This window comes from Triturus cristatus, chromosome 4_2 (genome assembly GCF_964204655.1).
Source record: "Triturus cristatus chromosome 4_2, aTriCri1.1, whole genome shotgun sequence".
NCBI lineage: Eukaryota > Metazoa > Chordata > Amphibia > Caudata > Salamandridae > Triturus > Triturus cristatus.
The window spans coordinates 634,211,569-634,355,747 of record NC_140586.1 but is presented as its reverse complement, the minus strand read 5'-3'; the positions used below and the strand labels follow the sequence as shown (position 1 = coordinate 634,355,747).

The 144,179-nt window shown below is 46.5% G+C and overlaps 1 protein-coding gene across 2 annotated transcripts; it reads left to right on the top strand.

The window, feature by feature from the left end:
* The first annotated feature begins 70,753 nt into the window (after positions 1-70,753).
* On the top strand, positions 70,754-135,538 carry GADD45A (growth arrest and DNA damage inducible alpha). 2 transcript variants are annotated; one of them, XM_085602316.1, is made up of 4 exons: positions 70,754-70,971; positions 73,913-74,014; positions 75,800-76,013; positions 134,818-135,538. In XM_085602316.1, exons 1-4 carry the CDS (start codon positions 70,922-70,924, stop codon positions 134,929-134,931), a joined length of 480 nt encoding a protein of 159 aa, XP_085458442.1. In that variant the 5' UTR covers positions 70,754-70,921; the 3' UTR covers positions 134,932-135,538. The 2 variants fall into 2 exon arrangements, with proteins under 2 accessions (XP_085458442.1, XP_085458443.1); XM_085602317.1 differs by lacking the exon at positions 70,754-70,971 and adding an exon at positions 72,663-72,762.
* The last annotated feature ends 8,641 nt before the right edge of the window (positions 135,539-144,179 follow it).

Below are 144,179 nucleotides of genomic sequence, written 5' to 3'. Positions count from 1 at the left end.
TCAATTTTCACACTCTCTCCGTGTTGCTGGATAAGTAATTGTCTCACACAATGGTTCACACAGCAATCACCATGTGTCGTTTTATAGGAAAGGGCACTGGTATTCCGTCGACTCGCATGAGCTGACAAACGTGTGGCTCTCAAACGAGGAGGAACACCTAGTGCACTGCCCCCTTACCGTAAGGATTACAAAAGGCCACCGGAATCCGAAGTTCCCGACCCCACCTCACCAGAAGTCTGCAAGGGCCAATGTCCCCAAATATCCATGGTGCGTTTCAAGGATATACAAAGCCGGAATGCACACGACTCTACCTTCTCGTGTACCGATGCGTACACAGAATAATCGGCTCTGCAGTGCGGGCGGAAGCGCTCTTTGAAGCCTTCCGCTTCTGCGCACTGCCATTGTCTTGCCGCTCCTGCCTCTGGGAAATGTAGTTGTACTCGACGTATACGCCGGATAGCGGGGTATTCACTCGCGAACTCAAAAACGGCTGCCATGATATCATGGAGCCTGACACCCTTCCATCAGTCAGCCTTCTTGGGGTAGGGGTAAGAAGAGGAGTAGGAAGCAAAAAGCACACTAAACACCTGGGATAGTTTTTTGTTTTGTTAAACAAAAAGAATTAGAGGGGACACCGAGGGAAGCTGATTGGGGGATTTACCTCAAATCTGCATCTGCAGGGGGCAGAATGCACATTAGGCTAGAGGGATCGTATTACAGAAAGTACCGTGGAGGGGGTGGTAATGGGCTTTTGCATCTGTTCCATGCAACCTGGACACCTTGGTATTACAGAAGGGGATACAGATGCATCCCCTTTCACAATACGGATCACATTGGTGCACTTCTTGTGCCTACACATGAAAAGGGGGCGTTTTCCTCACCTGCATTGTGGTGCAGCTCCATTTAAGTAAGAGTATATTGTGTTTTTGCTCCCACTCCGTATTACAGATGCGGGGGCAGAGGTAGGGTTCCAGCGCAAACAAAAACATTGTGTCAACTGTATAATTTAGGCCACAATCTGGAGCCCAAACAGGAATGGGGTTGGGTCCAGATTGTATGTGCATAGCACCACACATGGACAACAGGCAGTATGGGGGTTTAAATTCTGTCAGCCATCTCATATATCAAAACTACATCCACTCTCAATTGCCATAAGAAATGTCTGTGAGTCAGCTGGCACACAGGAACCATGCCAACCCTGAGCATTTCTGAAACCCAGAGACTCAGAAAAATCCATGGTGGTGTGGCTTTCATTGATACTTGCACAATTTAAAAGACGGGTCTGGTGGCTCAGTGGATTAATGCGTCCACTGCAGGGGTTTGTGTTCGACCTAATGGTCACATGTCCAAAGCCCGGCGGGTCCACACATCCTTTCATCCATCTGAGGTCGATAAAATGAGTACCGTTGGGTAACAATAAACATCTGTTATTCAGCACCAAGATACCCAAGGGTGAATGTGTACTTTACAAATACACATGTTATGTTACAATTTACTACCCAGAATGCTGTGCAAATGTCAAAAATATACCTACAACATCCAGTCTCCTCTCTCTTTCCACTGGGGATGGCTTCTGCATTTCACAATGGGATTGCCCAACACCCAGGGAACCCTACCAGCCCTCAACATTTCAGATTCCTAAAGACCTAGGGAAATCCAGGGTGGTGTGGCTTATTAGGATTCCACCATATTAGCTTTACCAAAAAGTGAACATCAAAGCATGGATCAAAAACAGTGTTTCTCCCATATGTATGACAGACATCTCAGTCACTTCGAGCCAATGGCCAAAGTCTTACCACCCTGTGTTCCCACACTTCTCCAGATAAAAATGCTAGCCCCATAAATGTAGTACCTAAAGCATGTCATAGTAATATATCAAAAGTGAAACTGGTACCACACTGGCACTACATTAACCTCACACTATCTAGGTTTTGCTCAGTTCGTGTCGCAGATAGGCCCACCATACAAGTGGGGGGACTGTTTTTCTTGGGAGAAATGTTGTAAAGCGAGGTGGTGGGAGTTTTGTCTATCCCCACAGTTTACTGAACCTTCCATCACCAAAACATGAGAAAATTCTGTGACTTTAGTTTGACTTTTTCAGAGCATTATGGGCATAAATATCTAATGGGACCTTTGCAGGCCAAGCCACCATTGACTCCCCCACATACCTAGTTTACTGAAATGTCTGGTGTTACTAAGTTTCCCTGGATTCCGGCTGACTCTGGACTAAAACACCACAGCTACCCACATCACCTGCAAGATTGAAAATCAGTACAAAACTATTGATGTTTCCATATTGGTTTGGGGGCTTTCTTGTTACGGGTGAAATACCCACTGGTTCAAATGATTACCATTTTTATCAGGAGAAATCTAGGAACACTGGGTGGTGGGCCTTTTATCCATCCCTAGAGATTCCCGAACTTTACCTCACAGATATCTGAGAAACTTCTGTGATTTTAACTAAAGTTTGACGTTTGCAGAGCATTCTTAGTAAGAAAAAGTAGGTGGATACACACAAGTCACACCACCTTCAGAACACGGTAGAGGAGTGTATTTTAGGTCTACATACGCAAGTGCAAAAATACAAAGTACAATACAGACTGATGGATCTCGCACTTATATTAGCCATACGTGCCATTACAATGCGCTGGAAATCACGGAAACCTCCAGACGTATTGGCATGGCACTCGGAATTACTGCGCTGGGGCACTGCAGAGAGTACAGCACTGCACAGGGAAGAGCTCAAAGGACTACGGAAAGTACCAATAGTGTTAGAGTGGGATGCGCTATTAGAAGCGTTAAAGGCCACAGCGGCAGCTGAAAATAACCCATAGAAGGCATAGCATAACATGCAACAAGAACTGTGCCCTGAGGCCAATGTATATAAAGGAGGTATCAGGATATACGAACACGACCGGGCAGCAAGCACAGATCGAAGTCCACACCCACATGATTGTAAGGAAAGGTATATAAGAGAGACCGGGGAGGGTGGGAGCAGGGGAGTTGTGTGTAATTCGTATTAATAGTATAGTACAATGTTAGTCATCAATGTTCACCTGTTTATTTATTGCTTAACTCATTGTTAGACAACTGCCCCAGCTGTATTGTGATGTTGTATATCCCTGGATTGTGGAAGAGAGCTGCAACGGATAAATATATACGGGACTGGGTATATTATACGTAACAGGTTATGCATATTGTAATGATGCACATGAAACTAAGAAATGCAATAAAATATGTTTTTTTTTAAAAAGTCACACCACCTTGGATTTCTCTGTTTGTCTAGTTTTCAGAAATGTATGGAGCCAGTAGGTTTCCCTGGGTCATACCTGACCCTGGCCCCAAACACTGCAGCTACCCACATCCACAGAAATATTGAAATTCAAAGGAGAAATGTGGATGTCATTTTGGGGCTTTTTCTGTTGTGAGTGATAGGTTCATTTAAGTGGAGTGCATAAGAGTGGGAACAATGGGTGGTAGGACTTTTGTCACTCCACACAGATTTCAGAACTTTCTTTTTCAGAAACCTGAAGAAATTAGGTTATTTAAGCCAAAGTTTTATGTTTGCCAGGCAGGATCCACAAAAATCACACAACACTGGACTCCCCACAAGGGTCTAGTTTTCAGAAATGTTTGTGGGTTGGCAGTCTGAAATACCATTGCTACCTACAGCCCCAGAAGGATTAAAATTCCTAGAAAAAATCTTGATGCTGACTTTTGAGCCCTATACTGTCATGCGTGATAGGCCCATGCATACAAGTAGGGTACTGTTTTTAGCGGAAACAGAATGCAAACATAGAAATATATTGCATTTGTAATTATCTCTTTCATTTCTTTCCATGTTTGGCATCCAAATGTAAGTCGGTGTGCAAGAAAGTGTGTATATTTTGCAAAACACCCTCTGAATCACATGATATTATGGGTAACTCCTAATTCAGAATCGTACAATTAGTCACTATTCCTGAACTCAGATTCTTGGTTAGGCCACAAAAATGAATAGCTTTACTTCATACCCATGTTTCATTCAGTGGAATTTACCTTATGAATTGATGCATGGTCAGTACACAATGAAAACTCATAAGCTGCAGCCTGGTTGATGGCTCTGAGTATCACATGTTTTTAGATAAAAGACAAACCCTAAACATCCCTGCAACCAGAGGAGTCTGATCTATGTAATGGTATATTACTTTAATAAATTGTCCGTAAGACCACAAAAGATTACAGATGAAAAAATGATCACCTATTTTTATTTTTTCTTACTTATTTTTATTAGTTTTTCATTTCAATGATTAGTTTTCTGGAGAAAACCATGTGCAATCTACACCAAAGAATTCTTGCTGAATTCAGAATTCTTTTTAGAAATGTACAGCTCTCCAGGTTTATCCATTGGTTTCATACCACTTTCAAGTAGTTAGAGAAAGCAAAAACAGGAAATATTGTGGGTACAAACATTATTTTTTTACAACTCTGGCTGTTCTTGAAAGCAGAAAGGAGGGTGACTATAGCACAGCAAACCTTTAGTTGACACCATTTTCAGAAGAAAAAAACCCCACACTTTTTCCCATTTTACCAAAAACAAACTATATTTTGGCTATTCTTTTGATTCCACCTTGGGAATCCTCAAAACCTGGGTAGGAAAAAAAGAACTGGAGGGAAGGAAGAGGAAGACTCAACACTTAAAGGGTTAATAAATAATGTTTTATCAATTCTTGTTGATTTAGGCATCTTAAGGGAAGGGATCCAGGCAAAGTTATTGACATATTTATAGAATTGTTAGATATTATAGGAAAGGAGCCTTCAAGACCAGTCAAGAAAAGGTGTAGTCAACCCTGTGTTTCAACTATGAATCTACAAAGGTAAAGATAATTATTTTATATTAATAAATTAAGACAACGAGGATTTCGATGGTGGTCAAATGCTGATGCTGAAAAATTGATAATATAAGGATGCAATCAACAGGAAAAAGGATGGGAAGCTATTCGTCAAGCACCGAACGATAAACATATAGGAATGTTGCAGCTTGATAGTAGCTGAAATCCGGGTAGGTAGTAATAGCATAAAGTGTAATATTCCCATAGGAATATTAAACAAACATTCTTCTATATTATAATATGATGAGTTTTTGGCTGTCGAGGACAACCTTACCCAGGTTAAAGTGGTTACACAAGGTAACAGCACAGAGGGAATGATTGTTATACCATGTGAGGTCCAGGAGACTTTAAAGCACCATAAAAGAGGCAAGACTCCTCTGGCCCTGATTGGGGACCTTTGATTCCCTTTGCCCTCAGTCCAGAAATGTGGTAAGGCCCATTCACCTATCTGGTTAACAACATTATAGGGGTTAGCAGAATCCCCTAGGCAATACGTATAAAAAGGGGCAGGATAAATGCATAGCTTTACTTCATACCCATTTTTCATTCATTGGAAATTACGTTATGAATTCATGCAAGGTCAGCACACAATTTCACTTTTGCATAACATAAGGAGGTTATTTGGTAAAGTTGTGTGTAATCACCTTAAGACATTCATTTTGAATTAAGGTGCCCTGGTGGACTGCCAAGTGGAATTTAAGTCACAAAAAAGGATGCTCAAGCAGTGTATTATTTTTAGTTGGATAACAATCAAGTGTATCTATATGCAAAGAAAGACTGCTCTTAGCATTTGTAGATTTGAAAGTAACATTTGACATAATTGATAGAGCAATCTTGGAGGCTAACTTACAAAACATGAGAATTCCCACATACCTGTTGGAGCCAATCCTACCCTTACATTCTAGGATCTTAACATAGATGAGGTTGGCCCTAAATGTGATCTCATAAGAATCTTCCATATTAGCAAGGGTATGAGCCAAAGATGCCCAGGTAGGGTCTCCCTTAGGTCTACCATATCATCAAATATAAAATGCCACAGCAACAGAACAGAATTTGGACAGACCTGCTGCTCATTTTCTACATAGACCTTACACAAATCTTCAGTTGGGCACACTTCCCTTTAACACTTTCACTTCAAAATAGAATTCAATGTGTAACAAACATGCACTGGAGATGAAATTTACTTCATGCACATCTGTCCATATTATTTAGATCCACCACTTAATATTCTTCAACTCCTTGTAAAAAGTACAGCATTAGAACCTTAAAGAAATCTACATTTCTTTACAATTCGGAAAGACCAAGTATTTATTATTAAGTATTTTGAAATCTTTCTAGAAACAGATCATTATACATCCAAAATGAACTTTAGGCCACTGTTTTCTTGCTACTTTATTGCTAAATGTTATTTGTGATGATTCAAAAGGCTCTGGGTATGCAGATGTATTCCTTTGTCAAATGTATTTTTGGCTGTTTTCCTGTCAATTACTAAGGAGGGATCAGTGATTATCGCAATAAGTATGTAGAAGTGCAGTACTACAGGACTTTAGGGACCTGTTCATTCCATAATGTCAGATTCCAAGTATTCAGATCCCTAGCGAACCCCTGATGTTCATAAAATCCCTGCAAAGAGGTATTTGGTCGATGATATACCTGTCCGAGGAACTGGAGTAAGAGAACACCTGGACTGGATTCCCCTTATAAGTGGACTCGTCTTAATTGGTGCAGTCATCTGATTTAACCAGGTAAACTTTGGGACTTCAAAACATTATGGCTCGACATAAAGGGAAGTTGAATACAAGAATTAGGAATATGGTTGTGGGGTGGGTTTAATGAGCCGGCAGGCTTTGTGAGAACAGAAACTGTTTATTTAATGTATTTAAAAAAACAGTTGTCTTATGGAGTTTGTCTCAGTTCTTCTTTACCTCTTGGTTTCCTGTAACAGTGCTTATTTAATTCTTGGTTTCCTTTCTCCTTTAGAATTTGATCCATTCCACTTCTTGGATGGAGTCCTCCTGATAAGAAATAAGTTGATGTAAGTATGGGACCAGTCATAACAAAAATCGCTGTTTCTTTATTTTAATTTTTGTCCTCATTCGTGACTGGAAACCAAGGGCCAGATGTATCAACATTGCATTTTGTGAGTCCATAATAGCAAATTTTACCGATTCGCTGTTATGGACTCGCAAAATGCAATGTAAGTGGGTTTCACAGAATAAATTGCGATTCCTACCCATTCCTTATTTGCGACTCGCAAATTGCGAATCGCAAATAAGGAATGGCTTTCCATTCATTCCTATGGGCCTAGAGGCCCAAAAGGAATGAATGGGAATTGCAAGCGCAATTTTAAGGGTGCCAAATGGACACCCTGTTGCACCCCTGAAATATGCATGTGTGCACATGTGGCACACATACATGCCCTAAGGGAATGTATGTACGACACATGGCACCTAGAAAAATGCTAAAAAGTGCATTTTTCTTTGAATTCGCATATTACCACCAACTTGAAGTTGGTGGTAATTTGCGATTCCTTAAAGCCAGGTCGCAAATTTCTTTTGCTTCCTGCATTTCATTTAAGGAATCGCAAATTGTGATTCCTTAAAGACAGTCGCAAAATAGGGAATCACAATTTTTGTGATTCCCTATTTTGCGAATGCCTTTTGAGATGATACATCCCAAAATACTTTTTCCCGTTCGCAAACGGGCCGATTCTGCAAATCGGCCCGTTTGCAAACTGGAAGAACGCTTGATACATCTGGCCCCAAAAACTCAAGAGAGATGTTATTTACTAACCGATTGCGTAATGCCCTAATCATCTCCTCAGCATCGTCTCCAACATTTGGTAGGATCTTAAATAAAATGTTGGTTTGTCAGTCGTAATCACTGGACAACTTTTTTCTTATTTTTTTTACCCTTTCTTTTTCCTTCCATTTTAGTTGATCTCAACTTCTGAGTCCTACCTATCCACCATTCCTCCAGTGGTCCCACATTTCTGTTCTTTTGGCAGACATGCATTTACCATCAATTGTGCTAAATCCTTGTGCCGAGAACGCGCACTCCCAAAACCCTGGAGGTGTGTGAGATACACATTTCATGCAAATCTCCCGCCTTGCAAGTAAAACCAGAGTGAATAAAAGTGCTTTTTTTCTGTGAAACCTTATAGTTGACTCGTCACCTTCTAAAACCCCAAAGATCACCAATTGTAGGCTTACCTTAATCTCTTTCCCCATAATTTTTAATATGGCTTTACCCACTACCTGCCAGAAGAGTTAGATAACAGGACATTGCCAAAACATATGGACATCATCAGCCATCTCCAAATCACACTTATAACATGTTTTTTTTTCTCCGTTGCTCAGTTTGGCCAGCCTTTTCGGAGCCCAGTATGCTCTGTGTAAAGTAAATTAGTGTATTTTCTTAAAGAGAGTGAAATTCAGTGTACTCTAAAGTGTAGACACTGATACTTGCCATAAAGATGTCACTTCCAGCGTCAGTAGGTCCCTTTTCCAGATCTCATCTGAAAGGCTGAAGGTTCCGTCAACTCCCTGCACTAGCATCCAATACCATTTTGCAATCTCGTTTTTTTGGAGTGAATTTGCTTGTATTTTCTCTTCTCCTTCTGGGTTACCACCTCTTTCCTTGCTCAACCCCCGTATCCAGCTGGACATTTGATAATATTTAAATCTGGACAACCTATTGTCTACCATTTGAGAAATCTTTTCCCAAGGTGTCAAACTACCATCCTTGAATATCTGACCCCATTTGTCGATACCAGCTTCCATCATGGGCTTAGCCAGGCTGCCTCGTAAGCATTCAGGGGTTCCTAGTTAATTCCATATCGGAGCATTTTTACTATAGTATGGTATGGTATTCCTAGTAATTGTCTAATCTAAACCCATAATTTGTCTTCAACCTTTCTTTAAAAAACATTTAGGGTGACCATATTTATATAGAAAATTGGTGTTTCCAATTGGAAAGCCCAGCAATAGTATTGAAAGTCTAGAGCTACTATACCACCTTCAGATTTATTTCTACAGAGTTTCTTTCAAGAGATTCTTTAACTTCTGGATGATCAAATAAAGCTACTAACTTCACCCTGTAATTTTGTAAACCATTCAGCCTTGAACATCAATGGATTCGCATTAAAGATAAAAATACATTTTGGAAGTGCTATATTTTTTATGATGTTTGCTCGACCCAAAATAGTTACAAGGAGGTTGCTTCATGCTTTCAGCAGCTTTTGGATTTCCTTAATAATTTTATCAAAGTTAATATATGCAATCTTACCCAAATCCTGTACCACTCGGATTCCTCTGCATCTGATTTTCTTCTTGGTCAGGGGATTGCTATTTTGAGTATTCCATTCCATAATCTCAGTCTTCTGTTGGTTCACCAAATAACCAGAGATCTTTCAAAATTCTTCCAATACCCAGAGAATAACCGAATATGATTTTGCCAGATCTCTCGTGTATATCATTAAGTCATCTGCATACAGTGCAACATTCTTTAGCACTCCATTATTCTCAAAGGATTTGCACAGAGTACGCTTGCTAGTGGCTTAATATATATATTGAATAATAGTGATGACAGGGGACACCCTTGCCGAGTTCACCTGCTCTATATCTATATCCGCTGTACAACAGTCTCCAGTCTTTTGTCTGTGATCCATCTGATGGTGTTGCCTACTCTGTCCACCTTTGTCTTCCAGGTCAACAACTTTCCACAGTTCTCATCGTACTTGTAGTGAGCAAGTTTGCTGGCTTCCAGGAAGTCTGCCAGCTCACCTTTTGCTATCTTAATCTTATTGATCACTATCACCAACTCCTGTGCCTCCCCGTAAATGCCTCTGATCTTTTCCAATTACAGAATGTTTCCTTCTAATTAAATTAGCCTACTCTCAGCTTTTTTATGCTTAAAAGCTGCCAGTTGAATCAGCCTCCCTCTAATATAAGCTTTATAAGCATCCCAGATTATATGAGTGGAGGCAGAGCCCTAATTCACATTGAAGAACTCCATTGTATCCTTCTTCAGCTGATCAACTAACTCCTGATCCTTGAGCAATGATCTATCTAAGGTCCATCTCATGGAGATTGGGGCCAAATCCAATCTCCCTGTGGAATGGCCCGTCAGGAACATGAGTTACCTCTTTAACTTTGCTCGTTAATTTACCATCCACCAGCAAAAAATCTATTCTGGAGGCATGACTATCTTCTGTTATGAAATGTAAACCTATATTCACCGCCTCCCCCTTTTATCTCCAAATGCCCCTCAAACTCAAATCCCTCAGCAATATCCGCATCGGCACCAATATTTTGGGGAAGTTGGCTGTGCATCTTTTCGTAGATTTATCTGGGGCAGGATCTAACAAAACACTAAAGTCCCCCTATCACTATTGGATCTGTTATTTCCAATAACTGGCTGTATAAATCCTGAAGTTGGGATGCCCCCCAGGATTTATTATGCATTCTCTTATGGTTGCCTGAGATGAGGATTTGATTAAAATGACCACCTCCTTAGCACAGCAATCTAGATTAGCACATACAAAATCTTTGATCCAGTTCAGCTTTGTCATAATTTCTTTACACTCTTTCTTCAGTAAATGTGTTTCTTGTAGTTTTATTACCTCACTCCTACTTTGTCTCAGATATTCAAATATTTTCCTGTTCCTACTTCTCACCCTAAGACCATTTACATTTCACATTAATATACAAAAGAGCTGGTCTCTTATAAATCCTGCAATCTGAGTGTTTACTACTGTATATATATTTTGCTTTTTTTCTTGCTTTTTTCCCTAACATTCGTTTCTGATTTCCTATCACAAATGAGGACCAATTTCTTTTTGTTTTTCACCCACATGGTTCCCATCCAGTGCTTTCACCTCACCTCCTTCTCACGTGTCTCCCCCTCCTCCCTCCCACCTTGGGGAATCCTCCCTTTCTCTTTTGGGTATTATAAAAATACCCAATTTAAGCTTCTCCTCCTCTGGTGTCTAGTCTTACACATAATGGGTTTTAATTTGGTTAGGTAGTCTCTTTGCTTCGTTTGGTTCTTTTATGTTGGACATTTTGTTATCCCACATTACTCTAAGAGTAGCAGGGAACTTCAATTGGGAGGTAGCCCCTACCTTTTTTCAGTTCTTGAATGTATTTCCATAATTCCCACTGCCTAACCTGAGTGGCCCTAAATATATCCAAGCTGATGCAAAATGACCAATCATCCTTCTTAAAGCTGTTTGTATTGTATATGATTTGAAATTGATATAAACTTTCCTTGGTTTCTTCTTATTCTGATTTTTTTTCACTGTATATTTTTTGAATATCAATCCCGAGCTCCCTAGAGTTCACAGTTGAGACAAATTCCTTAAGTAGAAAAATCATTAAGCTTTTAATGTCATCTCCTTCAACTCCTTCAGGGATATTATGTTTTCTTATGAAATTCCATCTTGCGTTGTTTTCCAATATTTCCATCTTTTCTCAAAGTTCTTTATCTCCTTTCCTCAGCATTTGAATTTCCTTACTGTTTGCTCCCACCTCTTCCTTAAGATCTTCAAGTAATACCTCTAGAACATTTACCCTCTCCATTAGCAAATCCATTTTACCCTCTAGGATTTTGTAGGTATTTTGAATGTTTGCGTGATTTTTTTCAGATATTGCGAATTTTGCCTTCATCTCAGTCATCATGGACATTAGGAGTTTCTCTACACTTGTCTGTGCCTCAGCTGCTTGCTTCTCCTGCATTCCTCCAATTTCTTCTAATGGGCCCCTCTCCTGTTCTGTTGCTGAGAGCATGTCAGCAAGTACCTGAAGCCTATTTTCGGTATGAATATCCACAATATCGCCCTCTACACCATCCTTACTTCCCTCCATACCAGATTTGCTCTTATGTTGATCCCCTATCGCATCCACTGAGGGACACAGGAGCAGAGTTTTGAACACAAATGCAGCCCAATCCGCTGGAAGGAATTACACAAAATTTGGCAGAAAGGTAGGTTTTGTTCTACAGATCATTCTTTTTGTGATTTGGTATGAATCAGTTTAGTAGTTTTAGAGATATTAACCAAAATCCAAATTTGTATATATAGGGACGCAGATCTTCGCAGATCCAACAGTCCCCGTGCTGGAATCTAATTAGCTGCCAACACTTCAACCAGCTTCGACCTAGCTTAGGACACCCCCCGCGCCGCACGGCCACCAGCTGCTGCGTGTGCCTCCCCGCCTGTCTGCCTCGCTGCCCCGGCCGCCGCCGTGTGACCACGCCCCCTGCCACCTAGCGGCGTGGGCTCCGTGTAGCGCTGAGCTCGCCTGTCCTGCAGGCTCCTATTCCCCGCTTTCTCGACGTGTGCCCCTTTGTATTTTGTAATTATTGTGTTTGTGATATTGTAATTTCTGCCTGATTGCGCGTTTGCCTGTTTTCCTCCGTCTCTTCCCTACCCGCTCCCCGCTTCCCGCCACCGCCGCTAACCCCGCCCCTTTTTTCTTTCTGTACCCTCCCCGCTCCCGCCTCCCAGCTGCTCCGCCCTCCTCGCACTTGGCCATATATGGCGACCGTGCGACGCAGGTGAGTGTGACCTAGCTTAGGACACCCCCCGCGCCGCACGGCCACCAGCTGCTGCGTGTGCCTCCCCGCCTGTCTGCCTCGCTGCCCCGGCCGCCGCCGTGTGACCACGCCCCCTGCCACCGAGCGGCGTGGGCTCCATGTAGCACTGAGCTCGCCTGTCCTGCAGGCTCCTATTCCCCGCTTTCTCGACGTGTGCCCCTTTGTATTTTATAATTATTGTGTTTGTGATATTGTAATTTCTGCCTGATTGCGCGTTTGCCTGTTTTCCTCCGTCTCTTCCCTACCCGCTCCCCGCTTCCCGCCACCGCCGCTAACCCCGCCTCTTTTTTCTTTCTGTACCCTCCCCGCTCCCGCCTCCCAGCTGCTCCGCCCCCCTCGCACTTGGCCATATATGGCGACCGTGCGACGTAGGTGAGTGTGACTTAGCTTAGGACACCCCCCGCGCCGCACGGCCACCAGCTGCTGCGTGTGCCTCCCCGCCTGTCTGCCTCGCTGCCCCGGCCGCCGCCGTGTGACCACGCCCCCTGCCACGAGCGGCGTGGGCTCCGTGTAGCGCTGAGCTCGCCTGTCCTGCAGGCTCCTATTCCCCGCTTTCTCGACGTGTGCCCCTTTGTATTTTGTAATTATTGTGTTTGTGATATTGTAATTTCTGCCTGATTGCGCGTTTGCCTGTTTCCCTCCGTCTCTTCCCTACCCGCTCCCCGCTTCCCGCCACCGCCGCTAACCCCGCCCCTTTTTTCTTTCTGTACCCTCCCCGCTCCCGCCTCCCAGCTGCTCCGCCCCCCTCGCACTTGGCCATATATGGCGACCGTGCGACGCAGGTGAGTGTGACCTAGCTTAGGACACCCCCCGCGCCGCACAGCCACCAGCTGCTGCTTGTGCCTCCCCGCCTGTCTGCCTCGCTGCCCCGGCCGCCGCCGTGTGACCACGCCCCCTGCCACCGAGCGGCGTGGGCTCCGTGTAGCGCTGAGCTCGCCTGTCCTGCAGGCTCCTATTCCCCGCTTTCTCGACGTGTGCCCCTTTGTATTTTGTAATTATTGTGTTTGTGATATTGTAATTTCTGCCTGATTGCGCGTTTGCCTGTTTTCCTCCGTCTCTTCCCTACCCGCTCCCCGCTTCCCGCCACCGCTGCTAACCCCGCCCCTTTTTTCTTTCTGTACCCTCCCCGCTCCCGCCTCCCAGCTGCTCCGCCCCCCTCGCACTTCGCCATATATGGCGACCAGGCGAACGCGCAGCGGTCACGTGCAGCGGGCGCGCCGATTGAGCGCCGAAGGCGCGCCAAAGGTAAGCCCGTCTGCGCCCGTCCGCGCCTGGACCGCGCCCAGTGCCAGGACCCCTGGCCCTCGAGGACCCCTGCCCATCCGCCGGACGTACACCGCCGCCACCCTCAACGCGCTCAACACCGGCCGAATCCCAGGATGCTACCGAGCCACCCCGAGACGCACCCACGGACCCTTCAGCTGCCACGCCTGCAAGTTCACCTGCATCCGGACCTGCCTCGCACCAGCACCCGCCAAGCCGAACACCAGCAGCAACCACCTCAAGTGCATCCTGCTCAACACCCGCTCCGTCCACAGACACGCCATCGAACTCTGGAACCTCCTCGACACCACAGCCCCCGACGTTGCCTTCCTCACGGAAACCTGGATGAACGACTCCTCAGCGCCCGACATCGCCATCGCCATCCTAGAGGGCTACAAGATCACCCGGAGGGACCGCACCGCCAACCAGATGGGAGGAGGCATCGCCATCATCCACAGGGACACCATCCGCATCACGACCAACACCAACGACACCCTGACCACCGCCGAACACCTGCACTTCCAGATCCACACCGACCCAAAGACCACCCTCAGAGGCACCCTGATCTACCGACCCCCGGGACCACGCACACAATTCAGCGAGGACATCGCCGACTTCGTCTGCCCGCATGCCCTCCCCTCCGCTGACTACATCCTCCTGGGGGACCTCAACTTCCACCTGGAGAACAACAGCGACCGCAACACCATCACCCTGCTCGACAACCTCGCCAACCTCGGACTCAAGCAGCTGGTGTCCACCCCCACCCACCTCGCCGGACACACACTCGACGGCGTCTTCTCATCCAGCAAAGACATCGCCTTCAGCCACGCCACAGGACTCCACTGGACAGACCACAGCTGCGTCCACTTCACCTTCAGAAGAACGACGATCCACCACCACCAGCAACAGGTTGCCCGAAGAAGCTGGAACAAGATCACAGCCGACCAGCTCGCCGCTTCCCTGAGCCAGCACCCTCCTGCCAGCTCAGCGAACCCCAGCCAGGCCGCCGACAACCTCACGAAGTGGATCAGCAACTGCGTGGACGAACTCGCTCCTCTGAGGACCCCGCCCAGCAGACCCGGCAGCAAGAAAGCCCCATGGTTCACCGACGAACTCAAGAGCTCCAAGAAGAACTGCCGAGCCCTCAAGAAAGTCTGGAGAAGGGAACCAACACCGGACAACATGAACGCCCTCAAGCTTGCCACCCGAAAGCACCACCAACTGATCCGCGCCACCAAGATAACTGCTTTCAAGGACCGGCTGGACAACAACGCACACAACTGCAAGGAACTCTTCAACATCGTGAAAGAGGGAGCCTAGCGCGCAACCAAGATGGCCGCGTAGGTGCGAGGCTCCCGAGGACCTCCGCAACCTCCTACGTTTATCTTGTCTTCATCCTGCATCGGTTGAGGGAACTGTGTCGGTGAGCCTGAGCCGAGGTGGTACCCGTTTCCCGTTTTCGAATCGGACCTCGGGTGCCGGAGTGAGCACCGATTGAAGTTTGCGGCCTACTTCTCTCCTGACCCCGGATTCGCGCTTGGGGGCGACCCGGTGGCAAAGTGAACAACAACGGCGGGCTGGGTCTGGCGAGTCGCGTACCCCGCACTTTCACTTTCGCGCCCCCTTGCTGTCTTTGCAAGTGGGATCGCGGCGCTCTTTGTGTTGGGGTGGCCTCGCTGGGAGACCCTGCCTGCCTGCCTGCTGTGGCCCGCTCCGCCGTCCTGGGGTGGCCCCCCGGAGCTCGTGGCCTTGATTGCTCGCTTTTTACTGCGTGGCTGGTGAGGGTGTGAGACCCGCGACGATGGCCACTAAACAAGATGGAGATCGGTTGAAGGCCAAGTCGACCCGGCGTGGCGCCGCACATCAGGCCAACATCATGGACCGCTACACCCTCCCGAAGGGATCTCCCGGTGGAACGCACAAGTCCTCTGAGTGCCCCCCGGATGCCCCGGATTTGCCCACAGATCTGACTCTGCAAGACGTCATGGGCGCCATTGCTGAGATGAAGGCCTCGGTGGGCCAGCGGTTTGACACGTTAGCGCATAAAATCGACGCGGTCCTCGTTGATGTCAACCTGGTGAGAGCTGATCTCTCGAAGACCAACGACCGGGTCGATTCTTTGGCCCACACCGCGTCGGGCCTCACGACTGAGGTGGCGGCCCTTCAGACGGAGGTACACCGGCTTCGTCAGGCGAGTGCGCTCATGGATCGGCGCCTGGAGGATTCCGAGAGCCGGGCCCGGAGGAATAATATCCGCATCATCGGAGTACCTGAGGGACGGGAGGAGTCGGCGGCGGATCTTTTTGTGGAGGACCTGATCACTACCCATCTCCAGCCTCGGGGACTGAGTAAATTTTTTGCGGTGGAGAGGGCTCATAGAGTTCCCGGGGGAAGGCCGAAGGTCGAGACCCTCCGCGGCCTCTTATTGCCCGTATCTTTAATTTTCGGGACAGGGATGCGATTCTGCAAGCCTCCAGACTGCAAGGGCCGATTAAGTTGGAGAACATGGAGGTGAACTTTTATCCTGACTTCACCCAAGCGGTCCAGAAGCAGAGACTGAGCTTCTTGGGCGTCAAGCGGCGGCTTCGGGACATGAACTTAAAATACGCCATGCTCTTTCCGGCCAGGCTGCGGGTGGAGGTGGATGGTCGCACTCACTTTTTTGACCGTCCTGAAACGGCCGGGGACTGGCTGGACACTTTGTCTGGGGGTCGGGATCGGGATGGCGGGGGGGGGGCTGCGGGAGGAGAAGGCCCACTGGACCGGGACTGAGGTGCTGATACTGAGACTCACTCTGGACGAAGATGCTGCCGCTTTCGGCCAAGCTTAGGGTCTCTCGTTTTTTGTACTCGTTCTCCCTCCTTTGTAGGTGGTGCGGGGTCTCGAAGGGGTACTCTTTCCTCCTCTAGGGGGTTTACCTAGTTTCAACTATATAGGGGCGACAGGCACACTGCAAGTTGGGGGGGGCTGTTTGGGCTCATGCAGGGGTGCAGGGAGGGGGGAGTTTTGTTGGGGCGGTTGGGTTGGGGTGGGGTGTTGTTCATTTGTACCACAAGGCAAAAGTATCGTCGTGCTATTCCCAAAGTGCTCTCGGGGGGACGAGTGATTGCTTTCGTTTATGATGGGGGGTAGGGGACTGAGTCTTTTGTCCTGGAACGTTAATGGACTGGGGGACAGGATAAAACGAGGTGTGGTCCTGCAGTTCCTGAAACGAATTTCACCTGACATAGTTTTTCTGCAGGAGACGCACCTCATTGGCAACTCCTTTCGTGCTATGAACCGACGGGGCTACCGCCTTCTGGCCCATTCGGGCTTCACGTCGGGTTCAAGGGGTGTGGGCATCATGGCCAAGACCTCGCTCCCGTTGGAAGTTGATGAGGTGCTCCATGATGACAGGGGACGTTACACGGTTCTGGTGGGTAGAATGGAGGGCAGAGTGATTATTTTTGTTTCTGTCTATGTCCCGCCAGGGTTGCAGACGACCACCTTTGCGGATCTGGGGCGCCTCCTCCTTGGCCTTCCAGAGGGGATTCTGGTGGTTGGGGGGGATTTTAACGCTGTGGTTTCCGGAACTGAGGACCGTCACCCCCCTAGGGATCTCCCCCGTGCCCAAGCGCGGTTGTCTGGCCTATTGGATGCCTTGGGGCTGGTGGATTGTTGGCGTTTGAAACATCCTACGCAGAAACAGTACACTTTTCATTCCAGGGCCCATGGCAGTCTATCAAGGCTAGACTATGTCCTGGTGCCGGCGGCGCATGCGGGGAGGATCGGGGAGGTGCGCCATTTGGCGCGGGGTATTTCAGACCACTCCCCGCTTTTATTGCACTTCGATATTCTCCCGAGGGGAGAGGGTAGGGTGGCCCCGATTAATCCCTGGTACCTGCGTGACCCCACCATTCGCGCAGAGTTGGTTAAGTCCCTTAAGCGATATTTTGATGATAATGTGGGGTCGGTGTCATCTGCGGTCTCGCTATGGGAGGCATTTAAGACGGTGATTCGGGGGGATGCCCTGTCCCTTATTTCCCATTCCCGGAGGCGCGAGCGGGAGGAGGTGACCCGTGTTGAAACTGAAATAACTGAGTTGGAGGGCGACCTCGAATGTGGGGTGACGGATGACAAATTACATGTTCTCCGACTCAAGCAGGCGGCCTATAAGGCCCTCATCACGGAGGCGGCCAGGGGCCTCAGTAGAGAGCAACAGGGGAGACTGTATGATGTGGGTGATAAGGCTGGGGAAAATTGATTGCGTGGCTGGATAAAAAGGAGAGAGCGAGTTGAGTTGTCCCGTCGATTGAGAAACTGGATGGTGTGTGTGTCACGGAACCGGAAGAAATAGTCGATTGCTTTGCAGAATATTTCCGTGGGGTGTATTCCCCGGTGTCCTCCCGCTCGGAAGAGGATTCCCATGCCCTGCTTAGGGATATCGCGCTGCCTTCCCTTTCGGAGGAGGACAGAGTGTTGTTGGACGCCGCCCCAACCTCTGAAGAAATTGCCCTCGCCATACGCTCGGTCGCTTCCGGCAAGGCCATGGGTCCTAATGGTCTTCCCATCAAATTGTACAAGCTGCGACCGGATACGGTGGCGCCGCATCTCCGTGCGATGTTCCTCGCGGCCCGTTCGGCGGGTTCCCTCCCGCTAGACCAGCGTCTGGCTACTATCGTGGTCATTCACAAGGAGGGGAGGCCGCGGGACCGGGTCACGTCCTACCGGCCTATTTCGCTGCTGAATGCGGAGCCCAAAATTCTCGCCAAGGTGTTGGCCAATCGGCTGGTTGGCGTGGTGTGCGATTTGATTCACCAGGATCAGTCCGGCTTTATCCCTCATCACAACACTGCGCTTAACCTGCGGCGCTTGCATGGTGTGCTCGCGCGTGTCCCGTTTATACGGGAACCGGCCATTTTGGCATCCCTGGATGCCACTATGGCGTTTGACACACTTGAGTGGCCATATATTTGGGCGACACTGGCGAAGTTTGGGTTTGGCCCGGGATTCATCGGTTGGGTGAAATTGTTGTACTCGGGACCGCTGGCGCAGGTGGTTGTGAACGGTAGAGTGTCGGCTCCGTTTGAGCTGGGCAGGGGCACGCGGCAGGGCTGCCCATTATCACCGCTCCTCTTCGCGCTTGCCCTGGAGCCCCTGGCGGAGTGGCTGCGGTGGGATCCTTCTATTCGTGGTCTCCGATGGACCCCCGAGTATGAGGACCGCGTATCTCTTTACGCTGATGATATTCTTCTGTACCTGGCTTCCCCACGTAAATCACTGATAGTACTGGTTGATGTATTGCACTCATTTGGCCTCAACTCCGGCCTGGTCATCAACTGGGCCAAATCGTGTGTGTATGTCCTCTCTGGGGAGGATCCTATCCTTCCGCGGGGTTGTCCTATCCAGATCGCCCCGTGGGGATTTAGGTACCTGGGTGTCTTCATTACCCTGGACGCAGAGGCCCGATATAACCAGAACTTGCTTCCCCCCCTCCAGCGCCTGAAGGAGGACGTCGCGCGTTGGAGGCGCTTGCCGCTCTCGCCACTCGGCCGGGCGGCATTGTTTAAGATGATGTCGCTGCCACGTTTCCTGTATGCTTTGCAGAATACAATGGACGTTGTCCCGGCGCGCTACTTTCGCGAGGTGGAGAGTTTGCAGCGCCGACTGTTCTGGGAGGGTAGGCCGCGTATCGCCCTGGCGAAGCTGACGCTCCCGTGGTACGACGGGGGGGTTGCCCTCCCAGATATCAAGCGATATTACTGGGCCTCCCAGCTGGCTGCGATCAATCACGGCCTTTACGGGCCCGCCCTAAACCCGGCCTTTGAGATGGATAAAATGTTACTGCCGGGTGGTGACTATAATCGGGCGCTTTATTCTAGCTCGCATGACGCGCGGCTGACGGGTCCCACGGGGGTCATGGTACGGGTGTGGCACACGGCTAACGTGGCGATGGGGTGGAAGGATCGCTTGACCCGGGCGACGCCACTATACGCATCTGAGCGGCTGGGCTCCCTGTGGACCTCGAAGGGCTTTGAGAAGTGGGACATGATAGGCATCAGCAGGGTGGGCGATCTCTGGACGAGGGGGGGATTCAAAACGTTCGATGTGCTGCAGACAGAATTCCAGCTGCAGGACAGGGAGTACTTTCGTTATATGCAGATCCGTCATGCGTTGTGCTCCGTATTTCCGGACGTTGCCTCCATCCCGGAGTACTCCCCTCTGGAGGATAGAGTGCTAGATGGGCATGTACCGGACGGCACGATTTCATTAATTTACAAAAACCTCATCAATGACCGTTCGGGACTGCTGACCGGCCTTCGTGAGGCGTGGGGGGCTGATGGACTGGAGCTGGATGACGAGGACTGGGTGTCTGCGGTGGCCTCCCCGAAAGAGGTGGCCATACCGGCCCGCCTTCGCTTCCTCCAGCTCAAGATACTCCATAGGGTCTATGTTACGGGGCCGAGGCTGATGCGTATGGGCTATGCTGTGGATGGGTTGTGTAAGCGTGGGTGTGGTTCTTTGAGGACCTTTCTCCATATTCTGATGGAATGCCCGGAGGTGGTGCGATTCTGGCGTGGTGTGCATGAGGTTTTGCAGGTAGTTACGCATGTGCCGCTGTTGCCTGAGGCGAGGAGATGTCTTTTGAATGTATGGGAGCCAACCGACTACTCAGTGCCGCAGACGTGGTGGGCGACTCTGGGATATATGGTGGCCAAACGTGACATTGCGCAACTGTGGGGTTCCCAGAGGTCGCCGACTGTCTCGGCGTGGAAGGACAACATGGATTGGTGTATGTTTCGGGAAAAGGTGGTGTATGTTGCGAGAGGTAAGCCTGGGACATGGGTGAAAGTATGGGGCCCCTGGAACGCTTACCGTGGGGGAATATGTACCCCGCCGCTACTGCCTGATCCGTCACCGGCCCCGTCTCCTTAGCCTGTTTGTCTTCCCGGTTCTGGGCAATGAGTTTACTTAGTCCCCGTCCTGACCTATTCCCCCCCTCGATATTCCTATGAATCGGTGGGGTCCCCCCCCCTAGGGGAGCACATGCTGTTGTTTCCGACTGTGGGTTGCCTTGTGGACTTGTTTTTTGTTGTTATTTATATAAAAATGAAACCGTCGTGTGAGGTCCGGATGGTGTGGCTGCCAACGCCTCTTTCAACTCCTGTGAATTCCCTTTTGCCGCAGCGTGCGTTCTATTGTCTGTATTACATGCTCCTTCTGTTTGCTAGCGGCCGGCCTGAAGGTTGTAGGCCCATCTTTGTATATTTTTTGGATTCTGTAATAAACGGTTTCAAAAAAAAAAAAAAAAAAAAAAACATCGTGAAAGAGCTCTCCAACCCCAACGCTGGAAACAACGACATCACCCCATCGCAAGACCTCTGCAACTCCCTCGCCTCCTACTTCCACAACAAGATCGCGGACATACACAACAGCTTCAGCATTCAACCGACGCACGCCACGACCGCAGCAACACCGCCCACCACCACCCTCCGCGCCTGGACTCCGATCAGCACCGAAGATACCATCCGCATGATGAACTCCATCCACTCCGGATCTCCGACTGACCCCTGCCCTCACCACGTCTTCAACATGGCCGACGCTGTCATCGCACCCCACCTGCGGGACATCATCAACACCTCCTTCGACACCGCCACCTTCCCGGAGAGCTGGAAACACGCCGAACTCAGCGCTCTACTCAAGAAACCAACAGCCGACCCCACCGACCTCAAGAATTACCGCCCCATCTCGCTCCTCCCGTTTCCAGCTAAAGTCATCGAGAAGACCGTCAACAAACAGCTGGCCGCCTTCCTCGAGACGAATGGATCCCTCGACCCCTCACAGTCTGGCTTCCGAGCCAACCACAGCACCGAGACCGCCCTCATTGCTGCCACCGATGACATCCGAGCCCTGATGGACAACGGAGAAACAGCGGCCCTCATCCTCCTAGACCTCTCCGTGGCATTCGACACTGTCTGCCACCGCACCCTAGTGCAGCGCCTCAGCAACGTCGGAATCCAGGAGAAGGCACTGGAATGGATCATCTCCTTCCTCGACGGAAGAACACAGAGAGTCCACCTACCACCGTACAAGTCAGAGGCCACCGAAGTCATCTGCGGCGTCCCTCAAGGATCCTCGCTGAGCCCCACCCTCTTCAACGTCTACATGAGCCCCCTCGCGGCCATCGCACGCCAACACAACCTCAACATCATCTCCTACGCCGACGACACCCAGCTGATCCTCTCCCTGACCAACGACCCCGCCGCCGCCAGAGCCAACCTTCACGAAGGGATGAAAGATGTAGCCGAGTGGATGACGACCAGCCGCCTGAAACTGAACTCAGACAAGACGGAGGTCCTCATCCTGGGCTCCTCGCCCTCCGCTTGGGACGACTCCTGGTGGCCCCCCGCCCTGGGCACCGCACCCAAACCGACGGACCACGCACGCAACCTGGGCTTCATCCTGGACTCTTCCCTCTCCATGACCAGACAAGTCAACGCCGTCTCCTCGTCGTGCTTCAACATCCTGCGCATGCTACGGAAGATCTTCCGGTGGATCCCCACCGAGACCAGGAAGACTGTCACCCAGGCCCTCGTCACCAGCCGACTGGACTACGGCAACGCCCTCTACGCCGGAACCACCGCCAAGCTCCAGAAGAGACTCCAACGGATCCAGAACGCCTCAGCCAGACTCATCCTCGACATCCCACGTAACAGCCACATCTCCGGACATCTGAGAGACCTGCATTGGCTCCCCATCAACAAAAGAATCACCTTCCGTCTCCTCACCCACGCACACAAAGCCCTACACGATCAAGGCCCGAGCTACCTCAACGACCGCATCAACTTCTACGCTCCCAAACGCCACCTCCGATCAGCCAGCCACGTCCTCGCCGCCGTCCCCCGCATCCAAAGAGCGACAACAGGAGGAAGGTCCTTCTCCTACCTGGCCGCCAAGACCTGGAACTCCCTCCCGACCGACCTGCGCCTGACCCAAGACCACCTCTCCTTCAGGAAGAAGCTCAAGACCTGGCTGTTCGAGCAGTAACGGCACCCCCCCCCCAAGCGCCTTGAGACCCTACGGGTAAGTAGTGCACTCTATAAATGTCTTTGATTGATTGATTGATTGATTGATAGGAAGTGTTGGCAGCCATCTTGGGACTTGGCTTGAGTCGAGTCCCACAAAAAATGTTTTTAAAAAAGAAAAGGGGGCAGGGTATGAATATGTGAGGTCATTTGCAGTGCATTGCGGGCCGTAAGTTATAGTTAGCGCAGGTAATTATAACTGCTGAATTTCAGTGGCTTTGTACGAGTGAAATCTGAGCCTAACTAAAACGTCCCTGTTACCTTTGGTATTTTCAGTGAATTTCTATGTTTTTTTTAATTCTATGTCCTAACTATAACGACCCTGTAACCTTTGTTTCAGCGAACATATACATATATATGTATATATATATATATGTCTATATATATATATATGTCTATATATATATACATATATATATTCACTTAAAAAACCATAGGTTTCACACATGTTATAGTTAGCTGTACATTTCACTCGTAAAAAACCAATGAAATTCCACGTTATAGTTAGATCAGGTAACTATAACTTGCGCGCCCACAATAAACTGCTGATGACGTCACATATTACATCACTCATGACATGGTCAGTGACATCACTCATGACATCAATGATGACATCTGAAATTACACATTGTGGATTGCGGTCGCGCAAGTTATAGTTACCTGATCTAACTATAACGTGGAATTACATTGTTTTTTTACGAGTGAAATGTACAGCTAACTATAACATGTGTGAAACCTATGGTTTTTTAAGTGAATTTGCAAGGTTTTGTAAATGATAATTCCTAACTATAACGTGTGTGAAACCTATGGTTTTTTCAGTGAATTTGTACGGTTTTTTAAATGCTAAGTTATGTATTTATTTTTTATTTTTTTTTCTGGTTTTTCACTATGCGCACACCCTGCGCGCCATGCACGCGCTGTGGGCGCTCGGTGCACTTCGCACACCGAGCGCCCACATTGCGCAGTCCATGCCGTGCACACCTCGCCTTTTTTTACGCAGTAACATTTTCTCCCTTGTGGGTCCTTTAAGTTATTTAATAAATGTGATTGTTACTTCTTTATTTTTTTTTTATTTTTTTTTGCCGTGCGCGTACGGTAAGCTTACCGTACGCGTACCCCGCGATTTTTTTTTAAAATTATTAAATGTATTTTTCGTACTTTTGGGTCCTTCTTGGACCCCCTGACAAACACTAGGGGGTCTGCAACTCTCTTCGTTGCCCCCGTTTCACGTTCCCCACCTTTGTTTCTCAGTGCGAGAGACAGAAAATGGCGGCCGACACTTCCTGATTTCGACCGATTCGAATGTTTACAGTCATGTAACCACCAATCAGAATTGAGCTCGCGCACGCCACCGTACGCGTACGGTAAGCTTACGGTAAGCGCACGGAGCGCGCTTACAGATATATATATTGATTTAAATGCTATTTTCTCAGGACCTACTGAACATATTTACACCAGACCTACAAAAGGCACATCCTTGACCTGAGGACTACCTCTCTGCCAAATTTCAAGTAATTCTGTTCAGCCGTTCGGGCTGTAGCTGTGTCTAAATGTCCTATGGGAAAATGCATGGGGAAAACGCGTTTTGGGACCCCCCTTTTTTCTCAGCCCCCGCTTGACGAATCCCCCCGAGACTTTCAGGGTAGGAGCGGAGCGTAGCGCCCCATTAGTTTTGAAAATTTCGCGAGGATTCGTCGACCGGCGCCAAAGTTATTCCAAATAAAATGTTGCGGATTTCCTATGGAAACACGGTCCTAACTATAACTATCTACTGGCGACCGCCAGTAGATAATAGACACATATATATATATATATATATATATATATATATATATATATATATATATATATATATATAACGCTTTATCTCCATAAGCAGCCATTGTCGCTTCTGCCAAAAAACGGAGCGCGGACCACAGGGTTGATGCAGCTATTATGTTTTATTCAGCCACAGTTACACCACCAGCATGACGCGTTTCGATCCTCCAAGGATCTTGATCACATGACAGCGCCCTCAATAAACAGGAGATGATTAAGGTAATAGCAAAGAAAGACTTTACATAATAGTGTGTCATTAAGGAAACAATAGTGCTTCCCCTTTTCCTAAGAACAAATGTATAGGATAATGCTTCTTGCTTCATATCAGCTCCGGGTCCTAAAAGTCTGATCTCTAGCTATGTGGTTTATGTATCTATACCACCCTCGGGTGTTCAGGAACTTCTGGGCATCGCTACTGTCTCTGTACCTTCCTGGTTTGCCCGTACCTCCTCTACCCCCTCCAGAGGGAGGTTGTCCTTCTGTGTTACATCTGCTATCACGGTATACCACACCCTCGCATCTTCCTCTAGTTTGTCATCCCTTCTAACTCTTTTCATCCGAATTAGCTCTGCAGTGGCACACTCACACTTATCTTTAGCCCAGCTCTCTACGGTGGGAGGGTCCGAACTCTTCCATCTAATGGCAATACGGCATTTCGCTAGCACTAGCCCCAACTGGAGGAACCTCCTACTGAGTTTTTTATCTTTGGGTTTGGGGAGAAGTCCGAGTATCACCTCTTTGACTGTGTGTGGTACCTTCCAGCCCATGGCGCTTCTATAAGCAGTCTATCACCTTCCCCAATAAGGTGCCAACTCCGGGCAGTCCCATATCATGTGCACGAAATGAGCGTCCATATACCTACATCTTAGACAGTGATTGGATCGGTCCGGATATATTTTATGGAGCGGCCGCCGGGTTAGATAAGTTTGGTGTACAATGTTATATTGTGTGAGTTTGAACCTGGTGTTGGAGCTAATCTGTTTGATCCCCTCGTGCACTTTCTTCCATTTTGTCTCTGTTAGGGGTTAATCTAGGACAGCGTCCCATTTTTTGTGCATTGGGAGGGGACCGGTGGGGAGATCCTCCCTAAGCGCTTTGTAACTATGGGAGACCATTCTACGCCCCCCGCTAGGGTGGTTTTGTCTATTGTACTGCCATGGTGTGTGGCTCCTGTGGAAATGACGGCCACAGCTCGTGGGCCACCGCCGAAATTTTTGCATATTGCAAGTATTGCCCCCTGCCCAGCCTAAACCTGCTTTCCGCTTCTTCCCTCGTTAGGAATCGCTGGGCGGCATATAGGTCCCACATGGTGTGGCAGCCTCCCTCTATCCATTTATTGAGGGACAAATTTTGTCCTAGCTTTTAGAAGGGCTGAACCACCCATAAGGGGGCATCAGAGGCATAGGGTGCTCTTTTTACTACCTTTTTAATTGCAGTTTCCCAGGTTGTGTCTAATTCTGTATGGGAGCTTCTTAGGCACTCCCGACCCCAGCATGAGAAGCTCCGGGAGTGAGACCCCGTGGTGCGTGCCCGCTAATAGCTGTTTCTCCCAGTTGTCCTATCCCTCAAGCCAGTGCACTGCGTGCTGGAGCTGCAGCGCCATCTAGTATAACTCCAACCAAGGGACCTCAAACCCTCCCCGCTCCCATGTCCTCTGCAAGGTGTCCAGTTTTACCCGTTTCCTTTTTGACCCCCCCACAGCAGGTCCACTAATAGGCGCTCCAAATGTTAGAAGTATGTGTGTGGGATTCGGTAGAGTGAATCTTGTGGAACATACAGGCATCGTGGCAAAATCACCATTTTCGTCAGTGCCACTTTACCCATCAATGACAACGGAAGTTCCCTCCAGAAGGCAATCGATCTTTGAATGCCCTCCACACATCTCCCCATATTACTCTTCAGTTTGCCATTTATGTATATATCAGACTGCGCAGGATCCGTGGAGCGAACAGATCTATAGATAAGATCTGACTGGCTGCCACCACATCAAGAAAGATGTGGCAGCAGCCATCTTAGGACTCGGGGACCTAGTCCCCTCTCCTACAAAAAAGTAAAACCATGCCATCCTGGGCCTGGTGGGGGGCATGTTCCGGGGGGACCACCCCTGGAGCCAAATACAGCTATTTTGTATTATTTTGACAAAGCCGCTGCTCCGATAAAAACATATGTCAGTCTCTATCCTTTCAGAAAAAACCTCCCGGATTGCCCAGGGCCTGGGGGTGAGGGGGACAGCGCACTATTAATGGTTGTGGGACGGAAGTACGGCCGCCTCTCTCCGAGGCTTTGTGAACTCCTGGGACATGATTATGCCAGCTGTTAAATTCATTTTGGGGGAAGTGGTGGGTGGCCCCCCTCGTCGAGCCTGCGTACTGCATGAGGTAATGGTTCAGTCTACATCAGCCACTGGCTCTCATGCCCAGTGAATGACAGCGTTTTCTGCACAGGTGTGCTTCAGTGTCAGGCCTGATTGGCAAGTCTTTTTATATATATATTTTTTTACAGTTCCCCTTTTATTTCTTTTCTTCTCTATTGTTTTATTTTCTTTTTTTCTAAGAGGATAATACAGGTTCCAAGGCAGTGCAAACTGGCCACTTAGTTGTCACTCTTTTCATCTGCAGTGTGCCGCATCACGTGTGGCCACTCCATCTAAATCAGGCAACCATTTTGGATTTATGTTTTCCATATTGTTTTACCAGCAGTGAAAATAGCCAACCTATTGGTTCTAAATGTGGCGGTCATGCTGGAACTTTAAAACAGCTATAGACTATGTACAACACCACTGCAAGAAGGACATTTGCTACTATGTTTAGTTTTGATATTGCAAGCATATACTTGACCTGTTTACACAATAATATGTTGTGCTTTATTTCTACTTATTTTACATGTGTTGTTGAGTTTGTGTGTATTTTATTGTGGCTGTCTGAAAAGGTCAAGGCAAGAATGAACCTGTGGATGAATGAATTGATGAATGAGTGCAATGAACACTGACTCATTAGTGACACAAACGGCACTTTCATTCATAAGCCAGCCTCCGGACTAAAATACATGACTGCCAGGGTCACTTACTATACAACTACAAAAACTCTTAGATCCACACACGCAAATCTTCTTAAGTGTCCTCCTTTTAGACGGAAAACCTAAGGCGGTAAATCTTTCTCTGTTCTAGGATCCAAAGCATGGAACCGACCCACCAGCACATTGTGTTTCATTGAATAAGAACCTCTATTTAGAAAACACTTGAAGGCCTGGATCTTTTTGGCTCCAGATGCACTCTGCCACTCCCTTCTCTAGCCAATTGTCCTTATTCTGTTCTCCTTCAGCTGAGTACTTGTTAGGTTCTAATTGTGATGTTTTGCGTGGAACTTCCACGTGGAAGGGTTCTGGAAGCAAGGGAGACGACAGTTGGGGGAAGAATACAAAGAGAGAGCTTGTACATCGTCTCCCCTTGAGTCCTGCTGGTAATAAAGAAGAAGTTAATCTACTTACCAGACTCCTGCAACTTCTTTTCACTGGCGACGAGTGGCCAGCAGGACATCCACGCATGCAGTCTTCGGTCGGCAGACGACGGAGCAGCGGAAACTCTTCCACGAACAAGCTCTTTGATGCCATACAGTTCACGTGTGGTTTGTGGCGCACTGGAGCATCGGGGGCAGTGTCACGATTCCGTGGTTCCCGCAACGACTTGGGCAAGGTACGTGTCATCGGAAAAAGGAGAAAAGGGGGGGAGAAAAATCTCACGCACGCTAATCGCGCCCTCTTCTCGAGACTCATCGCGCGCAGCGTATGACGCATATAGCCCATACGCAATTCATCACGTGCCCCCAAGTTCATCCGGAGTTTGTAGTGCGTCAACTGGTTGCCTAGCGACGCGCACACTGATTCAAGCGTCTCTTCGTTACTTCAAGCTACAGCGCATCCCTCTTTACAGCGATGTGCACGCTGATTCAATAAAAAGGATCGCGTACGCAGATTCAAACATCTCTTCAATAATTCAAGCTACAGCGCATTTCTTTTCATAGTGATACGCACACTATTTCAATAAAAAGGATCCACCAATGACCTATCATTGTTTGTCAGCCTAGCACCCTTCTAATTGAAATAACTAGCACGTTAATTTCAATCTACTTCAACTGATTTTATTATTTTTTATTTTTTTAACATGCCATCATTATTACGCCACGTTACGCACACTAATAGTAAGTTACATTTATTATTTAAGATAAGCAGTCAATACTTTTACTTACTATCAATTGAAGTCTACAAGTTAAACTTGTCACTGACAACATGCAACAATCCTTATCAGCTCCTCCAGCATTTTCTCCAAGCCCATCTTCTCCTGAGTTAGACTGGGAGAAGTGGAAAGAAAGTTTTGAAGCATATCTCGATGCTCTTGATGGCGATTCCTTCACGCATAAAAGGAAATTTTCGATTTTGAGACACTGTCTTGGATCTGAAGGTCGCACCATCCTTAAACATACCACAAAAGTTGTAGTTTTTTTAAGCGGAGATGAAGGTGATGGTGCAGAAGATCAGTATGCTACAGCAATTAAATCTCTTGACAATAGATTCAAAGCGTGTAAGAACATTACATTAGAAAGATATAAATTTAGAAAAAGAGCACAGCTTTCTGGTGAATCAGCCACTACCTATGTTGGCACATTGCGTATTTTAGCAGAATCATGTGATTATAAAAATTTGGGGAAGAAATGATAAAGGATCAGTTAGTAGAAAAAACTGATTGCAAAAAAGTCCAAGAAGCTCTTGTAAACTACTCCAAATTTGTCCCTACAAAAAGCGCTGGAAATAGCTACAAGGATTGAAAGTACTTCTTCTCATTTGGAACAAATATCTATTTCCAGTTCTGATAGTCAATCACAAGCTGTTTCTTCTCTTAAAAGCAAATCCAATTATTTTTCAAAAGACAAACATAAAGAGAAAAAAGATGGACAGCTTAATACTGATAAAAATTCAAGATCCAATAAACGTTGGGAATGTTACCGTTGGGGAAGTAGTTCCCACCTAGGAAATGCTAAATTTTGTCCTGCCCTCAATAAAACGTGCAGTAAATGTCAAAAGAAGGGCCATTTTGCAAGTGCCTTCAGATCTAATACTAAGTCGTCATCATTTAGCAAACCAAGCACGTCGTCCACTAAGAAAGTTATGAACATTGAACAATCTTCGGACATATCATCTTCAAGTGAGGAAGAACAAATTTGCATATTGTCTGACGCTCAGAATGCCGACGTCATTGCTATAATTGAATCTGAAGTTAAACAAACTCTGTGTACGTTAACTGTAAATGGTGTAGACATCAAAATCCTAGCTGATTCAGGATCTCCGTTTACTTTAATATCTGACAAAATATGGGAAGATTTGTTTAAATTAAAAGGTCATGTTTTAAGACACTCTCTTGTTAAACCTATTGCCTATGGAGGAAAAAACATAAATGTTATAGGTGAATTTGATGCTAATTTATGTTTCAAAGGTAACCATGCTAATGCAATTGTTTATGTTGCCAAGGATGACACATGCCTTTTAAGTTGGAAAGACCAGGGCAATCTGGGAATTATTTTAGATCCCAATGACCCTGAACAGGTGATATTAAAGAAGGATATGGTCTTAGTACATGCGCTTAAAGATGAAACATGGGTAACTACTTATCCTGAGATTTTTAATGATAAGCTAGGATTAATTAAAGGCTTCAAACACAAAATTAAGTTAATTGAGGGGAGCAAATCTGTGGTGCATAAAGTTCGGAGGGTACCGTTGGCATTGCATGAAGGACTTAAAAAAGAACTAGATAAACTCTGTGCGAGTGACGTTATCGAACCCATAGAATCTTCGGATTGGGTTTCCCCCATCGTTCTGGCGCGCAAGGCCAATGGTTCTCTTCGCATGTGTGTTGACCTTCGAGAGTTAAATCGGAACATCTGGATAGATCAGCACCCATTACCAAATATTACTGAGATGACCAGCACCCTTAAGAATGGAAAAAGGTTCAGTCTGCTGGACATGACTTCAGCCTATCACCAGGTTGAGTTGCATCCTGATTCGCGGCATTACACTGCCTTCATCACCCCAGAAGGATTATTCCAATTTAAACGCATGCCATTTGGCCTTGCATCTGCTTCGGCAGTTTTTCAGAGAATTGTGGAAAGCATGTTTAAGAACATTCCTGGGGTGATGGCGTTTCAGGATGACGTTTTGGTCTATGGTTCGGATCAAACTCAACATGATGAGACATTAAGTAAGGTCCTTAATGTTTTAAAAGAAAAAGGCGTTACCTTAAGTGTGGAAAAATGTAAAATGAATGTAGCCTCTGTGGATTATTTGGGGTACAAACTATCTGAAAAAGGGGTTGAACCGAAAGATAGCCTAATTAGAGCTATAGAAGATTTCTGGAATATTCCAATGGACAAAGATCAATTGAGATCTTTCATGGGACTTATTGAGTTCTATGCTAGGTTCGTTCCCAATTGCTCATCGAAAACTTTTCATATGAGGAATCTCCTGAAGAAAAATGTAATTTTCAAATGGTGTGATGAATGCAACAAAGAATTTCAAAAGATTAAGTATGAGATTGCTCATGCCATTCCTCTGAAACATTTTGATATTAACGACAATACCATAATTATGACGGATGCAAGCCAGAAGGGGCTTGGCGCAGTACTAATGCAGCGCAGGAATGGAAGGGAGGATGTAGTAGCCTTTGCATCAAGAGGTCTTAAAGGTGCAGAGGCAACGTATTCTGTAATGGAGCGCGAAGCCTTAGCTTATTGATGGGGCATTGTTCATTTTAAGCACTACTTATGGGGCTCCAAATTCACCGTGAGAGTTGATCACAAACCTTTAGTACAACTCTTCACAACAAAAGGTGGGGAGAAGGCAACACCCTGCATCGCAAAATGGCAGTATAGACTATTAGAACATAATTTTGAAGTAGCGTATGTTCCAGGAAAGAGGAACATTGTGGCAGATTGTCTATCTAGATTGCCAAGTCTTGATGAGACAAAGGAAATTGAAGAAGTGGATGAAGGAGATGTATTTTGTTTCGCCATCTTTGATTCATGTGGTGCCATTTTGGAAAATGAATGGAGAGATGCATATTCTTGTGATGAGGATATCAAGAAGGTAATGGACACGATTCACACAGGATGGAATAATGGATCTTCTCTTAATGATTCTATTGGTAAATTCAAACATGTTTTTGATGAGTTATCAATAATTGATGACTTTTTATTCCGTTCTCCTTCTCTTGTAGTTCCAACAGGTATGAGGAATAAAGTTCTTACCCTAGCTCATGAGGGACATATAGGCATACGTGCAATGAAGAGGAGGATTAGGGAGCAATTCTGGTGGCCTGGTCTTGATAAGCATGTCGAACATTTTGTGAGGGATTGTTTGCAGTGTGCCATTAGTGACAAAACTCAGGTGACTGTCCCCAGCCCTGTTCAAGCTGTAGAAGTTCCTCCAAAACCATGGTCCAAGTTGGCTATTGACATCATAGGTCCTTTGAAGTTGTCAGATCATGGTGTTTCAGAAAATGGTATTGTTGTCATGGATTACTACAGCCGTTGGCCAGAATTAAAATTCGTAAAGGTTCCCACAACTTCTTGTATCATAGAATTGCTAGAATTTCTTTTTGCAAGGGATGGCGTTCCTGACGAAATTATATCTGATAATGGATGCCAATTCACCTCTTCAGAATTTGGGGAATTTTTTAAATTCATAGACATAAAACAGACTTCTCTCTATCACCCTAGGAGTAATGGCCTTGTGGAAAGGTTTAATAGGGTAATTAAAGACAACATACAACTCTCCAAGGCTAGCAATCTTGATTGTAAAAAAGAACTTAAGAATTTGTTATGGGCTGTACGCACCACTCCTAACTCGGACACAGGAGTTTCTCCTTTTGCTTTACTCAGAGGTCGGATTCCATCTTCAAAAATGTTAAGAGGATGGATGGGTGCGTTCAGTGTACCGATAACAAAATTACAAGATGTTGACAAGAAGAGAGTTGAAGCTCAAAAGAAGTACATTCAGTCTAGCACAAGACAGCTCAAGGTAAAGGTGGGAGATTTTGTGCTTGTTAAATGTTCTAGAATTTTGCCTAAAGGATCGTCTAAGTTCTCTCATCCTCAACTTGTAGTACGGACTAATAAAAGTGCGGTACAATTGGAAGATGGAAGGTGGTGGAATGAAAGTAAGAATTCGGTTTCTAACCACCACAATTCATCTTGTATCAATCGGTCTACTACTTGTTCTAGTCAAACCAGTACATGTCACTGTCCCCACATTCGTGAACACTGGTCTAGATCAACAAAATTGCCTAGCAAATTTCATGACTACGTAATGTATTAATGAATGAATTAATATGTCGGAATCTTGATTAATTATTTTGTTTTAGGAAATTATTGTTGATATTTAGTACTAGAAGCATTTAGTCTTTGTTTTCATTTGTATAGGAGGAAGATGTGTTAGGTTCTAATTGTGATGTTCTGCGTGGAACTTCCACGTAGAAGGGTTCTGGATGCAAGGGAGATGTCAGTTGGGGGAAGAATACAAAGTGAGAGCTTGTACATCGTCTCCCCTTGAGTCCTGCTGGTAATAAAGAAGAAGTTAATCTACTTACCAGACTCCTGCAACTTCTTTTCAGTACTCAGTTTCATTCTCCAGCGCCAGGATGCTCCATTGTGATGGATAGCATGCTTTAGAAGACACAAATCGTTCATGTATTCATTCATTCATTATTAGCATTGCCAATACTTGTTGCAATTGACATGAGCAGAAATTCTATAACCAAAGTTAAACAAATCCTAGTGAACTGATTTTCATTTTCTTGTACCCTCATTAGGACTGACTGAGTCCCAATATATGTGAATATTCAACTCTGCTATTATTGCTTTGACTATTATTGCTATTTGTCTACCCTTCTCTAGTATTACATGTGGTGGTATAATTCATTAGGTGATTAATCAGTGGGGGTGCATTTACTAGGCGCAGGAGTGTTGCCCTCCATGCTGCCAGCGCAGGAAACATGAAAAATAAAAAGATAATAAAATGGGTTTTATTTTTCAGTGCAGCCTGCCAGCCTGAGACAAGTGTTGGAGCCGGGCCAGCACTGCTGACTGGCAGCAGGAAAGAGGAATGGTGCACACCCAAAGTTTAAAGTGCACATGTCACTTTGGCCGGCTGTCTTGCAATGACCAGCCTGACATGTGCACTTCACCCGAGCTGTCTTAGACAGCTGGGTGGAGAGCAGGCACAGGCCTCCAGTGCCTGTAGGAGCACTTATCCAGCCCGCTCTAGCCAATCCTGGCACTCTTTTCATGGTTAACAGCATGAGAGCAGTGACTGGATTGGTTAGGGGAGTTGGCTCTGAGACCCATTGCTGCTGCGAACAGCGGGACCGGAGAGGACTGGGGTTTTTCCTTCTTTTAATTTATTGTAATGTTCAATTTATTTTCCCACACTGCCAGGCAGTGTGAGAAACTCGCACTGCCTTCAGCCAACTCCAGAGCTCTAAATCGTGGCCAGTTATAAACACTGTTAATAACGAGCCACGATTGAGAGCTTTGGGGCTGCGCCTAAGGGTATTCTAGAGTGCCCGCCTGATCGACCCACTACTAAGGGATCAGCCTCCACTGTGATTAATCTGTTGATTTTTTAACACTGTTTAATAAGCTCATATCAATTGCAAAAAAAACTAGAAAATTATATAGGAGAAATTAGACTGATGCTAATAAGCGTTGGTCGGTTTTTCTTTAAATATTTGAGTGAACTTATGACAGGGGGATTCTGCATATTTACTACACGTATTAAGTCCCACTCTCAGCGATGCTTTAAGCACTGCACCCCTTAGTATTTAGAAAATTAAATAACTACATCAAAATGTCCTCCCAAATATAAGAACAGGATTCATTAAGTAAACTGAAACGTAATGTATTTACATCTAACAAAAACCATCTTGTGATCCTAAATAATTCAATTTAACTGGTAGCTCAGAGTTCCAACAATTTGATTTTGTGTTAATTACCATAAGTGATTCACAATCCAATATATTAGCAGGGCCATGTAGTTTACATTCCCATTTTATTCTTATGGATTGTAGATGGTGAAAGCATTTAGGCTTAGATATCATTTTAAACTCTTCACCCAAGCAAAAGTCTGCGACAAGAACGAAAGAATAGTCAAGTATAATTTGTAAACCCACTGAAAAGTGAGTATATTGTTTTAATCTCCCAATGAGTGAGTGGGAAAGCAATCCAAAAGGGAAAGAGTAAATAGCTTTGCCTGCACCCCGAATGTTTCATTTTGAACCTGAAGATTCGGAATATAGTAATAACAATAACCTGGTAAATCAGTGTATGACGATTGAACTGTTTCATAAATACATGTTGCAATTGACATGAGCAGAAATATATTTACCGCTCTTTATTTTCAAGGAGTTTTAAATCCCGTTACCAGCCTTCTTGCATACACCCCAAGGGTGCAACTAGACCCGAACTTCGGGGTAGGGGGCTAAGACACCCAGCCAGGGCTGGCCCTAGCACTGTTTGCACACGGTGCAGCAGTCTTTTTTACCCCTCCCATTTCCTCCTTCTTTATGAATTCCCTCACTACCACTCACCAACAATGCACCTCATCTCTCTATAGCCCCTTTCTGAGAAACATTTCATTTTTTTATAGTGCTACGCGTAGTTTACTCACACCCAGTTCTGTGATCTGCATGGTACACATTCTTTGTAGTAGGCACATTAACATTCTGTGCTGTGTGGGTGACAGGAGTGCCCATGTGAGTGCACGGTGAGTGATGCAACAGTGTGAGAGTAGGGTGAGAGGGGTGACTGCAGGGTGAGTGAGGTGACCATATAAATTTGGGTGCGAATGTAATTGCAGAGTGGGACGAATGAATGCATGGTTAGTGATGGGCTTGTTTGAGTGAGCAGTGAGGGGGACAAGTGAGTGAAGTGTCACATGAGTGCAGGGTGAGTAGTGTGCTCGTGAGACTGTAGGGTGAGGTACAGGGTGCAGAGTGATCACTGAGAGTGCAGAGTGAGCGGTGTGTTCATGTGACTGCAGGGTAAGTGGAGGGAGATCGGTGTGAGTTCATGGCGAGTGGTATAAGTGCAGTGTGGTCACTGTGAGTGCAGGCCGAGCGGGTGAATGGTGTGAGTGCATGGTGATCAGTGCGAGTACATTGTGATTGCTGTGAGTGCATGGTGAGTGCGAAAGTGAAGGGCGAGAGTGAGTTGTCTGAATGCAGGGTGCATTCCAAGACATTTGAAGTAACTCAGCATGTTATTGAGGGTTGGCGTAGGGTTTCAGATATAAGTTAAACTATTGCTATTATGGCATTATTCTGGGTCCAGGGATCGAGGAACAGCATGAGAGGAAATAAATATTGTTCTCATCATGCAACAAACTTCCAGTCTTGTGATTAGGGTTGCCAGCTCATATTGATGTTCCCGACGGTACAAAAATAAGCAGCCACCTTAAGCCTATTTTCAGCACTTATCTGTGCATACTTGGAACAGGAAATATACATAGAAAACATTTTTTTATTGTGTTCTAGGACTGCCTGAATGATCAATGACTGATAATTAAAGGGAACAAAGACAGAAAAGTCTCATTACAAATAAATGCATAGTATTTTATGTATAACCCTTTTCAGTGTTAAGATGAGGCCTTTGCAGGCTCTTTAAACAACAAATGGCTGGAATGTTTATTTTGGTACGCTTACTTTATATTCTTTTTCATGAAATGCATTCTCACACTACTGAAATGCATTCTTACTCTGCGGCGGTAAAAGTAGAAAAAAAACTAAGCCTTGTTAACTAGTTTACAAAGGTATGTAAATATGCAAATAGTCTTTAAAGACCTGCGGAAAAACTCATGCGTGCCAGAGATAAGACTCCAGACACTGCCCAGCCAAGCCAAGCCCACAGCAGCCCGGGCTGAGACACACGACTAGGGGTGGGCTGAAGCCCTTTTAGCCCTATGGACGTTGCGAGCCTGATATACACTTTGTGCTACACTTGCACTAATGCTCACCTCTTCTGAGTTGTGACTTTCCCATATTAGGCCACAGAAGAGTGGGAAAGAAACAAAAGAAAGAAAATAATACAAGGGCAAAACAAAACACGTCCTCCCCAGCCCTTGGCTTTCGGTTTCTCACCCAGGCAGCCGCAACTCTCCTGAGCCGTGGCAGGCAAGGCTGCAACCGTTGGTAGCATCTACCATTGAATGAATGAATACTGTACTTGTAAAGCGCAATGCCACTCGTAATTGAGCATACTGGTGCTGAGTTTGGAATCAACAGGGATCCTTACAGATAGGCACTGGGACCAAGGAAGAAGGGGGGGGGAATTGGTTTCTGGGGCAAGAAAGAGCCATGTCTTAAGGCAATTTTGAACAGTTCTTCAGTCGTAATGAAGTTGAGAGAACTGGGGAGTTGGTTCCAGGCTTTAGAGCCCAGTACCGTGAAAGACGTACCCCCCTGAGATTTTAGTCTGTAAGAGGAGGGCCTCAGAAGATTGGCATAAGAAGATCTTACTGTTGTCTGTGTTCTGTAGTGGCAAAATCGGGCAGTGGGGTATTTGGGTCCAGTGGACATAAAGGGTCTGAGGACTAGTAGAAGGATCTTAAACAGGATCCTTGTGTGGATAGGTAGCCGGTGGAGTTTGTTTAGGGCGGTTGAAGCGGAACTCTGTAGGAAGTTTCAGCACCAATCTTGCAGCAGCATGTTGTGCCATCTGGAGCTTGTGGACTATTGCAGTAATCAAGTCTTGACGTGATTAGGGCGAAGGCGATGGTCTACCTTGCAGTTAGGGAAGGAAGTGAATGAATTATTTTAGGGATTTCACCAAGTAGCACATGCCTGCCACTGCTGAGGCTTGTGGGTGAAGGAGAGGGCAGTGTCAAAATTGACCCTAACACTTTTTTGCTATTTCCACGGTGGCCAGGGTGGAGGTATGGACTTGGGCCACTATTGTGTGGGGAAGCATAGGTTTGATTTGCCGAAAAGTAGTATTTCGGTTTTGTCTGTGTTGCATTTGAGGTGATTGTTTTGCATCCAGAGGATTATGCTGGAGAAGCAGCTCTGAAAATTAAGGGGGTCATTACTTCCGTCCGTCTATCATAGTGCTGGGGCTTGGGACCGTCTGGCTGTCATGCGGTGGTCCCACACATCAGATTATGATGCGACCGCCACCGAGGCGGTCGCATCATGTATCTCTGACATTGCGGAGGGTGCTGCTGACTGCAGCACCCGCCGCATTGTCCGAAATGCACTGTTTGCATTTCCCTGCACTATGTGGCACTTGGTGCTGGGAAATATAGGGGGGTACCATAGGTACACCCCCAGTGCACACCCACCTCCCCCCAACACAAGGGGGCCCACAACGGGCCTCCAAATGCAATCCTCGCCAGCCTGTGAATGGCGGTTTCCCCGCCATACACCGGCTGGTAGGGAGATAGCATAATAAATGTACCTGCTAGGCACCGCCACTATGTTGTTGATGCAGGGTGGGTCCGCCAGGCAATAGTAATGATTGCCTGTGGCGGGCCCGTGGCGGACGGGCTTTGCGTCCGCCAGCACACTGCCAGCACACTGCCTGCCATTGTAATTTGGCGGGCCGAGAAGTGCCTTATGATGGCGGAGAAAACACCACCGGCAGGCTGCCGGTGGTGGTTTCACCACCATCGTAATGACCACCTAAGTTCAGAGATGAATTTTCTTTTGTCTAGGAAAATGATCAACTGTGTATCGTCGACAAAGGAGGTTGTGGCAATGCCATAAGAGGCAATTAGGGAGATGAGGGGCCCATCTAAACATTGAAAAGGGCAGAGCTGAGGGACGAGGCTTGTGGCACTTCTATAGTGACTGTTCTTTCTGCTGACGAAAATTGTCCTAATGCAAATGTTTGTCTCCTGTCGGTCATGCAGATTTTATCCTGGATAGAGCCTTGTGAGAAATCCCTGAATCTTGGATCCCCTGAAGAAGGATGGAGTGGGAGATGGTATCAAATGCTGTGGAAAGATCCAATAGTATCAACACTGCATTTCTTCCGGCATATAGGGTCATTTTAATGGTTTCAGCAACTTCAAGTGGGGCTGACTCGGGGAAGTGTTTGGGTTTGAAACCATTCCTTGGTCCAGGCATCTTCCTCCTCGCTCTCTGCGTCTCTGCCTTCACATTCGTCACCATGAGGAACTTCGTCTGCCTCTTAGAGCTCTGTAAGGAACCAACTTCGTACTTTCTCCAATCTCCGAGGTCTCGAGTCTTTTTCTCCTAGTCTCTTCGGCCTGGTCTGCTCTCCTTGTGTTCTCTTGGCTTCTCCCCTTCTCAGTGTTCTCTCACGTTTTCCTCTTCTCTGTGTTGTCTCGCCTTCTCCTTCCTCTTGTTCGGCTCCTTGCAGCCTTTTATCTCTCTAGCCCCCCCTCCTATGAGAGTGAATCCTGTTTTACTGTCCACCTTTCTTTCCGTCTCTGCCCTATCTCCTTCTCTGTTTATGCCTTGTCTTTTTTTCCTTTCTAGGTCTCCCTGTGGATTGGGACGCAGCGCAGCGAGGCTCTCCTGCTGTACCCCAAGTAACTGTTTTGTATGTTTCCTGATCCCGCCACACCCTAATAAGACTACAAGTTGATATTTTAAGTCCAATAAGTTTTTTCCCTTCCAGATCCATTTTTATGCTGATTATAATGAGTACCTCATTACTCAGCCTTTCCATTGAACTTTTCAAAGCAAATGTTTCATAGATGGAAAACTTATTAATTTGAAAACTGGTCACTTTCCAAAATGTCCTGGATGCAAATAATATTGTAAAAATTATGAAAAGCATTAGATCAGTACCCTAGTCGTGTATTAATGCAATTTACGGAGAAAGAGCAAGCAAATTTTCATATTCAGAATCAAGGATGCTTGCTACATATTTTTTCATGTGTGACAACAATAGGGTGTAAACCATTGCCATATGGCAACACATTTTCATTTTCCATAGACTTAGCCCATTAGCTCATTTTTATTAGTCACTTTCCAATATTTATAATATGTAATAAGTGAGAGGTCCTGCATATTTGTAGTTATTATCTATTATTTAGGACAACTGGAGGTCGCACATTACAATCATTTTTCAGAATTACATTGAGATGGGGACATGGTTTGAACAACTTAAACATATACAGCAGAAAAAGATGAGTTTATCAATTATCCTTATGGCAATATAAAAATAAATTATTTTGTGTGGACAAACCTTTTGTCCACAAAATCTTTAGATGAGGAGCCTATTTCTTAGGACATCTCAATATCCAGATTAGGTATTTGCAACTCCTGGAATACATCAAGCAATTTCCAGTTATAAAGAGGGAGAAGCCAGGCAAGATGGCCGTTGGGATGCACCTCCGCTGAGCTGCGACCCAGTCCCTGCCAATCCAACATAATCTGAGAGCTGAATAGAGCAGCAATCTCAGCTCATGGCTCCGAATGATGCTGGGAGAACTTGGCCCCCGATCCATAAGAAGCTTCTTTGCTGCATGCGGCTAAGGTAACCTGGAGGCGACGGATTGGGTCACACCACTCGTAAATCCAACATGGTAACCGTGAAGCATGAGAACAGCAGGTGAAGCAGACTGGGATGTGATAAGAGAGGCCTGATTTTTTTTTTTTTTTTAAACATGTTTTTTATTGCAACATTTTCAGCAACATAACCATCGGGGCAACCGGCACCCCCTACAGTCTCCGATCATATTCTTCGGTTCAGTAATGCACACAGCCATTCAGCCCACATCCCGGGGGCCGGGCGGCATATATAGACAGTTAAGCAATGTAACACAACTATCGCCTCACAGCGGTGCCTGGATCATGCCCCATGGGAGCCTCTGCTTTTCTGTCCCAACAGCTACATTCCTCATCCAACTCAATATAGCATTACCCTCCCACCTCAGGGAACTCCCCCCCCTCCCATCCCACCCCCCAACTGCTGCTGTTGTGGGCCCCTCCAGTGGTCCCTAACTCTAAGTCGTGCCATCCATCAGGGGTACATCTATTGTCCTCAGCCTCAAGGACCTCCGTTCTCCTCGCGCTCCCGTTCCGCCCGCTCGAGCCGGCAATCCTGCAGGGCCTGCTCAATCTGCTCCCATGCCCTTACCCACTCTAACCCCTTTTCATTGTCCGCCTTAATCGCTTGGCGCCGTCTGACTTCACTCTCGCATCTAGACCATTTTAATAACTCGGAGATCCACCGCCCGGTTGATGGGCCCTCCCGGGACTTCCAGTGCCACGTAATCTCTCTCTGAGCCAGCATAAGCCCCAAGTCAATAAATTTACTCGTCACTTTTGTCTTTGCTGTGTGAGGGAACCAGAGCAGCAGGCACGCCCCCATATCAAACTCGACCTCCCTGTCCGTCGCAGTATTCAAGATCTCTCCCACCTCGGTCCAGTACGACCCGAGCTTCGGGCACCCCCACAGCATATGCTCTAGTTCAGCTCCAAGTGTGAGGCAGCGCGGGCAATAAGAGAGGCCTGATGGGGTGCCCAAGGGTGCGGAGTTTAAGTTTGCAGATTTATATAGCATGGCTTATCAGTCGTGAGGGTATTGAGATGCTGTCCATGGGCATGGGGAGATTAAGTGATTTTCCCAGAATCACAGGATGTTGCGCCAACGCCAAGACTCGAATCGGGATCACCAGCTCCCCAGTCAGCAGGTCTGGCTGCTGCGCCAAGTCCTCTCCACCAGAGGCAGCAGGACCCCACTCCAGCATTTGAAGAGACTATAGAAGGCCTACCTAGTTGCAGGAAAGGCAACTCATCCAAGAGGCGTGTGTGACATGAGGACTACATCGGCCCCTGAAAGTCACTGAGATCAGCCCGCCAGCAAAATTGCTACAGAGACATTGCCCAATATATGCAGGGAGGGTCCAAGTTGGAAATAAGGGGTGTTCCACCCTGTGCCTGAATTAAGATTTGTGACCAGAAGTGTAAAGTGGTAAGGAGGGGTGAAGGTGACTACTTTACCAAGAGGCTTTATGGGGACCTAGCAGGAAAGAAGGGGCTAAGAGGGAGACTATGAAACGAAGCATGACTGTGGATGTATGGGGGCAAGGGTTCTGCCTTATTGTTATTTTGGACTCTTGGCAGGTCCTGGTGAACTGCATGACGATCCATAGCTCAAGCCACCCCTTGACCCAGGGGGGCAAATGAGAGTGCACTATCGACAGGAGGCAGCTGTAGTGATATACAGGCCTAGACAAGCAGGATGTCGGGACACAAGAGATCCCAAGCGACGCATCCAACAAAGCTTGATAAATTTGTGTAACCCAAGTCAGATGCCCGAGTGACCGGGGAAGATGGCCAACAACACAAACTGGCTGCAGAGGTGGAGGCCCTCAAATTGCAAGCCATAATGGTGGCGATTCAGGGGGTCTGCTCAGCCCTGGGAAATAAAAATGAGGCGGCAGCCTCAGACTTTTCACCTTTGCAGTCTTGGCACCTGAGTCAGAGCCACAGAGAGCTCTATCACTATACTCCCGACCACCACTAGAACTCTTGAAGACCAAGTAAGAGAGCTGCATGCAAATACTACTACTCTAGGGGTGAAACTTGAAGACTTTGATGAACTAGCTCGAAGAAACAACATCAGAATCCTATGAGTGCCTGAACAAGTGGAGGGCCCAGCCAAAGATCTTTTTGTTGAAGATCTTCGAGTAAAACAGCTGCAGCCATGTGGTTTATCAAACTACTTCTCTGTGGAGCGAGCCCAAGGAGTTCAGGGGCCCGCAGCGACCAGGAGTGCCACTACGTCCTATTGTGGCAAGGATATTTAACTACAGAGAAAGGGATGTGATACTACAGATGGCTCGCCGGCCCCCCCCACTTAAGTATGAAAACACCACGGTCACATTTTACCCGGACTTTGCTTTTAAAGTTTAAAAAATGCAACGTTCCTTCCTGGAAGTTAAGAGAGCGCTACTGGAAAAAGATTGGAAATACGCAATGTTGTCCCCAGCCAATCTCCGAGTAGTGGCGGAGGGAAAGACCTGGTTCTTTCACTCCCCTGAGGAGGCCCGGAACTGCCTGGATGGATGGCAAAACCCTGGGAGCAGACACTCGAACATTTACTGTCAGAGAAGCAACAAAGGAAAACAGCATTAAGGACCACAACAGTATTAAGAGAAAGATGTGGCAGAGGAAGGACCTTCTAAGATAGTGCTGTCGCAGTGTATCTCTACCCAGACCTGCTGAGACTCGGAGATGTTTTGTGGCCCTCTCGCGCCTGAGAGTGCAGCTCAGCGACATGATCGGAGCTACCAACTTTGAACCTGTGAGTCACCTCCAGACTTTTAAGCGGTGGGACTGCGGAGGGTTGAGAGGGCTTATTCATGGGCCTGCACCTCCCCCCCACTGCACTGAATTGCTGACTCTGAGAAGAATGTTGAAAGGTTCTGAGACCTTGCTGCATCCTGATTGAACTGTAGCAGTGTGGTAAACACTTTCAATGTTATACGGCTGCGTTGTGGTGGGTGGATGGTTGACTGGGACATGCTCCTTAATTCTGGATCTACCAGGTAACCAGTGAGGAGAATGATTATAGGCAAGATCTAATAGAATGTCTTTTAGGAATATTCAGTACAAGACGAGCAGCGTTATTCTGGACCCGTTGGAGCAGTGTAAGAAGATCTTGATATTCCCAGATAAAGGAAATTGGCATAATCCATTCGGGAAGTAATCAGGGTGTGAATGATCCTTGTTAGAAATAGGGGTCTCTAGTTGGCAAGGGCTTGCACTTTTGTCCAAAGAGGGACCCTTCTTCATAGTCAGGGTAAGGGAGTTACACTCCTAAAATAACCCCTGCTCACCCCCTTGGTAGCTTGGCACGAGCAGTCAGGCTTATCTTAGAGGCAGTGTGTAAAGCATTTGCACATAACCAACAGTAATAGTGTAAGCCCTACAAACGGACAACACACTAGTTTAGAAAAATATCCAATATTTTTATATACTTAAGACAAGACCAAAACGATAAAAATCCACAATACAGTACTTAAAAATCTTCAGTTATCAAAGTATCCTTGAAAAACAGTTCCTTGATGTCGATAGCTCCGTCCGGGGCTATCACGGCATCGTGAGCAAACAAATCCAAACAGTTCTGGCTGAACGCGGTGTCACGGGCCAGCTACGGTGTCAGGAAGACCCGTAAACCAGTACCTTTTGGAAATGCAGGGCGTCGATGACCTCTCGTTGAGCTTCCGAACACACAGTGTCCGCAGGCGTCGGTTCCGGAGGTCGGTGCAGGAGTCATCTAGGCCCTCGAAGTCACACGCGTTGCAGATCAAACTCTTCTTTGCTGAAGACAGGAGCGCTGGCGTCGGCCGGTGTCAGGTGCTGCGGTGTAAAGTGCAACGGTGTGGCATGCGGTGCCCTCAGGTCGCGGTGCGAGCAGCAGCTCGGTGGCGTCGTCAGATGGCATCGTCGGTGAGACCAGGGTCGAGGAGTGAGATGAAGGCGGTGCTCGTCACGTTGCTGGCAGGTCACGGTGCAAGCATTGGCGTCGTCGTTGCTGAAACGCTGTCGTCGGCTGACGAATTGGAGTCGATGGCACCGGCGTCGGTAGGCCAAGGTTGCGGTGCGGGATAGGGCAGTACGTCATGTAACTTTATGAGTGGTGCCCTCGAACCACAGTGTAAGCAGCGGCGTCGATTCCGGCGTGGAGCGGAGTCGTCGGGAATACCAAGGCGTAGTCGTGAAATCGAGGTGGTGCGGAGTGCGGTACGCACAGGTCGCGGTGCGAGCAGTGGCTCGGTGGCGGCATCAGCAGGCGCCGTCAGTGAGACCAGGGTTGCAGTCCGGCATTGCGGCACTTCCCTCTGCGGTGCCTTCAGGACACGGAGTCGGCAGCGGTGTCGTAGACGGCGTCGAGCTTGAAGTCTCTGCTGCCCCTGAGACTTCTTGAACAGGGGGCAAGCTCTACCTCAAGCCCTTGGAGAAACTCACAGAAGTAGATTGCAGAAAGTTCAGTCCAGTCCTTTCACTGCCCAAGACAGAAGCAGCCACTGCAGGCCAACACAGCAAAGCACACAGCAAAGGGGTAGTTCCTCCTCACAGCTTCTCCAGCTCTTCTTCTTGGCAATCTTCTTGATCCCAAAAGAGTTCTTGGGGTCTGGGCCCCAATATTTATACCACCAAATCCTTTGTCCTGTGCAGGCAGAGGGTCCTGTACCTAGTTCAAACCAGTTCTGGGTGCATTCTGCCAGTGTGCACCTTCTTCCTTTGTTAGTGTAGGTCAGGGTCATCAGACGCACCACAGGAGGCTGGAGCCAGCATTAGGGAAGGCAGGCACAGCCCTATTCAGACCCAGGTGCTACTCCTCCCACCCATCTACATGTAGATAGGTCTGTTCAGCCCTGTGCTGACTCACCCTATCTCCTGGAGTCTCCCCAGCCCCTGTCACTCACAAACCAGACAGACAATACACAAGCTAGCAGAGGCAGGCTGGATGATTAGGTAAGAAAATACCTCCTTTCTAAAAGTGGTATTTTCAAACACAGAATGTTAAAACCAACGTCACTAAAAGATGTATTTTCTCATTCTGAGTTCAGGCTTACTAATCTCAAATTCCTACCATCTTCCCTGGGTCAGTTAGGATTATAGGATGTTATAATCAAACTGCCCATTCTGGCCTATGGGGAACAGGTAGCCTTGCAATAGTAAGAAAAGAAGTAGGCTGTAATTCACTATCAGGACATGCCACACACACCCGGGCATGTCATACAATGCACCCTGCCCACAGGGGTACCTTGGGCCTACCTTAGAGGTGACTAACATGTAGAAAAGGGAAGGTTTAGGGACTGGCAAGTGTATGCACTTGCCAAGTCGACATGGCAGCCCCGGCTGAGCACAGGCTCTGCAATGGCAGGCCAGGGTTACACTTTACGGGCTGATTGCGTGGGTGGCACAATCTAGTGCTGCAGCGCACCAACAGCATTTGATTTATAGGCCCTGGCACTCGCAGTGCACTTTACTAGAGAATGACACATAAATCAAATAGGACAATCATGGAAACACCAATCCATAACACATTTTATAACAGGAGCACTTGCACTTTACCACGGGACAGCAGTGAGAAAAGTGCTCAGAATCATTACACCAGCAAAAACAGAGTCAAAACCGGGAGGTCAGAAATCAAAAACGCGGGGAAACACGCCAAAAGGCGCCAAGTCTAACACATGTCCCCTCCAGCTGAAAGTAGGGAGAACTACCCACCCTCCCGGGAGTTCTCTTCATTAAGGCGGAAGAACCTGGACAGACTATCTGCGTTGGCATGTTCTGTGCCAGGGTGGTGTTCCACTGTAAAGTCCATTCCCTGTAGGGAGATGGACCACCTCAGCAGTTTTGGATTCTCACCCCACATTTGCATCAACCATCTGAGGGGCCTGTGGTCTGTCTGAACCCGGAAGTGAGTCCCAAACAGGTATGGCCTCAGCTTCTTCAGCGCCCAGACCACAGCAAAAGCTTCCCTTTCTATGGCACTCCACCTCTGTTCCCTAGGGAGTAGTCTCCTGCTAAGGAAGACTACAGTCTGGTCTAGGCCCTCTTCGTTCAGTTGTGAGAGCACTGCTCCCACACCATGCTCTGAAGCGTCAGTCTGCACGACGAATTCCTTGGAGAAGTCGGGTGCCTTGAGCACGGGCGCCATGCACATGGCTGCCTTCAGGGCATCAAACGCCTTCTGGCAGGACTCAGTCCAGATCACCTTCCTGGGCAGCTTCCTGGAAGTCAGCTCTGTTAAGGGGGCAACGATGGTGCTGTAGCCCTTAACAAATCTCCTAAAATAGCCGGTGAGACCTAAGAAGGCTCTCACCTCTGTCTGTGTCTTGGGGGGCTTCCAAGCCAGAATGGTGTCAATCTTGGGTTGTAGGGGCGCCACCTGGCCGCTTCCTACCTGGTGTCCCAAGTACACCGCAGAACCCTGCCCGATCTGGCACTTGCTGGCCTTGATAGTGAGGCCTGCCCGTTGCAGAGCCCACATCACTTTACCGAGGTGCTGTAAATGTTCTTCCCAGCTGGAACTGAACACAGCAATGTCATCCAGGTGGGGGCACTGAAATCCTCCAGTCCAGCCAACACCTGGTTGACCAATCTCTGAAAGGTGGCAGGGGCATTCTTCAACCCAAAGGGCATCACCCGGAACTGGTAATGACCTTCTGGGGTCGAGAATGCTGACCTCTCCTTGGCCCCATCGGTTAAGGCAATCTCCAAGTACCCAGACGTTAAATCAAACGTGCTGAGGAACCGGGCAGCTCCCAACCGATCAATGAGCTCATCAGCTCTGGGGATGGGGTGCGTCAATCCTGGTGAAGGCATTGAGCCAACGGTAGTCCACACAAAACCGCAGTTCTGGAGTGGCACCAGGTGCAGCAGCCTTTGGGACCAAGACCACTGGGCTGGCCCAAGGACTGTTGGAAGGCTCAATCGCCCTAACGCCAACATCTTAGAGACCTCCTCCTTGATGCTGGCCCTGACCCGGTCAGTCAACCTGTACATTTTATGCCTCACAGGTGGGCTGTCACCAGTGTCCATGTCATGGGTACACCAGTGAGTAACACCTGGGGTCAGAGAGAACAGTGGGGCGAACTGTCCCAACAACTGGCGACAGTCCTCCTGCTGCTCTGGAGTCAGTGTATGGGAGAGGATCACACCTTCCACAGACCCATCATGCTCCTTGATAGACAGGAGGTCAGGGAGAGGCTCACTCTCCTCTTCCACCCCATCATCTGTCGCCAAGAGCATACTCACTTCGGACCACTCGAAGTGGGGCTTGAGGCGGTTTATGTGGAGGACCCTTAAAGGGTTCCTTGGAGTCCACAAATCCACCAGGTAGGTGAAGTTACTTTTGCGCTCCACCACCTCATATGATCCAGTCCACTTGTCCTGCGAGGCACAAGTTCCACTGGGGCCATGACCCACACTTTTTGCCCAGGTTGAAATTCAACCAGAGTGGCATTCTGGTTATACCACCTATCCATTTCTTCCTGGCTTGCTTCTAGGTTCGCCTCAGCGAGTTTCCTGAAGCGCACTGTTTGGTTTCTGAAGGCCAGCATGTAACTAAACACATCCTGGGGAGTTTTCCTGGGAGCTGCCTCCCAGCCTTCCTTTACCAAACTCATTGGTCCTCTGACAGGGTGGCCATACAGGAGCTCAAAGGGGGTGTACCCAAGAGACTTCTGAGGCACCTCCGTGTATGTAAAGAGAAGGCATGGCAAGAGGACACCCCACTCATGCCTCATGGGTTCTGTTAGACCCTTGATCATGCCTTTCAAGGTCTGGTTGAATCTCTCCACCAGACCATTTCCTTTTGGTTGGTAAGGAGTGGTGAACTTGTAGGTTACACCACACTTCCACAGGGATGTCATATACTTGATTATGAAATTGGTCCCCCTGTCAGAAACCACTTCTCTGGGGAATCCCACGCGGGAGGAAAAGATCACCATTAACGCCCGGCCCACCACTGGCGCCGTCGTTGTCCTGAGAGGGATTGCCTCCGGGTACCGGGTGGCATGGTCCACTGGTCCACTAAGACCAGGATGTACCTGTTGCCCATGGCTGTCTTGGGATCCAGTGGCCCCACAATATCCATCCCTACCCTTTCAAAGGGTGTTCCAACAGGAAAAGGTTGGAGAGGAGCGTTGACCTTCCTCCCACTCTTACCACTTGCCTGGCAAGTTTGGCATGACCTGCAGTGTCCATTTGAATGCCTTCGCATTTGGGGCCAAAAGAAGTGGGTGACAAGCCTGTCAAAGGTCTTGTCCTGCCCTAAATGTCCTGCCAAAGGCACGTCATGATCCAGTTCCAGTAGGAAGGTCCTGAAGCGCTGGGGTACCACCGGCACTCGGGCTGACCCAGGCTCAGCAACCTTAGGCTCGCTGTATAGGAGACCATTCTCCCAGTAGATCAGATGTGACCCGGACTGATCACCAGCTGCCTGGTCTGCAGCCTGCCGTCGCAGAACCTCAAGAGTAGGGCACTCTTTCTGCTCCTTGCAGAATTCCTCCCTGGTGGGACCCCCCTTCTTGCTGCCAATAGGTCAGCTCAGAGATGTCCCCCAGTTCGGCTACCAGCTCCCCTGTAGGCACCGGTGCGTCCTCCTCGAGGTCTGCCTCCTCCCGGTCTGTGGGAACTTCAGGGGCCAGTTTCCTGCACCCCCTGCCTTTCTCTTGGAAGGGGCTTGGCCCACTCCTCCAAGTCCTCTTGATCACCCTTTTAGGCTGCCCTTGACCGAGTAGACACGCATGTCCACTCTGGCAACCCAAGCATCTCCAAGTGAGACCTGAGCTCAACATCCTTCCATAAGGACGGCTCCAGGTTGTTACCTAGAAGACAATCTACAGGCATGGCTAACAACCACCCTCAAGGGACCTGAGAGCCCCCCACTCAAAGGGACCAGGTGACACCGGACTGAGGTCACACTGGCTCCAGTATCTCTGAGAGCCTTTACCCTTTTCCCATTGATGGTCACCCGGGTGCTATATTTCTTTGTGTTAGGGGGCACCTGGTTTCCTGGGACCATCTCACTGTCCCCCTACTGAGACGAGGGTCATTTCTGCAGGATCCCCACCCTCCTGTGGGCACCCCTCCTCCCCAAGCGCTACACTAGCCAACACCTTGGACTGTCTACCGGTGGGTGGCTGTGTCCCCTTTGGGCACCTGGAGTCCCCCTTCAAGTGACCCACCTTGTCACATTAAAAACACTTGCGGGGCGGTCTCAGCAGGCTTTCCTGTAGAAACCCCTTTCTTCTTATCTCCTGGCGGAACCTTTACCCTGGGCACTCGTTTGGGGCCCTTTAGAGAACTCCTGTGCGTTACCCTTGTCCCCCCCACTTTTTCTTGTGGACCCTGGTATTCACCCAGCGGTCCGCCTCCATAGCAAGCTTCCTGGGGTCAGTCAGCTTACTATCAACTAGGTGCTGGTGCAGATCTGCAAGACATAGGCTAGACAAGTGCTCCCACGCAATCAAATTGTAGAGCCCCTGAAAATCTGTCACATTACTGCCCATCACCCAGCCATCCAGCGTCCTTCAGAACATATCCACACATTCCAATCAAGTGTTGATCTCAGACTTTTTACTGGACCTAAACTGATCCCTGTACTTCTCAGGAGTGAGACCATACCCTTTGAGAAGGGCTTCCTTCATATATGCATAGGTGAGGTTAGGCCCCTTACCCAAAGCTGTCAAAGTATCCGAGGTCTCGAGTCTTTTTCTCCTGGTCTCTTCGGCCTGGTCTGCTCTCCTCCTCACTTTCCTTCTGTTCTCTTGGCTTCTCCCCTTCTCTGTGTTCTCTCACGTTTTTCTCTTCTCTGTGTTGTCTCGCCTTCTCCTTCCTCTTGTTCGGCTCCTTGCAGCCTTTTATCTCTCTAGCCCCCCCTCCTATGAGAGTGAGTCCTGTTTTACTGTCCACCTTTCTTTCCGTCTCTGCCCTATCTCCTTCTCGGTTTATGCCTTGTCTTTTTTTCCTTTCTAGGTCTCCCTGTGGATTGGGACGCAGCGCAGCGAGGCTCTCCTGCTGTACCCCAAGTAACTATTCTGTATGTTTCCTGATCCCGCCACACCCTAATAAGACTACAAGTTGATATTTTAAGTCCAATAAGTTTTTTTCCCTTCCAGACCCATTTTTATGCTTATTATAATGAGTACCTCACTACTCAGCCTTTCCATTGAACTTTTCAAAGCAAATGTTTCATAGATGGAAAACTTATTAATTTGAAAACTGGTCACTTTCCAAAATGTCCTGGATGCAAATAATATTGTAAAAATTATGAAAAGCATTAGATCAGTACCCTAGTCTTAGTTGTGTATTAAGGCCTAATATATTCCAAAACAAATTGACATATTGTTGACTGGGGCTTTCTAAATACTCAGTGCACAGTCACATGTTTACTTTATGCACCTCATGCAACTTACGGAGAAAGAGCAATCACATTTTCATATTCAGAATCAAGGATGCTTGCTACATATTTTTTCATGTGTGACAACAATAGGGTGTAAATCATTGCCATATGGCAACACATTTTCATTTTCCATAGTCTTAGCCCATTAGCTCATTTTTATTAGTCACTTTCCAATATTTATAATATGTAATAAGTGAGAGGTCCTGCATATTTGTAGTTATTATCTATTATTTAGGACAACTGGAGGTCGCACATTACAATCATTTTTCAGAATTACATCGAGATGGGGACACGGTTTGAACAACTTAAACATATACAGCAGAAAAAGATGGGTTTATCAATTATCCTTATGGCAATATAAAAAGAAATTATTTTGTGTGGACAAACCTTTTGTCCACAAAATATTTAGATGAGGAGCCTATTTCTCAGGACATCTCAATATCCAGATTAGGTGTTTGCAACTCCTGGAATACATCAAGCAATTTCCAGTTATATAAAGGGAGAAGCCAGGCAAGATGGCCGGTGGGACGCACCTCCGCTGAGCTGCGACCCAGCCCCTGCCAATCCAACATACACTGAGAGCTGAATCGAGCAGCAATCTCAGCCCATGGCGCCGAATGATGCTGGGAGAACTTGGCCCCCGATCCATAAGAAGCTTCTTTGCTGCATGCGGCTAAGGTAACCTGGACGCGACGGATTGGGTCACACCACATGAAAATCCAACATGGTAACCGCGAAGCATGAGAGCAGAAGGTGAAGCAGACTGGGCTGTGATAAGAGAGGCCTGATGGGGTACCCAAGGGTGCGGAGTTTAAGTTTGCACATTTATATAGCATGGCTTATCAGTCGTGAGGGTATTGAGGCGCTGTCCATGGGCATGGGGAGATTACGTGATTTTCCCAGAATCACAGGATGTTGCGCCAACGCCAAGACTCGAATCAGGATCACCAGCTCCCCAGTCAGCAGGTCTGGCTGTTGCGCCAAGTCCTCTCCACCGGAGGCAGCAGGACCCCACTCCAGCATTTGAAGAGACTATAGAAGGCCTACCTAGTTGCAGGAAAGGCAACTCATCCAAGAGGGAACCAAGAGGCGTGTGTGACATGAGGACTACATCGGCCCCTGAAAGTCAGTCACTGAGATCAGCCAGCCAGCAAGATTGCTACAGAGACATTGCCCAATATATGCAGGGAGGGTCCAAGTTGGAAATAAGGGGTGTTCCGCCCTGTGCCTGAATTAAGATTTGTGACCACAAGTGTAAAGTGTTGAGGAGGGGTGAAGGTGACTACTTTAGCAAGAGGCTTTATGGGGCCCTAGCAGGAGAGAAGGGGCTAAGAGTGAGACTATGAAACGGAGCATGACTGTGGATGTATGGGGGGCAGGGGTTCAGCCTAATTGTTATTTTGGACTCTTGGCAGGTCCTGGTGAACTGCATGACGATCCATAGCTCCAGCCACCCCTTGACCCAGGGGGGCAAATGAGAGTGCACTATCGACAGGAGGCAGCTGTAGTGATATACAGGCCTAGACAAGCAGGATGTCGGGACACAAGAGATCCCAAGCGACGCATCAAACAAAGCTTGATAAATTTGCGTAACCCAAGTCAGATGCTCCAGCGACCGGGGAAGATGGGCAACAACACAAACTGGCTGCAGAGGTGGAGGCCCTCACATTGCAAGCCATAATGGTGGCGATTCAGGGGGTCTGCTCAGCCCTAGGAAATACAAATGATGCGGCAGCCTTAGACTTTTCACCGATGCATGCGGACCTTTGCAGTCTTGGCACCTGAGTCAGAGCCACAGAGAGCTCTATCACTATACTCCAGACCACCACTAGAACTCTTGAAGACCAAGTAAGAGCGCTGCATGCAACTACTACTACTCTAGGGGCGAAACTTGAAGACTTTGATGGACGAGCTTGAAGTAACAACGTCAGAATCCTATGAGTGCCTGAACAAGTGGAAGATCTTAGAGTAAAACAGCTGCAGCCACATGATTTATAAAACTACTTCTCTGTGGAGCGAGCCCACAGAGTTCAGGGGCCCGCAGCGACCAGGAGCGCCACCACGTCCTATTGTGGCAAGGACATTTAACTACAGAGACAGGGATGTGATACTACAGACGGCTCGCTCGGCCCCCTCACTTAAGTATGAAAAAACCACGGTCACATTTTACCCGGACTTTACAATTAAAGTAAAAACTAAAATGCAACGTTCCTTCCTGGAAGTTAAGAGAGCGCTACTGGAAAAAGATTTGAAATATGCAATGTTGTCCCCAGCCAATCTCCGAGTTGTGGCGGAGGGAAAGACCTGGTTCTTTGACTCCCCTGAGGAGGCCCGGAACTGCCTGGATGGATGGCGAAACCCTGGGAGCAGGCACTCGAACATTTACTGTCAGAGAAGCAACAAAGGAAAACAGCATTAAGGACCACAACAGTATTAAGAGAAAGATGTGGCAGAGGAAGGACCTTCTAAGATAGTGCTGTCGCAGTGTATCTCTACCCAGACCTGCTGAGACTCGGAGATGTTTTGTGGCCCTCTCGCGCCTGAGAGTGCCGCTCAGCGACATGATCGGAGCTACCAACTTTGAACCTGTGAGTCACCTCCAGACTTTTAAGCGGTGGGACTGCGGAGGGTTGAGGAGCTTATTCATGGGCCTGCACCTCCCCCCCACTGCACTGAATTGCTGACTCTGAGAAGAATGTTGAGAGGTTCTGAGACCTTGCTGCATCCTGATTGAACTGTAGCAGTGTGGTAAACACTTTCATTGTTGTTGTGGTGGGTGGATGGTTGACTGGGACATGCTCCCCGACATCAGAACATGGAGGATAGGGCACATAGGCACTCCACAAAGTTGGGAGGGTGGGCCGTTTTGAATCCACACTGTAGGGAGGCGGGGGGGGGGGTAAGGGGACCATTACTTAAATTGGTTGTATGTGTTTTTTAGGTTTTGTAGATAGATGACAGTGTTGATAATTTTTGGCAAGTGCTCTGACATGCTGGGCAAAACAATTCAAAATTTCTCTCAGGTAGTCCTGTGGGCATGTGAAAAGGGCTCTCCTGCTGTTTCCAAATATTCCTTTTTGACACAAAAGATCTCTCCTAGAGCAATCATGCTCTTGACCGAAACATTCTAATGCTATATAAGCAGGACATCATGAAAACGATCCAAACTCCCAACATCTTTAAAATCATTTCTTGGAGTGCGAAGGGTCTGGGGGACAAAATTGAAAGAGGGATAATGCTACAATACTTAAAGCGCCATATACCTGATATAGCCCTGCTGCAAGAAGTGCACCTGCAGGGAACTACTTATGGTGCACACAATAGATGGAGCTGTAAACTTGTAGCACATGCAGGTTACACTAGAGGGTCGAGAGTGGTGGGTATTCTTTTACGCAACCCCTTTCTATTCACCATACAAAATATTAGGCATGACCCCCATGGGCGATATGCAGCTCTATCAGGACATTGGGAAGGTTGGCTATTTAATATTATTTCCCTCTACATCCCCCCCCCCAAGACTTCACACTCCTACACTCGCAGACCTGGGTCACTCATTGTTAGCTTGCCATAGGGAGAGATGCTTATTGGGGGAGACTGCAATGCAGCACTTAGTGGTAACCTAGACCGTTGGCCGTCAAGAAAACGAGACCTAGCTGGAAAGACTCTAGCTGACTTTTTGTCCCCAATAGGCCTGGGAAACGTGTGGAGGGTACGCAACCCACTACTCCAGCAGTATACTTTTCACTCTGGTGCACATGGCAGTCTATCTCAAATAGACTATCTGTTCGGATTGGCTGGCCAGCTTCCGACATTCGGTGAGGTGCGACACATCCCGAGATGGATCTCGGATCATTACCTGTAATATGCAATTTACGGTAGAAAACCTTTCCCTGGGAATGGCGTGATGCTACTCAATCCACGGTACTTTAAAGTGCCAAACATCCGTGCGGGCCTGCAAAAAGCCAAGATGCATTATTTTGAAGAAAACGAGGGCTCGGTAGAGTCAGCCCAGACTTATGGGAGGCATACAAGACAGTGATAAGGGGCCAAGGAGTTTCACTGATAGCGGGCCTTAGAAAGGAGGAATTAAAGCAGATAGAGACATTGGAAAGAGAGATCCAGGATTTAGAGGCCGAGCTGCTGTCATCGATCACACAGTAACCCAACATAGACTGCAGGTTAAACAGAAAGAATATAAAGATATGGCCGAAGAGGCAGCTAGAGCTAGGCATCAGGCAACCTTACATTGCATTTATGAGGTAGGCGAAAGAGCTGTAAAGCTCCTGGTGTGGTTCTAGATGGGTATTTGAGATCATCACGGACAATGGGCCGACGGTTAGAGATAGACAAGGAATAGCGGATACTTTTGGAGCATACTATAAGCTGCTGTACACACAATCGTCATGAACCACAGAGGAAGAGGAAAGGGAGCTATTGGCCACTTTGCTGATGTCCTCCTTAGAGGCTGATGACAGAGCTGGTCTAGAGTCAGACCTTACAGAGAGTGAAGTGATACAGGCCTTTAGAGCATTGAAAGCAGGGAAAGTTTTGGGTCCAAATTACCTCCCGATCGAACTATATAAGTTAACCGCCTCCAAGACCGCCCCTCATTTATTGAGAATGTATTGAGAAAGTCTGAAACTTGGGAAATGACCAGATAGTCAGAGACTGGCCAACATTGTGGTAATACATAAAACTGGAACACCCCCAGAAAGTTGTGCCTCTTACAGACCAATTTCCTTGCTAAATGCTGAGGTCAAGATTCTTGCTAAAGTGTTAGCAACTTGACTAGCTTCAGTGCTCCATGCGTTAATTCATCCTGATCAATCAGGATTTATGCCTAGACGAAATACTGCGCTCAACCTGATAAGTCTGCATGGAGTGTTGGGAAGGACTAAAAATATTCAGGAGGAGGCTGTAGTGGTGTCATTGGATGCTAAGATGGCCCTCAATATGATATAGAGTGGCCTTTCCTGTTTGTGGTCCTTAAGCGAATGGGGTTCTGCCCTACATTTTTTGCCTGGATACGCCTACTATATACAAACCCCTTGGCGCAAGTAACGGTAAACTGAGGACGTTTGGCGGTCTTTACATTACAGAGAGGAGTGAGACAGGGTCGCCCTCTTTCCCCGCTGATTTTCGCCTAGGTTTTGGATCCACTGGCAGTGTGGATACCTGGGAAGATAGGATCTCCCTATATGCAGACTATATCCTTCTGTATGTGGCAAACCCCTATTCCTCCCTACATAGGATACTTCATATTTTCTCCCTAAATCAAAATTATTCAGGATACACAATAAATTGGGATAAGTCGTTGATATATGTTCTCTGTGGTCCGGACCCACGACTTCCAAGGTCATGCTCAGCAAGGGTGGTGTGACAGAGGGATTCCAATAATTGGGTATCTGCATTAATAGCAACCCTGTGACTTTTCATGACAGCAATTTGGAACCCCCCTTGCGTCGCCTTCGGGATGATATGCAGCACTGACGGACTATACCCTTGTCGCTGCTGGGGAAAGCTTCCTTATATAAAATGATGGCACTGCCTTGTTTTCTGAACATTTTACAAAATACACCATATCTAGTTTTCCCAGCATATTTTCGAACAGTGGAGGCGGAGGTGCGGACAATGCCTGGTACGATGGAGGGATCGCTCTTTCAGCCTTTAATACTATTACTGGGCAGCGCAGCACACGACGGTCAATCATTAGGTTCATCTAGCACAGGATGAACCGGCCTATAGAATGGACAGGAATAATATGCGACCGGGAGGCTTCCTTAGGGCCATCTATGGGGGGAAAACGGAAACTCCAAAAGCCACCCCAACTGTCGAGACTGTGAGAATATGGCATGCGCCAATGGCGGCATTGGGACAGTGAGATAAAATCACCCAGGCCACCCAGTAACGGGACTCGGGCAGTTGGGTCTTTTGGTGAAACACCCAGGTTTTGATAAATGGGACCTTATTGGTGTTTCGAAGGTAGACGATTTATGGGCAGATGGGGAAGTTAAATCGTTCGTCGGACTCCAGAAGGAATACGACCATCAGTTGACAGAAACCTTTCGGTATCTACAGATCCAACATTCACAACAGCACGCTATCCCACAGGGTACGGATCTACCGGTTTCCTACCACCTGGAAGATAGGTTGCTAGATGATTATTTTCAGAAAAAGACCATATCCCTAATACATCGGAAAATACTATACAATTCCCCTGACACCCTGGTAACACTACGTGTTAAATGGATAGAAAATCTGGGACACTTGAATGATGAGAGTGGCAGGAGGCGCTGCAACTCCCAGGGAAGTTGCGCTAAGGCCCCGCTTTAGGCTAGTCCGGCTGAAAATACTACATAAGACATATCACACAAGCACAGCACTGGTTAAGATGGGCAAACTTGACTCGCCATACTGTCCCAGAGGTTGCGGTCAGATGGACACGTTTTTGCATAGAGGTGGGATTGCCCGGTGATTCAAGTGTACTGGAAGGCGGTCATAGCATATATGATGACACTATGTGGGAAAAATATAGAGACCTCGCCTCAATGGTGTTTATTAAACATATGGGGTACAATGGACTTAACGACAGGGGAACGACTGTGGGTTACCCTAGGTCTCGTGGTGGCCAACGCAACATAGCAAGAAAATGGAATGCAGTTTCAGGTCCCACATTGAGTGAATGGAAGGCTGATAAAGATTGGTGCATGCAGGCAGAGAGGGTGATTTACAAGGGGAGAGGTTGCACACAAAACTGGACAGAGATTTGGGGCGTTGGAATGAAAGCAGGGAGAGGCTCTGTGTACCTGTTAGTCACACTACTTGGATAGAGGATAACTGAGGATAAGAGTAAGATAGTTCTGCCACCATGACTTGGAAGTTGGGAGAGGGATAAATTGAGTGATTACGTTTAGGGACATGCCCTGCCATTTTTGGAGTAATGTAATCTGCGACCTGTTATTGAATGTGATGATTGTCGCTGTCATGTGTTTATAATTGCAAAAAAAATAAATTAGAAATATATACATTATTATGACTATGGTATAATCAAATGATGGTCCAGGTGGATTGACAGTCCTACGGTGTTTACAATAGCCCCAATTTTTACCTGTTAACATAGTGGACCCTCCTGAGGTTTTTGTTGTGTGGCATATATCGAGAGGACATCTTTGTCTGTTTTGTTGTGAGGCATATGTCAAGAGGACATCTTTTTCTGCACACTGTTACCATTACCTGATTCATATTTGTAATTCCCTCTTTTTGTACTCTATATTTTAACATACATTTATATGTATGAATGTCTTCTTTTTCATGCTGTTATTTGACATTTTTATATGTGCTTTTATGGTCAATATCGACAGAATAAAGATATTTGACTGACGTAAAGAAGATAAGTTATAACCTACACCTCTATGTCTTTAATAGAATACAAAGCTTCTGTCACATTAGTGATGGAGATTTCCATCATTAACGTGTTTGCTAAACAAATCTTGCAGTAATATATCCTGCAAAATGACATTTTAACCAATGAGATAAGGTGTTCCGTTCCTGGTCCCTCCATCCTAGGACGTTGTAGCCTTTTTTGCCACATATACTTTTAAATAAATTAAGCTTTCATAAAGTATCCCATCTCCATCGCCAGATTTGGTGGTGCTCTCGGTGATGAAAGGAGGAGAGCACAGCAATAAAGATTAAAGAAGTTTATTCCAGCAAAGAATTGACAGCACTGTGTCTCTCTGTGATTGCCCCAGTCTCAGCAATAACCAGAACACTCACTGAGCTTTGTCAGCTAAACAAGGGTAACCATTCCAAAGATTAAAGTTACAAGGCCACAACACCTAGCTTATATCATGAATGAATTAAATATTTATAAATTAATGAAATTATATTTATAAAGTGCAGCTGCTGCTTCAGAAGAATCGTCCTGGCACTGAAATACAAGTATAGAGAGAGGTTCTAAGATTTATGGAACAAGAAAGTTTTCAACCGGGATCTAAAAACACTTTCGCTAGAAATATTTCGAAGATGCAAAGGCAGAGAGTTCCAAAAAGTGGGTGCAAGAAAGTGCTTCCACCAGATTTAGCTTAACGCACTTTTGGGGCAAAAAGCAGATTTTGGTTTACGGAGCGAAGCTCCCTAGAGGACATTTTTTTTTAAACCATTTTGAATATAGGACGGACCGTTCTGAAAAAAGGCTCTGTGAATGATTAAAAGAGCTTTAAACTTAATTCTGGATCTAACAGGTAACCAGTGAGGAGAATGATTATAGGCAAGATCTAATAGAATGTCTTTTAGGAATATTCAGTACAAGACAAGCAGCGTTGTTCTGGACCCGTTGGAGCAGTGTAAGAAGATCTTGATATTCCCAGATAAAGGACATTGGCATAATCCATTCGTTAAGTAATCAGGGCGTGAATGATCCTTGTTAGAAATAGGGGTCTCTAGTTGGCAAGGGATTGCACCTTTGTCCAAATAGGGACCCTTCTTCCTAGTCAGGATAAGGGAGTTACACTCCTAAAATAACCCCTTCTCACCCCCTTGGTAGCTTGGCACAAGCAGTCAGGCTTATCTTAGAGGCAGTGTGTAAAGCATTTGCACATAACCAACAGTAATAGTGTAAGCACTATAAACGGACAACACACCAGTTTAGAAAAATATCCAATATTTTTATATACTTAAGACAAGACCAAAACGATAAAAATCCACAATACAGTACTTAAAAATCTTCAGTTATCAAAGTATCCTTGAAAAACACTTCCTTGATGTCGATAGCTCCGTCCGGGGCTATCACGGCATCGTGAGCAAACAAATCCAAACAGTTCTGGCTGAACGCACTGTCACGGGCCAGCTACGGTGTCAGGAAGACCCACAAAACAGTACCTTTCGGAAATGCAGGGCGTCGATGACCTCTCGTTGAGCTTCCGAACACACGGTGTCCGCAGGCGTCGGTTCCGGAGGTCGGTGCAGGAGTCGTCGAGGCCCTCGAAGTCACACGCGTTGCAGATCGAACTCCTCTTTGTTGAAGACAGGAGCGCTGGCGTCGGCCGGTGTCGGGTGCTGTGGTGTAAAGTGCAACGGTGCGGCGTGCGGTGCCCTCAGGTCGCAGTGCGAGCAGCGGCTCGGTGGCGGCGTCAGATGGCATCGTCGGTGAGACCAGGGTCGCGGAGTGAGATGAAAGCGGTGCTCGTCACGTTGCTGGCAGGTCACGGTGCAAGCATTGGCGTCGTCGTTGCTGAAACGCTGTCGTCGGCTGACGAATTGGAGTCGATGGCACCGGCGTCGGTAGGCCAAGGTTGCGGTGCGGGATAGGGCAGTGCGTCATGTAACTTTACGAGCGGTGTCCTCGAACCACAGTGTAAGCAGCGGCGTCGATTCCGGCGTGGAGCGGAGTCGTCGGGAATACCAAGGCGTAGTCGTGAAAGCGAGGTGGTGCGGAGTGCGGTACGCACAGGTAGCGGTGCGAGCAGTGGCTCGGTGGCGGCGTCAGCAGGCGCCGTCAGTGAGACCAGGGTTGCAGTCCGGCATTGCGGCACTTCCCTCTGCGGTGCCTTCAGGACACGGAGTCGGCAGCGGTGTCGTAGACGGCGTCGAGCTTGAAGTCTCTGCTGCCCCTGAGACTTCTTGAACAGGGGGCAAGCTCTACCTCAAGCCCTTGGAGAAACTCACAGAAGTAGATTGCAGAACGTTCAGTCCAGTCCTTTCACTGCCCAAGACAGAAGCAGCCACTGCAGGCCAACACAGCAAAGCACACAGCAAAGTGGTAGTTCCTCCTCACAGCTTCTCCAGCTCTTCTTCTTGGCAATCTTCTTGATCCCAAAAGAGTTCTAACGTCTTGGGGTCTGGGCCCCAATATTTATACCACCAAATCCTTTGTCCTCTGCAGGCAGAGGGTCCTGTACCTAGTTCAAACCAGTTCTGGGTGCATTCTGCCAGTGTGCATCTTCTTCCTTTGTCAGTGTAGGCCAGGGTCATCAGACGCACCACAGGAGGTGGAGCCAGCATTGGGGAAGGCAGGCACAGCCCTATTCAGACCCAGGTGCTCCTCCTCCCACCCATCTACATGTAGATAGGTCTATTCAGCCCTGTGCTGACTCACCCTATCTCCTGGAGTCTCCCCAGCCCCTGTCACTCACAAACCAGACAGACAATACACAAGCTAGCAGAGGCAGCTGGATTATTAGGTAAGAAAATACCTCCTTTCTAAAAGTGGTATTTTGAAACACAGAATGTTAAAACCAACTTCACTAAAAGATGTATTTTCTCATTCTGAGTTCAGGCTTACTAATCTCGAATTCCTACCATGTTCCCTGGGTCAGTTAGGATTATAGGATGTTATAATCAAACTGCCCATTCTGACCTATGGGGAACAGGTAGCCTTGCAATAGTGAAAAACGAAGTAGGCTGTAAATCACTATCAGGACATGCCACACACACCCGGGCATGTCCTACCTTTTACATACAATGCACCCTGGCCACAGGGGTACCTTGGGCCTACCTTAGGGGTGACTAACATGTAGAAAAGGGAAGGTTTAGGGTTTAGGGTATGCACTTGCCAAGTCGACATGGCAGTCCCAGGCTGAGCACAGGCTCTGCAATGGCAGGCCAGAGTTACACTTTACGGGCTGTTTGCATGGGTGGCACAATCTAGTGCTGCAGCGCACCAACAGCATTTGATTTATAGGCCCTGGCACTCGCAGTGCACTTTACTAGAGAATGACACATAAATCAAATAGGCCAATCATGGAAACACCAATGCATAACACAATTCATAACAGGAGCACTTGCACTTTACCACGGTACAGCAGTGAGAAAAGTGCTCAGAATCATTACACCAGCAAAAACTGAGTCAAAACCGGGAGGTCAGAAAGCAAAAACTCAGGGGAAACACGCCAAAAGGTGCCAAGTCTAACACATGTCCCCTCCAGCTGAAAGTAGGGAGAACTACCCACCCTCCTGGGAGTTCTCTTCATTAAGGTGGAAGAACCTGCACAGACTATCTGCGTTGGCGTGTTCTGTGCCAGGGTGGTGTTCCACCGTGAAGTCCACTCCCTGTAGGGAGATGGACCACCTCAGCAGTTTTGGATTCTCACCCCACATTTGCATCAACCATCTGAGGGGCCTGTGGTCTGTCTGAACCCGGAAGTGAGTCCCAAACAGGTATGGCCTCAGCTTCTTCAGCGCCCAGACCACAGCAAAAGCTTCCCTTTCTATGGCACTCCACCTCTGTTCCCTAGGGAGTAGCCTCCTGCTAAGGCAGACTACAGGCTGGTCTAGGCCCTCTTCGTTCAGTTGTGAGAGCACTGTTTCCACACCATGCTCTGAAGCGTCAGTCTGCACCATGAATTCCTTGGAGAAGTCGGGTGCCTTGAGCACGGGCGCCGTGCACATGGCAGCCTTCAGGGCATCAAACACCTTCTGGCAGGACTCAGTCCAGATCACGTTCCTGGGCTGCTTCCTGGAAGTCAGCTCTGTTAAGGGGGCAACGATGGTGCTGTAGCCCTTAACAAATCTCCTATAATAGCAGGTGAGATCTAAGAAGGCTCTCACCTCTGTCTGGGTCTTGGGGGGCTCCCAAGCCAGAATGGTGTCAATCTTCGGTTGTAGGGGCGCCACCTGGCCGCTTCCTACCTGGTGTCCCAAGTACACTGCAGAACCCTGCCCGATCTGGCACTTATTGGCCTTGATCGTGAGGCCTGCCCCTTGCAGAGCCCTCAACACTTTACCGAGGTGCTGTAAATGTTATTCCCCACTGGAACTGAACACAGCAATGTCATCCAGGTAGGGGGCACTGAAATCCTCCAGTCCAGCCAACACCTGGTTGACTAACCTCTGAAAGGTGGCAGGGGCATTCTTCAACCCAAAGGGCATCACCCGGAACTGGTAATGACCTTCTGGAGTCGAGAATGCTGACCTCTCCTTGGCCCCATCGGTTAAGGCAATCTCCAAGTACCCAGACGTTAAATCAAACGTGCTGAGGAACCGGGCAGCTCCCACCCGATCAATGAGCTCATCAGCTCTGGGGATGGGGTGCGCGTCAATCCTGGTGACGGCATTGAGCCCACGGTAGTCCAGACAAAACCGCAGTTCTGGAGTGGCACCGGGTGCAGCAGCCTTTGGGACCAAGACCACTGGGCTGGCCCAAGGACTGTTGGAAGGCTCAATCGCCCTAACGCCAACATCTTAGAGACCTCCTCCTTGATGCTGGCCCTGACCCGGTCAGTCAACCTGTACATTTTATGCTTCACAGGAGGGCTGTCACCAGTGTCTATGTCATGGGTACACCAGTGAGTAACACCTGGGGTCAGAGAGAACAGTGGGGCGAACTGTCCCAACAACTGGCGACAGTCCCCCTGCTGCTCTGGAGTCAGTGTATGGGAGAGGATCACACCTTCCACTGACCCATCATGCTCCTTGGTAGACAGGAGGTCAGGGAGAGGCTCACTCTCCTCTTCTACCCCATCATCTGTCGCCAAGAGCATACTCACTTCGGACCACTCGAAGTGGGGCTTGAGGCGGTTCATGTAGAGGACCCTCAAAGGGTTCCTTGGAGTCCACAAATCCACCAGGTAGGTGAAGTTACTTTTGTACTCCACCACCTCATATGGTCCAGTCCACTTGTCCTGCGAGGCACAAGGTTCCACTGGGGCCATGACCCACACTTTTTGCCCAGGTTGAAATTCAACCAGAGTGGCATTCTGGTCATACCACCTATTCATTTCTTCCTGGCTTGCTTCTAGGATCGCCTGAGCGAGTTTCCTGAAGCGCGCAGTTTGGTTTCTGAAGGCCAGCATGTAACTAAACACATCCTGGGGAGTTTTCCTGGGAGCTGCCTCCCAGCCTTCATTTACCAAACTCAGAGGTCCTCAGACAGGGTGGCCATACAGGAGCTCAAAGGGGCTGTACCCAAGAGACTTCTGATGCACCTCCCTGTATGCAAAGAGAAGGCATGGCAAGAGGACGCCCCACTTACGCCTCATGGGTTCTGTTAGACCCTTGATCATGCCTTTCAAGGTCTGGTTGTATCTCTCCACCAGACCGTTTCCTTTTGGGTGATAAGGAGTGGTGAACTTGTAGGCTACACCACACTCCTTCCACAGGGATGTAATATACTTGATTATGAAATTGGTCCCCCTGTCAGAAACCACCTCTCTGGGGAATCCCACGCGGGAAAAGATCCCCATTAACGCCCGTCCCACCAATGGCGCCGTCGTTGTCCTGAGAGGCATTGCCTCCGGGTACCGGGTGGCATGGTCCACCAAGACCAGGATGTACCTGTTGCCCATGGCTGTCTTGGGATCTAGTGGCCCCACAATATCCATCCCTACCCTTTCAAAGGGTGTTCCAACAGGAAAAGGTTGGAGAGGAGCGTTGACCTTCCTCCCACTCTTACCACTTGCCTGGCAAGTTTGGCAACACCTGCAGTGTCCATCTGAATGCCTTCGCATTTGGGGCCAAAGGAAGTGGGTGACAAGCCTGTCACAGGTCTTGTCCTGCCCCAAATGTCCTGCCAAAGGCACGTCATGATCCAGACCCAGTAGGAAGGTCCTGAAGCGCTGGGGTACCACTGGCACACGGGCTGACCCAGGCTCAGCAACCTTAGGCTCGCTGTATAGGAGACCATTCTCCCAGTAGATCAGATGTGACCCGGACTGATCACCAGCTGCCTGGTCTGCAGCCTGCCGCCGCAGACCCTCAAGAGTAGGGCACTCTTTCTGCTCTTTGCAGAATTCCTCCCTGGTGGGACCCCGTTCTTGCTGCCAATAGGTCAGCTCAGAGATGTCCCCCAGTTCGGCTACCTTCTCCCCTGTAGGCACCGGTGCGTCCCCCTCGAGGTCTGCCTCCTCCTGGTCCGTGGGAACTTCAGGGGCCGGTTTCCTGCACCTCCTGCCTTTCTCTTGCCAGGGACTTGGGCCATTGCTCCAAGTCCTCTTGATCACCCTTTCTGGCTGCCATTGACCGAGTATACACGCATGTTCACTCTGGCAACCCAAGCATCTCCAAGTGAGACCTGAGCTCAACATCCTTCCATAAGGACTGCTCCAGGTTGTTACCTAGCAGACAATCTACAGGCATGGCTCACAACCACCCTCAAGGGTCCTGAGACCTCCCGTTGAGCACCCCAAAGCACAGCGTCCGCAGGCGTCGGTTCCAGAGGTCGGTGCAGGAGTCGTCAGGACCCCGAAGTCACACGCGTTGCAGATTGAACTCCTCTCTGTTGAAGTCAGGTGCCCTGGTGTCGGCAGGCATCGGGGGCTGGGGTGCGAAGTGCAGCGGTGCGGCGTGTGGTGCACTCAGGTCACGGTGCTAGCAGCGGCTCGGTGGAGGTGTCAGATGGCGTCATCGGTGAGACCAGGGTCGCGGTGTGAAGTAAATGCGGTCCTCCTCGCAATGCTGGCAGGCCGCTGTGCAAGCAGCGGCATCGTCGTTGCTGAAGCGCTGTTGTCGGCTGACGAACTGGAGTCGATGGCGCCGGCGTCAGTAGGCCAAGGCTGCGGTGCGGGATAAGGGCGGTGCGTCGTGTAACTTTATGAGCGGTGCCCTCGAACCATGGTGCAAGCAGCGGCATAGATTTCGGCGTGGAGCGGCGGCGTCGGGGATACCAAGGCGTCGTCTTGAAGCCAGGTGGTGCGGACTGCGGTGCCCACAGGTCACGGTGCGAGCAGCGGCTCGTGGCAGCATCAGCAGGCGTCGTCGGTGAGACCAGGGTCACGGTGCGGACTCTGCGGTGCCTTCAGGATACGGAGTCGGCAGTGGCGTCGTACACGGCGTCAAGTTGCTTTTTCTTCTGTTGCAGCACAAAACACACAGTTATCAGTGCTGAGGGCAGAAGAGCTTGAAGTCTTTGCTGTTCCTGAGACTTCTTGAACAGGGAGCAAGCTCTACCTCAAGACCTTGGATAAACTCACAAAACTAGATTGCAGAAAGTTCAGTCTAGTCCTTTCACTGCCCAAGACAGAAGCAGTCACTGCAGGCCAACACAGCAAAGCACGCAGCAAAGTGGTAGTTCCTCCTCACAGCTTCTCCAGCTCTTCTTCTTGACAGTCTTCTTGATCCAAAAGAGTTCTAAAGTTCAGGGGTCTGGGCCCCAATATTTATATCCCAAAATCCTTTGATCTCTTAGGCAGAGTGTGTCTGTGCCCAGCCTGAACCAGTTCTGACTTCTCTGGTGTGACTTCCTAGCAGGAGGTGGAGACAGCATGGTCAGAGGTAGACCAGGCCCTTTGAGGTGCAAGGAAATCTTCTCCCCCTTCCCCAATTGCAGCCCAGGCCTATTCAGCCCTTTCCTGACCCTACCTAGACTATCTGGAGCCACTCCTGCTCCCCAGCCTTCTGTCATCCAAAACCCAGACAGGCAATCCACATTCCAGCAGAGGCACACGGGATGACTGAGCAAGAAAATTCCTACTTTCTAAAAGTGGTATTTTCAAACACAGAATGTAAAAATCACCTTCACTAAAAGATGCATCTTTAGATTCTGAGTTCAGTCATACTAAACTTTATTTTCCCACCTAATTCCCCGGGCCAGTTATGTTTATAAGATGTTATAAACAAACTCCCCATTCTGTCCCATGGGGAACAGGAAGCCTTGCAATAGCGAAAAACTAAATTGGCTGTAATTCGCTATCAGGACATGCCACACACACCAGGGCATGTTCTACCTTTCACACACACTGCACCCGGCCCACAAGGGTCCCTTGGGCCTACCTTAGGGGTGGCTGACATGTAAGAAAAGGGAAGGTGAGGGACTGGCAAGTGTGTGCACTGGCCAAGTCGACATGGCAGTTAAAAAACTGTAAGCAGACTCAGCAATGGCAGGTCTGAGTTACCTTTTCAGGGCTATTCACGTGGGTGGCACAATCAGTGCTGCACGCCCACTAGCAGCATTTGATTCACAGGCCCTGGCACACTCAGTGCACTTTACTAGGGATTATTAAGTAAATCAAATATTCAATCATGGAAACACCAATCCATAACACAATTTACCACAGGAGCACTTGCACTTTACCACTGATCAGCAGTGAGAAAAGTGCGCAGAAACACTACGCCAGCAAAAACAGAGTCTAAACCGGGAGGTCAGAATGCAAAAACTCAGGGGAAACACGCCAAAAGATGCCAAGTCTAACAACAAGACTTACCTTTTTAGGCATTGAAATAGATACTACAGAAATGGTAGCCAGGCTACCATTAACAAAAGTTCAGAAGACAAGGTCTTTTTTTGCTTTGGGTGATTGGTGAGAAAAAATTGGAGCTAAGGAAGATGCAAAAATGATTAGGTTACTTAAGCTTTGTGTACAGAGTAGTTAGAGCTGGAAGAACCTATTGCAGACGCCTTGGCATGTCTATGTCTGGAGCTTATCTACCTCATCATAGGATTAGAATTTCCAGAGCTATTAGAGAAGATTTGGCAATTTGGTTAATGTTTCTTGAGGATTTCAATGGTGTTTCATTGTATTTGTTGGATGAAGACATGTTATGGCAGATTCAGATCTACTCAGATGCCTCAGGATCCAAAGACTTTGATATATTCTGGAAAGGGCATTGGTGTGCGGAAAGCTGGCCTCAGCACTGGCTGACTCATGGTCGCAGTATAGCTTTTTTTTAATTATTTCCTTTGGTTGTTGCCTTGTACGTTTGGGGTGAAGAGTTTCACAATAGGTCAGTTCTGTTGTATGTGGACAATTTGGCTGTAGTAGAGCTAGTGAACAAGCAAAAAGTGAGAGACTTTAAAGTGTTGCGTCATTTAAGAGTTTTTATGCTGAAATGTTTCCAGCTTAATTTTGTTTTCAAAGCTAGGCATGTTCCAGGCACAAAAAATAATATAGCGGATGCCCTGTCTCGTTTTCATTGGACGAAGTTTTGCATCCTGGCACCGGGTGCAGAAATCAGCAAGACTCAGATCCCGCACAACATTTGGGCCTGGGGGGATTAAGGATAGTCGAGCTAGTAGAAAACTCTTTAGTTTCATCTACAAGAAGAAGTTACCAGAAAGCATGGAAAGACTTTTTAAGTTATGGTAACATTAAGTATTATAAAGATAAAATAGTGTCAAAAAGGGAACAGATTATTTTAGGATTTGTGTTGCATCTGATACAGAAAGGCTCGTCTCACACCACCATTTCAGAAAAATTAGCAGATATTTCCTTTTATGAGCAGCTATAATGGGAACATAATCCAGTTCAAGGTTTTTTAGTTAGAAAAGTTTTAAAAGGTTGGAGTAAGGAACAGCAGAATAAAACACTGTTAAGGGAGCCAGTGACTTTTGATTTGTTATAGAAGCTGTTATTGCAATTACCTTTCTGTTGTTATGAGTTTGAAACATCATTATTTAGGCTATGCATGTTGTGGTTATTTTTTAGGGCATTTATAGCATTAGACTTGCTGGGTTTGTGAGCGTAGGTGTACGGCGAGGGACGCACCTTGAGGCAAGTGTGACTACAGGGGTCCCTGAACCCTCCTCCCTTGGGGCACTAAAGACTCTACGTTGGGGTATCTTAGAACTAAAATGTTAGGTTAGAGGCAGACATAGGTGGCCCTAACAAAGGGACAATATCTATTGTCATATTGAGAAACAGGAGCCCGACTTTCGTCCTGATGAAGGCAGCGAACTCAATAAAGCCATAGGCAAAAACATGTTGACGACGATCACAGTGGTGATGGGGTAATAGTTACCCTAATCCCCACATTTCGGCATTTTAATACTAAGTGATACACCCTACGAATAAATGTATTTTGGAGTACCACATTGCTTTTTAATTTAATACTCTCATGGGTCCCCACTCTAATTGTTAGAAGAGCCTCCCTGTCTCAGGTGTAGGCTCACTCTCTATCAAACCGAGATTTTAGAGAGCGAGGGTGTGTGAGGACAGCCCTATACATTTTTTGATGTGTCCATCACTCCTTTTATAGAGTGGTTGTATGGACCTGGAAACGCGGTGGAAGTAACAACAACTTTAGTGTAGCTCCTATAGTGTGTACGAAGCAGATTTGGTGGCCAGCTCACCCTAGAGACCCCGAAGCCTATAGTTCCCTCCCCTGGATATTACCAGGGTTCATGTGTGCAAGACGCTCTCTTGGACTCCCAAGTTTCAGACATGAGGTGGTATGGAAAGGAAAAAGTGGGATGCGCTTGGGGAGTCTGTTGCCTATCCTTACAGAACTTTGCTCGACTAGAGGATGCCCTGATATGTTATTAATTCATCTAGGTGAAAATGATTTAGTAAATGTGTCTGCTTTAACATTGATTAAGCAAATGAAAGTGGACTTATCTGTCATAAAAAAACAACTGGGGTTGTACGTGCCTGATTTGGACTAAATTTTTACCTCCAAAACAAAGGAGAGGAACAAAGTGTGATGCAGCAATGGATACGAGAATAAGAAAACCTAATAGGGCAATGAGAGTTTTTGTGCTAATTTAGGCAATACAGGTTTAGCTCAGGGTAATTTATCTGAAAGTGATGCAAATATTTTTCGTTCTGGTGGGGTACATCCATCACAAATGGGGCAAGCATATTATTTGTAGGAAATGAGGGAATTATTTGCAAAATTATGGAATGAGAAACTGTGGTGTTCTAGCAAAACACTAAGTTCAAGAGATCTATACAGTCTGGTTGGGGCAGGAAAACTCTGTGGTTTTCCTGGTTAGCGGTTTGGGGGTGGACAGGCTGGAGCGGGTCTATCCATTCCTCGGGGGAGGACAGAACATAGGGGACGTGATGGCTGTGAACAACACTAGAGCAGATCACTTGAGGATGATTGATCGGAGGAGATCGTGAAATTGGAGTATGCAAGGAAAAGGCGGTGAGTGGAGAAATAATGGGAAGAGTTGGAAGAGCATGGAGTTTTTTCTTGAAGCAATGTTGGGAGAATTAGGGAGTTTAAGGGTGGGGGGAGCTTTTAGACTTTTATGTATTTGTAAGGTTGATATATTTACAATGTTTTTGTATTTAGCAAGTTTATACTACACACGTGTTAGTAAAGTGGCCTTTTATACTATTAAAGAAGATAGTGGTAAGTATTTTAATGCGAGATAGACATTTTCTACAGGCATTCACACACTCTGCCAAGAGTATATGTGCAGTTTAACTCACGAGAGTCTAAGGGTTGGAAAACGGTGTTACTGGTGACATCCAAGTTCTTCTTTGCACATGCAATGCTACCAGTACCTGAATAGCTATGCCGCCAATGCCAACAAAAACATTAATTTAGTCCATTGCAGCTCTATTGAAAACGAGACCATTGTAAGCATTTAAATGTAAAGTGCCCACAACATCTATGTAATCTCGAAACAAAGCCCTCCCGCCCGCCTGGGAAAATCTAATAGAATCAGGGGTCTTCGAAAGCTCCCACCAGGCTTTCAGCTATTGTCTCCTGCAGCCAGAGCTGCACGAGCTTCTCCAAAAGCGTCATAGCCTTCCTCTCGCGCGTCACACATGCCACGCTCTTAGCGTTCCAACTTCCAAGCGGTTCGAATCAAAAAGCTACCGTTGCCTGTCGTTTTTAATGCTATTTACAAACGCGTCACTTCTTGAGAAATCGATCACTCTGCACTTTATTATCACTTGGCAAACGAAAGATTCACTCTGGAGATATGTAAATACTTTGCATTTCTACCACAACCGCCACCGATCTAACGTTTAAAGTAACACCCAGACATTGAGAGAAAAGGGGCGGGAGAAAATGTCTTGCTTTGTTAATGCTCCGCAGACCTCAGCTGCCACGTCGAAACAGAAAGCGGACGAATTTTTAAGGTGCTAACAAAACCGGAAGCATTGTTTGGTCCCTCTAGTTAAAAGTTAGTGGGTTTGTAAGTAAACGCTGAAGCACAAAGCAAAGGCGACATGACAAAAACTAATTTTACACTTATTACACAATTTCGAAAACACGGTTTTGCACATGAACAGTCAAATTAATTATAATTCAAAGTATAGCAAGTCTTTATGGACCTTGCCCCGCTTAAAAAAATCATCAAAAATGCAAGCTACTGTCAAAGTACTCGACTATTTATCAAAGCTGCTGATATTCTGAAAGACAAGTGCATCTATTTCAAGATGGCCACATAATTAATTAGTGTTGGCCAGCTGACGCAGTGGCAGCTCTCCAAGCCCTGTCACTGAGCTTTCACCCTAAACAGTCGGAGGGGTGAAATTGAAAGCCTACTTTGCAGCAGCCAATGGAATGTCGGTATGTAAATAAGGCCGGCGGCAGTTGGATGTTTCTGCCGGTAGGAGCACAACGATGCACTTTGAGGTGGGCACTGGGTAGTGCTGAGGGAGGAGGCGCTGACTCAGTCTGCCCTGCTGCTGCCTCCTCCAGGTCGTGTCATCCATTCAGTGCACCTGAAGAAGAGCCCGTGGAGTGCTGAGCCCCGATGCGGAGCATGACTCTAGAGGAGCTGACTGCGGAGCAAGCCATGGGGAGGTAAGTCCTGATCCGTACGTTTGACTGATGCACAACTCTGAGGGATACATTGTGCATCAAAGAGCTGCGAGGGAAGGCACTCGGGACTTGGAAGCGAACGTGAATCTAAGGCTACAAGTGGAGCCTTTGTGCTCGCGTATCTCTGAGGAGGCTGTGTGCACCAAATTGCAGTAAGCAGGATGTGTGAATTCAAGGCTGTGAGCGGACTTGTGTACTCAGGACTGTGAGGGGAATAAGTGCATCCATGGCTTTGAGGAGATCGTGTGGTGAAGAGGAGGATGTGTACACCCAAAGCTGTACGGGGACTGTATGCATCCACAGCTGTGAAGGGACCGTGTGCATCCATGACTCTGAGGTGGCTGTCCACTCATGCCCCTGAGAAGTCTGTGTACATCCAAGGCTGCGAGGAGGCTTTGTGCATCCTTGGTTGTGAGGGAACACTGAATGCACCCTTGTCTCCGAGGGGACTGTGTGCACCTATGACTGATAGGCCTGTGTGCACCTATGACTCTGATTGGCCTGTGTGCAACCATTGCTCTGAGTGGCCTGTGTGCAACCATTGCTCTGAGAGGACTGTGTGCAACCATTGCTCTGAGAGGACTGTGTGCAACCATTGCCCTGAGAGGACTGTGTGCAACCATTGCCCTGAGAGGACTGTGTGCAACCATTGCCCTGAGAGGACTGTGTGCAACCATTGCCCTGAGAGGACTGTGTGCAACCATTGCCCTGAGAGGACTGTGTGCAACCATTGCCCTGAGAGGACTGTGTGCAACCATTGCCCTGAGAGGACTGTGTGCAACCATTGCCCTGAGAGGACTGTGTGCAACCATTGCCCTGAGAGGACTGTGTGCAACCATTGCCCTGAGAGGACTGTGTGCAACCATTGTTCTAAGAGGACTGTGTGCAACCATTGCTCTATGCTCTGAGAGGACTGTGTGCAACCATGGCTCTGAGAGGACTGTGTGCACCAACTATGGTTGTTTGGGTGCATTGACCCTCACGTGGTCGGTTGTGTCAGGAGGCACCGTGTGCACAATTTGGCCGGCAATCAGAGGACGCTTTTATGTCGACTCTGATTAAGGTCACGAGAAGACACCGCATTCACTTAGTGCACATTTAGCACCCGCTGTCACATTGTGCATGTCTTGATATAGGGTGTTTTAAGGGAATGCTGTGCAAAGGGATTCCTGGGTTTTTATGGTAGCTTTGTTTGCATCTACTTATTGTAGAATGCAAGAACTAAGGATGACAAGAGGGTGACGCATGTATTACAATATCTATAAATTTGTGGAGAATGTGCACCACTAGATTCAGTGACCTTTTGCTGCCACATAATGTATGCATGCAAGGATAGCTACGAGTTAAAAAAAAAAAAAAGTTAGTGGCCAACCTCTGCATCCAACAGAACATAAGTTAGTGGTGTGATGTGACATGGCACAGACACTAGGGTTGGAGGGAACGGTGCGAAGAGCTTTGCAGGTGCATTTATGCCGAACCCCACTCTGTACAGGTACGTTTTGGACACTATGTATTTAGCAGTCGATGCCGTGGCCAATTTCCTCTGCGTCGACTGCATTTCTGGGAAAAGTCGTCATGTAATGCGTGAGCGCGTAAAGCACGTCCCGCCTACCAGCAAGCAGAGGTCATGCCTGGGGCATGCCCAGTCTTCGTAAGGTTCGTGCACCTGACTCGTCCAATGCTGCAAAGCTGCACAGGAGTAATGCCTTTATGTTTGTGTAATCAATGATCGAACCATCACTGGAGAGATTTTTTGCCTTGGAATCAACATTGGTTATTATAATTATTTTGTTTTAACATCGTGTGCCCATATTGAGATTTTTTAGCTCAAGTAACTGAAAAGCAGAGTCTTAAGCAGTGAGCACACACTGGTAGCAGGATTTCATCTCGGGGGCGTTTTTGTCTCGCTTGATAACAAATTGGAAGATTTTAGCACAGTTAATGGTTCTGTTATATACCGTGCCTTATATGGCTGGATACTGAGTACCTGCACTACTTACGTTTTTTAAGGGAGACTGCACTGTTGCATTATTTTTAATGGAAGACTACTGAAACTTCTCAGTTGAAAACCCGCATTTCTAATTTTACACTTAAAGCGCTGGTTATATACGTAGAGTATTTAGCCCCTGTATAACAGTTTTTTTATATACCCTGTCCGCTTCAAAGCAAAGTTTAGCGCTTGATTGACACTTTCACCCCCCCCCCCCTTTTCATTGCAGTTTTTTAGTGTTTAGTGGCGGTATTTCCTCTGCAGAATTTTTAGTCCCCCTATTCTTGAAGCAGACTTATTAGTTATGGTGTGCCAAGTGCAGAGGCTTTCTTGTGTTTAATCCTGGTATCCCCAATGTAGATTTTGCAGTCTCGGTAACCATTGTGCAGTGTTTAGTCCTGCTATCCCTAATGATGAATGATGCATGGTCCGTAGTCCCCAGAGACAAGAGTTTTTGGGTGAATTTGCTATTCCAGATATAAAGTGTTTTGTCCTAGTACCAACAATACTCATTTTATCCACAATGCAGATGTTTGATTTTCTTAAAAATGTGTTTACCTCTAATATGCACTGTTTGTTCTTCAGGGAACCCCAGTGGCCAATTTTATAGTCCCACTCTCCCCTCCCCCATACAGTTTATTTTAATTATTATTTGTTTGTAATGTTTTGGGCCCTGATCTACAAAATGTGGAAGTTTTTTTTAATCTGTTCCGTGCTCCAAAGCAGGGCCTTGCCATCCCAGAAGCAGTTTTTAGTTATCACCAATGCCAAGAACGCACTTATGCTTAACTTGTTTTCCTTACGTACCCTTACAGATATCTAGTCATAACGTCTCTAGGGCAAAGTGCAGGCTTGTAGGACATTAAATGCAGTACGGCAGGGGCTGCATAAAATACACTCCTTGTATGTCAATCCTTTTCTTTGTTCTGACAGGATGGAAGTGGTGGGAAATGCCTTGGAAGAAGTTCTCAGCAAAGCTGTAGTGCAGAGAAACATCACCGTTGGAGTTTTTGAGGCTGCCAAAGTGTTGAACGTGTATGTATTAGAACCAGTTTTTCTGCTTTTTCTACAAATTTCCATCTCTCTTTAGTGAACTTGTTATTAGTCATCCTGCCCACATGTATGGCCTGGGGTTAAACCTGGACAGCTTGTAACCTCCTACAATTTACTAGAGTTTGCTTTATGGCATTAGTGACACACCATCAGATACAGCATGAAAAAACATACATGATGGCAGTGTTAGTATTGTATGTCCTTTTTAACGTGGCTAATGTTGGAAATGACATATGATAAGGTATGTGTGTGTATATTATTTATTATTATATATATTTTTAATAGTCACAAGTAGGCAAATATCAAGCTGTGGCTCGGGTTAAATCCCAAATGAGGTACTTTCCTTCCTGTTGAGGTACAGTTGGGCACTCTCTCAGATTTGACTCCGACATTACAATAGAGAGAACCATTGTTGGAAACTACAAAGGATCTGTTGAAAGATTACCTAATGTCCAGTGAAATCTGTTAAAAGGACAGCCATGGGCTGACAGTTACCACATCCTTATTTATTTCGTTATTTATTTATTAACGCTACGTTTGAAAGATTCTGGAAACGTGGGAGCATTGGTAGGCACCGTTTGTGCACAATATGTTATCAGTCTGCTGAAATGATCAATTCCATTATATTGTTTCTGTGACTTTAAGCTCTTCTGAGTAGGGGAACAGTTGTGATTCTCTTGAGTACAGATGTGCATTCAGTTAGGCTAACAGAAACAAACTAGCATACATATACACCAAACAAAAACGTTTCCTTCAGAAAGTATTTTCCTCATACATAATTTGGTGTTTAGTGTTGGCATAGTTCTTTTTTTCTTTGCGTTTTCTGAGTGTGTCCTAAATAAATTGACACTAGTCGTACTTTGTGTTTTGTGCATGTACGGGTTCTGTATGTCCCAGGACCATAAGGTCTCTCATTCAGTAGTTAGACTGCATTGCCCTAAGTCAATCCCATGCCACAGACGACAGCGTGGACGTTTTCTGATAGGCTGGTGTCTATAACACCCATAGGTTAAAGTCATCCCTGACTGGGCTTTGTGGACACTGAGAGATTGTCATAGAGGCAGAAGCCTGAGGTGGCAGACAGGGTTGGAAAATAAATCAGTGACAAGACAAACGGGCAGTAATAACATTAGCTAGTTTCCGGGCAGGCATGTGCCTCGAAGGCCAATGTGTCTAAGAAAGACAGTGGAATGCCGTGTGGTTTATAGGGACATTTGAAGAGCTCCGGGCATGGTTGCTTTTCAGTCGCATGCCGGGTAGAGATTATGGACATGTGAATTTTCCATGCAATTTTGTAGGAAACATATAGGTCTCAATGCGTTGTTATTGATAGCCCAGACGGGTTTAGTGGGGCATGCATGGACCTCCTGAAAGGCCCGGGGTGAAACAGTCTATCATATGTCAAGCAATGTGATAGGAAAAGTTGAAAGTTTCGTCTCGGGCTGGTTCAGCCGTGGCACTGCCCCATCCTTACCGACCTCCTAGAGGCACTAACTTCCATAACATGGCTAGTCCGGCCCAACTGTCTCAGAGGCACTCCCTCCACCCTTCCCGGAGGCGGATCGCGCCTGCTTCTACTGAGGAGCAGGTCCGCTTTGGCAGTTGGCGTGCTTTCTAAAGCACCGGGAGGCTGGGCAAAGCTTCCTGCCAGGTGCACGCACGCAAGCACTGCTTTTTTCTTAGTAAAGTACGTTTATTGCCGTTGTTTGAGGAGCCTTGGACGTACGTCAGAGGTTCTAAAAATAAACTCCTTTCTCCCCTTTCCAGGGATCCCGATAACGTGGTGCTTTGTTTGCTGGCTGCTGACGAAGAACATGACCAAGACGTGGCTCTGCAAATACACTTCACCCTGATCCAGGCCTTCTGCTGCGAGAATGACATCAACATCCTGCGAGTGGGCAACGTGGGTCGGCTGGAGGCCATCCTGGGCGGGCCCGGCACAGAGGAGCCCGGGGCGGACCTGCACTGCGTGCTAGTCAATGTGAGTCAACACCCGCTGACTGAGGGGCCAGCCGCTGGGGGCGGGGGTGTTGGGGACCATTCTGGACTCGCACCAAAAAAATGCAACGTGTGAGTTTACAGCGTTTTGTGTGCTGCCTGCAATCAAAGAGGTTGGCAGCGCGCGCGTGTTACAGTTGTGTGCCAAATAAGCCCCCCCATTCCTTTTCATAAAATGCTTCCAAACAGCATGCTCCTTTTGTGAGGTTCCCCAAAGTGAAAACTAAATGCCTCGTAGAAACAACGCGGTAATGTTCACCATTAATTGCACATGGCCCAGTCTTGCACTGGTGTGCGGGGTACGGGCCCTATATAAATACAAACGAAGGATGTGGCGTAACCAGAGCTGCCGACTTTGAAACTGGGGAATCGGTTCGAGTCTCGGCGACGGCTCAACGTCCTGTGTTTCTGTGCAAATTACTTAATCTCCCCGTGCCTGCCAAAAATTAACAGGTCCTTGTGTAATGCAACTGGCAGAGGCGCAACTAGAGCCAAATTTCGGGGGGGGCTGAGCAAAAATTTCGGGGGGGGCTGAACTTTAAGCAATCGGCAGAGTGGAGCTGCAGGGGCTCTTAGAAGGGGTGAAACAACGGCAAGGCCTCATTAACATGCAAATGGTCTTTTAAAGACCTGTGAAGTGCTCGGGTGCGGCTGCTTTTTTGCCCGGGAAGGTGTCTCATCCCGGGCTGCCACACACGACGGGGGGGGCTGAAGCCCTTTGAGTCCAATGGGTGTTGCGCGCCTGGCAACTGGTGCTCATGTATATGCACTCCGATACCTTCGGGTCGAGTTCGCACTATACAGAACTGCAAAAAACAAAACAAAAAAAACACTTTTAACTAAGCAGGAACTTTAAAACTGGCTAACCAGGTTAGAGTCTTGGCGTCCTCTGGTTTTGGGCAAATCACTCCCTAAATCTACCCACACCCCCAAAGAAATAAAGTGACCTTATGTGATGTAACCAGTGCTCACGGAAAACGCTCCAATACCTTCGTGTCGTGTTCGAGCTATTATTTAAAACTACACAAAACATTGGTTGAATTGGTGTGCAGATCAGGAAGGTAAGGAGGTTATGTTAAATCATTGTGCTCCTTGGAAGGGATGCAGGGTGGGCATTAGTGTACTCCTGCAGTGGCTCTCCGGTTTCACTCCCTTGCCCCTCCCCCTCCGGCTGCAGACGGTCACACCTCACGCATTCCTCAGCAGCAGGGTTTCGGTGATACGAGCTCACTCAGCACTTGCTGTGCCCACACTGCTCTTTGCCCTGTAATGAGTGCTAAACACGATCACCTCGGGCACTCAACGAACTATACTGCAGTTGAAATTGAGCAACATTTATTTGCATTTCTAGTCTAGGTTGTCATTTAAGAGGTGGCAACACCGGTTTACACTTTCACATTAATAACTTACGAATCATTAATGATTAAGATTTGATTCTCGAGCTCCATCTGTAGCAACTTTTATAGTTTGCTTACCCCTTTGCACGTAGAAACAACACTGCACCCTGTAAACTTTCAGCGCCATAAGAGATGCTCCTTAAAGGCCTTGATGAATTTCTGTTGGAGTTTGATTAGCTGCCGTGGCACTCAAAACAAGCATTGGCAAAGCCAATAGGTTTCGCCTAGCCGATGCGAGAGCTATTAGCTTTGCCAGTGTCTTTTATGCATGTTGTGTAACAGAGTGGCGTGGGAAAGACTAGAGTGACGTGCAGCAGAATGGAGTGTAGTGGCATGTTGTACAGTGGCTTGGAGTAGGGTAGAGTTGAGTGGCATTGTGTAGAGCGGGGTAGAGTGCAGTGGCGCAGAGTGGAGAGCAGTGGAGTGGGGCAGAGTACAAGGTAGAGGGGTGGTAGGGGAGAGGAACAGGTGGGAGCGAATTGAAGCTAAATAGGGATATGGGGGCTGGACTGAAAACGCAAGAACTCCTATGTAGTGCTTGCACATAAAAAAGTAGCTAAAAAAAATGGGAGCACTGATAGATACAAGTGTTGGCTTATGCTCCGGGGGAGCGATAAACAAAAGAAGAATACAATACCAATGCATGCCATAGCAAACGGGAATGAAGTAAATGAGACTGACTTCTAAGCTAACAAATGGTAAGCTGTGGGATGGCTATAGGCCCACTGTTTGTATGGATAGCACATGCACTGTCTAGGCAGAACCTTAAAAAGCACTGGTAAAGCCAATAGGTGTGACATTAGCTGCCAGCCCTTTTGCTTTGCCAATGCCTGTTTTGTCATGGTTTTTGTAAAATGTTATTGTTGGGGGAGCTACCAGGACCTACCCAATATAAAAATAAAAACATTGGCTAAAAGCTAAATGTATTCTTTTTGGTCTCAAAAAGCATACACTGCTGTCACAGTAGTCCCTGCCTCATACAGACCATTCTTTGTGTGGGAATGTGCTCTTTGTGAAAGATCATACCAAAAAAAAAAAATCTTTTACTCAGCTCTGCCAATGTAAGCCATATAGTTATGACACAAGTCTCAAAATAGTAAATATTTAAATGCAAGACATATACTACACTAAATACCCACAACAGTTATAAAAAATCAAATCCAAGACCTATCGTGCTGCGTAGAATACCCATGAAAATTGACAACCCCTTTCATTTCTCTGAATTTTTTTGTTCATGATTTCATAAATAGGTAATTTGGGTATTAGTATACACATACAGGCCTACAATGCTAAACCAATATGTAGGAAGAAATTGCTTTTGCTCAGAGCTTTAAGAGGGTGTTTTGCTTCCTCCTGGTCCCTTTCTCTCAAGCACCAGCATTTTATTTTCTGTCAAACGGGTTTGAGCCTGACGTCTGCTCAACATCCTGTGATTCCAAACATGAGTATGTCCTTGCGCACATACACACTAATGTTTTAACTTGTGAAGATTGTACCCAAACGTTGGCTGCAAAATCGAGGCTGTTCATCCGTGTGATGCGTGTGCAGTCTCTTCCGGACACATTGCTTTCTGTAACAATATTATGCTTTATCTAGGCATTTTAGTCCACCCCGAACACTTAACTCACACAGCCCTAGAACCTCCACATCCTTCCTGAAATCTTAAGTAAAATGATGACGTGGGGTTGTTGAGAAGGTTGTGTGACAACAGAGGTGAGGGAGGTTCTAGGGCTGTGGGGGAGAAACTTGCTTAGATACAGCGAATCCAAATGCAGATGGGAGGTATGAAGTACTGGAGAAAAGACACGTTATCATCATCTCCCTTGCTGATGCAGTTCAACAGCTGGACTGACAAGTTACAAGCTACACTGAATTACACGTTATCGACTGTCTCCATACATGCGGGCAAACAGAGCAGTAACTCCTCATATGGCTCTTCAGTGATGAGGCAGTAGAGCTTCAACCCAGAGGGTGCCTGAATGCCCCGAGGTGGGTTTCAGGCAGCAGATAAGAAGTTAATAAGTCAAAAGAACATCCTTGCGCCGACCAGTAAGACATCCGATCTCGGGTGGGTATTAAAGAGGCTCCACGCTGTGTTACTGGCCAAGGGCAGTGAAGAGTTCGAGGAAGCGCTGTGACTAAATGCAAACCATGGCGGTGTGGGAATGGAGCATCTGTGAGGGGATCCTTGCTTTGTTGGTGGGTAGCTCTGTACGACACTAACTTCTTCCGCTTCTGTGGGTGCTGGGGGAGGGTGAGCATACCACACGATTACTCTGAAGAGGTGAAGCGGCAGCTGTTACACAAACAAACTTGTTGCATCCACTGTGCTACTTCAACTCATGCTCATGAAAAGCGCTATGATACCTGTGGGTCGAGTTCGCGCTATATGCTTCATGTAAGTGTAAAGTGCTGCCTGCTTCATGTGAGTGTAAAGTGCTGCCTGCTTCACATGGGAGTACAGTACTGCCTGCTATATGTGAGTGTAAAGTGCTGCCTTCATCACCCAAGCACAGTGCTGCCTGGTTTGTGTTGATTAGTGTATAGTGCTGTTTGCCTCGTGTCACCCTGGCGCACTACGTGATCCATGTGACTGTAAAGTGCTGCCTGCTTGATGTCAGTTTGAGTAAAGAGCTATGCCTCTGTGCTTTGCATATGCGTTTTCAGCGAGGAGTGCCTATGTGCTTGCAGGCTGTCAGCCCAGAGTGCTGCCTCTGTTAACACAGCTTCCTTAGCTGCTTCATTTGAAGTTTGCTATAGTCCTTCATTTGACAGCTTCATCTTGTTCTTAAAAAGGTCCAACCCATTTTAAACTACAATTCTCAGAATGCTGTTTATGTAACGGGCAAACAAAAACAAAAAATATCACAATGGTTGCTTCAGGTCCCGGGTCACCACTTGGTAGACGTGAGTTACTGACACATTTCATCAACTGAACGTAGCAATCTGCATCATATTTCCCACCCCCCTTCAAACCACTGTTTATGCAGAGCTCTGACGTTGCCCAGCTACGTGCGCAAGTAGCACAACTTGTGCAGGTATTTTTCTGCGATGCTTAGTCCTGTGAATGTCATCATAACACCGGAACTACACATCCCAGGATGCAAAGTAAAAGCAGGCCTGGGCGAGCTACCCAAGTATGGAAAGAGAAAATCAAGCGCTCCGTGTGACAAACTACAGGTTTCAGAGCCATGCCTCAGCAGCTCATCGGTATGCAAAGTGGCTTTCTGTTGTTATACAAAGTGGCTTTCTGTTGTTAATCCCGCAGATGCTCACTGCAGGGTGCTGACAAAAGCATGAAAGGCAGCAACCTGAATGATTGGAACTGTACAGCGCGATACTGATGGTCTCCAGGTACTAGATGGACAGTATGGCCACTGACTAGTTGCGACTGGTTAGAATATTGCCTCATTGACATGTGGACAGAATCAAATGCTGGACAAGGGAACTAATAAATAAAGAAACTTGACTAACAAAATTATCACCATAAGACTCCACGGGTTACAACAACGACTTATAGTAACAAGATAGCGTAGAGCACAGTGTATGCATTTATTTGGGGGTGCGACACCCCAAACACCCCCCCTCCCCGACTCTACGCCACTGAATCCCACCGCTTTCACTGTGTACTAAATGCGTGGAGTAAACAACTCCTGACCGCTTCTGGAGCACAGAGACTGTACTCAGGTGGCTGTGTACCATCTGCTCTCTTACGCTGTTAATAGGGCTTCCGTTTAGATCTTGGCCTCAGAGCTGGATCACAGCCCTGTGTTGGCATAAAAGAATCAGATTTCAGCGAGCACAAGCCTCTAAATTTAATGAGAAGCACTGAATCCTTTATCCAAAACTTCAGGCATTTCTTTTAACTTTGGTAGTGTTGTGGAAATGTACGATAAACTAAAGCTTTGAGCAAAAAAGTGGAGCGGTCCGCATTTCAGCGCTAGAGTGGAACATCACTATACACAACTTGTGTTTAGAATCATGTTGAACACTTACATCTGCTGCTCTGAAAGGTTTCAGCTCACATGCAACCAGGAATAATTTTCCGAATATCACTTTAAAACAATCTCCGATTTGGGAGAGGATTATGTGCTGGCGGGTTCACGCAACAAAACAAATGGCAATAATAAAGCAAAAGACACCGCGTCTCAAGCGTATAGTAACAAGATAGCGTGTAGGAGAAATGAAAGGCGTGTCAGCCATCGTTCAACACAAACGCGCTAATAGCAAAAAAGAAGTGCTTCGCGGCTAATTGAAAGACACTGTCTCCCGCCGCAAGTAAAAGATCAAATCCAGGTGGGCGGGGACAGAGTGGCAACCCTCAGTGTAATGATTGCCTCCGGTGCAATCATTACACTGTGTTTTGCATCATCCATGATGCTAAACGACCCGCACCAATCAAAATTGGAGGCAGAGCCACGACGCGACTTCTGGAATCGTATCGATTCCAAGAAGTCTCGTATGACGAGAGCAGCGCATGCGCTGCTTACGTCACGAGACCTAAAAATGTGTAAATGTTTCCAAAGTTTAATATGAGGCTGTGTATAATGCTCCCAGAATGCTTTCTGATTCGATGCAAATATTTGCAGAAGCTTGAAAGCAAGACTGATGATTCTTTGCTTTCAAAATAAAATGTTCACAAAACAATGCAAATAGGAAAAAACTTTTGCTAAACTGCTGTAGAATTTTAGTTACCATTTCTTAAAATCATCATTTAATAAAATGTGAAGATGCATGTTAGTATTTCCAAAAATATTCATAATGGAAAAATCAATGTATGCAGTTTCAACGAGATTATAAGACATAAAAATAAACAAGAATAGGCAAAGCCAAATAGTCTGACATTGGTGGTCAGTATTTTGGTTTTGTCAAAGCATGCCTTGTGTTGACATGGCTTTGTAAAACTTATGTTTGTGGGAGCTGTTGCTCCCTCGCCGTTCTAACAAACATTGGCAAAAAGCAAGAATATTTTTTGGTCTCAAAAAGCACAAATTGCCACATTAGTTCCTGGCACTCAACAAAACTACATTGTGTCGTGATATGCTCCTTGTGAAAGAGCACAATGCTGTCACTCGCAAGGAAGCCAGCTGATTGATAGAGATCGGATTGTAGTAAAAACTAAAGGTGTTGGTTAACGTCACACCTATAATTAGGGTACCAATTCTGAAAGAAACGTACACAAGTGCACCCAGCCGCGGCCCTTGCAGGTAAGAGCGGTGGGGTTGTGTAGGGCCGGAGGGGGGGATTTCAACCGATGTTGACGAGGGAAAATGAATGATTTTATTTAATTTTCCCTCATCATCGTTCGTCGAAATACCCCCCACCCAGTTCCACCGCTCCTACCTGCACGGGCCGTGGCTGTGTGCACCCGTTACATGTCTTAGCATTAGTGCAAATTTATGTATTTCATGAATTCACAAGAATTTAAAGAAGACCAGGAAATCATACTCCTAGAAAATATTTGTGAACTGTATTTTAGCAGTAGCAAATATGCTTATGCAGATTTTCTCTTGCGAAAATCTGTTGAGCGTTTACAAATCCACTTTCCATCCAACCTCTTTTTTCCAACCCTGGAAGAAGTTTTAGTTCTGCCATTGTCAGGAGCACATTTCCAACCTTTCTAAGTATGGGCAAAGATTAGAGAAGAGCTGGTGACAGCCCTTAAAACATGCAAGTTATTAGGTTTGCACAGACTTGAAAGGATCTTCCAGCCCTGGAACTCTTGCTTACTGCTTTCTTCAGCCCCAGTACATATATCTGTAAAAAGGAGGCAAAATAAGGAAATTGATGGTATTCAAGCCCTACTGTAGCATTAGCCCTGGCATGATCAGAAGTTATTATCAGAGTTCTGATATAATGAGATTGCTGCCATATTTTGCTACTGCACTGTATGGCACCAAAGGGACAAGTGGAGTTTTTTTACAGGAAAAGTAGATTTTATAAGAAACTCGGCCCATGGACAAGTAGATATTTTATTAAATTCCACACCATAGTATATTCCTGAAAAGAGGGCAAAGGTAAAGCCTCCTTGCCTGCTGGCAGTTAGTACTGAGTAATATGAATTGTAAAGTAGTTCAGTCACCTCCATTTACAATTATACACAGCTGAGGATAAAGATGCGTTGGACCAGTTGTTAGTAGTCATTATTGGCAGCTGTTCTGAATCTTATGCACATTGATGTTTTTATCTCTGGAAATGACTGACCAAGTACCGTTAATGTGACTTAGCAAGTTTAATTTCCTGAAATTGTGTTATTAATTTGTCACCTTTCTGTGCCTTCTTATATGCAACTATATATAAAAAAAAACCAAATAACTTATACGGAATTTCAGCTAGCCCTATTCATGTGTTGGTTATGTAATTCACATTCTTCTTCCACCCACTGCAGCACGTGGCAGTAGATCCGCCTACTTCGGCCATTGGCTAAATTCACTGTAGGGTGAGAGCAGAGCCTAGACACAGCAGGTGCTGCCTGCCCATAGAGTGTTTGGTGCATGGCCTGGCCTTGTGGCCAATCTTCGGTGTGCATGGTTGAAGGCTGTGGGGTTTTTCCACCCATGGAGTGTTGAGTGCAGAGGCCAGACCATGGCTGTGCACAGCAGAGTTAGGCCGCAAGTGAAGGTTTGAGCGCAGTGCCTGGGCAACCCCCTTCTGCATACGGCTAAAAGGAAGAAAGGGGGAGTCGCTGCGGAAGGTTGGACATAGTGCTTGGCTAGAGGCTGGGTCCTATTTCCAACCCCCAGCTGCCCACAGAAAGTAGAGCAAAGGGCCTGGCCACAGGCTAGGCCTTGTGGCCAATACCAAACTGCATATAGCAACATGCACTGCGGGGGTGTTAGTTGTAAGAAGACTTTGGATGTGATATAAGAACAAAAAAACTAAGAAATTCATCTCGAAAACGACTACAGTTAAGGTGCAGTTGTGTTAATGAATTAAAACTCAATAAACCTTGAAATTGATACGTTCTCGATAGGAGCACACTCCATGGAAACCATAACTCCCAGACCAGATGTAATGCTTATGGCCTTACCGTGTTTATACCTGCAAATAAATGCAAAATGTAATTAAATAACACAAAAGCCAGTTAATGTTACTAAATTCATAGTCTTTGTCTCTGTAGTAACAATAATGAGAACTTATATGTTCTCTCATGTGTAATTTATAATTGCATTTGTTTCATTAATGGCGAGGTCAAGAGTATTGCATTAAGTGCGCACGTTATAGTTAGCATGGTTGTTGCACAAGTTATGGAGTGTATATGCGTTTATATATAATGTAGCCTTTGAGTCAGCTTTATTTGTCTTGTCAGACCTATTGTCCCCCCACCCCCAAATAAATTATATGAATGCCTTTTTTTCAACCGGCTTCATTCATTGGTTTGTTAAATTGTCATTCACATTTTGCTTCCACCCACCACATCATAAGACAATGGGTCACCCCACTTTGACAATTGAATTCAGTCACTTGGAGTGACTGCACAAAGCCTGTGCATATTGTCTCTTTACACTGAAAATAGTTCCTTCCTTTTAGTGGCACACCAGGTTCATTTCTGATTTTATTTTGGTTATTTTTAATATTAACTTTAACAACTACCTATTTATTTCGTCTGCACTTCAGGTACTCTGTTAAACGGTGTTTTAGTGTATGTCTGTTTTTTAAAGTTGCAGTTGTAAAGTTTTTGATTGAAATTGTAACTTTGTAGCAGCCTTTAGTTTGAGTGCTCCATTCGGTGGTGATTTATTATTTTCTACTTCACAAATAATAACATGCATGGAACAACTGCATGGCTTGCTATGTAAAGAATTACTAGTAAAATGGCCTTTTTTTATTTATTTGTTTTATTTGAGCATTTTCATTGTAAACATAAGGCAGCAATCTTTAGGTTGATACATGTTTTTTTCCTATTTATTTGTGTAGCTAATGCTTGCAAGAAAAAAACAATTACCATCACACTAGTCTGCCAAGGACAGACCAGTTGGCTTTGACAGTGATTGTTTATTCATGCTATCAATTGAATATATGAATAAAAAATAAATGTTTGGTCTTGCCTCCCTGTACGCTTGATTTGAGTAGACAATCCATTGATTTCAGGTATTGTATGATTTGTAAAACTTCTGTTTTTTCACGCCAACTTGGAAACCAAGTCTGACAGCAATCAAAGCAGAACTGATCGTAATGCTGTCTATTGGATTGGTAGCCATCCCGGGAAAGCAAGCCTATTTCTGAACAATGCCCAGAGTAAAGACTGCCGCCTGCTAGTCCATCTGCCTCAATACACATTACCTGCTCTAATTAGTTTAGAATTTGAGTTCTACTAGCAAGGTCTAATACAGCAAAGTGCCCTCTTTAAGTACATGTCATCCTTAGGAATGGGCCCTCAGAATACTCTAAAAGCACAAACCTGGAAATAGATTCAGGATAACAGTGAAAGGAAGTGTTGGGCCGGGCAAGAAGTGAGGCCTTCGAAGCGCTGGCTTCGCAACATCTGTGGGAAGCACACAAGTGTAAACACTCGTGCCTATGTATCAATGCATACTAATAGTCTACGCAACAGAGTTATCTTTTTGAAACATCAGAAAAAGCTCCTCTACACCACTATTCAAAAGGGGAGCAAAATCCTTCCTGATGAGCAAATTCCTCCCTTAATTCCACAAGGCACTGAACCAATCTAAGACTTGTTTCCTCACTCCCCTTAATGACACCATCGCCTCTATGACTGACACATACTCAAACTTGTTCCTACTGTTACATGCTCACTGCTCTACCTACGGCTAGGGCGGTCGACCTTGAATCTGGGGAACTGGGTTCGAGTCTCGGCAATGACGCTGAATATCGTGTGATTATGGGCAAATCACTTAATCTCCTGGTGCCTAACAAAAATGAATGTGTCCTCATGTAATGCAACTGGGGCTATGTAAGGCGCTCTGATACCCGATTCGGGTCAAGTTCACGCAATAATAAAACTGTAAAAAAAAAAAAAACTACCTAACCTTGTAAGAATTATTTTGATACTGTATCTGTTCTGTTGTTTTGCAACATGCTCTATACTCACTCTACTTTCCTTGTAAAGCGCTCTGATACCCTACCCTGGGTCTTGTTCGCGCTATAGAAAACGCTAAAAATAAACAAATAAGAATAAACCATCAAAGGTTTTTACAATCTAGATTTTTAGCGCAAAGACTCTCTTTTACCAACAAAGGATGCAATGTCACCAGGGGCCCCAGGCTGTGTCAGGGGTCGGACAAAACGTTTTTCCTCATATTACGCATATACCCCATTTTGCAACCACTGCAGAAAGATTTTTCACAACCTTTTTAGTGCTATCGGAGTAAAAACATGCCGCCAAGCATTGCTGTTCTTCTTGCAAGGCCGGAATCCCCAAGTAATAGCTTGCCTGGTAAAATATTCTATCACTGCGGAACAACTATTTAAAGTGGTCGCACAACCAAACAGAGGAACTGTTTCCTAAAGGCTTTCCCCTTCCCATCTGCACTTTCCATGCTCTGGCAATTTAGCGTGTGTACGCCTTGCTCAACTAAGGAGATTTAATGAAGAGTCCTCTGGCGTTTAGTACGTAGCTGCACCTTTCAACTGATTTATACTGATAAAATGCTCCCCTTTCTTCAATAGCTTTTTTAGGTAGTATTAATGACAGTTATGGAAGAGTCCACGCACTAGCACTATTATTGGAGCACAGAAAATATACTATTGGTTTTGAACTACTGTAACCAAAAGACAGCGTTTAAACATACAGCGATGCCTTTAAAAGGGATGAAAATGGAAATAAAAATGCATTGGCAAAGTTTTGGCTTTCCAGCCTAGCAGTGAAGTGCACTTCTTTTAGGCAAATATGCACAAGCAAAACGCTGTCACTCAGTATATGATTTCTAGTGGCTGAAGGAAGCTTACCTACTGCCCCATGCTGTATACCTAGGCTTGCATAAACAAAAGGTGAATGACAGACTATTGGATGAAAACGGCTGACACAATGCCCCTCTATATATCCGTTTGGACGTATTTTTTATTTATGATTATTTTTTTAATTATTACATGAGGCTATCAAGATACCTAAAGCTTTCTGTAGCTGTACACCTCCCCCATAAGAGGACTTCTCATGTGTTTAATTATGATCCAGGGTTCTCTAATGTCGATCCTGAAGGGCCGGATCCATGCCAGATTTTTAAGGTGTCTGCATTTATCTTAATGGGGATATGCTAAAAATCTGGCCCTCCCGGACTGACATTGGAGAACCCTGGATAATGTAACTGCATATTTGTATAGCACATCGTTTGCCACTTGATTGGCTTCTTGATGCTTTATGCAGATTTCAGTGTGCAGCTGTGCTTCATTTATCAGTGGTTTCCTTCTGGGGAAAATTCATTCCTGAACTTAAATTAGTGTGAGGCCTAGCCGCGTCGGTTGACTTCCACTCCATTCATTATTAGCCAGTTTTCTGCCGATGGAATGGACTCCGTTTCAATTCTGTCCTCGGTGCCACTCAAAGTACCCACACACCGACCTGCATAAAATCTGCAACATGTGCCTCTCACCGGACACAAAGAAGAGGATTGCGACACTTATCGATCATTCCGATTGACAATGACGTTGCAGGCTCGACGAAGGGACATGCAGCGACAAAACATTGAACACACTCCAAATATCTTCGCGGAAGACACCGAAAAGATGGAGGCGTCCACGGCAGAAGAGGAGGAGGCCTTTTCTATCCAATAATCAGACTACGAGCTGGAAATCGATTTAGAGTCCGCAGACGTTACACCAGGACAGGGTGCCCTGAGTAACAAAGCTCTTTTGCCCCTCAAACTCTCTTCAGTTGAACAAAAGGCTTCAGCACAACCACTGCCTTCTGGCCATGGTCGGCACCGAGACGCTGCTTCCAACGGCCCGCCCAGTGGCTCGCACCGAAACAGTCAGTCAAGCCTTCCGGCTTGGGACCGAGTCGAGAAAAGACATCTACGGAACCGAAACCTTCGGCTCCAAAAGACAAAAAGGACAAGTCCGCTTTGGCGAAACCTTCGGACTGAAATGAAAAGATACCCTTCAAAAGCCTCCGTAACCTATCCTGGACATTATGTAGGAGAAACTGGACCCTAAGCAAAAGAAAATGTATATTAATCCAGAGACTGGACATATATTGGTAAAAGGTGTGACACCTTCCAAAAGAAAGATTATATCGGAGGACACTAGCTACAAAATTCCTCTAAAAAAGGAGGACATGGCTACAAGTCCTATCTACCCTAATCCTCAATCCCTTCCACTATCTTTACCACTGCCAGGCTCAGAACCTTTACACACCACACCTCAGGGTTTTACACACACACAGCCTGATATAGGGGATGATGATCATGACAATAGTCCACTACCAACAAACCCATGGGATGACTATAATATAGATCCACCAATGGATAATGACCCAGAATTATATCCTGCAAAACCATCACCTCCCGATGACAACATAGCATATCAGGAGTTGATTTCCAGGGCAGCATCTTACCATGAGGTTACATTACACAAAGAGTCTTTAGACGAAGAATTTTTGTTCGAACATCTAGGTTCTACACATAGAACAAGTCAAACTTTGCCTATGTTAAAAGGTATGATGAGGCATGCCGATGACATTTTTAAAGACCCTGTACGTGCCCGTATATTAACACCTAGGTTTGACAAAAAATACAAACCTCCACCATCTGATCCCATTTTTATTAGGGACAATTACCTTTAGATTCTCTAGTAGTATCTAATGCTTGCAAAAGAGTAAATTCACAGACTTCAGCAGATGCACCTCCTCCAGACAAGGAGTCTAAACTTAATAGATGCATCAGGTAAAAGGGTAGCTGCTCAATCCGCCAGCCAATGGCGCATTGCCAACACACCAGGCTTATTAGCCAGATATGATAGGGCCCACTGGGACGAAATAGAAGACCTGCTCCAACACCTCCCAGATGAGCACAAGAATTAGTGCAAGAAGTTAAAGTAATATCTATTTCCTCCATTAGATATGCTCTAGATGCTGCTGACACTGCAGCAGCATTCTCCTTAGACGACATTCATGGCTTAGGATTTTGGGGTTTGAACTGGAGGTTCAGCAATCTATCTTCAATACTCCTTTTGACAAAGAACACCATGCATCGCCATGCCTCTCTCAGACCATTTCGCATTGGGCAATTCATCACAGAATTCATGTTCTGGCAGAGCACCTCCCAGGCATGAACAATCAAATTGCCGACCTCCTCAACAGGATGTGGCTGAAAACACAAATGGAACTTCATCCCAAAGATCTCCATACTTCCAAAAATGGGGATTCCCACAAATAAATCTGTTCGACACAGCTGACAACTCAAAATGCCCAAACTTCGCCACCTGGTTCCCACACCCTCTATCCAAAGGCAATGCCCTGTGGATGAACTGGTCAGGGATATTTGCTTATGCTTTTCCGCCTCTCCCTCTCCTTCCGTTTCTAGTTCAGTAACTTAGGTAAACATCTCTCACACTGATTTTAGTGGCTCCCACATGGACTTGTCAACCATGGTTCCCCAAACTGTTAGAATTATCAGTGATTCTGCATCAAAAACCGCACCTCAATTCCAGCCTTCTCACTCAAAACTATGGAAAAATCAGACACCCAAACCCCAAGGAGCTCGACCTAGCAATCTGGCTCTGAAGTCATAGAGTTTGGATACTTAAATTTACCATAAATATCAAAGGAGGGAGTGGAGAGAGGAAGTGTCCAGAGGGACACAGGGAGTGGATTCAATCTCTCCTGACTATAATTATTAAACAAATGGAATCCACCCACAAGGAATAGGTGAAACAAGATATATGGTCTTGGGTGGGATGTGGTTCCTACATTGGTGAGAAGCACATTGTGTTCTTTAAATACCCCTCACACACCAAAAGGGCCCTTGGTGTTATGCTTCATCATAGGGGTCTTTGCACCCCATCTACGGAGCGCTGCGTGCTACTAACCAACAGGTACGTGGGAGCACTTAGAAGGACTTAAAAGAATAATACCACCCAGGGTACCACCTGCACCAGTTTGGAACCTTAACATCGTTCTCACAAGGCTCAGGGGTCCACCTTTTGAGCCATTACACAATTGTTCATTACAATTTCTTTCATGGAAAATTGCTTTTCTAATTGCTATCACTTCATTAAGGAGAGTTAGTGAGCTACATGCATTAACCATAGAAGAACCCTTCTTTCAACTTCATAAAGATAGATTGGTTTTTCACGCAAATCCAAAATTCCTTTTAAAAGTGGTTTTTCCTTTTCATATTAACCAATCAGTTGAGTTACTACATGTGTTCTTTCCTCAACCTGATTCAGTGGCAGAAGGGCTCTTTACACACTTGATGTCAGAAGAGCACTACTATACTATATTGAGATGACAAAAGATTTTTTTAAACAAAGAAACAAAGCAACTTTTTGTGGTGTTTGCTCCACCTGACAAAGGCAATCCTATCTCTAAATCTGGTATTTCTAGATGGATTGTTAAATGAATTCAAACTTGCTATGTTAAAGCTAAAATAAATTTATTTGTAACTCCAGGAGCACATTCCACTCGAAAAATAGGTGCAAAGTGGTACAAAACAAGTGTGTCAAATAGTAATATAAAAGCGGCCTACAACATGCACAGTTAGGCTAACATAGGGGCAACGACAATTGCAATAGCAGAAAACAAACAAAACCCTCCCTTTGGTTAGGCAAATAACACAATAAAAAGCACTAAATGACATAAATGTTATTAAAAGATGCACATACCCAAAGCCCAGCTTGTTAAAGCCATATTCTGAAAATGTTTAATGAGGAATTGTCAGTTTGGAAAAATATTAGAATCATGGTGCTTCGGAGGTATCCATTGTGTCACTCGCCAATTCAAAGACCAAGGACTCCATAAAGGAGTCTGACTCAGCTAATGAAGCATGATTAACAGCCCAAGGAACATACATGATCCTCTGTCCCAGCCGATGCTGGAATAATTACCTGGCAGCCTGCATCCGTGTTTGTAGAGGCGGTATTCTGTGGTCCATGTGCCAATGCACATATTTCCTCAAAAGTGAGTGGCTCAACCTTCACATTGTGGAGAAGTCGCAAGCCCAAGGGAAAGTCCTGAAAATGGGTTGCTAAGGGGCTCATTAGCAGTTCGATGTTCAAGGCTGCGGGCGTCTGCGAAACCAAACAAATATCCAATGCCTTTTAAAAGGGGCACCAGAAGCAGTGGAACACTGGGTGGACACAGGTAAACCATGCAGACCGGAATGTGAAGGGCAAGTCAAGATCCAGCGCTTGCATTAGAAATATTCCAAAGATCTGAAGCATACGCTTACAATCGTGTTGGAGCGGCCGCAGTTCCAGATGGCCTACAAAAAGAGCATCCTTTCGGGAGGAGTAGAAATAGGATGAGAATACCACATATGATGAACAACAGCAGCGAAAATCCTCCGAACACACTGGAAAAAAATGCAGTTAATAAAAGTCGGTATTATTCCAGAGATAGTTTGGAATGAACTGACAAGGACGGAGCCTACAACTTAAAACAAGCATTTGCAATGCAATCGGTCTCGCCTTTGGGACCTTATATGTATTTAGTTATGCAGCACATTAGCCTGGGTGCTGAAACATCTATTGTTCTAGCAGTACCACCCTTCACTGCCTTGATACAACTTCAAAGAGACTCGTTTTAGTTCTTTCAGAGTATCAACATGTCAGACCTAAGGCATTTTCAATGTTATATACAAGAATGCCATGTATAGTGCTTATTTATTATATGCAACTAACTACTATTGACAAAGCAAATAATCTAAAAAACCTAACAAGCTCACACACTTGTTCTCCGCCTTCCTAGCCCTGCTCAGCTTTCTACTTGCTTTTTATTTCCAAGCGAGCTTTCCCAGGTAAGGGGCCTCTCTTTTCTAGCCAGGGGCGACTAAAAACAAGGCCGTAGCTCCCATTGGTGCGGTAGCACCAGTGGCACCAGGATTTAGTGCCCGAGAGGCCCGTTGAACCCTGATAATGGTTATATTTCACTACCCCAACAGCAGTCGTGGCCATTTTATTGCGCGCACCAATGGCCCATGGTAAACTTGCTACGCTCTGACTATAAAACCTCCCTGTGGTGAAAATCCCAGTTTTCCTCCAAATGTCTATGGGTCTCGTATATTGTATTCAGCACAGAGTCTGAGTTCCAAAAGCTCTGCCCACTGGGCAAGGGGGTGCAGAGGGAGGGTGTGACTTGAGGGTGGGGATTGAAGGCACATGCCAGGTGTGCAGCTTGCAAGGGCGGGGAATTCGAAGGAAAGAAGCGCGAGAAAGGACTCTCGAAGGGAAGGGGCATTCAAAGGGAGATGCGAATGCCAAGGGTGCCAGTGACGGGTACTTTTCGAAAGGGGTTAATGCAGAAAGACGCCTAAAGACGGAATTTAAAAGAGGTAATTGATGAGAGGGGGCATCTCCGGTTACCGTTTTAGAGAACTTAATGTCTCCGACCCCACCGAAGCAAAAACCCAGGTATTATGGTGCAAGGGAGAAACACAAGAAAACGTTTATGCAATGCAATATGCACACACAAGGAGCCGCATCAATCCCGACCGCTGATTGAATCCCGGACCCTCAGATTTATACTCCGGTGAGACATCAGCCAAAACCGGACATTCACCAGGGACCTGGCAGGTGACTCTGCTTTATTTTTCCTCAGCCAATTCCTGCAAAACGTACATTTATCAAGAGGGCAGCAGACCTGTGTGCCTCCACTCGCAGGATTGAATAGCTTGGTACGGGATTCCCACACGTGTCACCACCTGGTCAACTGAAGGGATGCATGAAATGTAAACATAACCGCTATGCTATTTTCGCTACAGACCAGTAACTGAACCTAATTGGAACTATTGAGGTATTTCATATTAATAAAAAATGTATATAGAGACAGTATTGCCCAAATAACAGTGTTTAACTAATTGTAATGAGATTGTGCACCTTGTAACAAGGTGAAGTTCGAGGTGAGAGCCCCTTGGCATTTATGAATCTCTGTTTTGAGGCACACGCACGCATCTCTGTAGTAGGTGCTCAGTTAATCGCATGACCTTATCAGCACAGCTAGGTCTGGTTTTCAGAAAACAAATGCCAGGGGTTGGAGTCTCAGCAGAGAGGCCAAGAATAAGGGTCAGCTACCCACTGACCCAGAAATATTGCCATGACCTATGCCCACGGTCACTGGAATTATGCTGCGGGTGAGGACCAAATAATGGGGCAAGAAAAGGCAAAATATGCAGTGTAACGTGGCACATTTTGTGATGGCATAGCTTCATTCTTATTTTCACACAAGGGGAACGATGTCTGTGCAAAGATTTTACCAGTTTAATAACCAAACACAGCAATAAACAACTGAAAGATAACCAGTCTATCTTTAGTAAGGGCTTGCACTGCGCCGTGCCACGTTTAGTAGCTTTAGATCAGAATGAGCAAGACAAATCATAAAAAAAAAAAAAATTGCATAGTATGATGGATTAGGCGGCAAATCCACAGTTATGTGGCAAAAAAGCGTCCGTAGAATCGCATGATTTCAGTGGTCCTGCCTTAAGCCTGACAGCCCTGTTGTGTTCCTTTGTTGGCACTGAAGTTTGCAGAATATGCCCTCCATCTGTTGACCGGTCATCGGAAACAGAATAACGATACAGAACCATGGTAGTGTGGAAAAGTGTTAGAATTTGAAATATAGAAATACCGGTACTATCCCTTTCAAAGTATTGCAAAACTGCTGAGAAGTGTTGGTGCTCTCCCTTTCAAATACAAGCTGTTAACTTCTTCGAAACACGCATGGTCCTGTGTGGGGATGTATGAAATTCCGAACCCTTTCGCTCAGCGCCCGGATCCGATTCCATTCACAGCGCAGCACTATACAAGTTGCCTCACAAAGTGAGCCAACAGTCCCATCCTTATTTCTTCTCACGTGGAAATCCCTCACTTTTTGGAACAGTGAGATGCGCACACCCGTCCTCTCTCGGCTGTAGGCAAGCTGTACGGGAAACAACATTTTTCCCTGAAGACTTTGGAACGCAATGTGATTTTAACAAAACTGGCATAACGACGGCGTCATTAGTACGCCTGTCTTTTTACCGATATGTTTAGTATGACCCCTGCAATTTTAACGATATATGCTGTTGTTACTGACTTGGGGGCACCTCTAGGAGTGACTCAGAGCCAGCGCTAGATATGCAAATATAAAGTGCAGGTACTTACTACCCTAGAGCAGTTCTTGCCTGTTTCGCTTGCATTTAAGTAAAAGAAGTGCATGCGCTCTGTCACAGTCAGATAATCTAGATCTGAATGCTGACAAAAACTAAAGGATTAAACCTTGCAACTTGTGGCTTGCCGCCGTAAAACTATATTTTCTCAGAGCTCACATGGCTGATGGTTTGTTACACTCTCCGTCCTTTGGCAAATGCAACCACAGACACGCTAGCGATGCTCCCCTTAAGCGGAGAATGCCTGTCTAGCAGAAGTGCACACTATACACCTTGGGCTACATCCGGGTCATTTAACGGTAAAATCCGGTTTTAGACAGGCTTTGCAGCAGACAAACTCAGAACATGCTGCATATTGTGCCTGCTGCCCGTATGTTGTTTGCAACTACCACAGGATGGGAGGCGGTTAATTAATCTCAGTGCTGTGCCCTAATGAAAGACATGCTTCTATTTGGTTGTGTACACAAGGATGTGGAACTTATTCCCATTCTGAATCACGGGTCATGCCTTACAGTCTAAAGGATGTCTAAGAAGATCAAGCTGTCGAGCCCCTAGCAGTTACTGAAAAACCATTTTAATTCTATATATTGAAAATGCCCAATAAAGTTCTTCCAAATCAATATCCTGGAAAAGTGAAATTTGCTTACTTTCGGAAGAGGTTGAACAATCCAAATATACAGCAGCCGGGTTTCACACTCCACGCTTTGGTGCTCAGTGCAATGTGTATCTCGTTCCCGACGGCTCCTTTTAGTCGTCCCGCAGGAGGACACAGTGCCTCACGTATGCTTTACAAAAATATATTTTGGAAATAAACTTGCATACTAATGCCTGTTTCGTGTAAACGCCTTTGTTTCAAAAGTCGTCTGCATTTCGGTTTCTGTACTTGTGTCATACAACCTGCGTGTGCGCTGAACGTAAGCAAAGCACGTCGTGCGTGCAGGAAGAGAAACGGGAAGAAAATAGTGCTCACCGTCTAAATAAACAAGCATTTGCAATGCAATAGGAATCGCATTTATGCAAGACCTATTGCATTGGAAACAGGAGTGCAGGCGGGTGGGAAGGCCCGAACGGGAGAAGGGTTGAGGGGGGGCAGAGAAGTCACAGACTGCAGGAGGGGGCAGGGAGGACACAGGGAAGAAAATTATGTTTTAGTAAAGGGGCCAGTAGCCATGGAAGGATACAAATGACTGACATGGCTGTCATGGGGAGGGACTAACAGGTTTGAAACCAATCCGGAGGCAGCATTTATAACCTAAGCCAATGAAGAAGATGGGCCGGAGAGTGGGCAGAGCTTCCACGAAGCTTCCACACTATAGTGTATACTGCATGCCTCGCAAAGCGATGGCAGTGCATTCGCGCTGCAACGCTAGCAAGACCTAAAAAGTATTTGTGGCTGACTGTACTAGAGGCTTTAAAAATTTGATGCACTAATTCGTTGAAATGCATGGGAAGGTTTGTATTTAACAATGTCTGACTGTATTTCACTTAAAATTTTAAACACCCGCATGTCGAAGGTTTCGCAAGCAGATGTGAGAGCTACTTCATGTTGAAAGAATGACGCTTTGAGTCTATTTAGCCTGTTGAAGTCTGCTTTCAAAGTTGCAATGAAAGGCCACAACAAGCTATCGAACATCCCATGTGGAAGGGGAAGCAAGACTTGGTTGCAACAAGTGACGAGCTGGGAAACTGACAAAATATAGGGGACTCCAGCTCGCATTCTGCAGCAATTTTGATTGCTAAGCATTAAGTAACTTCAATTTGAAAGAACCATAATGAGGGGAAGAATTGCGGGGATTAGAATTCCTTTTAAATAACAGGCCAGATTCCGCCCTGAAGTATTATATGCACCGTGGATTTTAATATGTTTCCGAATGATTGAATTTCCGACAGAAGAGTTTAATTCCTCTCCAGTAAGAAAAACTTCTTTACTGACTTGTTCCCAACCTTATGTAAAGGGAGGTGACCATAATTCATGAATGAAGATGCTCATTAGAGGTTCATGTTCCATGCCAGCGGTGAACTGAAATGTTGAGAAAGGCAAAGAAATAATGCAGTGTATTAACCACACAGCTAAGGTGTTTCAGCGATAGTAAATGGAAGTTGTTCTAACTTTTCTAAATGCAGCTTTGTGTATGTAGTGTCCTTCATCGCCATCAGTTGTTGTTTGCTTGTCAAATTAAAGGGCAGGAATCGATTACTGCAGTTCAAGTAGTGCCATGGGACGCGCCCATTTTTAAGTATTTGAAGCGTCCAGCTAAACTGCATAATTGATCTAAGCTGACTTTGTCCATGATACAATGTTGACATGTTACTTTGCATGATATCATTATCAAATGATACAATATTGTTTAAATTGTAAATACGAGAAGACAACGTGTTAATACCGTTATCAACAACAGCAAGCACTTTATCCGAATATTCTTGATCAACTTGTCTTCTGGGATAATTTCCAAATTTAATTATAGGTAGCATAAATAAATATTTTAGAACTTGGAGATTTGGGACCTAGAAGAAAATCTGATAAATTCATGTCTTCGGACAGGAGAGAAAGGTGTTGTTTCACTGTAGACAGTGTGGAATGTTCCAACCATTGTTGGCACTACTTACCCAACGAATAGGTGGTAATAATACCAGAATGTAGTTAGTGAAGGTATCGGGTCTGCTTGATTTGAACTCCGGTGTGGAATTAAGAAGACCAGCATGACAACCAGTTGTGCCCACTGGCCACAATAGCCACTCGTCAGGACCTAAAGGTGTGGAATTAAATGTACTATTCTGCACTATGCTATTTAGTTGTTCTTCCGTGTAATTTGTCAAACTTTGCAATTAACAAAGCGGGAAATAGAGGTAATTGTCGGGGAGTATTTTCCTAAAGTTTTGCCGGCCCACACATGTAGTCTGCTGGATGTTGTCATATCCTGTGAAATAGGTGAATTTAGCTTTGTGTTTTAGAACTCCCTTGTGGGGGGGAGTTGGACAATGTTCCCATTGTGTATAATTAGACAATGCACTTTTGAGTATTGGCTCTATGTAGAAAATAATGTCCAATGTGGTGATAACAAAACATGTCAGCATAGTTAGCAGAATTAAGATACAGGTCCTCTGATTCAAAAACAGTATAATTCTCCAGCAGCATAGAATTTATGGTTTCAACATGCCAATCATCCTAATGTAACCCTGTTACTATTACATCACCCATAGAAACTTTAAACACAAATGGTATATGTAGGGTCTCTCTAGGCCAAATATGTTAAAAGGAACTTCATCCCAAACAATCCCGTCAATCACTGCAACAGCTGAAATGTTGTTGAGGGACAAATCTCTTTTCAGTTTATGTGAAGAAGAATGGGGGAGGGGAGGGGGGTAGTGGCCATTGATTACCCGGAAAGAAGCAGCCACAAGTTCAATCCACTTTAACAGGAAAAACAACGAGAGTACGATCCAGACATATTTTCAAGGGAGGATTAGATAAGTCAGGGGAGTGGAATTTAATAAAAAGATCTTCTTTTCCATGGGCTAAGTTTTGTACTAAATCTACTTGTCCTGTAAAGAAAATCTACTTGTCCCTTTGGTGCCATGTATTGCAGCTGCAAATTATGGCAGCAATCTCATTATATCAGAGCTCAGATAATAGCCTCTCTGATTATGCCAGAGCTAATGCTATAGTAGGACTTGAATACTAGCAATTTCCTTATTTTGCCTCCTTTCTGCAGATATACATACCGTGGCTGAAGAAAGCAATAAGTAAGAGTTCCAGGGTTGTAACGCCCTTTCCATTCTGTGCAAACCTACTAACTTGCATGTTTTACTGGCTTTCACCAGCTCTTCTCTAATGATTTCCCATACTGAGAAAGGTTGGAAATTTGCTCCTGACAAGGACAGAAATAAAGACTTGTAAATGCTCAACAGATTTTAGCAAGTGCAAATCTGCATACGCATATTTGCTACTGCTAAAATACAGTTAACAAATATTTCCTAGGAGTACGATTTCCTGGTCTTCGTCTTTACATTCTTGTGAATTCATGAAATACATATATTCTTCACTAATGCTAAGCCATATAACAGGGGGCGCTTGTGTGAGTTTATTTCAGAATTGGACCCCTAATTATAGGTGTGGCGTTAACCAAGACCTTTTTATTAAAATTTGATCTCTATCAGTTGCCTTCCTTGTGAATGATAGAATGATAGCATTCTGCTCTTTCATGAGGAGCATATCAGGACACAAAGTAGTTTTGTTGATTGCCAGGAACTACTGTGGCAATGTGTGCTTTTTGAGACCAAAAAATATTCTTGCTTTTTGAAAATGTTTGTTACAAGGGCGAGGGAGCAACAGCTCCCATAACCATAAAGTTTTACTAAAGCCATGTCAAAACAAGGCACGCTTTGACAAAATCCAAAGACTATCAATGTCAGACCTATTGGCTTTGCCTATTCTTTTTTTATTTTCATGTTTCTCAGAATCTTGCTGAAACTGCTTACATTAATTTTTTCCATTATGAATATTTTTGGAAAAAATTACATGCTTCACGTTTTATTAAAGATGCTTTTAACAAATGATACCTAAAATTCCACTGTAGTTTAGCAAAACGCTTTTTTCCTATTTGCATTTCTTGTGTGAACATTTTATTTCGAAAGCAATAAATCATCAGTCTTGCTTTCAAGCTTCTCCAAATATTTGCCTCATATTAAATTAAGAAAACATTTACTCTTTCCCCCCCCCCCCCCCCCCCCCTTTTTTTACTGAAACCTCTGGCAGTAGCGCTGTCCGAGATTGCAACATTTATTTAGCGCACTTAAGCTACTAATAAAGGCTTTGCATTAATGAACCATACATATAAGTTTGAACAGCATTCACATATGAACACAAGTATTACCTCAACTTCAGACAATTCCCTTTCCTGCTCCATAATGTAATACTGTAAACTGGCAGCCAAATGGTTTGTGCTGCAGAGGGGTTGGGGCTACTTGTACCAAGGACAAACTAAACATGAAAACTTGTTGTCATCGACCTCAAACAATATGTCCAGGGTGTTGGGCTATAGGAAATCCACACCCCTGCTAAGTGCATTTCAACCATGAAATAAAAACACAAATCCTTGATGGGGATGGCTGTAAACAAGAAAAACTGTCGGAAGAAAAATCATGTTTATCCCTACCTGGAGGTACTTAGTTGAAAAGCTAGGTGCTAAGATTCAGCAGTAGGATTTGGAAAATCCAACCCAGAGGGATTCATCAACGGTGGATAACATCCTCTGTGGAAGACTCAATAGTAGAAACAACTATTCTTTCAGTCATGTGTTAGGCGGAGGACGCAGCCTAAACTCCTTCCCAGCCGGGGAGAATTCACATCAGTGGTGCTCACTGGCTGCAAAGGCAAGTTTTGTGGAGGAGCTCAAACACCTCGTGGCATACTATGTAGAATCAGCCACATTGTGTAGTTTAACATGTTCAATGGAGAGAAAGCATTTGTCCTTAGAACCAGGAAGCAGTGGCTGGATCACATTTCTTGTACCCTGTAAGCCAAGGGCCAGGACAGGAGCACGATAGGACGGACCAAACTCCTTTTTAAATGCAACTTTTTCACTAACGAGATCTATTACTTTTGGAAGCCAGCTGGATTAAGCATCTCTTTACTTTTGTAGGTCCTGTAAGACAGCACAGTGGTTATCTACGTCAAAGGTTGCAGCAGCCGCTACAATGCCTGGACTGTCGAGATCTGGAACATTCATCTTGATGCCAAAAAGTACTTTGTACGGAGTCCGCCCACCCAGAGATATTTTGGGGAGGTTACTAAGCGCTTGTTAAACCCCATAAAAATGATTCAACCAACTATGCTCTGTACCAAATACTTCGCTGTTAAGGACTGCTATAACTCATGCTTCATTTTTTCCACAAAACAATTGCCCTCTGGCTTATATGGAAAAGAATAATGCATCTGTTCACCCATGATCGTCATTGAATTACGGTACGCTTTAAAAGCAATAGTTGGACGCTGGTCCAAATGTAATGCACAGCAGGCATAAGTTCTGATAAAGACTTGCAAGTCTTTCATAACAGTTCGAGCGTCAGCCGAGCATTGTGGCCAATCCTAGAGGAATCTAGAGAAAGAATCAGATGCAATCAAGATAAATTTGAACGCAGTATCCGAAATCAGTGGACCACAATGTTCGAGGTAAATACAGCCAAAAGGCTTGTTCGAAATCAAGAGATGTGTTTGCGGTGGACGAAACACGGTGAAGCCTTTAATTTGCTGACAAATGTCACAACACACGACATACTTTCTGGTTTGTTGGTATAAGCCTCGTCACCAATAACGTTGCTGTTAGATCGAGATAGTGGATGCTCTCCCACATGGGCCGAAGCTGCACCTTCATGCGTGACAACAATCAGTACATGTCTGCGGTCTTGGTTGGGGATCAGCAATAGCCAACCCCAGGAATGCTTACAAAAGGAACACTCTGGTTCTTTAAATATGTGTATTTCGGGTGTGAGCCCTTTGGTAAACGGAGACCTTTTAGTACATTCACGGGAGCCAAGATATCGTTATCAATACGAGTTTTTGAGCATGTAACTGCTGCTACTGTAGCCGTGGCCACTGCAGATTTGGGCTGCCTCATCAGTCCGAGAATTCCCTACAGCATGTGCTCCCACATGTTGATGACTTAATGTATAAATTACATGAGCTTGTGGCTACATGTCTTTAAAATCTGCCACTTTAACCCAAAGCAGTTTCTGCTTGATTGTGCTACCCTTTGAATCTCTGAACTAATTTTGTCGCCAAAAATGTAAGTTCTCTTTAAAGGACTGTACACAGTAGGATGAATCACACACAATGAGTGTGGGGAATTCTGCATCTGTATTTTCAAATGCTAGAAGCAAAGCCTTCAGTTCAGCCAACTGTGCAGCGCAGTCCCCTAAAGACTGCATGCAAGCTGTTTAAGGTTGAAAAACGGCAACAAACATAACACTAATAATGATGGCACATGCAGCAGAATATTGCTACTTAAAACCTATAGCAGGTTGAGCTGAATTGTCAGTGCAAATTATATATTTATACTGATCAAGAGGCAGAACAGTAGAGGGCAAAGTGTGTGTGTGTGTATGTATAGATATATACACATATATGCTCATCCTGTAGAAAAGGGTCAAAGACAAAGTCTACATCAACATCTGTCAAGAAAGTTGCCCATTGGATCCATCTAGGATGGAGGACTTTAGCGTTAGGAATGCTAGCTTTGGTGACAGCCTCTAAGTCGGGTGCGGGAGTAACTAAAATAATGCGTTTCCCATGAGCAAATGGACTTTCTTCAAGGATGGCAATTTGCATGGCAGTCAGTATTTTTTCAGTGGAAGCAAAACGCATTTCCACTCCGGAATATAAATGCGATTTATATGATATAGGCACTGTCACCTTCGCTAAAGATGATGTAAGTAAATCTAATTGCACCCAGTAAAATGTGGATGACCAGGTTTGTGGTATTGACACATGTATGCAAGTGGCGTGTTTTAAACAAGTCATATTGTAAAGATCTGAGTGTATCTGTGTGTTTTTATGTCCAACATGCAGTGAAAAAATCAGGGTGTATTGATGCATAAAGAGGTTTTATGCGCTGTGCATAATCGGGAATGTATGTTGTGCCAAAATCCTAGCAGGTACTGCAACTTTTTAAGTGTTTGGAGGCTGCAATTGTGCACATTTCTCCAGGAAATTAGGGGCAAGACTCTTTCCTTCATTGATAAATTTATATCCCAATCAAAGGACACTCAGAAATGCTATGTTAGATTTTTTGAAGTTGAACTTGTAACTTAGTTCAGTAAATCCTAATATTATGCAAACTACTCTGGCCAAGTGGGGGTTTAATTCATTGTCCATCAGGTAGATGTTATCTACGTAGCACAGAGCATCCGGGTCAATCTCATTAAGAATTGACACAATTTGTGCTGCAAAAACACTCGGGCTGTTTTGTTTAAAAAAAAAAAAAATTATCCTCATATGACCTCCGTAGCTATAGCCACCTCTTGGCCTGATCCACACCTGCTGCTTATAACTTGGAAATTCCAATCTCAGCAATATTCTTACGGGGACCACCCCCATAAGGGCTGTCCTTATAGCCCATAGGAAATTGTGCATAGCGCATTTGAAAACCTAGGATGCTAAAGGCAGACCAGCCTCGGATCTCAGGAGCCAAATTGTGACTGAAGAAACCGTTGGAGATATACAAGGTGGTTTTGTACTTTTTACGGACTATATTGTTAATGAGTGCCGTACGGTAATACAATACGATGGGAATGTTCAGTTTTTCAAACGGGAGCAAGTAAATTATTCATTTGAGAGACACGGGGTTCAATTACGCCCTGGTACTCCAATCGGGAAAGAATGTCATTAACTGGTGCTTTTGCATCCCGATTAATAGCCTTTTGTGGTTGTACCTGTGGTGTGGACTATATAAGAAAAACATAGTGAGTTCTTATCCCAACCAACATGATTGCGATATAATGCAGGGGCCAATGCAAGTGCTCATTCAGATGCATATGTTTGTATTACTTTGTTAGGGCAAGGTAGGGAAGGAAGAATTACATCCTCCCCTTGGGGGAGATAGGAGTACAAATAGTGGTGGCACAGTTAAATTGTCCCAGAATATCGCTACAGTGGTGCATTTAACGTCCCCTTCAATTTGAAAATCTAAGTGATATAATCTGTCAGGTGGGGCTACGCATGTATCCGCAGTTTCAAGTGTAACAAATGTTTTGGTTGCTTTTGTTGCCAGAAACTCCTGGAGAGTCTGGTGTACTATGTGACAGTTGCCACGCTGTTGAGTCACCGCCCAACTACTGCTGAGGAGGAGGGTTCTCACTGTCTGTGGCTTGTTTAGCGGTTAAAGCTGCTGCTTTCTTTTTCTGAAGAAGTGCTTTATACTGAGGATATTTGTCCTCCTTTATTTTCTCTTTTCGGTTTCACATACTCTTTTAGTCTGCAGTCAGATAGTCGTCCTCTTATCTTACTGCTGATCAAACGATTCATGAAAGGAACGCGAGGAGAATGTGCATCAAAAATCTGATACCTGTCTGTAGTCTTGATTTTAGTGCGATCACAAATTGTACCGTCTATCAGAGGACTCTGAGGGTGGAGAACCTCCATAAGGTTTATCTTTCTGTTGATGTTTTGATTTATCCTATGATGTTTTAGCAAACTCACGGGGTGGTCTGGCATTCTTGTCATTGCTAGGCTTGCCAAGTGGTGGAACCAAAGGTCTGGTTCCCAAACTATTGTGTCCTAAAGACGTATATACATTAGCAATAATTATTGGCGACTCACGTTCTCGTTCGGCTGCTGCATCTGCGGTAAGTCAACGGCGTATAGCCAAAGATGGTGCTTCACCTTTAATATTAGAAAGAATAATTTCAGAGACAATGGGGAAATTACTCATCAATTTCATCCTGAAATCCAGGGCAGGACTAGGCCCATGTTCATTCTGTATCATTTTGAGGACGTTCGGTACAACGGACATTGAGGAAGTGCCATGACAAAGAGTTTAGAGACTGTGACAAAAATAGTCTACCAGGTGTTGCAGTCACCCAAGAGTCGAAACCAGTCCAGTGGGTAAGCACATAGTTAAAGTTCTGTGCTTGTCTTGTGGTCCTGTAAAGGGAAACATAGCTTCAAGTTTTTATTATTATTTTTGGACAATCCAAAATGGTATTTCCTCACAATTAGTGGGTCATTTGCCCATAACTGAATGAACAATTACAGGACTAATAACAAGCTCTGCAGGCAACTAGGCTTGCCTTGCAGGCCAAGTCAAGCTGGACCAGCTAACCGCGTATGCAAAATAAATTGCACTAGACGTGGACAAGACGACAAGGACATTTTACAAACCCTGGATTTGCACGAGACTTAAATTGGGTAAATCAGGATTTGTGTATACCCAGCTAATTCTGGCCAAGTAGCCCCCTCATTACTGAGAGGACCTGTTAGACCTGTCAGCCCTTTGGGTGGTCCCTCCTCTCCATTATTTATTTTGTCCCACTTTTGCCTCAAACCCTGTTAGTATTTTTCCTTTTTGGGAACCACCAGACTTTTTCGTATTGATGCAGATTCAGGGAGCCATTTTAGCTACCCCTGGAACTTCTGTCTGAGGGCCTGGAGCACAAAATGGTGGCCACCTGTGACATCATCAGCACCCACTGGAACCTACTAGAACCTTCTACAACATTCTGGAGCCCTGTGACAGTTGGAGGCGGTTTAGAATGTTGGGAAGCTAAGACAGAGAGTTGGCAGTTGGAGCTGGCAGTTGGCACCTGACTGGTGATGAGAGAGCAGCAGAAACCTGAAGGAGGAAGGAGTGAGGCAGCAGGGGTGGAAACTTGTGCCTGGAGTGGGGTCCATAAACCCACCCTTGATACTAGTCCCTACTGACTGAGCCCAGCCTGGAGCCCTGTGTGGGAAGAAGCAAGAAAAACCATCTTAAGGACCTGGACAGCAGGAACAGGCCTTAGAAGCAAAGAACAGCAAAGTCCTGACCTGATTATTGGTTTTCCTGGAGTCCGACGTCGAGAAGCCTAGAGACCCGGAGCCCGAGGTGGAGAAGCGGCGCTGACTGGAAAAGCAGACGTCGTACCCGGAGCCACCGGAGGTCGAGAGAGGGTGCCGACGGAGGTCGTAGAGAGTACCAGAGGTCGAGGAGGAAGTCACCCGAGGTCGAGTGAGCGGCGTCGACTGGGGAGTGAAGTCCGCCCTCCGGAGTCGCCGGAGACCGAGGTGAAGCGTGCCGGAGGTCGGGAGTGGAGATCGCACTCCGGAGTCGCCGGAACCTGAGGAGAGGAGCACCGGAGGTCGGGAGTGGAGGTCGCACTCCGGAGTCGCCGGAACCTGAGGAGAGGAGCACCGGAGGTCGGGAGTGGGGATCGCACTCCGGAGCCGCCGGAAGTCGACATCGAGCCAAGGCCGGCCGACGTCATCGAACCTGAGGTCGCCATCGGACCGGAGCCGCCCGAAGTCGACATCGAGCCAAGACTGCTCGACGTCATCGAACCGGAGGTCGAGATCGAGCCGAGGCCGCCGACATCGAACCGGAACCGCCTACCGGCGTCGTCAAGAACTGACATTGCGCCGAGGCCGCCGACATCGACCCGGAACCGCCTCACGGCGTCGACACGACTCCAGCGGCGTCGGAGCTTCAGAAAAAGGGCAGTAAGTGGAATAGAGGGCGCCTAAGGCCCTGTGGAATCCTAAGAGACTACTCTAGGGGTTAGAGAGGTGCTGGAACCAGCTTGATTGTGCCAGGGGTGAGCTGAGACTAATTCAGAGGGGTTGTGTAGAGTGAGAGAGCCAGGTCTCTAGAATTCCCCCCCTTGATCTACCTCAGTTTAGGCCTCAGCCTTGTCCAAGCCAGGGAGTAGACACCCTCAAGCCATCCACCTAACCACAAGCTGTGACTGGGCCAAATCAGCCCATAGTAATCTCAAATGTGATCTGATTCTATAAGTGTCACTGTCAGCTTTTAATTATTTATTGAGAGCACTGTATTTATTGTATTTAACTTATTTATTGCTTCACTGTATTTATTGTTCCACAGTATTTATTGTCGCACAATATTTATTGGTTTGCAGTATTTATTGCCTCAGAATATTTAATTGCCTGTATGTATTGCACTTATATTTATGCCTTAATTATTTATGATCACCCCTATTTATTGAATCATTAAGCCAGTATTTATTTGACCTGCACTATTTAAAAAGCCTTGTATATTGTGATTGTGTTATTATTTATTTAATCAGCAACTAAGAGAAAAAGAAGATAAAGAAAGATATTTTCATAATTTTTACGGTGTAGAGTCGTTTTTGGAACGGATGCACGCATGGTTATTGTATGGGTATGTCGTATGCTTAGCACGGTGCCTGATTCCTGACCACTCGAGCCAAGCTACCACTGTGTATGTCTGGAGAGACCCCATTACCACCAACCCTTCCAGTGTGGGAGTGGAGTATTTCCAACATTAATTGGTGTTCAGTGGTGGGATAGAGCTGTGCCTACGTATACTCAACAATAACTGTGGGTAGTCCATAGGCCTACACCGGGAGTTTTCTCAAAGCGGCCTTCCTAATTGTGAGTTTTTGTTTTTCCAAATTTACTCTGGTGGTGGGAGGAGGTATTATATAAGGTACCCCCCTGCATAGTTACTGCAAATAACTGTCCTCTGACCTGAGTGGGCAAGATGGAGTTTGTACTGGAGAATTTAGAAACGTACACTGTGGCCCAACTCAGGGAGTTTTGTCAGCGGGAGGGGGTGTATTGTCCCCCAGGAGCAAAGAAGGGTGCACTCCAAACCAGCTTAAGGGCTTGGGGGGAGGCACGCCGAGAAAGCAAGGCTGAGGAGGAGGACAGGGATAGAGAGCCCGACAGTGAGGGAGCTGGTTTGTACCAACCTGAGGTGGGGAACCTGTTAGCGGGGCCCAGGACACTTTCCAGGAAGGGCAGCAGTGCCTCTAGCGGTGGCTTGTCTGAGGTGGAGTTAACAGACCGGAGGGAGAAAAGACAGCTCACATGGGACTTTGCAAGGCTGGAGAAAGAGAAGGAGGAACAGAGGATGGCTCATGAGATAAGGCTGAAAGAGATAGATCTTCAGATCCTGAGAATCGGGGCACACCCTGTACCTAACGGTGGCAGCGAAGAACGAGAGTACACCAGGGAACCCAAACCCTACCTGCCAAAGGACATAGTAGCTAGCTATGGGGTGGGTGACGATATCGCCAAGTGGCTAGCGGCCTATGAGGTCTCGTTAAGGGCCCATGGGGTTCCAGAGAAGTACTGGGGAGGGGGATTGTACAAGTACATGCCTCCAGCTGGTAGGGATGCATTATTGGCCCTCGAGGAGGATGAGCAGACCCACTACCCCACCATGAAGGTGGCGCTCATAAGAAAGTTTGGACTAACACCCGAAAAGTACAGACAGAAGTTCCGGGGTAGTCACAAACTGGGCTCACAGAATTGGGTGGACTTCCTGGACTATGCAAAGAAGGCACTAGAGGGTTGGATTCAGGGCAGTGAAGTGAGGAACTACGAGGGGTTGTTTGATCTAGTACTGAAGGAACACCTGCTCGAGAAATGTTTCCCTGAACTGCGTCAACACCTGGTGGATAGCAAGCTGACCAGTCCCCGGAAGCTTGCTGAGGAGGCGGACATTTGGGCTAGTACCCGGGTGTCCACAAGGGGGACTGGAGGGGATACTCAAAAGGCCGGACAGGGCGCCCCTCAGAAGAAAGAGAGAGGGGAAAAGAAAAAGGAGTTCTCCAAAGGCCCCCAAAATAATTTCCAAGGAAAGGGAACAGGATTCACCCCTAGGGCTAACCCACCCAGAAACCCTAATCCTGGCCAGAGTCAGCAGCCAAAGGTTGTCCATTGCTACGAGTGCGGTGGCGTTGGCCACTATAAGGGAGATCCGAAGTGCCTGAAACGACCACCCCCTCCCATTGGAGGAAAGACCCCCGGAGTAGCTAGTGCAGTGCTCGGGGAGGAGATGCCCTTAACTAAGGGAAGGGAGTGGGCGGGTGTCACTTTAGTGTCCCTGGGAGAACGGGAGATGGTTCCTAAGATCCAGGTGCCCGCAAATACCACAAAGTATGGGCAGTGGGTCACCATCAACGGCCAAAGAGGGGAGGCTCTGAGAGACACAGGAGCCAGTATGACTATGGTACGTAGCCAACTGGTGTCTCCAGAGCAGGTAATTCCCGATGTACTCCACCCAGCCGCGATGGCTGACGGCAGAACAGGCCACTATCCAGTGGCCGAGGTTCCCTTTGAATGGGGGGGGGTTGCAGGTTCACTTCGAGTTGCCGTAAGCCCTGCCGTGCCAGTTGATTGTCTGTTGGGGAATGACATGGAGCACAACGCTTGGAAGGAGGTGGAATACCGGACTCATACTGAGATGCTGGGTACACCTGACTGGGCCTGTGTGAGCACAAGGTCCGCGACTACCCGGAGAGGGAGTTCGTTTCGGCTGGAGCCTGGAACAAAGGCCCAGCCAGCTGCCAGTCAAGGGAAGAACCGAGGACAGGAGGAGCCTGCCTCGGCGTCCGCACCCCGTAGGACGGATAGGCCACCGGAGGTGGTGGACCAGGAGTCTGCGGTGGGGGATGTTACCAAACTGGGGGACCTACCCATCCCGGCCGAGTGGCACGTGGAGGGAGGCCCGTCCAGGGAGGAATTCTGCCAGGGCCAGAGGGAGGGCCCTACCCTTGAGGGGCTGAGGCGACAGGCCGAAGCCCAGGCAGCAGGAAACGTTGAAGGGAACTACAGTGTTTACTGGGAGGATGGCCTCCTCTACAGTGAACCCAAGGCACCCCTACATGGATCGTCACGAGCCTTGGTAGTCCCTCAACGTTACCGAGCCTTCCTTCTGGAGTTGGCTCACGAGATCCCCTTGGCAGGACACCTGGGGCAAGACAAGACCTTCGCCCGTCTTGTCCCACACTTTTATTGGCCTCAAATGAAAGTGTCGTCCGATACCTACTGCCGGACATGTGTGTCTTGCCAAGCCAGTGGGAAAACAGGGGTGAAGCTGAAAGCTCCCCTGGAACCACTTCCTGTCGTTAGCACCCCCTTTGAAAGGGTGGGCATCGACATTGTGGGTCCGTTAGATCCGCCAACGTCAGCTGGTCACAGGTTTATCCTGGTCCTGGTGGATCATGCCACACGGTACCCGGAGGCAATACCTCTGAGGACCATAACAGCACCTGTTGTGGCTAGGGCCCTGATGGGAATCTTTACCCGAGTGGGTTTTCCCAAGGAAGTTGTGTCCGACAGGGGGACCAACTTCATGTCAGCGTACATGCGGGCGATGTGGAAGGAGTGTGGAGTGACCTACCGGTTCACAACTCCTTACCACCCCCAGACCAATGGTCTGGTGGAGAGGTTTAACAAAACCTTGAAAGGCATGATCAGAAGTCTGCCTGAAAGCCTGCGGAGGAAATGGGACGTCCTCCTACCCTGTTTACTCTTTTCTTACAGGGAAGTGCCACAGAAGGGAGTGGGCTTCAGCCCCTTCGAGCTTCTGTATGGGCACCCTGTACGTGGACCTCTCAACCTGGTGAGAGACGGATGGGAAAGAACTCCCAGAAAGCTTCCCCAGGATGTGGTGAGCTACATGCTGGCCTTCCGGAGCCAAATGGCTAAGTTGTGGAAGCAAGCTTCTGACAACTTGGAAGCCAGCCAAGCAGTGATGAAGGCGTGGTATGACCACAATGCTCAACCGGTGGAGTTGGAGCCTGGCCAGAAGGTGTGGGTGATCGAACCAGGAGAGCTTAGCGCCCTCCAGGATCGCTGGTCAGGACCCTTTGAGGTATTGGAGAAGAAGGGTAAGGCTACCTACTTGGTGGATCTTAAGACCCCTCGTCAGCCCCTACGGGTGCTGCATGCCAACCGCCTCAAACCCCACCACGAGAGGCCCGAAGTCATCTTGATGATGGTGACTGACGGAGGAGAGGACGTGGAAAGCGAGCCTCTCCCCGATTTGTTTGCGTCTCAAGAGAAGGATGGGTCGGTGGAGGGAGTGATTCTCTCCCCATCTCTAACTCCTGAACAGCGGGAGGACTGCCGCCAGGTCCTGGGACAGTACTCTTCGTTGTTCTCCCTTGTCCCGGGTAGGACTCACCTGTGCGTCCATGACGTGGACACAGGAGACAGCCCACCTGTGAAGTCCAAGATCTACCGGATGTCAGACAAGGTGAAGGCCAGCATTCACAGTGAAGTCACTAAGATGCTGGAGCTAGGAGTGATCGAACCTTCTAGCAGCCCCTGGTCCAGTCCGGTGGTACTAGTACCAAAAGCTGCACCACCGGGTGCCCAACCAGAACTGAGGTTCTGTGTGGACTACCGGGGACTGAATTCAGTAACCAAAACTGATGCTCATCCGATCCCTAGGGCGGATGAATTGATTGACCGGCTGGGAGCTGCCCAATATCTAAGTACCTTTGACCTTACTTCTGGGTACTGGCAGATCTCTTTGACCGATGGAGCAAGGAAAAGGTCAGCCTTCTCCACGCCCAATGGCCACTACCAGTTCTGTGTGATGCCCTTTGGGCTCAAGAACGCACCTGCCACGTTTCAGCGCCTGGTAAACCAGATCCTCACCGGAATGGAGAGTTTCTCTGCTGCTTATCTGGATGACATAGCCGTCTTCAGTAACAGCTGGGAGGATCACTTGCGTCACCTGCAAGCTGTTCTCCAGGCCCTGAGACAAGCTGGATTGACGATCAAGGCCAGCAAGTGCCAGATCGGGCAGGGGTCTGTAGTGTACCTTGGACACTTGGTGGGTAGGGGAGCGGTGCAACCCCTCCAGGCGAAGATCGAGGCCATCATGGCCTGGGAACCCCCCAAGACACAGACTGAGGTCCGAGCTTTTCTGGGCCTCACGGGATATTACCGCCGCTTCGTGAAGGGATACGGTACCATCGTAGCCCCCCTCACGGAGCTCACGTCCAAGAAACAACCTCGACGGGTAGTCTGGACGGAGGCTTGTCAGCAGGCCTTTGTGAGATTGAAGAAAGCCATGTGCGAGGCCCCGGTCTTAAGGGCCCCAGACTTTTCCAAGGAGTTCATTGTCCAGACAGATGCATCAGAACATGGCATTGGGGCAGTGTTATCGCAACTCAATGAAGAGGATCTGGATCAACCCGTGGTCTTCCTATCCCGTAGACTACTTCCCAGGGAACAGAAGTGGAGTGCAATAGAGCGTGAAGCCTTTGCAGTGGTATGGGCTCTGAAGAAGTTGCGGCTATACCTGTTTGGCTCGCACTTCCTGGTTCAGACCGACCACAGACCCCTTCGTTGGCTGATGCAGATGAAGGGGGAGAATCCCAAGTTGTTGAGGTGGTCTATTTCCCTACAGGGAATGGACTTTCAGGTGGAACATCGGCCTGGAGTGGACCACGCCAATGCAGACGGTCTCTCAAGGTATTTCCGCCTTAGTGATGAGAACTCCCAAGGGGTTGGGTAGCTCTCCCCACTTTCAGCTGGGGGGGACGCGTGTTAGACCTGTCAGCCCTTTGGGTGGTCCCTCCTCTCCATTATTTATTTTGTCCCACTTTTGCCTCAAACCCTGTTAGTATTTTTCCTTTTTGGGAACCACCAGACTTTTTCGTATTGATGCAGATTCAGGGAGCCATTTTAGCTACCCTTGGAACTTCTGTCTGAGGGCCTGGAGCACAAAATGGTGGCCACCTGTGACATCATCAGCACCCACTGGAACCTACTAGAACCTTCTACAACATTCTGGAGCCCTGTGACAGTTGGAGGCGGTTTAGAATGTTGGGAAGCTAAGACAGAGAGTTGGCAGTTGGAGCTGGCAGTTGGCACCTGACTGGTGAAGAGAGAGCAGCAGAAACCTAAAGGAGGAAGGAGTGAGGCAGCAGGGGTGGAAACTTGTGCCTGGAGTGGGGTCCATAAACCCACCCTTGATACTAGTCCCTACTGACTGAGCCCAGCCTGGAGCCCTGTGTGGGAAGAAGCAAGAAAAACCATCTTAAGGACCTGGACAGCAGGAACAGGCCTTAGAAGCAAAGAACAGCAAAGTCCTGACCTGATTATTGGTTTTCCTGGAGTCCGACGTCGAGAAGCCTAGAGACCCGGAGCCCGAGGTGGAGAAGCGGCGCTGACTGGAAAAGCAGACGTCGTACCCGGAGCCACCGGAGGTCGAGAGAGGGCGCCGACGGAGGTCGTAGAGAGTACCAGAGGTCGAGGAGGAAGTCACCCGAGGTCGAGTGAGCGGCGTCGACGGGGGAGTGAAGTCCGCCCTCCGGAGTCGCCGGAGACCGAGGTGAAGCGTGCCGGAGGTCGGGAGTGGAGATCGCACTCCGGAGTCGCCGGAACCTGAGGAGAGGAGCACCGGAGGTCTGGAGTGGAGGTCGCACTCCGGAGTCGCCGGAACCTGAGGAGAGGAGCACCGGAGGTCGGGAGTGGGGATCGCACTCCGGAGCCGCCGGAAGTCGACATCGAGCCAAGGCCGGCCGACGTCATCGAACCTGAGGTCGCCATCGGACCGGAGCCGCCCGAAGTCGACATCGAGCCAAGACTGCCCGACGTCATCGAACCGGAGGTCGAGATCGAGCCGAGGCCGCCGACATCGAACCGGAACCGCCTAACGGCGTCGTCAAGAACTGACATTGCGCCGAGGCCGCCGACATCGAGCCGGAACCGCCTCACGGCGTCGACACGACTCCAGCGGCGTCGGAGCTTCAGAAAAAGGGCAGTAAGTGGAATAGAGGGCGCCTAAGGCCCTGTGGAATCCTAAGAGACTACTCTATGGGTTAGAGAGGTGCTGGAACCAGCTTGATTGTGCCAGGGGTGAGCTGAGACTTAATTCAGAGGGGTTGTGTAGAGTGAGAGAGCCAGGTCTCTAGAATTCCCCCCCCCCCTTGATCTACCTCAGTTTAGGCCTCAGCCTTGTCCAAGCCAGGGAGTAGACACCCTCAAGCCATCCACCTAACCACAAGCTGTGACTGGGCCAAATCAGCCCATAGTAATCTCAAATGTGATATGATTCTATAAGTGTCACTGTCAGCTTTTAATTATTTATTGAGAGCACTGTATTTATTGTATTTAACTTATTTATTGCTTCACTGTATTTATTGTTCCACAGTATTTATTGTCGCACAATATTTATTGGTTTGCAGTATTTATTGCCTCAGAATATTTAATTGCCTGTATGTATTGCACTTATATTTATGCCTTAATTATTTATGATCACCCCTATTTATTGAATCATTAAGCCAGTATTTATTTGACCTGCACTATTTAAAAAGCCTTGTATATTGTGATTGTGTTATTATTTATTTAATCAGCAATTCAGAGAAAAAGAAGATAAAGAAAGATATTTTCATAATTTTTACGGTGTAGAGTCGTTTTTGGAACGGATGCACGCATGGTTATTGTATGGGTATGTCGTATGCTTAGCACAGTGCCTGATTCCTGACCACTCGAGCCAAGCTACCACTGTGTATGTCTGGAGAGACCCCATTACCACCAACCCTTCCGGTGTGGGAGTGGAGTATTTCCAACAGGACCCACACGGACTGGCCCAAGAACATGGGTAACAGTGTCATTTAACTAACTCTGGTGTTCCCCGACCGTAAGAGGAATTTCTGTAGGCCATACGGTGTACATGCAGCACGTGCTGGTGGGGTGGGGTAGTGTATATATGAAAGGTATTAGTGTTGGCATCCACAGCTGGAAATGTGACCCATGAATAAAAGACTTAAAAATAGGATGCTGCATCTGCTTTAATTACAAAAATTACTGGAGCTCCCGCACTAGGGAGTGCATGTTGTCTCAGATGCGCATAGACTGCTGGCCGGCAGTTGGGTGCAATAGCAACAGGTTGCGCCATAATAAATTAATAAAGGATTCAAAGTGTAGCCCAAACAGGGTATCTAACCTTTTAATATTCAAGCTTGAGAAACCAACAGAACTAGATGTTCCCTAAAAACTGTGGAGGATAAATCCCGAACACCACGGACATCTCCGGTAAAAGGTGCCAGGGGATTGCGGACAAGCACTACTCAGGATTCCCGCAGATAAATACCCGACCAAAACATCTGTGGGGCCATTTTGCAGGGATTCTGCTCAGGAACAGAACTTTGCTTGGCCCATAGAAGGGATGTATGACGTTACAACGCATACTTTTACAACACATGCACTTACAACGCAATTTTTACAACGCAACATCCACTACAACGCATTCCATTACATCGCATGACACTACAACGCATTTTAAAAAACTACCTTTACAACGCATTCCATTACATCGCATACTACCTTTACAACGCATACCATTACAACGCATAATGTTACATTGCATTTAAGGTAAGTATTGGATAGTATAGGGGTAAATATTACTATTCTTACTCCAGGGGGTGCAACAGTAGGGTAAGTGTTGGATAGTATAGGGGTAAAAATTACTATTCTAACTCCAGGGGGTGCAACAGTAGGGTAAGTGTTGGATAGTATAGGGGTAAAAATTTACTATTCTAACTCCAGGGGGTGCAACAGTAGGGTAAGTGTTGGATAGTATAGGGGTAAAAATTACTATTCTAACTCCAGGGGGTGCAACAGTAGGGTAAGTGTTGGATAGTATAGGGGTAAAAATTACTATTCTAACTCCAGGGGGTGCAACAGTAGGGTAAGTGTTGGATAGTATAGGGGTAAAAATTACTATTCTAACTCCAGGGGGTGCAACAGTAGAGTAAGTGTTGGATAGTATAGGAGTAAAAATTACTATTCTAAATCCAGGGGGTGCAATAGTAGGGTAAGTGTTGGATAGTATACGGGTAAAAATTGCTATTCTAACTCCAGGGGGTGCAACAGTAGGGTAAGTGTTGGATAGTGTAGGGGTTAAAAATTTATATTCTAACTCCAATGGTATGCATTGTAATGGTATGGGTTGTAATGCCTGCGTTGTAGTGACATGCGATGTAGTTTCTGCGTTGTAATAGTATGCGTTGTAATGGTATGCGTTGTAGTGTCATGCGTTGTAAAGGATGTTCCGTTGTAATGCCTGCGTTGTAAGTGTAGTGCGATGTAATAGTTGCGTTGTAAAGGTTGTTTCCCCATAGAACATAAGCTTGTAAGGACTGAGTCACCATACCACCTCCGTATCAATGAGTCCAAGTCCGACTAGCTTTAGTGCCTCACTTGCCCTCCTAACCTTTCCAGAGAAACAAAATCACAGTAACGAGACACATCCTTTCGCTCGCTCACTCACGTGTAAGATAAACAAGAGACACGAAGGAAGTTTGTCAGATTAATTTAAACCATTGTGCTCTAAGATGCAGTCTTCGCGCCACAATTAGAAAATAAATGCATACTACAAATATGAACAAAAACAGATTAGCCTCATTTTCTACTGAAGCTAAAGGATTATATATTATAGATCTTTGGAATTAGTGGCGGACCCCGTGCCTTGGCATACATAGGTGGATGTCCTACATCTCAGCTGACTCTGCTTTCTTACCTCAGGACCTTCGCTCAGTGGTTATTTTTCCAGAACCCTTGTCCTCCATTATGTGACAAGATGTGTGTTCACAAACAGCAGCTGCATTCTCTTGGTATGTCTAGGTGCTAGTGTCTGACCAGAGACAAGGGGCATTGTTGTTTGACTTTGTCTAGGGTGTTCAGACCAAATCCCAGGAAAAGAACAAAATACAAAAACATGCACAAGTTCTGTGTGAAAATGCAAAGTGGCACAAAAAGAAGCATGTCAAATAGTAATATAAAAGCGGCCTACAGCCTGCATACTTAGGCTATTCTAGGTAAAACGACAATGGGCCATACAGAAAACACACAACAGTGTCTAAGAAGGTCTCCCACAGGTCAAGTGGATGCGTTTTAGTGTGCTGCTGGACTAACAGCCCTGAAATCCTGTGACATCCTGGCTCAGGACTAGCTTTTACGGTCCCAAACTGCTGCTGGGCACGGGGGGGGGGGGGGGGAGATCCCTCTAATCTTAATGCGGCCCAAGCTCTGGGTTGATTCTGAGCCAATGGGAGGCCTGAAGGAGTTGGCCCTGTGACAGACGGCGGAGCAGATCAGTCGAGCGGTGCTGCGGCAGCTGTTGGGATTGATGTTCACCCCTTATCCTTGTCCCTGGACGGGGAGGTTGAGAGACGGTGGGCTGAGGAAGAGGTGCGCCTAACACCTCGGGTGATGCCTGGTGGTGGGGTGGCCGCGACCCATTAGTGGGGCCTGGGGAGTACTGTGGCCTTTGGTAGGCCTCATTGACCGTACCTGGTAGCATAGGATAGTAGGCCTCATTGACCGTACCTGGTAGCATAGGATAGCAGGGCAGGACGCCTGCTGTAACTTCTATTCTTAGGCATGGGGTGGTGCTTGTGCAGCTGCACAGCCCTAGGCTCGATCTGCAGTGATTGCACTGGGCCTCCCATACACCCTTTTTGTGGCATTGGCTAGAGACCCTGCCTATTACGCTGATTGCAGACCCTTGCAGTCAGAGCTGTGGCATGAAACTTGCGGGATTTAGAGGTCACTCACTTTGTGAAACAATTTCATTGTAAACAGCATGTAGAAGTCCTATTTGGCAACTGATCCCTCATATCTCTGTGAGTTGCTTTTTGAACCTTCTGGGGAGTAACTAGGCAGGGGATGATGCAAAGCTATGGGAGTACAGAACCCTTCGTCGAACCTGCTGAATATCACTTAGTCTGCATAATTCACCATCAGGTGTGATTCAGTGCCCCATCCCTACCACCTGTTCTGCTCTTAAAGTCCATGCAAAGAAAACTCAGTGTAGAGACAGCCAATCCTAAGCATCCCCATTCTGTCCATGGGGGGCAGCTTTTCACTGGGCTGTGGTCAGCCCAGATGCTTGCCTCACTGCATTAAACCTCAAAACAATGTGCAGGGGAGGGGGGGGGTCAGATGCTCATTTGTGTATCATCCTTTGCCTACCTATAGACTGTAATATTGTAAATGACAAACCAAATCCACAAACCGGGGAGGAATGATACATTTGCACGCAACACTTTTCAGCCAGACTCAGACTGATAAACTCTCCAATATTGCCTCAACTACATCTAAATTACAGATCGAGGACGATAGGCACCACCAACACTATTGTGGAAACTATCTCGGGCTCGCGTACTGCATTTGAACAAAAAATAGGGGCGATAGACCTGGATGCATTATTGCTGCACAATAATCAATGCCATACCGTGGACAGTAATACACAAAAGGACAACCCAATATTCCCTTGTGGGCCTGGGTAACTATGGTAAGGTAGGCAAAGGTGCCAACAAGGGATTCCCTTGGAAGCATGGATGTTGAGGACATTTATCATTATACTGTGATGTCCGAGCGTGAAATCTCAATTAGATTGGTTTATAATGAATACACAAAAAACATTTAAAGATAAATAGAATTAATCATGTTGGCAAGTGTCAGGGAGATTGATAACAATGATACACTGAACCTCTAGGGACCCCCTGTAGAACTTCAACCTAGAATTCATGCAATATTTAGTATTTATCGTGAATCAGTAGTTTCACCAACTATTTTGTGCGAATCTCTCAAACCTGTAATTCGTGGTAAAGCTATTTGTATTCTCTCCTATCTTCAGCATCGAAATCTAGATAAAGTAGATTGACAGGCAGCAGATCTACCACATTCTCAGTAGCAGGCACAAAGTGACTCAATACGAAGCAAATTTTGATGACCTTAATCGCTACTTGGTATTGCAAAACTGGTGCAACATGCCTTACAAAGTCAGTTCGATGAACATGACAACAGAGCGGTTACATTTCTATGCTGTTGTGGCGACAGAGTTGTTATGAGTATTCGTTTTACTGGAGGCACAATTGTCACTTGCCCTGAAGCAATGGGCCTAGTTTTCACTTAGTACTATCAAAAGCTTTACCATTCGAGTGGTCCAGAGATCAACAACTCCTCCTTAGAATTTCTAGTGGCACTTCCGTTATCCTTTTAAATATACCCAATGGGTCCTTGGACTTACCACACTTAGGGCCTCATGTAGGTAAATAAAAGTTACCGGTTCTTAAATACCGAGCCGTACCGAATCGGTAAATTAGAACCGGTAAGTTATATGTAGGTAAAAATTCGGTAACAGTTACCGATTCGGTAACATTCGGTAATCACGAATCGGAATTCACCGAATCGGTAAATACCGAGGTGGTATTTACCGAATCGGAAAATACCGAGGTGGTATTTACCGAATCGGAAAATACCGAGGTGGTATTTACCGAATCGGAAAATACCGAATCGGTATGTACGGATTCGGTAAATAAAATCACATGACTTGACGAAACAGCTAATCCTGTGCAACGACAGCCCACCCAACCAGGAAGTGCCCACACCCAGGCAGGTGTACACAATTAGCCGAAGTGGCCACACCCAGGCAGGTGTACATAATTAGCCGACCCTGGAGAGGCTTGGAGTGCAGAGGAGAGGCAGGGAGCCGTTGCATGTGCGAGCGGGTAAACGAACAGCATGTCCAGCCAGAGAACACAGAAAGACGGAGGGGAAAGGAGGAGGAAGCTGAAATTTAGCCCCAAGGAACTCCAGGTGCTGGTGGAGGAGGTGGTGAAGCAGCACCAGAAGCTGTTTGGAAGGCAATCCCTGCAAGTGCCTGAGGCGGAAAAGCGCAACATATGGCTGGCCATCCAGGCGCAGGTCAATGCTGTGGGAGTGACCCACAGGGACATTGAGGTCCTCAAAAAGCGCTGGTATGACCTGAGGATTGTAACCAAGAGGAAGATGGGCGACATCCAGAAGGAGGCCAGCCAGACCGGAGGTGGAACCAACAGGGCACCTGCCCTCACCGAACTGGAGGAGCTGGTGGCGGCCACAATCCAGCAGGAGAGCGTCGTGGGTCTTGGGGACGCCGACAGCTCTGCCAGAGCCGCAACACACCAAGGTAAGACGAAAGCACAGCAATGTAGCCCCCCCTACCCCTATCCCACATCCCCCATTGTGAAACGAGAATCACACTGCAGTCCACACGTGTCAGTGCAGACAGGCAATGCATTCCGGGAGATGTAGTCAGGGCAACACTAACCATGACGTAAATGTTACAGGGCAACAAGGCATGTCACGCACTCGAGGCACAAGGAGACAGAGGACATATTGGAATGTGAAATGTTTTATTGTGACGCTTGCAATGCAGCCCTTCGGGGACACTGAGCCAATGTTGTATTTCTGTCCACAGATGTGACATCATGCAGGACAGGGCATGCTGCAGGAGAGACGGCACACCGGCCACAAGTATCACCTCTAGCCAGCACAAGTACAGACCAGGGAGCAGGCCCACTGGCAGCCGCACCACCAACACAGCCAGCCTCGCCGCACCCAGAGCCAGCATCACCTCACCGAGAGCCAGCATCACCACAACCAGAGCCAGCATCACCACAACCAGAGCCAGCATCACCACAACCAGAGCCAGCATCGCCACTCATGTTCGAATCACCGGCCACATCTCCGCTTGCAGGTGTGAGAATGAGGAGGCGTCCAGCAGCCAGGCTACGAGCCTTAGACACCTCGTCAGACGACAGCATGGGCCCAGAAGACCGCACCGGGCCCCAGGAAGGGAGCCATGCCACTGTGCCCCACACCTCACAGGCAGCACAGACGGGAGCAAGAGGGCGCCGCAGGTCGCGTGTCCAGAGTCCACCAGCACCCACTGACGGCCATGGTGTCTTCTTGGGTCTCGAGGGCCAAATGTTGAAGCAACAGCGCCTGCAATCAAAGGCAGTCATGTCAGTCCAGAGGCACATGCGGGTGATGAGGACAACATTAGTCAACATGGACAGTAACATTAGCGGCATGGCTGCGGGCATTCGGGACATGTCCCAGTCAATCCAGCAGTTGTGCAGCAAATTAGATGCTGACATCGAAGCACGGCGCCGGGAACGCCAGAGAAGGGACACTACCAGCAGGGCACTCAACCGTCTGGCAACTGCGACTTCTCTACTGTGCCGGCGCTCTGTGACGATGCAGGAGGGCCTAACACAGTGCTGCAGCGACCTGTCTCGGGGGATGGTGCAGGTGACAAGTGCACTAGGGGTGCTAATGACTAGTCAGGCGTCGACAACTGCTGCAGGGGATGCTGCGGAGAGCATCGACACCAGCAGCAGCATCACACCCCCCGTCCCAGAGGCACGCAGGAGCAGCAGGCGGCTTGGGGTTGGCTCTAGTGAGGATGCACAGGCCGTGCAATCCACCACTGCAGCGCGTATGCGCAAACATTGATGTAGCCCTGCTAAGCCACTTCCCATTGGGTGACGTAACCCTGGACATACTCCTTGTATAGATGGTATATTGCCTGATTGGCCTGTTCATGTGTTCATGGCGTGGTGCCACATTAAAACTACGTCAGTACTTCTCACAACTCGCTGTGTCCCCTCACTTACTCAGAAATAGTTGCATGTGATCTCTGCCCGTCTCTCTCTCCCATCGATTGCAGTTGGCACTCTAGCTGCGTTGCCCTCTGGCTGGCCTGACTCATCCTCGTTGTCCTCAAAATATGTTAGTTCCACATCTGTACCTTTTTTCGTGGCAAGGTTGTGCAGCATTGCACAAGTGGCAATAATCTTGCAGCAGGTGATGGGTTTGTACTGGCGTGCGCCTCCGCTCTTGTGCAGGCAGCGGAACCTGCTCTTCAGTAGTCCAAACGTGCGCTCCACCACATTGCGTGTTGTTTTATGTGCCACGTTGTATCGTCTCTCACTCTGGGTTGCTGGGTGTAGGTAGGGAGTGAGGATGAATGACCGGCATGCATATGCACTGTCGCCTGGATGAGTAAAAGGGAACCATCAGTAACATGCCTCTATACACTATGATTTGCATGTTTCAAGGGGCGTCACTGTTACTTACCTAGCAGGTATCCCTCTCCGAATTCTCCGGCACTCAGTCGTGTGTAGATCCCACTGTTCTGGAAGATGTAAGAGTCGTGGGTGCTCCCAGGAAACTTTGCAACAATATCTGTGATGATGTTCCCTGCATCACAGATCACCTGCACATTGATGGAGTGGGTGGACTTCCTGTTCCTGTAGATGTGCTCTGTATCAGCTGGTGGACAGATTGGGATGTGTGTACCATCAATACAGCCGATGACATGGGGGAACTGTGCCATGTGATAAAAGTCTGTTTTTGTTTTCTGCAGTGCAGCCTGTGTGTTTGGGAAGCTTATGTAGTGGTGCATTCTCTGCATCATGGCATCCAGGAACTTCCTGAAGAAATGTGACAGGCAACTCTGGGATACCCCACCCACCGCAGCTATCACCACCTGATAACTGCCGGATGCCAACAGATGTAGGCTGCAGAGCACCTGCACATGTGGGGGTATGGCGTGCGCCCTTCTTATTGGCTGGCCCAGGAGTGGGTGAAGGTCCCTGATTAAGTCCATGATGGTTTCGGGGTGTAGCCTGTACCTCTCATGTATCTCTGCATCAGTCAGCTGGAATAGTGTGATGCGCTGTCTGTAGATTTGTTCCTCCCGTCGCCACACCCTCAGTCCTGCTGCCTGTAGACGTAGGCGCCTTCCAATGACGTACATGGCGGCCATGTTGTCCACGCTGTTGCATTTTGGGTTTGCCTATATGCATTGTTGATGGTTACCACCTGCTTTCAATCCGTGTTAATTACCGACTCTTATTTACCGATTTTCCTGGATTTCTTAATTACCGAGTGCTCCTACATGTCATTTTAAATTTTACCACTTCATATTTACCACTTCATGTTTACCGATTCGTTAATTATGTATTCGGTAAATCTGATTCGGTATTTTGGAATTCGGTAAATATGAATCGGTATTTACCGCCTCATATTTACCGAAAAGTGGTTTTTGGACTCCTACATCTCACTTGTCTGAATACCGGTCGGTAACGGCATATTTACCGAAAATCGGCCGTTACCGACCGGTATTTGGCTACCTACATGAGGCCCTTAGTGATTAATAGATTCACACTATAACAGGGTCCATCCACATTGTTTTTGTAACTTCACCCAGGGAATCAGGACGTACCCCCACATGCTCGGTCTCTCTTTTGTTTTTCGCACTTCCATTATCCTGCCTTTTCCATTCTGACGGTATTGCCAGAGACGGTGACACACTAGACGAAGTATCAGATGCCATAGGTCAACTCAAAACGTACAAGACCCCAGGCCCTAATGGTTTCCTAAGCAAGTTTTTTAAAGGCTTACTTGTATTTGCTAGCTGAACCTCTGCATCAATTCTTGTTAACCTTTAGATCCACCGGGCCCTTCCCAATGATTTATGCTAGGCCACTATCACAGTTTCACTAAAACCTGGCCATGCAGCCTCAGATAGGCCGATTTCACTATTCAGTTGCAAAGTAAAACCCCTTTTTCAAGTGATTGACACGTTGATTAAACCAGATCAGAGTGGCATTATGCCGCAAAGAACCACCAGGGACAACATAAGATGGGTTACTAATGCTATTGCACTTTCCTATAAGTAGAGGGGTGTATTGGTATTGGTGTATTTCCTGAAATCTTTTGATAGGCTCAGTAGGGATTAGCTTTTTTCTCTCCTCTGTCGTCTGAACTTCAGCGAACCTTTCTGCAGCTATGTTAAGCTTCGTTACACAAACAGCCAGGGTACGAATCAATAATATCTTATCACGTCCCATTGAAATATCCCTGGACAATCATCAGCACAGTTTCCTCACCTCTTTACATTTTGCCGTATCCATCGAGCCATTGGCAGCATGGCTCTGCCACGATGCATCATTTATAAGACTCCAAGAGAGTCTGGAGATGGAGGGCAAAGTTATGCTTCATGTGAACAGCCTCCTTCATTTTCTATCAAACCCAATTGTATTGGGTCTTAGTGTAATGCAAATGTGATCTTCTCTGCCAGCTCTGTCTCAATTGGGCCAAATCCCTCATCTTCCCATTTAACGTGCCGCATAACACTGATAAGTGGGCTCATCAGTCCTCAATTCGAATAACTCTCCATTCCTTTCAGTATCTGGGAATGTATATTTCTCATACTTTTACATTGGCATTAACTCAAAACTTAAAGACCGAGCACAGCTGTCTCTCCTGAGGCCTTGCTCTTAGGAACCCACACCCTGCCTCACTCATGGTAGCACTTCCTCATCTACTATATATACTTCAGAATGATTCCTTCCACAACAATTCTTTATCATCTTTCTAATTACAAAAACATGCACCCCACATATCTATGCAAAAAACTAAACAGCTATATGACTGCAGCTTGGCAATGGCTGATCCTCTCCCCTATTATAGGGCTGCCCAACTCCTCATCCTCATTGAGTGACTGTTTAAAACTGTAGGGCACCCGAGTGGTAGAACATAACTATGGGCCCTAGGTAATGTACAGACATCCCTTGCATTACATCTATAGAGCAACATACCCTCGAGACAAACTACTTGTGAAATCAGTCTGAGGTTAGAGGTTGTCCTTGGGTACATGCAGGTGTCTGGGACAGTGTGGGCCCAATACTGAGTCATCATTGAATGATCCCTCCTTCCCTGTTGCTTTAGTGTGGCCATTTTCTGTTGACTGTTTGTGGACGTCTCAAAAACAGAAGTTTACAAGTTCAGAGTGCCTCATAGGTGATGAAAACACCAGCTAAAAACTCTCTGGAGTTTGGTTAGCTCCCTGACTGGGGTGAGAACTCTTATTTATGGAGGACAATTACAACACTCTAAATAGTCCTACCTCAAATGTCTGCTTTTCTGGCAGAATCTGTAAGCGACGGTTTATCACGGTGCTATTCATATAAAGCTAGAAACATGACAACACCTTTTTTGCAGCAAATAATTTAAGCATATAAAGAGCTAGTGCTATCCACACTGAGCTGAATAATGACGCACATTTTCCCATTCCAGACAGAGTACCACAACTTTCATAAATCTCCCGAAGGTAACCTGGAGTAAGTAAAATCAGCTCCTGGTGTTTTTCGTTCTCATTCGAACTGTAGGTAAAAACTCAATGCACACAAGCTTGGAATGCTGCAAACGTTTCCAAAACACCTGCTACGAAGTGCCTGGGTGTTGGCTGCAGAAAAAGTCAAAAGACTCTATTACTTTGGTTCGGGCAGGGGTTGTAGTCGCAAACGCAGCCCAGCACTTCTGCGTTACTCCCTCCATATGCATGAAAGAGCACGGATGGCTCCAGTTTCCTTATTGTCTGGCACCCTCACATAGCCACCGTTCCCCATTTACCACCTGCTCAGAGCTTTAAGTGGTTGTTTTTTCGCATTAGAGTCAATTGGTTGTGAATGTATTTACACCCCGTTTGCCCCTATATAATTTTGTTACTTTTGGGAATAAAATGTGATCATAATGCTACCTACCGGAGTCCCTTTGGTACATGTGTTGATATTCTGTTTGAAAGTCGGAACTGTGCATCCGTGAATTCTAAAGTGTTTACATGGAGTTGCATTGCAAAACGGTAAGGACTGCAGTCTTTGCTTTGAGCCCACCAGACTTCGCAAGTTGTTTGGTTGCAAAAGCTCTATTGTATCAAGAAACCATGAACCTTACCTTAAGCCTACTATGTGGCCTTGCAGAGACTGTATGAACCAACTCCACAGACCTTTCCTCTTACTTGTATGTGTGTGTTAACCAGACAAGGAAGGAGGCTGGGATACGGGGGGGTATTCCTGGGTGTTCCCGAATAGTCGTCCCTCTGGATAAGCACTGCTACACCTTGAACAAGGTTAGTACTCATGAAATGTATCTGTCCCCTTATGTGCTCCCACCCACCCCTGGTTCTGATCTCTACCTGAAAAATAGAAGGAGCGCATGTGAATGGGACATCTGTGGTTGTAGGGTGTGGGATGCAATACTGGAAGAAGTAAAGCTGTGGAACACCCGGGAGAAAGCTTCTATAAAACAAGACATATGTTAGGACAGCGTTGGGTATTTATTATCTATAAACATACATTCAAGCAACTGGGAAAATGGTACTTTGAGAAGAATTGTCAATAGTTCAGGACTCCATTGAAAAGGGACTTAGTTAGGAAGTCAGTGAGTGCACTTATGCATTTTGGTCAACCAACTGGTTATCGTCCCCAGTGTAGCCTAGCGTAGGGAATGGAAATGTACTATGTTGAGTGCAGCTAGACTCGGCCCAAACCATGACATATTGTGGACTTACCAAGAGATTACAGCCCGACCATTGCTTACCATTGGTTGGCATCCTCGTCGCACTCATTTGCTTGCATCTATTTCTTTGCCTTTTCTGGTTTATCATGAGTCTTTCCATCCCCTAGAGCATAGCCTCTTTTAAACTTTCTTATTGGCTGTCTTTCCACTGTTCACTTTTAGAGATTTTTTTTTCTTTTTGGTTAAGCATTTCTTAGAGTGCATGTGCTTTTCCAAAAGCCCACCCCATGCTCTGTGGTTCTCTCTTGTGTACTTCACCCTCCCCTCACACTCTGTTGTTCTCATACTCGTGTGCTTGTTCCCATTCTTCGTATTTCTGTCCCTTTTGAGTTATTCTCCTTTTTCATGTTTCTCCCCCCGCCTTGCCCCATGTTCTTCTCTTCCTTGTGCTGTGTTCTTCTTTGCATGTGTGCTTCTCCCCTGCTCCAACATGTTGCTCTCTGCTTTGTACAATGCTGTCTCCTCGCCCCCACCAATGCCCTCCTCCATTATTCCCCACTCTTCCTCCACATCAACCATCTTGGACCAGTAAAGAAAGAATTAAAGCAAATGGTGTGCATCATTTCGCTGGTGCATGCATGCATTCTGATGCATGTGGTCATGCCATGGTGCATTTGTAAAGTATTTTTTTTTTATTTGGACCATTCTGCACAGTGTCTGGCTGTAGAGCATCGCCAAAAGACATTGGTAAAGCCAATAGGTCCCACAGGTAAGACCTACTGGCATTGCAATGCTTGTTGTCGACTGGATCTAGATAGTACTGTTCATGTCATATTTAACTCCTTTGTTATCAAAAGACACATAGTTGGACTCTTTTTTTTTTTTTTTTCTTTTTTTTTTCTAGTATGCTGAGAGAGTGAATGTAGAAAATGCAGTTGCTATTTTAATTGTAGCTAAATAATTGTAAATATTTATTTTATTTAGGTTTGAAAAACTTTCATTATATTAAAAAAAGATGTTTTTCCTGCGGAGTGGACGATCAAAACTTAACTGCTTGTATTAGCTCCGAATTAGGCAGCTCAGTTTATCCAGGCATGAATAAATGTGAAAAACATATTTTCATAACTTACCCTACAGGGACGGTCCTTTCCAGAGTTCACCTGGTAACATGCTATATCCTTCCTCGGCTGCAGACAAGATACCCCTCACTGAAGCCTTTGTTAGATCCCTCTTTGACACCTTCGATATATAATAGAGTTGGGCAGATATATGTCTGAAACGATCTGTACGCGCCAAGCTAGAGTCAGGTCTAGGTGAAGAGCAGCCAGGTCTTCCATCTCTTAAATCAAGAACCGAGGAGAAGGCTCTGATGTGCAGCGGCAGATCATTCCAGGCTTTAGGAGTGAGGTAATAAAAGGCAGGATCACTGCATCATGTTCTGCGTATGCCGCGGGGAGTGCGAGTAGTTGTCCAGCTGAGCAACGGTGTCTATTAGATTTTTGAAAGTTTATGCAGTTGTTGAGGTACGTGGGGCCAGTATTGTGTAAGGCTTTGTATTTGTGCATGAGGTGTTGTAAGAGTTGTGTTTGTGGACTGCGAGCCAGTGTAGCTCTTTGATGTGCAGGTTGGGAGGTTGAGGGTGAGCCTGGCCACAGTTTTGTATGGTCTGGAGTCTTCAGGTCAGTTGAGGGTTGATACCAGCATAGAGTGCAGTGCTGTAGTCCAGCTTGCTGATGATGAGGGCTTGGGTGACGATTCTGCAGGTTTTGTGGGGGAGCCATTTATAAGATCTTTTTAGCATCTTGAGTGTGGGGAAGCAGAAAACCGACAGTTTTCACCTGGCCGGTTATAGTGGTTGTTGATTACTATTCCGAGGTTATTTGCATGGGTTGCTGGGAGGGGTGTGGGTCCAAATTGGGCAGGCCACTAGGTGGAGTCCCACAGTGAGGTGTCTTTCCTGAAGATTAGTACTTCAGTCTGTGTTGAGCTTAAAGCAGTTGGTTTTCATCCATCTGGCAACTTCGGCCATGCAGGTGTAGAAATTGGTCAAGGTTTTTGGCATTTTTCCAGGGAGCATGAGCTGGGTGTCGTCATTTTGTGGGCGTGGATGATGCTGGCAAGTGGGGTCATGTAGGCATTGAACAGAGTGGGACTGTTCTTTGACCCCGGTCACCAGAACTACACTTGCAGTTTGTGATGCTGTAGCAAAGAGACGGGGCCTCACAACATCTCCCTCCCCTCTCACTCCGATAACCTCCAATCCAAAATTCACTCCATCCCTCGCTGAGGACTAATTTAAGGCATGGCAGGCAGCTAACTACAAACACATAAGGGACAAATGAGGAGGGGATACCCTTTAGTCAACTTAAGTAACAGTATGGTCTCCCGCAGGTGGAATATTTGCTCTATCTGCAAATTAGGCACTGGGTATCTAATAAGTCCATTTAGGCATCAGCCAGCGGACACTTAGCAACATTAGAAAACTGGATTCAATCAAAAAAATTACAAGAAGCGCCCACTCCTGAAATGTATGCCCTCTTGTCTGCAGCCTCACCACTCATCAGGTTCTCAAGTTAGAGTTGATGAGAGAAAGAACTGGGCCGGATTTTTACTGAGTGGGATGAGAGGTTTCATAGGGCACTCACCATGGTGCTCTCCATGACAAGCAAGGGGGCAATGACAAAAATAGTGGCATATTGAAAGTAAACCCCAACTTGACTACATGAATGGTTCCCCCAGAGATCAGACAAATGCTAGAGACGATCTGGGGAGCTGGTATGTTGAGACATCTGTTCAGGCTTTGCCCCCAAACTGACTTGCTACTGGAGCGAGGTCTCAGATGACACAGACTCAATAGCTGGGCTGGAAATGCCATGCTCATGCTTTCCTGCATACACAATCTTTTGGGACACATATAAAGCTCCCGAGCCTAGATCTTGGCTCTTCCGAATCCAAATCTTTAGAATTCCCCTGAATAATTGATTGATTGGGATCTGCAGAGAATGGATAAACTTACCATATCTCTAGAAAGGGGCGACAAACCCTTCCTGGAGGTTCTGATCCAGTTTCTCTACTTCCTCTCCACCAAATTTAGAGAACTGACGTGCCCTAAATACGTAAATGTTACATATTCTCCCTGACTTTGAAGCGCACTGTCCAATAGGCTCTAGCCAAGGGAGGGTGTAGTGCGTTGGCCCACAGGAGGTGTGATTACTAAGCACACAGTATCCTCTCGCAAAAGAGTCTCATTTTGGCAGTCCGTCTTTTATCTCCACTGTTGCCCTCCTTCCCCCACCTTTTGTTTGTTTATTATTGAGAGGGTGTTGGTTCACTGTTTCCAAATGTGTAATATTCGCCAGCCTCCGGGATATAGGTGTTCCAACTACTGTCACTAATTTAAATGCCTATATAGAAAATTGATCCATAGGGAGAATCAACAGCTTAAAAAGTAGGCCTCCCTAAGGGTATTCTAAAACATTATTTTTTTATAAGACTATAGCTGACTTTTATGAGCCACAGTCGCCATATGCTTCGAAGTTATGTGACAAAGCTGCTGAAGCGTTTACAGCCAGACTAAGAGGCACATCAGCCTTCTCTAATGTGTAATTTAATATTCATGAAGTAAACATTTGATAACCAATTAATGTTTTTTTGGGGGTGGTTCAAAGATTTTAAAGTGGAATAATGGTTTAATAAGAAAGCAAGCAAATAGTCTGCAGTTTTAGGTTGGCAATAGCCAAGACCTTTTTAATTTTACAAAATGTATATGTATAATATACTTGGATATAGGGGCTTTTAGCCATCCCTCGTCATCCATTGGTCTGTTATTTTTCAGCCAGCCCTCTTCATCCATTGGTCTGTTATTCTGTAATTCAACATTTTCTGCAGACTACTACAACATACTTTACGGGGCAATGTGTCAACCACCTTCAGCCATTTGCTAACTTCACTGTGAGTGCTTGTATTCTGCCCTTTAACAAAGATGTGTCAAATTCTTTTTCAGAATGAATGACTCCCCTTACGGACCTGGGGGTTTATATGATATCCGTATCACTACCTGCTATGATGGTGTCATGCTTAGCTTTTCAATTCAAAGGCCTCTGTATCAGAAATAGAAAATACATATTTCCATATTGAATGCATAAAATAAATGGGATGAGAGACTCTGGAAACTTTGTTCACAATGTCTTCTTCCCCGAAGAAGTCCACCTGATGAATAGAAATGCGTATGGAAATTGTGATTTAGCCACTTTAGAGAAGAAAGTAAAGCAACTTGCATTGCTGTTGAATCCTTGCACTTGCCCATAGGTGTACTAATCGATAGGTCTCTCCTGAGCCAGCGCATGCGTTGCTCTGGCGAGACATTTAGTGAGTGGGCTTTAAAAAGCCGACCACAGCTTTATGTGTGGCCTAGAGCGTGCAGTTAACGTACACAGTAATGCGCATTCCTTGCATCGCTCGTCTGGCTTTCCTCTCGCTTGCTCTCCCAAGCGCCCGCTTCGACGCTCCTCCCCCACCACAGAGCGCGTCTTCTATAACCCTCTCTCTCTCCCTCTCTATTCTCCCTTCGCCTGTCCATCACTCCCTTCCTTTCGCTACCCTGTCTCTCCTTGGTCTCCTCCTGCCTCCGCTCTCTCCTTTGTCCCTCCTGAGTCCTCTCATCGCTCTCCACCTCCCCGGCTTTCTCTTCCTTCTTCGCCCCCACCCTCTTCCGACTCGATTTTGCTTCTGCCTCCCTATTCCTAACCCCCTTCTCTTTTACATCTCCTTTTCCTCTCCCCCCCACCCCTTGCTCTCCTCTTCCCGTCCGTTCTTTCCGTCTGTACCCTCCTCTCCGTTCTTCCAGTTTCTCCTTCCCTCCCCCTCCCGTTGCACACGCAGACCTGTTGCCCACACACCCCTCACCGAGAGACATTCAATGCTTTCCTGAAATAACAAAGCTGCCGGCGGTGCAGCAGCGCTGACGGCGAAGAACAAAGGCAGGCCTGCTCAGGAAGTCACGACGTGTGTGTGCGCTGCTGGCACGCGCACCCTGCCCGTCTGTGAGCTGGCAGCGCCCCTGTGCCATCCCTGCCCAGACATTAATGGCATGGGCATAGGTTTATGGGGATTTGTGCTTCATTGGATGGCTATGGGTTTATTTGCATCTTTACAGAGTGGTCTGCGTGCATCTCTTTGAAAGTTTACAGAGAGGTGTGCACCTCTGTGTGTTTTTACTAATACACGTGTGGTTGTTTATGTTGGGTACCCTCACCAACAATTGTGCATCTCTCTGAATGTTTACACACACGTGAGGTTCCCTCAGTATGTTTACAGAGAGGTATGTGTCTTTTGGTATGTTGAATGGCAGGTTTGGATCTCTGTATGTTTACAGACAGGTGCACAGCTTGTAGTGTGTTTGCAGAGCTGTGCTGTGGTTCTCTTGGTATGTTTACTAAAAGATGCGGATCCTTGTGCATGTTTACAGAGTGGTGTGCGTGCCTTAGTATGCCTGAACAGATTAATATGGTTCTCTTGGATGTTTAAATTAATTAATGGTGTGAATCTTTCTGTTTACAGATGTGTGCATCTTAGTGTGTTTACAGATGTGTGTTGTAGTGTTTTTGGTATGCTCACCAAAAGATTTGCATCTCTGTATGTGTACAGAAAGGTGTGCATTTTAGTATGTTTACAGACAGGTGTGGGTGTCTTGGCATATTTAATGGCAGGTGTGGATGCTTGTTTAATAGGATCGTTCATTTGTACATAATTTTTAATTGGTATATATAACAAAAATGCTTATAACATTTTATCATAACTTTTCAACGTGCTGCACAGCAGCCACACTGCTCTGCAACATAGCTTAAACACATTGACAAAGCCAATAGCTCTCGCTAAACACTTATACGGTCTCAAAGGCGAGACCTATTGGCTATGCCATTGCTTGTTTTTATTTTCTGATCTGGCTAGACACTTACATATGCACATTTTTCTCTTGGAAATCACTAATGCCATGCTTCAAAAAGTGCAGCTTTTCAAATTGTGCACGCACATTTCTGACAAAGTCAAAAGAACCGTACAAACGAGTTTTACAAACTATGGAGTTAATGTGACCAAAAGCATATCTCCGACCTTTTACTGGAAATAACGAAAAGTCAGAATCAAATGTTTTGAGTCTGCCTCAAAGTGTAGAAAACTTGATAAATGATTGTTGTGCTTTTAATTATCGTTTGAAGGCTGGAAAAGGATCAGATTGGCTACCAACTCCTTGCTTATCAAATTGATTATATATATATATATATATGTTGTCAAGATCAGTAATACACAAATTTTGACAAAGCATGAAAATGATAACCACAAAGTATGCTGAGATCGTCTGACGAATGGAGATATTCACTCATTCAATCAATCAATCAGGAGGTTTATAAAGCGCTAGCTACTCACCCAGAGCGGGTCTCAAGGTGCTGAGGGAAGGAGGGGGGTGGGTGTCTGCAGATCCGAGAGGTTCACGGAGTTCCATCGAAGAGCCAGGTCCTGAGATCTTTGAGGAACTTGGGAAGCGATGTCATCTGTCGGAGTTGTAGAGGGAGGGAGTTCCAAGCCTTGGACGAGAGGAGGGAGAAGGAGGCCCTCCAGTTCTGCTTTTCTTGAATCAAGGTACTGCTGCGAGGGAGAGCTTGGCCGAGCAGAGAGCGCGCCGGGAAGCGTGGTACACGAGGCGGTGGTTCAGGTTGGTGGGTCCGGTGTTGTGGAGGGCTTTGTGTGCGTGGTTGAGAAGCTTGACGGTGATTCTCTTCTTGACGGGGAGCCAGTGTTGGGTCCATAGGTGCTGGCGGATGTGGCAATGGCGCGGTAGGTTGAGGACTAGTCTGGTAGCGGCGTTCTGGAGTTTGTTGGTGAGGTTCTTGCGGATCCTGGCGTAGAGTGCGTTGCCGTAGTCAAGTCTGCTGCTGATGAGGGCATGTGTGACAGTTTCCCTGTGTTCGAAAGGGGGGGGGGGGGGGGGCTCATTCAGTATGTGAGCGTAAACAGAGTCTCCATGCTGGAGAAATGCAAATTGGCAATATTTTATATAAAAAATAATTTTTCATTGTATAGTGAGAAAGTGTGTTCCTGATGGTTATTCCTTTTTAAGGTTTTATCTAGGAGTGCAAAGAACCGTTATGGCCTTATTAGAACATACAGCAGGCTTAAAGCCCACCTATTGTCTACCATTGGATGGCTGTTTGCCACTCATATTTGCTTGCATGTGATTCAGTGGCTTGTCCAGCCCATTGCATGTTGCCTTTGTCAATGATTGTTTTGCAATGGCTTTATAAAGCATTGTTGTTGGCACTACCAGACACTTGCTAATAATAACAAGCATTGGCAAAGCCAATAGGTCTAGCCTACGCAAGAGGTATTGGCTTTGCCATTGTGTTTTGGCTATGTTTTACACCAGAGTGGTTACTGTTCAGCATGGCTAAAAGTTAGTGGCATAGAGGAGAGTGGCGTAGAGTGGAATGGAGAAGAATGGAGTAGAGTGTTGCAGAGTGGAGTGGCTCAGAGTCGTGTATTGGAGTGGCATAGAATGGAGTTGCTTTGAGTGACGTAGAGTGGACTGGTGTAAAGTACATTGCTGTAGAATACTGCAGAGTGCAATGGTGTAGAGTGCAGCGGCATACAATGCAGTAATGTAGATTAGAGTGTTGCATAGTAGAGTGCAGTGGTGCAGGGTAGAATGCCACAGAGTACAGTGGTATAGAGTAAAGGTGCACTATATTCTACTCTGCACCACTCTACGCCAATGCAGTGGCGCAGAATAGAGTGAGTTGCGTAGAGTGAAGTGATGCCCAGTGCACTAGCATAGAGTGGTAGTGCAGCATAGAGTGACGTAGAGTGCATTGGCATAGAGTGGTGTAGAGTGCAGTGGAGTAGAGTGGCACAAAGTTATGTGGCATAGAATTGATTGTTTCAGAGTAGAGTGACGTAGAGCAAAGTGACGTAGTGTGTATTGGTATAGAGTAAAATAAAGAGGTGTAGAGTGCAGTGGCATGGAGTGGTGCAGAGTAGAGTGAAGTATGCATGGTGTGGTAGGCCACTGCCATTACAGACAACACATTTGCAATTGAAATTACTATTACTATTGCACAGACATACGGTTTTACTACTAAAACTATACAGTGCACAAACAATAATATGTGGGAATGGCGTCACCTAGTGTATTGATTTGTGTCGATCATAGTAAAGTATTTCCAATACAGTTCAGCATTAACAAAAAATGTGCTTCATTTGTGCGTTTATAATTCTGATATATTTGAAATACTTGCAGTTCATTTAAATGTTGTGAGCTAGAAAAAAAACGTTCCTACCCTCAGTATCCAGCAAGATTGTTACATAAATCCGTATCCAGCGAGATTGTTACATAAATCCTATCACTTTGAAGTCAGAGAAAGAAAAGTAAACACCAAGCTCCCTGGAAGACAGAGCCTGACATTTGACCTCTGTCTTTGAATGCACCGCTAATGTGAAAAAATAAGAACACGATTTAGAGAGTTATTTACAAAAAGTAACACTCGGAAGAATACAAGGGGAATGGTGTGAAAAGGTTTTGCTCGTTGGGAGGGACAAACTCACCCTGGACCTAAAACAAATAAAGCCAGTGAATAGTAAGCCAGAAAATGTGAGTTACAAACCACAAAGCCAATGGTAAGCAAAGAGTGGAATACATTCCCAGGGAAGCTTTCTGAATGTCCCCAAGATGTATTTAGCAAACCAGACAGGTGTGCTGAAAATGCACTAGGAAAATAAAAATATTAATGGTATCAAAAAGCACACATTGCCATAGTTGTCCCTGACACTTAAGGAACTACATTGTTCATGGATGTGCTGCTTGTGAAAAAGCAGAATGCCGGCATCATCAGTGAAGTTATTGAATGGCTGAAGTGGGCTGACCCACTGCCCCATTTTATATGCTGCAGAGGGTGGAAAAAATGAGAATGAAGAGGGCTACGTGAAATCACCAATAAGTGTATATATCCTACATTTAATTTTAGTAAAATCAAAAGGTCTTGCCTAATGCAAGGCCTAAAAAGGCAAACTATTGAAGTTCCAGTAGAGCTCGAGGAGGAAAAAATATTGTCTTCACTCTTGAGGTGTTGTCATTTTCTTCCATGGTCTTTATTTGCAATGCCATGTGGAGTGCAATTCAATTCAATAATATTACCACCTGTCATTTAGAGTGCCTAGAAACGATAGAGGTGAGGTATCTACAAACAAATGTATAAATCTGCCAAAGAACACCAAGATTGTGACTGTCAGTCGGTACTGTCTCAATAACCAACAGCACTTTTCATTTTGAGGCTTCAAGTTTTTCATGTCTTATTTAGATATGGGCGTTTACCTTCCACAGGCTTCCAGACAAGGCTGTCTGAAGATGTTTCATAGGACATTTTTTAATCGCAGCTGCCAATCTAGCCTTTTGGTCTCATTTGTGGATACCCAGTTACCTACGTTTGTTTTACAAAAAATATCTTTTTCTTTTTAATTCAGAATCCACACGCATCCCAGTGGAAGGACCCCGCTCTGAATCAAGTGATTTGCTTTTGTCAAGAAAGTCGCTATTTGGATCAGTGGGTGCCAGTGATAAACCTCCCTGACCGATGATGGAAGCTGGACGAAGGAAGGCACAATAGAAATGCACTGAAGTTTTCAAGTACTTTTGTCGCGGCTCGAAGACGAACTGGTCGCACTGCCGCAGCAACTGAAAAAAAAACAATCAAAACGGACGCTAAGTGGATAGACTGAGGCTGAACAACCTGTTGTGTGGGGAATTAAGCTAGACGAGTCAGCAGATGGTGTGTGGCGAGGCTGACGGCTGAGGTAATGACGTGCTGTGTTCTAACAGCTCCAGTGTTAGTCCAGCTAAGTTCGGAAGGATAACGGCTGCAGATGGCTGCCATATGCGAACGGTGATGCAGCTCACTCGATGAGAAATGTAAGGCAGTAATGTAGCCATGTTTTGTAGTTTTTGTTTAGAAGAAAAGCGAAAGAAACAAGAACAAAATATTCACTTTAAAAAAGCAGCATCATTTGAAATGTTGATTGAGGTTGTAAGTTATTGTAACTTATTTGAAGTTTATTTATGCTATTAAATCCTTCAGCGACGCCTGTAATAAAATAAAATGGTGGCATCGGCATACATAAAGAGAAGCATCTGCACTTTTGTTGCAACTAATTGAAATTGGTTCTCCCAAATAAAATGTAAAAATTACTTTTGCTTGGCATTTTTCTTGAATAGCTATATCGGAATGTTCATACAGTTATGCAGACTGGAACGCCGCTTTTTTTGGCAGGTTCTTTTACTGCCATATGTTTTGTATGTACACCAGTCCCCTGTGGCAGGTAAATGGAACAATGAGAGGTTGGTGTTGAACTGCAGTGTTATGAAACATTGTAAACTCATTTTCTGCTCAGCACTGTAAAGTGAAATACGCCCGTCCTCTGGTGGCAGGGCAATCTGGAGCCTCCACACACTAGACCTATATGAAGAAGGCCCTTGTATATGGGTTTGGGGAAAATATCTGTATCACAGCAATTTGGGAAAAGGGTGTCGACTCCGCTGCCTCAGACGAAAGGAATGACCGGAAGAATGAGGAAAACTATTATGAATGTAAATATTGGTGAGAGTTTAAATTGAAAGAGCTTATGCTGAGTAGTTGCTTGCAGAGCCTCTCTCCCCCTAGCCAGTGCCAGGATCATGAAGTCACTTGGCTCATAGGGCAAGGTAGTGCAATGATGTGCACCGAAGTCGGTGCGTGTGCAAGTAACATGTCTCTACAGCCCTCAATGACTCTCTTCTGGGGATAGGAGCTGCCCCAGGGCACCACATGTTAGCAGGAGGCCCAAGGGTTGGATCGTTTCTGTGATAGTGGTTTTTGAGGTGGCAACCCCTGAGAAGACGTGGGCCAGGGTAGTGAATGCCTTAGTTTCCTCAGGTGGGCCGGAACAGACCCTCCAACGATCAGAGAAGGGAGTGGCTACCTAGATTGTTGGGATGGATCAGTGGTGGACTCTAGAGGCTATGGGTAGGGTAGACACTGCTCAAGAAAACTGAAAGATGTTGTTCTTGGCAGTCTCTTGTCCCTTAGGTGGAGAACGTGGCAGTGGCCATTTAGGCGACCTCTTGGGTATGTCCTATGGGTACGGATCCTAACAGTAGGGGGAGCCCTGTGAGAAAGTGGAAGTGTAGGAGAAGGGGGATGCCCACAGTTGCATAGTCCTGTGCTAATTGTGGTGAAAGGAAAAAGTATAAACCTACAAGATGAGGCTAAGCATTACCTGTCCGAATTCACTATGGGATCTGTAGGATCCCCAAGAAGTCCCCAGCTTGATGGTTTGTAGGCAAGAGATTGCTGGATGATTGGCTGTGCCAGGCGACCTGCACAGTTCCCAGAGTCACACTGTTGGGCCACTGGGACATAACAGCCAGTTTGTAGACCCTAACTTCGGGAGGGCAGGTGAATGATTCCCAGGGCAACTCCGGGAGTGTGCCAATTTATCTTCCAGCAGAAGATGTCCTCTCCCTGACCTGACCCCTCATGAAAGACCTTGGCATATAGCACTTGCTGTCTTGTCTTCATCTAAAATAACAATGTAACAGATGTGGCTTTTGCCCATTTGATTGGTATTCATGTGTTCAACATTTTGAAGGATGAAGGGACTTTAATCTGCGACTTGCAGGTTGCACACATTTCTTCAGCAGGAACATTTATCTATTAAATTATATTTGGTCCTTCCTACTGCAAAGATGTCAATCCTGGATATTTTCCTAACCAGGAAAGGTAAACACTTTTTATGTTTGTTTATAAAAGGAGAAAACATAGCATGGGAAATTGAAAAGTGGCATGATTAATTCTATTTTCTACACCTGGGCTTTCGTAACTGTGATGCAACATATTTCTAATGTTTCTATAATCTGTAGGCCGAATTTTTAAGACTGGGCTCATTTAAAAAAAAAATCACAGCTCACATGGTGGTTAAACAGTTCAATGGAAAAACTGTTCCAAAAATCTATACCACTCAGTCCAAATAGTACTGCATGTGAACATACTTTTATGGAATGTAGTGTAATAGGGTTTCATGCTTGCTGGCATCTACAAGCTATACAGGAGAATCCTTCCTAGTTCTCTCCTGGAGTGGCTGGCCCATGTAAAGATGGGAGACCAATATATCTATTAAGAAAGACCAAATGTATTCCTCAAGGCACTCAAATTAGCTAGGGATTTATTCTATTTTGAGGTGCCATATAGCAATATATGTTACCGGTCCACCTCAGATTGAGAAGTATAGCCACTCCAGAGCACCTTGACATGGGTAAGAGATTTTGTAGACTGGTATATGATGTGGGTGTGCCTCACCGAAGTGTAAATAGGAGTGACTGGGAGATTGACGAGTTATTTGCCATAAATGGAGGTATGGAAAGAAATACAGTGTTCATAGTGTTTAGTTCAAAAGCTGCAGTTAGGTTGTCAACTGTCAATAGCTTATTTTGCTTAAATCGAATACCTTGTAGTTGTGAATAAAGACTCCTTTAGCTGTTGTCTAAATTCATGTGACAGAAAAATGTGTTTTTTGTGTTGATGTGAGTAATAATATATTTAGCATTGTGTGTTTGCGTAGGCGAGGGTGCAAAAATAAAATTCCTTCTTGGTGACGCACTACGTATCTGCCCTCACACAAATGCCTCCCCTATGACATTGGTGTGCCCCACAGCAGTGACTACAGCAATAACCACATTTACCACCAAAATGGGACCTGGACAATACCAGCTGTTATTACAGGAAAGACCACAGCTGCTACAACAGCGGCACCCATGGCAGGGACTGTACCAACTGCCAGCACAGCAGAGACCACAGCTGTCGGCAAAGGAAGGATACCATTGGTGGCCATAGTTGTAACCACCAAGAAAAACAAGAAGTGATCAATGGAGTGCTAGAATTAATCGTAGCCACCAGTAATTACTAGAGCTGAATCTCAGTCCATTGTTTAGGTGCCCGCCATGCCACCTCGGAGAGGAATCAGCCATATGTAAATCAGTCTTGATCCTGCTCCAATAGGTATAGTAGAGCTCGAACTGCTAGGCGAGGTCCCCCTTTAAAGGGAATACAAACACCTACAACTGGTTTTGCCCTGTTGGGACCTCTTCAGTAGGGTGTAGCTTGAGTCCTGTGGCACAGTAAACATGGGACCTTGATTTGGACACACCAATATCACTTAGGAAAACAAAACTTGATTGGTGGAATGCTTGAATTAATCTCAGCCACTAGTATTTACTTATGCTGCGTCACAGTTAATTTGTTTAGCCCTCCATACTTCCTCAGACAGGAACGAGCCATATGCAAACCGGTCTCTGACCTGCTACAATAGAAACAGGCCAACCCTGGTCTCTCAAATGGAACAAAATCAACCCCGGGCCAGTTTCGGAATATTTAGACTTCATCAGTAGAGTGCAGCCAGAGTCCTATGGCACAGTGAGCACAGGACCCATGTCTATGTATACCCATAGCATTTATGGTGTCACACTGAGAAAAATAGTGCTGGATAAAATGTTTAGATGTATCTCTGCCACTGATAATTACTTAGTGCTACATCTGTGCTCCTAATTATTTTTCCAACTGTGCCCCCTCAAGCAGGAACCGACTGTATGCAAATCAGCCTTGTTCCTGATACAATACAAACAGACCAGACTAAACTACCAGATAAGGTTCCCTCCAGATGGAACACATTTATTTGCAAAATTCCTCTCCCTTCTGCCTTGCTCTGTAGCAGTCCCCTGGCAAAGGGAGTCCAAATGTGTACCCTATCAGAATGTGTGAGTTTTCAGCCAAACATGCATAGGTTAGCAATCTAATCAGGATTACACGGGTGTTCAACCGGATGGAGCACAGCGAGTCAATTTCAGAAGCAATGGATTATTTTGGGGGGACTGGATTACTATCCGCTTGAATTAATAGTAAAAATCCTTGTCCGGATGAACCCCAAAAGTCACCAATTTAACCTCAGCTCAACTCCCTTGTACCTGTGGCACAACACAGGCAGGCTTAACCAAGGGCAATATTTAAAGTACTACTACAGTACCAAAGAACTAACAGTCAAAATGCAAAACAATAAAAATCCCAAATTAGAAATCTAAGAAAAGGCCTCTTGAATCTTGTATCCCTGTAGCTTGAACAGTAAGCCAGGAACTTTATGATCCTAGGACTCCACTTCTTGTCCTGGGTACAAAAGGGAGCAGGTCCAGTCCTTAATGGCTCCACTCAGGTAGCAGATGAAAGGTCCATGTCTCTTCTGTTCTTCCTCAGGTGTAGCTGTGTCCCAAATTGGGTGACTGGAGAGGCTACTTTTATGCCTGGCACTAGCTATGGGTGGAAGTAACTTCTAGGCATACCCTAACCAATGGGGTAAAAGTTCCCGGGCCTACCCTACCCACTTTGGAAATCTTCAAGATGGCGAAAGTCTTCAGTCACACTAAACTAGGGCTCTGAGGATTGGGAGTATGTGTGGGGAATGTACTATGGTAATCCTACTGCCCCCCCCCCCCCACACATCTAACACTAAAACCCAGCTTGAAGGAGCCAATGGACAAAAGTCTGATTGGAGAAAACAGGGTTTTCCAGCAACCAGACAGTGGATACATAAGATTGTCTTGGCATCCCGTTTCCTCCTTTCAAGAATGCCCAATGTGTTATGTGTAAACCTTTACACAATGCAGTGCAGCACCCGATTTTACTGTGCTGCAGTGCGTGAGAGGGAGAGAGCATGAAAGTGCTGTATCTACAAAGATATGGCTCTATCCTGGTCTCTCCCTGGCACTGCTGCACAATTAGGCTGCTGAGCACCACCCACACACCTTTGCACCATAGTGAAAACATGTGGGTGAGTCTAGCGTATGTTTTGTACTGTAAGGTGGCCATTCCAGTACAAAATACTATACCTAGACAAACTTTAAAACTTTTTCAACTTTAGATGTTTGCTGTACAGTGCAGCACACATGCAAAGTGATAAAAGTTAGGAGAAATAAAAGGATTTCTACTTTTTAAGCCTTCTGTCAAGTGGCATTAATTTTTGGTGCAAAACCCTGTCTACCATTGTTGGTAGATAGGTTTTTGTGACAAAAACCATAGGTGGATGCATTGGAATGCTCATATACCACTCATGGAACCAGAGTAATGCAAAGCAGCAATGTATGCTGCTTTGAATTGCTGTCTGACAACCATCCAGCGCAAAACTAATTTTGTGCTGGAAAGTAAATTCAAATTTTTTTTTTGCTTGGGGATGTGTTATTTTTTGACACAAACCGAGCACAAAAGGTTTGCAAATCTGGGCCTAATCGTGCGCGGCAACCTACAATGGGAAATGGCTTTGTGTGAGGTTCTGCGCTTCATTGGTGACCTATAAGCCCAGCCATGGTGCATTCGCTTCCCCCAATTACTACTATGGTCATGCAGGAATTGGTTCTAGAAGGCCCTCAAATTTGAGCAGTGCAATACAATTGATTGTTCAACTCTGACGATAAATACTGGCCTGCTTGACCAGTTCTTTATTCCAGATTCCACCAGGACAAAGTACGGAGTTGTGCATCCTTCCAGTGGAGAAGGATTGAGTTCCAAGGACATAGTCTGAATGCCACGGTAAGACCTGCTCGACTGCCCTGAAGGGAGCAATTGAGGACTGTACCCTAGAGGACAGCCTGCCAGAGAGCCTCTGATCTTCGGTGCAGCTGGCTGCGAGGACTTGTTAGTTGCTGTTGTCATGTCTATACTACTCCAGGAACACGATGCTGCCCAGCTACAGCACAGGAGAATCTGCACCATCTTGCTTTACCCACAACTAGGAGAAAGTGTCACCTTATGCATTGGTTGGTGAGCTTGTTTTGTCTCTAACCCACCCGTGCTGCAGGGAAACTTGTGTGCACCATTCAGTTACCTCCATGTCTTGAGGACACCCTTAGATGACCCCGTGGTCTGAGATTAACAGAGCAGTAACTGAGAAAGGCACCAAGTCCATGGATACAAAGTGCAGTACAATCCAGTGAGCAATTGTAAAGATATAGATATTTAAACACTCTGTCCGTGCCCCTGAAACTGGCTTATTTCTAGTTTTGCTTGTGGTCCAGCAGGCAACCTGACACTGTAACTGGTGTTTTTTGAGCTAAGGCTGAGGTAGTTTTGTGCCATGCGTGGGGATTCCAGTGGATGGGCCCAGCTGTATTCTCCTAACTGAGCCATTATCGGTATATGTCTCCTATGACTTGCAATCAGGCACTGGCACTGGATTTTGGCTCTGTTCCTCCATGGGACTGTTATTACTGCAAACCAAATCCCAAGTATACATTCTCATCTGAAGTGTAGCATACAGCACTGCTGGCTGACCCTCCTCGCCTCCTTTGAGGAAGCGTTAGACTTCCAAACGCTGCTGTCCTGAAAGTCCAGGGCTAAAAGAGAGTACTTGCCAATCGAGTTTGGTGGGCTTAGGATACCAGTGCTAAACAACTCCAGTTGTCACAGCCCATTAACTTTTGGTTACCCGGGGACCACACAAAACATATTGCACAGCAACTCCTGCATTAGTTTCCTGGAATTTCCAAAAAGCGGGCATTTCTTTTAGTTCTCGCCAACATGTTAGTTAGGACCGGATATCGAACCCCTTGGCACTTCTGAGTGTTGTGTTACTATAATATGGACAGGAGTTCTGTTCTGCACCTGCACAAAATGAATACATCTTAATACTATTGTGGACACTATGGGCTAGACTCACAAAGGTAAACTTGGACGTTTGAACTAAATTCAGACCAAACGTCTCAGTTTACGACTTTGGGAATTCACAAAGGGCATCTTCGAGTACTATCTTTAGGTCTGCTCTCAGGCCGACGATCCTTAGCAGGAGAATCTGCCCCATCTGCTTGACTGGCCACGGCCTTCAGTTTATATCTGAAGAGCCACAGGCAAACATATCCGTTTCTGATCGGCTACATCGCAAGGCATCTACTGGATGGTGACAGCCCTCTGCTAACTAATATACTTTTGCCAGTTCTCTCAGTTATCTTGTGCCTCACTGTTATTGCGCATCATTAGTACATCTGAGTGAAATTTTAATAGCAGCATGATTTGTGTAATTTTGGCAATTTTGCATAACAGAATTTACACATTATTTTAGAGATTACACTATTCCTCCATGCCGCATAAGAAACTCCAGTTCGGGGAGAAATCGTAACGTGAGATGCCCGTAAATAACACAGTTGGCAGGAATATGAGTAGCAGTTCCTTTAACGCACGAGGTCAACAAGCATATCTGGTTGAGTTTTTCTTATGTCAAATCTCTTTATTAAAGAGCGTGAACATAGCACAGTGTAAAACCTATGCGAGGCAGGTGCTGATAAGAATCATTACTTGGATATGAAAGGGAATCTCAAAAGCAACTGACATCTTGTATCACATGTCTGGCGGATTAAGGATTAAGAATGAAGCCATTACCGGCCAGAGAAGCAACAGCTGGGCAATAGGAGGAAACAAAAACTTTCCCTTGTCTCAAGGGGGAACAATGCCTGTGTCAATGGAACATGAAAATAGGGGAAGGGAAAGAGCAGAGGTACAGTATGTTGAGCCCTAACAAGCTAGCATTAGGGATAGGGAAACGGAGCGCAGAAGAAAAGAGAAAAAAAGAAAAGAAAGAGAAATAGAGAAATAGAAGATGAAGAGAAACAGGAAATAGTGGGGGAGGAGGGGCGGAAAGAGAGCAGGGGATAGAGCATCTCGGGAAGGGCCTGTCAAGGCCCCTGTAGGAGGCCATGGAGAGGGCAGCGGGATTCCCATATTATGCGGCTGGGCATCTCGTGAAGGAGTTTCAGCTCCACGAGCTAGGAGGACATCTTGAAAAGTTGGAGGGCCCGGAGTTGGGGAGGATTGAAATAAGAATGTTCCAGTTTGGAGAAGTGATCGATCAGTGGTTGCCAAATGTGAGTGAATTTGGATTCCATATTTGTAATCCGGCATGTTAAGAGTTCCATCGCCATGACCTGCCAGAAGTGTGTAAACCACAGAATAATAGATGGGGTTGAGGGCGTCTTCCAATGAAGGGCAAGTACTTGTTTGGCCGTCCCCAACATATGCACGATAAGGTGCTAGTCGGAGTGAGTCGTAGCTGTGAGTAGCTAGGGGGCAGACACCCAGGATGGCCACTGTTTGTGAGCTCGGTAGGGGGAAGCCTACAGTGTCTTTGATGTGGCTCAGGACATCATTCCAGAATAAGGCGAGTAGTGGGCAGGACCACCAAATGTGGATGAAAACACCAGTCACCGATTGGCGACGCCAACAGTGGGTAGAGGAGGTGGATATTCTGTAAACATGTTGGAGTGTAATACCAGAGGGTCATGAGTTTATAGTCATATTCACATTGGGGTACACTCCTGTATATCCTAGGACTATTACGCCATAGTTCCCATTGTTTCGGGGAGATTTCCTCTATGGAGTCTGTGTGCCATTGTGTTTGGTAGGTATGGAGTTTGGTGTGGGTGGAGTGTTGTAGCACCTTATATGTGCGAGAGACCGAAACCTTTATGCTGTCAAAAGAGCGTACCAGTGTCTCGAAAGGATTGAGTGGGCGTGTTGCCCCGTGCGTTCAGTGATGTGAGCAGCCAGTGCCGGAGTTGGTAGTATTGCAGTTTAGATGCGTCCCTAAGGCGAAAGTCTCTCTTGCATTGGTCAAAAGTTTTGAATACATCCCCTTCAAAGAGATCTTGGATCGTGCAGCATTCACCCTCACCCCAGGCTGAGAATGTTTGGGGGTGTAAGGCTGGAGGGAAGTTAGGGTTATGGGCCAACGGAGTGTTGGGTGAAGGGACGGAGGGAAGATCC

Coding starts and splice junctions, on each gene's coding strand:
- GADD45A (XM_085602316.1), top strand. CDS start 70,922: ATGCGGAGCATGACTCTAGAGGAGCTGACTGCGGAGCAAGCCATGGGG. Junction 70,972..73,912: donor GCGGAGCAAGCCATGGGGAG/GTAAGTCCTGAT, acceptor TTGTTCTGACAG/GATGGAAGTGGTGGGAAATG. Junction 76,014..134,817: donor TGCACTGCGTGCTAGTCAAT/GTGAGTCAACAC, acceptor TTTTTAATTCAG/AATCCACACGCATCCCAGTG.